The 144,179-nt window shown below is 47.9% G+C and overlaps 1 protein-coding gene across 1 annotated transcript; it reads left to right on the top strand.

The window, feature by feature from the left end:
- Positions 1–60,917: 60,917 nt before the first annotated feature.
- On the top strand, positions 60,918–141,271 carry LOC142312322 (uncharacterized). Its single transcript, XM_075351251.1, has 11 exons — positions 60,918–61,012; positions 98,201–98,350; positions 98,478–98,651; positions 98,733–98,856; positions 98,940–99,037; positions 122,315–122,464; positions 122,594–122,773; positions 122,855–122,978; positions 123,062–123,159; positions 123,356–123,446; positions 138,838–141,271. Exons 2-11 carry the CDS (start codon positions 98,273–98,275, stop codon positions 139,644–139,646), a joined length of 1,926 nt encoding a protein of 641 aa, XP_075207366.1. The 5' UTR covers positions 60,918–61,012; positions 98,201–98,272; the 3' UTR covers positions 139,647–141,271.
- Positions 141,272–144,179: the final 2,908 nt, after the last annotated feature.

Here is a 144,179-nt window from a genome sequence, read left to right as displayed (position 1 = left end):
GGCGTCCGCTATTGATTCCAGCCAATTTTGCAGTCAAATGGCACTTCTTCCCTTCCGAGCCCTGCCGTGTGCCCAAACAGTTGATTTCCACCACATATAAGATATCACCAAACTCAGGAGAAATTGCACAATAAATTTCATGTTGATTTTTTTCCTGTTACCCTTGTGAAAAAAAAGCTACCTGGTTGAAGTAAGCCTCCTAGCCTCTCTACTGTGAGCCTCCTGGCCTTTCAGCTGTGAGCTTCCCTCTGCTTTGAGCCTCCTGGCTTCTCTGCTGTGAGCCTCCTGGCTTCTCTGCTGTGAGCCTTCTGGCCTCTCTGCTGTGAGCCTTCTGGCCTCTCTGCTGTGAGCCTCCTGCCTCCCACTGCTGTGAGCCTCCTGCCTCTCAATTTGAGCCTCCCTTGCCTGTGGTCTCCTGGCCTCTCTCCTGTGAGCCTCCTGGCCTCTTTGCTGTGAGCCTTCTGGTCTCTCTGCTGTGAGCCTCCTGGCCTTTCAGCTGTGAGCTTCCCTCTGCTGTGAGCCTCCTGGCCTCTCTGCTTTGAGCCTCCCTCTGCTGTCAGCCTCCTGGCTTCTCTGCTGTGAGCCTCCTTAAGGCCCCGTCACACTAAGCAACATCGCTAGCAACATCGCTGGTAACGAACAACTTTTGTGACGTTGCTAGCGATGTTGCTGTGTGTGACATCCAGCAACAACCTGGCCCCTGCTGTGAGGTCGTTGGTTGTTGCTGAATGTCCTGGGCCATTTTTTAGTTGTTGCTGTCCTGCTGTGAAGCACAGATCGCTGTGTGTGACAGCGAGACAGCAACAACTAATGTGCAGTGAGCAGGGAGCCAGCTTCTGCAGAGGCTGGTAACTAATGTAAACATCGGGTAACCAAGAAGCCCTGTCCTTGGTTACCCGATATTTACCTTTGATACCAGCCTCCTCCGCTCTCACTGCCTGTGCTGCCGGCTCCTGCTCTGTGCACAGATAGCTGCAGCACACATCAGGTAATTAACCCGATGTGTGCTGTAACTAGGAGAGCAAGGAGCCAGCACTAAGCAGTGTGCGCTGCTCCCTGCTCTGTGCACATTTAGCTGCAGCACACATCGGGTTAATTAACCTGATGTGTGCTGTAACTAGGAGACTGGGGGCTGGTCACTGGTTGCTGGTGAGCTCACCAGCAACTCGTGTAGCCACGCTCCAGCGATCCCTGCCAGGTCAGGTTGCTGGTGGGATCGCTGGAGCGTCGCAGTGTGACAGCTCACCAGCAACCTCCTAGCAACTTACCAGCGATCCCTATCGTTGTTGGGATCGCTGGTAAGTTGCTTAGTGTGACTGGACCTTTACTCTCTGCTGTAAGCCTCCTACCTCTCTGCTTTGAGCCTCCCTCTGCTGTGAGCCTCCTGGCCTCTCTGCTGCTAGCCTCTTGGCCTCTCTGCTGTGAGCCTCCCTCTGCTGTGAGCCTCCTGCCTCTCAATTTGAGCCTCCCTTGCCTGTGCTCTCCTGGCCTCTCTCCTGGGAGCCTCCTAGCCTCTCTGCTGTGAGCCTTCTGGCCTTTCAGCTGTGAGCTTCCCTCTGCTGTGAGTCTCCTGGCCTCTCTGCTTTGAGCCTCCCTCTGCTGTGAGCCTCCTGGCTTCTCTGCTGTGAGCCTTCTGGCTTCTCTGCTGTGAGCCTCCTGGCCTCTCTGCTGTGAGCCTTCTGGCCTCTCTGCTGTGAGCCTCCTGCCTCCCACTGCTGTGAGCCTCCTGCCTCTCAATTTGAGCCTCCCTTGCCTGTGGTCTCCTGGCCTCTCTCCTGTGAGCCTCCTGGCCTCTCTGCTGTGAGCCTCCTGGCGTTTCAGCTGTGAGCTTCCCTCTGCTGTGAGCCTCCTGGCCTCTCTGCTTTGAGCCTCCCTCTGCTGTGAGCCTCCTGCCTCTCTGCTGTGAGCCTCCTGGCCTCTCTGCTGTGAGCCTTCTGGCCTCTCTGCTGTGAGCCTCCTGCCTCCCACTGCTGTGTGCCGCCCTCCCAGTGCTGTGTTCCACCCTCTCTCCAGTGCTGTCTGTGCTCCCTCAGTCCTGTTCATGTCTCCAGTCCTGTTTGTGCTCTAGTGTTGTCCGTGCCACCGCCAGTACTGTCCGAGCCCCAGCCCCTCCTGTGATGTGTATATGCCCACAGTCCCTCCTGTGATGTATATACAGTGCCTTGCGAAAGTATTTGAATTTTTCAACCTTTTTCCACATTTCAGGCTTCAAACATAAAGATAAAAAAATTACATTTTATGGTGAAGAATCAACAAGAAGTGGGATACAATTGTGAAGTTGATTGATATTTATTGCTTATTTTAATTTTTTGTAAAAAATAACTGAAAATTGGGGTGTGCAATATTATTCATCCCCTTTACTTTCAGTGCAGCAAACTCCCTCACTCCAGAAGTTCATTGAGGATCTCTGAATGATCCAATGTTGTCCTAAATGACTGATGATGATAATATAAGCCACCTGTGTGTAATCAAGTCTCCGTATAAATGCACCTGCTCTGTGATAGTCTAAGTATTCTGTATAAAGCGCAAATAGCATCATAAAGACAAAGGAACGCAACAGACAGGTCCATGATACTGTTGTGGAGAAGTTTAAAGCTGGATTTGGTTACAAAAAGATTTCCACAACTTTAAACATACCAAGAAGCACTGTGCAAGTGATCATATTGAAATGGGAGGAGTATCATACCACTGCAAATCTACCAAGACCCGGCCATCCATCCAAACTTTCATCTCAAACAAGGAGAAGACTTATCAGAGATGCAGCCAAGAGGCCCATGATCACTGTGGATGATCTGCAGAGATCTACAGCTGAGGTGGGAGAGTCTGTCCATAGGACAACAATCAGTCGTACACTGCACAAATCTGACCTTTATGGAAGAGTGGCAAGAAGAAAGCCATTTCTCAAAGATATCCATAAAAGTGTCTGTGAGGCAAATCCCGGGATATGAAGATGAATTATGACTCCAGTCATAATCCCTCATCACTCCCTGGCAGTGCCCCCTCCCTTCTTGTTCTCAGTGTTCCACTTACACCTCCATGGCCATGTCCTGTGATATGGAAATTAGGTGGCTTGGGGACAATGGACACAGGATGACTCCCTGCCGTGACCCTGTAGTGGGGGCTGCTAGCTAGTTAGCAAGGCTATGGAAATAGCCAGACAGAACGACTCCAGTAAAAAATGGTTCATATCTCGCAAGCCATATTTCCGATAAATATGGCAACCATAAAAATGGTGTCTCCGCATGCGGACGATGCCGGCACACCCTTTTTATGGGAGCAGGACATTGGGAAATGCCCCAGGCGTGATATCAGCCAATGGGGAACTGGCAGACAGGTCATGAGTCCCCTCGTTCTGTAGCTAAATTCATAACTGTCACAATGAGAGCATTGGCGTCCGCCTACGACGCTCCCAGGCAAAGTTATGGCCCATATTCCATGTTGTGGATTGTCCATAACTCAAGCCAGGGGTGGAGCAGTGCTCCCTCTGAGGTCACGAAGGTAGGAGGGGACCTGGATTTGCCCAGGTTGATAACCCTACTTCGGCCATTTTCCAGTGTTCTTTCGCTGGGGGTCACGTGTAGGAAACATCTGTGGGAGTTCCTGGAAACCTGGTCTACAGCGCCCCCCTGTGGCCAGACGCACAAGGTAACTGATTGACTTGCATACCTGTTTGTAAACCATGCTTTATCTGTAACTGTACTCTGACATATGTATATTCTGTAGATTCCCTATTGTATATATTGTAGTTTCTAGTGTGCTTTAGGCTGATTAAATTATATAATTAATCTTGGGCTGTTCTGTTATCTCGATCTTGAATCCCACGTCTGTGTGTTCGGCTAATAGTTACCGTGAAGCGGTTGGTGGCAGCGAGTTGTGCCAAGGATTATTGTGGGGAGGCCAGTGAGATTCGGGGAGGTTTTATATATTCCGCCCGCGGAGGTCGGGGGAATATATACCCTACTCTCACCGGGGACCCTTCAATAATCGGCATAAGTAGTATAGCGGCCTCCTTGCTTATTGTCGGGCAATTCCATAATTGGCCTGACTATAAGAGGGGCGCTAGAGAGCGCGTCACGTGCTCTGTCTGTCGGTCGGGAGGTATAAAGGAGGGGTGACCCCCACTTGTTACCCCCCGATTGTGACGTACTGGTAGCCAGCGCGGGGGATTTCTGAGTGACCCCCCGGTGGTTTGTGACATATTGGTGGCATAGCGGTGGGATCGAGATAATAGTGTGTGTGAGTGTGAGACCCATACTCCCAGACACTAAAGACTGCCTGCAGCAGCTGTGGCTGCTGGGGTCTTCAGACTAGCTCAACACTAGAGTGTCAGAGTGCAGATACTGTAAGGTGTGTGGAGGCATCAGGTGTCAGTTCTGTGTCAGTGACCAAAGTCTGCAAGAATGGCTGAGAGCACCAGGAGCAAAGCCAAAGGAATGGCCGATGCTCAGGCCAGAGACGATGAGGAGGTTGTCCACGAGCCCTCCAAGAGCCCGACGCCAGAGAACAGCTCTGCAGAGGACATCGCACAACCTGGCACTGCTGGACAAAATGAGGAGGAGCTCGCCCAAGGGTCCTCAACGAGCCAGATGCCAGCCCTCCGCTCTGCAATGGACAGTGAATCACCAGGCTCCGCAGCGGGCCGCAGATCACCACGTGCCATTCCACCGAGCCTGGGAGGCTCGGATAGCCTTCTTCAAATGGCTATGGCCCTTCTCCAGGCTGGAGACCAGGAGGGCTACAAGGAACTCCTGGCAGAGCGCAGGGCAGAGCGGCAGGCAGCGCGTGAAGAGCGCCAGGCAGAGCGTGAGGCTGCGGAGCGACGGCAACAGGCAGACCGTGACCACCAGCTGCAGCTAGCTCAGCTCCGGCCCTCATCAGCCACACGTGACCTTCAAGACACCAAACTTCCAAAGGTCCGTGTTGAGGACTTCCCAGTGCTGGAGAAGGATGGAGACTTGGACTCTTTCTTGACTGCTTTTGAACGGACTTGCTTGCAGCACCATCTGGACAAGGAGCAGTGGGCCAAATACCTGACCCCCCGTTTAAGGGGTAAGGCCCTGGATATCCTTGGGGACTTGCCTGCTGAGGCAGATCAGGGCTACGACACCATCAAGCGGGCCCTGATCCAACAGTACAACCTCACCCCAGAGTCCTACCGCAAGAAGTTCCGGAGCCTACAGAAGGGACCAAAGGACTCCTGGGCTGACCACAGGCGGGCACTTGCCCGAGCTGCCGACCACTGGACCCAAGGCCTGCAGCTTTCCACCGGACCGGAGATCCTGGACTTGTTCATCACGGAGCAACTCTTGTGGAACTGCCCTGAGGATCTCCGCCAGTTCATCCGAGACCAGAAGCCAAAGGGGTCCACGGCTACAGCTGCCCTGGCCGATGACTACACCAACAATCGGGCTCCGGAAGCCAGGAGAGCAGCCACCAGCAGCACCTGGAGAGGGGGTAAGATGAATTCTGCGACTGCCCCACCTGCCCCTAGACTGCAGGGGGTGTCCCCCTCAACTCCCCTCTCCAGGCCCGTGGCAGCACCAAGACGGTGCCACCAGTGCAACCTACCTGGACACTTCAAGGCCATGTGCCCTCAGCGTCCCAAGGCCCCGGCTCCGTCCCCGTCCCAAGGGCCGCCCAAGGTGTATTGTGTGGGTGGGGGTGGTGGTAGGTCCCTGGACAGCTTCCAACCTGTCACCGTCGGCCGGTCTGTGACCATAGGACTGCGAGACAGCGCCTCGGAGGTGACTCTGGTGCGGCCTGAGATGGTGTCCCCCCAAGACTTGATCCCTGGAAAAACCCTCGCTGTCTCCGGGATTGGAGGCATTGACCCGGCGCTGCCTGTTGCTGACATTTATGTGGACTGGGGCGCAGGGCGAGGGGTGAGGGAGGTGGGGGTAACTGATCGGATCCCCGCAAACGTGCTACTTGGGACAGATTTGGGGCAGATAACCTCCCAGTTTGGGCCCCAACCAAGGGCTGAACCTTCAGCCCGTACTGACATGACTCCTAACAATGTTAATGTGTTATCTATGAATGATGTAAGGGAGGAGGGAGTGAACTCTGATATTTCTGCTTGCATAGACACCATAGACACACACTCAGCTGCAGCTGTGACAGGGGAGGGGGTCAGAGAAAGGTGTGACAATGCCTCTACAAGTAACCAGCCTGTGAGCTGGGATCTGTTGCCCTCTGCAGGGATAAGCAGAGAGCAGGGTGCTGCAGGGGGAGGACCAGTGTGTGGGGTGGGGGCTACCACAGCAAATGTGGGGTCCCCAGAGATTTCACAGCGGGGTTCTGTTGCTGCAGGAGGGGAACAGGCAGGTGAGATTGGGGCCGGTCCAGGAGCGGAAGTGCTCCCAGGTAAGATCTCGGTGCATGGTTCCCCCACAACCGGGGTGTCAGGAAGCCAGGTAGGTCTGCCTGAACCGGCGACTTGGTCAGGAACGGAGGAGGAGCAGGCACGACCCACGGTCGCAGCGGCTGTGGCCGCTGTCACCCGCAGTGGGAGTGCTGGAAGCCCAGGGGCCTCCCGGAGGTCCGATAGCTCTTCCCCTTCTGACCAAGTGGCAGCCGAGTCAGGTGGAGGCCAGGACACAGGTCCCGGGGTACTGACTGAAGATGTGACAGTCTCGTCGATTCTGGCCACATCTAGTCAGGGGTTTCAGGCAGCGTTAGAAGCTGACGACAGCCTGAAAGCTCTTAAGGAGCAGGCGGCACAGCCTCCCTCGGACTCGGACCCGGAGCGAGTGGTCTGGGACCAAGGACGGCTGTACCGGGCCACGGTCCAGCAGGGTTCACCGGAGGCGTGGCCCAGGGACCGACAGTTGGTGGTACCCTATCCGTTCCGGACGGAGTTGTTGCGGATCGCACATGAGATTCCGATGGCCGGACACCTAGGGATCGCTAAGACCAAGGCCAGGTTAAACCAGCATTTCTACTGGCCAAAAATGGGGGCCGATGTGGCTGCCTACTGCCGTTCGTGTGAAACCTGTCAGAGAGTGGGGAAGGCGGGGCCACGCCCCAAAGCCCCACTGGTATCTCTGCCAATCATCGATGAGCCTTTCAGGAGGGTGGCTGTGGATCTGGTCGGCCCGCTGGCCATCCCCAGCAGCTCCGGGAAACGCTTCATACTGACGGTAGTGGACTATGCCACCCGGTACCCAGAAGCAGTGGCCTTGTCGTCCATTCGGGCTGACAAGGTGGCCACCGCATTGCTGGAGATTTTCTCCCGAGTGGGTTTTCCCCAGGAAATGCTCACTGACCGGGGGACCCAATTCATGTCCCAGCTGATGGAGGCCCTCTGTAAGCAAGTCCAGGTGCGACATCTGGTGGCCAGCCCGTACCATCCACAGACTAATGGCCTGTGCGAGCGGTTCAATGGCACCTTAAAGCAGATGCTTAAGATGTTGGTCGACTCCCATGGGCGTGACTGGGAGCGGTATCTCCCACACCTGTTATTTGCTTACCGGGAGGTTCCACAGGCCTCAACAGGATTCTCACCGTTTGAGCTCCTGTACGGGCGACGTGTGCGGGGCCCCCTGGCTCTGGTGAAAGAGGCTTGGGAAGGGGATTTGGCCACCCCTGGAGTGTCGGTTATCGAGTATGTCATGCGCTTCCGGGACAAAATGCAGGCCTTGACGCAACTGGTACACGACAATATGGCTCAAGCCCAGGCCGATCAGAAGCGTTGGTACGACCAGAACGCTTGTGAGAGGACCTACCAAGTGGGTCAAAAGGTGTGGGTACTGGTCCCCGTACCACAGGACAAGCTTCAGGCAGCCTGGGAAGGCCCATACCTCGTGTACCAGCAGCTCAACCCTGTAACGTACCTGGTCACCCTGGACCCTGCCCGTGGAAGGCGGAAGCCCTTCCATGTGAACATGATGAAGGCACATCATGAGCGGGAGGCATGTGCGCTCCCCGTGTGCAACCTGCCCGAGGAGGGAGAAGCGGAAACCCTCTTGGATATGCTAGCCCAGGTTAGGGCAGGCGGATCCATTGAGGATGTGGAGGTTGGCCACCAGCTCTTGGAAGACCAACGGTCCCAGCTGTGGGCCACCCTCCTCCCCTTCCGGGGGTTGTTTACCAACCAGCCCGGAAGGACTGACTTGGCTGTCCATCACGTGGACACTGGGGATCATCCCCCGATCCGGCGTTCAGCATATCGGGTCTCCCTGGAGGTGCAGCAACACATGCGCCAGGAGATTGACGAGATGCTGAAGCTGGGGGTGATCCAGGCATCCAACAGCGCTTGGGCCTCGCCTGTAGTCCTCGTCCCTAAGAAGGACCGAACCACTCGGTTCTGCGTGGACTACAGGGGGCTCAATGCGGTCACGGTCGCCGATGCGTACCCAATGCCACGCATCGATGACCTGCTCGATCAGTTGGCCGGGGCTCAGTACCTGACCATCATGGATCTGAGCCGGGGATATTGGCAGATCCCCCTGACTCGCAAGGCCAGGGAACGCTCTGCCTTTATTACCCCATTTGGACTGTACGAGTCCACGGTGATGCCATTCGGGATGAGGAATGCCCCTGCCACTTTCCAGCGGATGGTCAACACCCTGCTCAAGGGACTTGAAGGGTACGCGGCCGCGTACCTGGATGACATTGCCGTCTTCAGTCCCACCTGGGAGGACCACCTAGAGCATCTAGCACAGGTGCTCAGGCGGATCCACCGGGCAGGTTTGACCATCAAGCCGGGAAAGTGTCAGCTGGCCATGAGCGAGGTCCAGTACCTCGGTCACCGGGTAGGTGGGAGAACACTGAAGCCCGAGCCTGAGAAAGTGGAAGCCATCGCATCCTGGCCCACCCCCAGGACCAAGAAGCAGGTGATGTCCTTCTTGGGGACCGCTGGGTACTATAGGAGGTTTGTTCCATGCTATAGTAGCCTGGCAAAGCCCTTGACGGACCTCACCAAGAAGAAGCTGCCCTCTGCAGTCGATTGGACAATGGACTGCGAGACAGCCTTCCGGGCCCTAAAGGACGCCCTGTCCAGCCCGCCCGTGCTACAGGCAGCCGACTTCACGCGGCCGTTTGTAGTACAGACCGACGCCAGTGACTTCGGCCTCGGTGCGGTGCTCAGCCAGGTGGACTCTGCGAGCCAAGAGCACCCAGTCTTGTACCTGAGCAGGAAGCTGTTACCAAGGGAAGTTGCCTATTCCACGATGGAGAAGGAGTGCCTGGCCATAGTGTGGGCCCTGCAGCGTCTGCAACCCTATCTATACGGGCGCCACTTCATCGTGGAGACGGACCACAATCCCCTCAGCTGGTTGCACACCGTCTCTGGGACGAATGGGCGATTGTTGCGATGGAGCCTTGCGCTCCAGCAATACAACTTCACCATTCGCCACAAAAGGGGCCGTGACCACGGTAACGCAGACGGGCTGTCCCGACAAGGAGAGGTCGCGGACGGGCGCACGGGGGAACACCGGAGTGTGCTGCCCCCTAGCGCCCTCAAAAGGGGGGAGGTGTGAGGCAAATCCCGGGATATGAAGATGAATTATGACTCCAGTCATAATCCCTCATCACTCCCTGGCAGTGCCCCCTCCCTTCTTGTTCTCAGTGTTCCACTTACACCTCCATGGCCATGTCCTGTGATATGGAAATTAGGTGGCTTGGGGACAATGGACACAGGATGACTCCCTGCCGTGACCCTGTAGTGGGGGCTGCTAGCTAGTTAGCAAGGCTATGGAAATAGCCAGACAGAACGACTCCAGTAAAAAATGGTTCATATCTCGCAAGCCATATTTCCGATAAATATGGCAACCATAAAAATGGTGTCTCCGCATGCGGACGATGCCGGCACACCCTTTTTATGGGAGCAGGACATTGGGAAATGCCCCAGGCGTGATATCAGCCAATGGGGAACTGGCAGACAGGTCATGAGTCCCCTCGTTCTGTAGCTAAATTCATAACTGTCACAATGAGAGCATTGGCGTCCGCCTACGACGCTCCCAGGCAAAGTTATGGCCCATATTCCATGTTGTGGATTGTCCATAACTCAAGCCAGGGGTGGAGCAGTGCTCCCTCTGAGGTCACGAAGGTAGGAGGGGACCTGGATTTGCCCAGGTTGATAACCCTACTTCGGCCATTTTCCAGTGTTCTTTCGCTGGGGGTCACGTGTAGGAAACATCTGTGGGAGTTCCTGGAAACCTGGTCTACAGCGCCCCCCTGTGGCCAGACGCACAAGGTAACTGATTGACTTGCATACCTGTTTGTAAACCATGCTTTATCTGTAACTGTACTCTGACATATGTATATTCTGTAGATTCCCTATTGTATATATTGTAGTTTCTAGTGTGCTTTAGGCTGATTAAATTATATAATTAATCTTGGGCTGTTCTGTTATCTCGATCTTGAATCCCACGTCTGTGTGTTCGGCTAATAGTTACCGTGAAGCGGTTGGTGGCAGCGAGTTGTGCCAAGGATTATTGTGGGGAGGCCAGTGAGATTCGGGGAGGTTTTATATATTCCGCCCGCGGAGGTCGGGGGAATATATACCCTACTCTCACCGGGGACCCTTCAATAATCGGCATAAGTAGTATAGCGGCCTCCTTGCTTATTGTCGGGCAATTCCATAATTGGCCTGACTATAAGAGGGGCGCTAGAGAGCGCGTCACGTGCTCTGTCTGTCGGTCGGGAGGTATAAAGGAGGGGTGACCCCCACTTGTTACCCCCCGATTGTGACGTACTGGTAGCCAGCGCGGGGGATTTCTGAGTGACCCCCCGGTGGTTTGTGACAGTGTCATTTAAAGTTTGCCACAAGCCAGCTGGGAGAAAAACATGTGGAAGAAGGTGCTCTGGTCAGATGAAACCAAAATCGAACTATATGGGCACAATGCCAAACGATATGTAACAGCAACACAGCTCATCCCCCTGAACACACCATACCCACTGTCAAACATGGTGGTGGCAGCATCATGGTTTGGGCCTGCTTTTCTTCAGCAGGGACAGGGAAGATGGTTAAAATTGATGGGAAGATGGATGGAGGACCATTCTTGAAGAAAACCTGTTGAAGTCTGTCAAAGATCTGAGACTATGACGGAGATTTGTCTTCCAACAAGACAATGATCCCAAACATAAAGCAAAATCTACAATGGAATGGTTCACAAATAAACATATCCAGGTGTTAGAATGGCCAAGTCAAAGTCCAGACCTGAATCCAATCGAGAATCTGTGGAAAGAGCTGAAAACTGCTGTTCACATACGCTCTCCATCCAACCTCACTCAGCTCCAGCTGTTTACAAAGGAAGAATAAGCAAGAATTTCAGTCTCTCGATGTGCAAAACTGATAGACACATACCCCAAGCGACTTGCAGCTGTAGTCGCAGAAAAAGGTGGCGCTACAAAGTATTAATTTACAGGGGATGAATAATATTGCACGCCCCACTTTTCAGTTAATTATTTTTTATAACAAGTTTAAAATAAGCAATAAATTTCGTTCAACTTCACAATTGTGTCCCACTTGTTGTTGATTCTTCACCAGAACATTGTCTTTCTCCTGCACCTTTTTAGAACGGTGGACTGCCTGTACTTGCAACTTCAGGAGTCCACTCCTTGCCAGTTGTAGCCTAAGGAGCCCTTGCCCGCAGACGCTGGCCCGTGGAATCTCTGAGCCTTGGCGGTGGCCTTTTATCCCCCTCGGTGGGCTATTGCCTTCTAATAGGGACTTTGGGTGGGACAGGACCTCTAGTTCTGGCCTCAATCGGTAAATTAGCTGGTTCCAGTGGCTTCTGGTCCCGGCTTCAGGGTCCGAGTACCCCCCTGTGTGCTCCGGTTTCCGAGTCGGTTCCCCGGGTCGGTACCAGCGGGCTACAAGCCTGTCCCGGTCCACCTCTGTTCCACCGAGCCGTCTTCCCGGCTCCTGCAGACGGAGACCGCCATCTGCCTTCTAGCCAGTGGCACCAGGGCTCCTACCCTGCCGTCGTTCAACTTGTGGTATTCGCCTCTGCTGGAGCTGGACACAGCTCCAGCCCACACTCCTCTCCAACTTGAACTCCAACACAAGACTCATCTGAACTACTTTCCCGCCCTCGGGCTGTCTAGACTCCTCGGTGGGCGTCTCCCAACCGCCTGGTTCAGCCCCCTTGTGTGTCTATCTAGCCCTGAGGGGGGTGACTAGGGTTTTGAAGGTCGGCTGCTGTTACTTGTGAGGGGAGGTGTTGTGTAGGGGCCTATTTGTGACTACCTGGCCTGGCCAGGGCGTCACATAAGTGCATGCGACTTTCCAGTGACAATGTGGACAGACTAACGTTCATTAAGATGAACAAATCATGGATCCGCAAGGACTTTTCTACCCCTGTGTCATCCTAGGGAGACTAAATGCTTGTGGATTTTTGAATGTGCTTCATGCAAATAACCATTTTAAGTTTGCAACTGTGGGACAATTGATGTCACTTAAGTGGTGTCTGTGGTTAAATTTTTGGAAAAAATGGAGAGTCTTGTTGGAGTCCCCTTGAGGGGTTTTACATGATTTTAGAAGGGCATGACATGCTGCTTTTCCGCCCAGTGGACACAGAGGATTTTCGAGACCTTATGTCCATCGCAGTGCCCCAAGAGCAGATGCCCAGTCGCTAAAACTTCTCCAAGAAAGGTTTGCCTGCGCTACACCAGCATGTCGCACACATCACCGCTTCCTTGAGAAAACTCTGTGTGTGACAGGGTGCATTTCACCACAGATACTTGGAACAGTAAGCATGGACAGGGGCGTTACATGTCGCTGACTGGACACTGTGTAACTATGGTGAGAGATGGAGAAGGGTCTGCTGTACAAGTCTTGCCGTTCCCACGAGTTGTACGTCAATCCTCTGTATGTAGAAGTTCCTCCACTGCTTCTGCCTCCTCAACCTGGTCTCGGTCCTCCACCTCCGCCCAAATCCTGTCTGGTAAGGCTACCCACGTTGTAACTGTGCACAAGGAATCCCGCACACCTCCTTACTATGCTGGCAGCAGAGCTCAACGGCATCAGGCGGTCAACTCTTTACTTTGAAATGTATGGGAAATGTGAGACACACCGCTGAGGAGTTGTGGACGGTTAGCTCTGGAGACCGAGTTTCATCAATGGTTGTCTCTACTCAACCTGCAGCCAGGGAAGGCCATGTGCGACAATGCTGCAAACCTGGGTGCAGCCCTTCGCCGGGGCAATGTGACACACGTGCCTTGTATGGCTCACGTGTTGAACCTGGTTGTCCGGCAATTTTTAAACCACTATCCCGGCCTACATAGGCTTCTGCAGAGGGCACATTCGCTATGTGCTCACTTCCGCCATTCACACCCCACAGCTCAACGACTTACATCGCTCCAGATGTCTTTCAGGCTGCTGGTTCACCGTCTGAAATGCGATGTGCCGACACGCAGGAATTTGAATATGCACATGTTGCAGCAACTGTGGCAGCACCGACGAGCCCTGCTGCAATACGTTATGATGTATAGCCAGGGCCAACGAGATCCAGAGGTGGGGCAGATCACGCTGCTGGAGTGGTCTCAGATCAGATGCACAGACATTATGAGACAATACAAAATAACAAAATTAAGATACCAGGAGGAGTGAGGGCCCTGCTCGTAAGCTTACAGTCTATGAGGAAATAGGGGAGGCACAAAAGGTGAATGGGGGGGAGAAAAGCTTGTTATATATGGTCCAGCCATCGATTTAATAGGGGATTTAAAACCAGCTGCATGAACCCGTCATTGGCCAGAATTTATACAGGTACAGGGGACAAGAATTGAAAGTAAATTTTTGGGAAGGGCAGAAAGGGACTAGATTAGATCAGGGCAGTGAGGTGATAGGCTAGTCTAAAGAAATGCATTTTTAGGGCCCGCTTAAAGGTGTGGATGTTGGGAATTACTCGGATTGCTCTTGGTAGTGTGTTCCAGAGCATAGGCGCAGCTCGTGAGAAATCTTGAAGACGCGAGTGGGAGGTTCGAATTGTTGAGGATTTCAGTCTAAAGGTACCGTCACACTAAGCGACGCTCCAGCAATCCCACCAGCGACCTCACCTGGCAGGGATCGCTGGAGCGTCGCTACACTGGTTGCTGGTGAGCTGTTAAACAAGCAGATCTCACCAGCGACCAGTGACCAGCTCCCAGCCAGCAGCGACGCGTGGAACCGATGCTGCGCTTGGTAACTAAGGTAAATATTGAGTAACCAAGTGCTTGGTTACCCGATATTTACCTTGGTTACCAGCGCACACCGCTTAGCGCTGGCTCCCTGCACTCCTTGCCAGAGTACACATTGGGTTAATAAGCAAACCGCTTTGCTTACTTGCCCGATGTGTACTCTGGCTACGTGTGCAGGGACCAGGGAGTCGGCATTGGTAGCCTGAGAGCAATGGACGCTAGTAACTAAGGTAAATATCGGGTAACCAAGCAAAGGGCTTCTTGGTTACCCGATATTTACCTTGGTTACCAGCGCTCGCAGAAGCCGGCTCCCTGCTCCCTGCACATTCAGTTGTTGCTCTCTCGCTGTCACACACAGCGATGTGTGCTTCACAGCGGGAGAGCAACAGCTTAACAATGGTCCAGGACATTCAGCAACAACCAGCGACCTCACAGCAGGGGCCAGGTCGTTGCTGGATGTCACACACAGCAACATCGCTAGCAAGATCGCTGTTGCGTCACAAAAACCGTGACTCAGCAGCGATGTTGCTAGCGATGTTGCTTAGTGAGACGTGGCCTTTAGGTCATTAGCAGAGTGCAGGGCACAGGTGGGGTGATAGACAGAGATGAGGGAGGAGATGTAGGTGGTGCAGAACCATGGAGAGCTTTGTGAGTGAGAGTGATAAGTTTATGTTGGATTCTGTAGCAGATAGGCAACCAGTGCAATGACTGGCAAAGAGCAGAGGCATCAGTGAAAAGGTATCTAGTACTAATACTTTTCTTTATATTCCTACTGAGGAAATCCGATCGAGGGATTATAAAAAGGAGCTCAAAAGACAAGTAGCCCTGGACTTGCATTCCATCATACTAGCAGAATACTATAAAGCCCAGAGAATCCCGTGGGGTTTGAGGGTCTCGCTACGTCCTACACTCTTTTCTGATGATAACACATACTGTGCCAAGTTCAAAAGTATATTAAATAAGTGCTCGATGGACATTATCTTACTTACAGTGGAGTACCTGCAGAAGGAGATTGGCGACGTTGATCGGAAAATCAGAAGCATAGAGGAACGACTGGCATACACCTTATCTGGAATGGATTGGAACAGTATCAAGACCAAGGCACAGAATAACATTGCAGAGTTCAAGAAAAACCTCGAGGCTCGCAAAAGGTAAACATTTCTAAGAGATCAGGACGACTATTTGAAAGAGAGAGTCCACAGATGGCTTTTCTCCGATACAGACAGACGTCCCAGACGCTACGATCCCTCCATATTTTCATGGCGCATTTTGAAACTATTCATGTTTATACACATCCACTATTCAACCAACTATTCAACCAACATGTGCATACGTGGAGGCGCTACATAGACGACATTTTTGTCATATAGCGTGGCGGGGTTACTTCCTTTCAGAGCTTTTTCAAGGACATCAATATCTGCATCCCCAATCTAACTTTCACCCTTCACTATGATCCCAAACAAATAAATTTCCAGGACACACTAGTCTTGATTTTGCCTGATGGCTCGATCAATACGGACTTATATACAAAAAGCACAGATAAAAACAGTGTACTTCATTTTAAGAGCTGTCACCCGAAACACACTAAAAGAGCACTCCCCCTTTCACAACATATGAGAGTTCAACGCATCGTTTCGGATGCTCTCAACGCGTTTTACGGCCTCAGGAGATGCAAAATAAATTTGAACTGAAAGGCTACCCTTCGGAGATTGACACTTTTACTCTTTCTACACGACCACAGGTATCACATGACAGACCCAGAATAGCATTCGTAAATACATATCACCCTTTCTCACACAGAATCAGAAATGTTATTCTCAAGCACTAGGACTCTTTGGGCAGATCATATCCCACCATTCCCGAGTTTCATTCTCCACCCCTCTTCTGCAATAAGAGACCTAAGAACCTCAGGGACACACTAATTAGTGCTGATGTTGGGTCTCCCAAAAATAGTCTTAAACAGATGACACTAACTACTGTGCGGAGGGGGAATTTCCCCTGTCTGCACTGTATAGAGTGCTCAAATTTCACTAATTGTGATACTTTTTCTCACCCACGTACTGGGAAGATCTTTCGCATAAAAGAGGTTTTTTTACATGTGATTCATCATTTGTCATATACTTGATCAAATGCCCGTGCGGTCTCAGATATCTGGGAGACCACCCAGTATATCCGGGACCGCATAAGTAAGCATAAGTCTACAGTGAGATGCAAGCAGACTTTGCTTCCTATACCGGTCCACTTTGTATCACACAAACATACGATCTCCCAACTTTGGTTCCAGGTGACAGAACACATCCCACCAAACAGGAGAGGAGGTGATAGGATTCGTAGGCTCAAAGAGCGAGAATCCTATTAGATTCATGCCCTTCAAACACTTGAACCACACGGCCTCTACCGCAAATATGAGGTTTTCTATTAGGGTCTGTCCATTAGGGTTACGATTAACATGAATATTGCTTACCTGTTAGTATGTTCTTAGCATGAAGTCTCACACTTATAATTCCAATTGAAATGATTGGCATCCAGTACTTGGGTTTTCTCTCATGGTCCCTACTTTCTGATTTCCCATATGTTCCTCTATTCTTTATTTTTATTCATCCTTTTTACCTTCTATTTATGATTAATTATATGATTAATTACATGTTTATTCTGACATCAACACCAGGGGGCTACATTCTATGTCACCCGGCATTGTGCCGCCCCCGCGACAGCCGACGGGCTGCTCGGATCCGGATCCACAGTGGCTCGAGGGGTCTCCAGACCCGAGGCGGGGTCGCGCGGCCTCTCAAAAATAAAAAGTGGGGTAGTTTGTGTGTTTTGGGGATAGTGTTCGTGACGCCACCCACAGTGTGTGGTAACGTACGGGACCACCGCTGCCGGTTTGGGGAGCCCGGGAACGTTGGTGTGTGGCAACTGAAGTTGTTAACCCCTCCGTGGGCAGGGGACTGGTGTCCCGGGGACCGGTGATGGTTGGCGTGCGGGAACCCGACGGGTGCAAGGGGGCAATGTGTACGTTTCGGGTCCCGCTCACCTGCGTGGCTAGCAGGGTGAGCTTGCTCTCAGGGTTCACGCTTGGGATTTACTGGACAGTTGTGGGAAGTCCTATCCCCCTCGTTGCGCTAGTACCCCGATTCTGGAGCGGGTGGGAAACTGTTCTTGAAGATTCCGTTCCTGTCGGGTGAATTACTGAGCTGCCTGAAGCGTACCCCGTCATGCCCTGGTCCCTGCCCGGTTGTAGCACAAGGCAGCCGGCCTGCTCTCTGTAGCAGCACCACGCTCCCTGCCACTACCCCCTGCGACCGGGGTTCCAGCTCCTTCTGGCCAGGCCAACGTCTGGCACCCGGGACGGGTACAGGAGCCCAGCTCCGCAGCGTGACCTCTCACTGTCACTGCTGAACTTCAACTTCTCTACTACTGCACTGACACTTCTGCCCTCCTTCTACCAGCCCTCCATCTGGGTGGCCCTATTCCCCTCAGGCTGCCCAATGGGTATTTGGTGGGTGTGGTGAAGAGTGTTCCTCAGGATTTGTGTAAACCTGTTGGTAGCAACACCAAGTGAAAGGACCCGTAACCAAGGAGGAGCGGGTACCATGCAGAAGAGCAGATTGCACGGCACCCTTGTGACGACCTAATAGGCCAGGGTGTCACAGTCCATTTGTCATCGCTCATGTTTTAATCCTTTTATAATTATTATGCAATAACCTATAATTCACTCTCAATTTCCCTGAGCCCAGTCATGTTATATCCATTCATATATCTTTCATATTAGTTTCTACACTTCACTTTATTTAAAATATTAATATGTTGACTTCTTTTCCCCTAGGCACATTAATTTCACTTTCCTATGATGTCTCTGACTCTATGTCCCTGGTTGATCTCCAGCAGCACTGCCCCACATTGCCTTCAGGTTTTTCCTGATTAGATCACTATCACTTCATAGCCTGAGGCATTATGCATGTGTGGACCGCCCCAATAGCCTCTGCACAAGTGTCAACATACGTTCCACCACGCCCCCTTGCATTCCACAGACCAGGAAGTTCAGAAGGGCACATCACTTCCACCACGAGCGGTACTAGACAGCAGTAATGGCGATTCTCACCTTCACCAGAGTCACCACTGCAGCAGGTAAGCGCCTCTACACCGGTATAGACATGTATTAGTTTGATTAAAGGGAACCTGTCATCAGAAATTTAGCTATAAACCTAAAAGTTTCCCCCTCTGCAGCTCCTGGGCTGCATTCTAGGAAGCTTCCTATAGTTTTTGTGGCCCCTTTTATTCCAAAATAAATACTTTACAAACTTGTACCTTTTTCGTATGCAAATTTCTTAAATCTTCCATGGGGGCGGGCTGCCTGATGTACGTTGCTGTCCTCCTACCGATTTACGCCGCCCCCGAACGCTGAATTTCAAACCTCAGGACGCCGCCCCTGGGCGCCCATGGTCCCGCGCATGCGCTGTGCTACTGTAGCGGTGCTGTGCACTGTGTGCACGTGTGACCGCTAGTGACACTTTGCGCGGGCACGAGGTTATGGGCGGCGCTGTGAGTGTCATCAGCAAGTGCCGCCCATAACCTTGTGACCGCACTTTCCCCTCTTCCTCCAGCGTTTTGCGCAAACGCTCGCTGGCCAGATGACCGGACGTCACCTCCTTCCCATCCTGCTCAGCAGCAGGAAATAGATGGGAGGAGCGGACGGAGCAGTCGGTGCCCGCGCAAAAGCGTCACCAGCGGTCACACGTGCACGCAGTGCACAGCACCGCTACAGTAGCACAGCGCATGCACGGGACCATGGGCAAAAGAGGGGGGAACTTTTAGGTTTATAGCTAAATTTCTGATGACAGGTTCACTTTGATGTTACACATAATTCAATCTTCCATAGGCACGGTCCTTCTCACGTTAACTGTTGTCCAGCACTGAAGCTTATATTCTCATGTCCTGTGGATGGGGTATGTGTGACTTCATAGATATATATGCACGTGTGACCCATTTTAATCTAATACCTGATTATCACTTGGTTATAGAGCATATGCATATCAGAGCCATTACAGTACATATGTAGTGCCCCTGACTATATCAGATCCTGTAGGGAACTGCACCTTCTCTTTCCTGGTGCAGGACCCACCTCCCATGGTTCCAGGTTCCTGAAAACCAGTGTCACATCCACCAGCACCACAAATCCCAATCACACCTCACATCATGACCTGTCAGACACACCAGTGGGTTGGTCTACTGGAAAAGGGCCAATCACCTAAGGGTCAGGCAGACTGGTGGGAGGGGACAAGTTAGTTAGCTCCTGGAGAGCAAGGAGACAGGAAGCAGAGAGAGAGTTCAGGGAGGGCTCTCAAAGAGTGAGGAGATGGGGAGTTGTAGCTCCCGGGGAACGAGACCAAGGTTGGGTCGCAGACAGTTGTCCAGGACCACACAAGTCGGGGACAGGTAGCAGTGACATTGGAAAGAGGGTGCAACGGACATAGTCACGAAGTACTGTCTGCATCAGAGAGTACAATAAGCGTACTGGTACCAAGCACGATGGGTACAGGACCCTAGGTCAGGGACCGATTCACCAAGATGATAATTAACCAGGAGGGAGAGTCTCTTTATGAACTTCCCTGAGGCTATGTGCCCACGTTGCGTTCTGTCCCTGCAGAAATTTCTGCAGCGATTTGAACAGCACACGTGCGCTTCAAATCGCTACAGAAACAGTCCGTAATGAAAAGCTGATTTAATGCACTCTGGATGCAGCCTCTCCCATAGACAGAGCGGGGGCTGCATCCAGAGCGTATGAAAGAAGTGATATGTTGCTTTTTAGAACACAGCGCTTCGGCAGCAGCCGTAACGCTGCGTTCTAATACGCAACGTGGGCATGGATTATGCACAATCTTCATAAATTGTGCTGGGGACGCAGGACGCATGCAGTTACGCTGCGGTGCAGAACGCAGCGTAACTGCATTAAAATACGCTACGTGGGCACATAGCCTAAGAGCTCAGAGATTGAAGGCATCAGCACAACGAGATGGATAGGGCTTTCCAGACAAAGAAGCCCATTAAGATCCCATGTGCCAGCCATGAAGAGCACAGCTCCACTACACATAGGGAGTGGGGGCCCTGACAGCTTCAAGCCGAGGGGCCACAACAGACAACTAAAACTGTGCACAAAGCCAGGGTCCGGACTATGAAGTGACACCGGTGGGAGCATTACCTGGGCGGGCTCCCCGCAGTGGCAGTGGTACACAGAGGTTTACTACAGTGTGAGTGTGTGTCTGCTTTATAATCCTCATCCAACACCACGACGCCCACAGTGAGTACCCTGACCCTGCATCCTGACCTCCCCATCATACCAACTACAACCCTAAGCCCGGGGCCTTCCCTACCTGTGGAGGGACTAATATCAGGCTGCTTAAACCCATCTGCCCCGGTGCTCCCCACAGCAGCGGCGGTACTTCCATTACCGCAACCCACAGGTGGCGTCAAACTCTTCCCTTGTAAATATACTCTTTTAAAAGATTCAAGTGTCTGATAACCCAGGTCCGGAGAACCCCTTGAGCCACGATCCCGGATCCAAGCAGCCCGACCAACACCACGGCGTTACACATACCTCTAATTGATCCAGGTTTGGATTCACTCTTGGATAGGTATGTGTACTGTAACCTGAACTCCTTTATATTTGTTCATATGGCATATTTTCCTCTCATATACATTATTCATCTGTCCCTTTTAGGACTAACCATCATCAGTATAATCCCAGAGTGAGGTTACACCTGCCTAGGTTGGGGGGTCATGTAAATTTTTCAGTTATTCTGTGCTTTCAGGTATGTACACCCCTGCACATATTCTATGATGTAATAGTTCACACAGAAGTGTATCTAGGCTTTCTGGCACCCGGGGCAAGAATCTTGTTTGGCGCCCCCCCGCCCCGCGGTTTGGGTAGTCGTCATGTGGCCGCTCATTCATATATGATTTGCACATTTAGTCATGTGCAGACGAGCTGCTCTTCCTAAGGCCTAGCACACACGGGGAGAAAAAAAAATGGAGCAAGTGTAATGCGATAAAATTGCATTCTACTTGGACCAATATTACTCTATGTGCCCGCTCCCATAAGCAATTGTTTTCTTAGCCCTAATTGGACCGAGAAAACAGTCGCAGCATATAGCTGTGAATATAATGCGAGCCTGTTTCACTCGCACCCATAAAAGTTTATAGGGTGAGAGAAACATCGCACTGCACTTGCGTTACACTGGTGTACTACGACTGCTGTGCGATTCTCGAATCAGCCGGCAATGGAGGAGTGAGGGAGAAAAATTCCGGCCCTCGCAGTAATCCCCATATGGCTTCAGCCTAACTCTCTCAATCTTCATTAAAAAACAGAAGTAGAAAGAGACGCTAATTGTCACATGACTAAATATGAGACTTGCATATGAGTGGTGCGGCAATGTGATGACTGCTGGAAATAGCGAGCGGAGCTGAATCCTGACAGTGAGTATATTATACGTTGTTAGTATCAGTGCATACCTTCAGGGACTCCACGTAGCTGGTGCTGGTCACAGGTAGGGAATCTTCAGTTTTTGATCGTGACGCCACTCTCAGTATTTGCGGTCAGAGGGGACCGCCACTGCAGGTTAGAGGACGCCTGGGGCTGATGGTGGGTGCAGTCGGGTGTAGTAGCCTCCTGAGAGTGAGGCAAGCCCCAGGGCCCTTTGTAAAGCTGTAGTACCACAAGTCGCAGAATGACCACACACAGGCAGAGTGTCTTTCAGGGTTTTTACTCACTTCAGGTGGCAGGGTGAGTAACCCGGGCGTAGCTGGGATGAACCAGGTGGGAACCAGGTATCCTTCCGGCTGACTGTATGAGGGTGACTACAAACTCGCCTTCCTTAGCCCTTGGTGGTTTGGGGTGACCCCGACTTTGAGTCCCTATGGGGGTCACCCAGGGAAGATGCTCCAAGCCTCTCTCCCCTTCTTGTGTTGCCGTGTGCTTGTTCCCCGGGCCAGGCCACTCCAGCCTCTTGCCTCCTGTGACCTATGGGCCCTACTTGCGGTTACGTGGCTGCGGCTTTTGGTTGTTGTGGTGTGGGCTGTAAGAGCCCCACACCGGCAGGTTTAGCAGGGAAAGGTGAATCTATCCTCGCTTCGGGATCTGCCGCCCGGTTGGGCCTGGTGCTCTCTAGAAGTCTCCTTACTTCCCACTCCGTGCACTCTCTAGCTGAAGCTGGCTTTCAGGCAGCACTCCTAGTTGACCGTTCTCCCCCGTCTGTAGTCACTGCGCGGGCGCTGTTAGACAGCATCAGCCCCACAGGTCTGCTCCTCACTGAGCCCTCTGGAGTTCTCTGCTCTAACTGACTCACTGCCCCTCCTCTCCTGTTCTTGCCTACGCCACCTAGCAACCAGACTCTCCACCACACCCCTTGAGAGGAGATGGAGGCTTTTAACCCCCTGCCACTATTCCAGTGGAGGTATAGGCTTTGCCCCCTCCTGGGATCCCCAGGGGTCCTCTCATGGGTACATGTGTGAGACCTGATCACTATGCGCCTGTGTTCCACACCCCTGTCAGCCTTCTGGATTACCTGTATTGTACTGTCCCCAGCATGGGTGCAGTACTCAGTGGTGCCTGACCAGGTCAGGGGCGCCACATTAGCATTGGGCTACAAAGGTTAATTTTAATTTTTTATGATGAAAGTCTGCAGTCACTCTAGGTGACTGCAGGCTTCTGAATTCTCACAAATCATGCTCTGCACACTTTTAGGATTCTCCCATGCCAGTGGCAAGAGTGGAGGGTCATGTGAGCACAATTATGCCAAGTACTGCACATCCGCCTCATTGATTAGCATGGGAACAGATGTACAGTACCTGGCCGCGGCCCCTATCAGAAGACAATGTAGGAAAGGGAAAAATCGGACCCAGCACCAATTCCAAAATTATGTAAAAATCAAACTTCTTTATTAATACATGGTTAAAAAATTCTTATATGAAGACCATGGTGAAGAGTATGGAACATAGCACTTTACGCGTTTCGGACTTCATAAATTTAAAAACAAAAAACTAGTCCTTAATCATAAGTGATTATGATTAAGGACTAGTTTTTTGTTTTTAAATTTATGAAGTCCGAAACGCGTAAAGTGCTATGTTCCATACTCTTCACCATGGTCTTCATATAAGAATTTTTTAACCATGTATTAATAAAGAAGTTTGATTTTTACATAATTTTGGAATTGGTGTTGGGTCCGATTTTTCCCTTTCCTACATTACCTGCTGACTGGTTTGGACTTACCAGCGGACCACGTGCATCCCTAGGATCTTATGGCTTCGGGTGTCAGGTGAGCTGAAAATCTCTCTTTTCCTATCAGAAGACAGCAGATCTGGAATTGAGCCTTCTAGCCGTCTGCTGCTGTCGTTGATATTTAAAGGGAACCTGTCAGGTACAATATGGGTGTATATTGCTAATCCCTGCCTAACTGTCCCTGTATACACCAGCATAGATAAAGGGATCTTTAGAAAAAGTATTTCTAAAGATGTTTTATCGTATGCGATGCTGCCATCGCCGCCTGATGCTGGATTTCGGCTCAGTGCGCATGATCCCGGAGTTTTTGTCATGTGCACTATGAAGTTGGGTGTACGCGTCCTGGTTTCAAACAGAAGTAGTGCGCATGACTGAACCTCCGGGGTCATGCACACTCAGCCGAAATCCAGCGTCAGGCGGCGATGGCAGCGGAGAGGTGAGTGAGATCATCCTGTGACGCTGCGTATTCATTAGCATAATAGCAAGCTCGCCCACAGGGGCGTATTAACATGATAATGGGGCTGACTTGCAAGGGAAGTAACGTCCTTGGGACTAGTCGCCGCACTCATTAGCATATGATATAAGATCTTTAGAAATACTTTTTCTAAAGATCTCTTTATCTATGCTAGTGTATACAGGGGCGGTTAGGCAGGGATTAGCAATATGCACCCAGAACTGCTCATGGTCCTGGGTGTATATTACACCTGACAGGTTCCCTTAAAAGCAGCCAATTGACGAAAGTGCCAGGTGTCGGATCCCGGCCGATCAGACACACTGGCCATATACTGCATGCAGCCATGATACACTGGCCATATACTGCACACAGCCATGATACACTGGCCGTATACTGCACACAGCCATGACACACTGGCCATATACTGCACACAGCCATGACACACTGGCCATATACTGCACACAGCCATGGCACACTGGCCATATACTGCACACAGCCATGGCACACTGGCCATATACTGCACACAGCCATGATACACTGGCCGTATACTGCACACAGCCATGATACACTGGCCGTATACTGCACACAGCCATGATACACTGGCCGTATACTGCACACAGCCATGATACACTGGCCGTATACTGCACACAGCCATGATACACTGGCCGTATACTGCACACAGCCATGATACACTGGCCGTATACTGCACACAGCCATGATACACTGGCCGTATACTGCACACAGTCATGATACACTGGCCGTATACTGCACACAGCCATGATACACTGGCCGTATACTGCACACAGCCATGATACACTGGCCGTATACTGCACACAGTCATGATACACTGGCCGTATACTGCACACAGTCATGATACACTGGCCGTATACTGCACACAGTCATGATACACTGGCCGTATACTGCACACAGTCATGATACACTGGCCGTATACTGCACACAGTCATGATACACTGGCCGTATACTGCACACAGTCATGATACACTGACCGTATACTGCACACAGTCATGATACACTGGCCGTATACTGCACACAGCCATGATACACTGGCCGTATACTGCACATAGTCATGATACACTGGCCGTATACTGCACACAGCCATGACACACTGGCTATATACTGCACACAGCCATGACACACTGGCCATATACTGCACACAGCCATGACACACTGGCCATATATTGCACACAGCCATGATATGTGACACCCTGGCTGGGCCAGGTAGTCGCAGATAGGGCCACACACAACACCAGTTCCCTAACAAGGTGACAGCAGCTAAACATTGAAACCCTAGTCACCCCCTCAGCGCTTGATGGACACACCAGGGGGCGGAGCCAGGCGGTTGGACATGCCCACCGAGGAGTTTGGATGTCCTGAGGCGGGAAACAGAACAGATCAGTTTGAGAGTTCAGTGGAGGATGTCAGGCCTGAAGCAGACTGACAGGTGCCAGGGTAGGAGCCCGGGTGCCTTTGGCTAGGAGGCAGATGGAGGCCTCTGTCTGCAGGAGCCGGGAAGACGGCTCGGTGGAACGGGATAGGGTAGTGGCCCACTGGTACCGACCCGGGGAACTGACTCGGAAACCGGAGCACAAAGGGGGGTACTCAGACTCTGAAGCTAGGTCCAGAAGCTACTGGGGGCTAGCTAATTAACTGATTGCGGCCAGGACTATAAGTCCTTTCCCACCCAAAGTCCCTACTGAAGGCAACAGCCCAACAAGAGGGATAGAAAGCCACCGCCACGGCAGAGAGATCCCACGGGCCAGCGTCTGCGGGCAAAGGGCTCCTTCAGCAACCACAAGCCGGGGCGTGGACTCCTGTAGTTGCACGCGCAGGTAGTCCACCATCACAAAACAGGTGCGGGAGAAAGACAGGGACCACCAGCCGGGTGGGGGAACCAGACTGCAGCCGGCTGCGGGCACCGACCACCATCACCTTTGGTTTACCAGAGACTCGTGTGTGTTTACTAACAGTGAGTACGTCAGTGCCCTCCGGCCGCCCATCTCCCCCAATGGGTCCCGGGGCCACCATCCCTACCCACGGAGGGGTTAACAACTTGCTGCGCAACATCTCCCCCGGGTGCCCCGTAACTGCAGCGGTAGTGTCCACCTTCACCACATCCCGTGGGTAGCGTCACAAACTTAAACACGGCTCCGGCCGTACACCTATGTCCCCAAATACCAATCCCTTTTTGATCGGAGTGATCACAGAACCCCCGGGTCCAGAGACCCTCGAGCCACCCACTGAAGGTCCGGACCCGAGCGGCTCGGCTGCTGCCAAGCACGGGGCGGCACAGATACACTGGCCATATACTGCACACAGCCATGACACACTGACTGTATACTACACACAGTCATGACACACTGGCTATATACCGCACACAACTCTGACACACTGGCAGTATACAGCACATTGTACTCACACAATGGGCATATACTGCACACAGTCTTGACACACCGGTCATATTGTATACTGCACACGACACACACTGGCCGTATACAGTACACATGCATTGGACATACTGTATGCTGTACACAGCACTCACACCCAGTACACAGCACTCACACACGCGACATGCTGTATACAGCACTCACATACTGTATACAGCACTCACACGCCGTACACAGCACTCACATGCGACACCCGGTACACAGCACTCACATGCGACACGCTGTATGCAGCACTCACATATCGTATACAGCACTCACATATCGTATACAGCACTCACACACGCGACATGCTGCATACAGCACTCACATACCGTATACAGCACTCACTCGCCTTACACAGCACTCACACACGCGACACGCTGTATACAGCACTCACCCTTTATTCAGCACTCACAACCGGTATACAGCATTCACACACGCTGTACACAGCACTCACACCCTGTATACAGCATTCACACAAGCCATACACAGCACTCACATTCTGTATACAGCACTCACACCTTTTTATACGGCACTCACACCTTTTTATACGGCACTCACACCTTTTTATACGGCACTCACACCTTTTTATACGGCACTCACACCTTTTTATACGGCACTCACACCTTTTTATACGGCACTCACACCTTCTATACGGCACTCACACCTTCTATACGGCACTCACACCTTCTATACGGCACTCACACACTGGACATATACAACACACACACTGGACATATACAACACACACACTGGACATATACAACACTCACACACTGGACATATACAACACTCACACACTGGACATATACAACACTCACACACTGGACATATACAACACTCACACACTGGACATACAGTCATATGAAAAGTTTGGGCACCCCTATTAATGTTAACCTTTTTTCTTTATAACAATTTGGGTTTTTGCAACAGCTATTTCAGTTTCATATATCTAATAAATGATGGACTCAGTAATATTTCTGGATTGAAATGAGGTTTATTGTACTAACAGAAAATGTGCAATATGCATTTAAACTAAATTTGACAGGTGCATAAGTATGGGCACCTCAACATAAAAGTGACATTAATATTTTGTAGATCCTCCTTTTGCAAAAATCACAGCCTTTAGTCGCTTCCTGTAGCTTTTAATGAGTTCCTGGATCCTGGATGAAGGTATTTTTGACCATTCCTATTTACAAAACAATTCTAGTTCAGTTAAGTTTGATGGTCGCCGAGCATGGACTGCACGCTTCAAATCATCCCACAGATGTTCAATGATATTGTTAGGGCCAGATGGACGGGTAGACCCTGGAGGTGGATCCACTGGGCCGAACTCCCGGATGAGGGAAAGGAGTCCGGTAGCCGGAGCACTGTAGGTAGCAGGACAGTCCGTGCACTGGGAGAATACGGAGAAGTCCCTGGGACCACGAGGTCACTGATGGTGGTCCGGGTGACGGATCTCAGGTTCGGAAGCCGTGATGGTGTCAGGCGGGGTCCGGAACCGTTGGAGCGAGATGACGGGTCACCGCAGGGATCCGAGATGGTACGGACTGTCAGGATGGCAGATGGGCAGCGTTCGGGGTTCGAGGTACCGCAGGACCGGATGGCGATGCAGGATCGGCTCTAGAAGATAGAGAGGTAAGTATCTCACAAAACACAAGGAGACCTGACTCCTAGCTTGGGAAAACACGAAGATCAGGCCCCGCCCCCTTGGACAATAACCCCTTTATACCCTGTACCTGTTCTGCATCATTTCCTGTTAATGGACGCTGGCCCTTTAAGAAAGGGTCAGTGACCGCGCGCGCGCCCTAATGCGCATGCGCGCGGCCCGGGTGCCAGAAGCCAGGGAAGGAAGCTGAGAGGAGGACGCAGGGGAGCCGGCCAGGACCTGGGAAGCCGTCGGACGCCGGGATCGGAGACCAGGGGGCCTGGGAAGGACGGGCACCGGAGGCTGGAGAGCGGGGAGCGTGGCAGGTGAGCCGGGGAGCGGAGCTGAGGACCCGGGGAGCGGAGCAGAGGACCCGGGGAGGGGAGCCGAGGACCCGGGGAGCGTGACAGTACCCCCCCCCACGCCCCCCTCCCCGCAACCGGGACATGAAGGCACGGATTAGAGGAGTGCCCACGTTCTCCCTGGGCTCCCAGGACCTATCCTCAGGACCATACCCCTCCCAGTCCACCAGGAAGAACTGTCGACCCCGTACGGTCTTCATGGCCACGATATCCCTTACCGCATAGATGTCGTCATCGGCAATAGGTGGAGGAGCCGGACTGGCAGCAGCGGAGAAGGGACCAAGGACAACCGGCTTGAGCAGGGAGACGTGGAATGAGTTGGGTATCCTCATCGTGGCCGGGAGCTGTAGCTTGTAGGAGACCTCATTGATCTTGTTGAGGACTTTAAACGGTCCGATGTAGCGAGGTCCCAGCTTGTAGGATGGTATCTTCAAGCGGACGTACTTGGAAGCAAGCCAGACGAGATCTCCAGGAGAGAAACACGGAGGGTCCAGACGTCTCTTGTCTGCGTGTCGTTTCATCCGTAGGGAAGCACGCCCAAGGGACGCCTTGACAGAGTCCCAAATGGTTGCAAAGTCACGGGCTACAGTATCAGCAGCAGGGACATCCGAAGAAGGGGATACAGGCAATGGGACGGAGGGCTGGAGTCCGTAAACGACATGGAAGGGAGAGCTGGAGGACGACTCACTGATGTGGTGATTATGGGAGAATTCTGCCCAAGGAAGAAGCGTGGACCAATCGTCATGATGGGCGTTCACGTAGTGACGTAAGAAAGATGTCAATATCTGATTGATCCTCTCCACTTGGCCATTAGACTGAGGATGGTAGGCAGATGAAAAGTCTAGAGTCACTCCCAGATGTTTGCAGAGAGCCCTCCAGAAGCGGGAGATAAACTGAGTTCCTCTGTCGGACACGATGTGTGATGGGAAGCCATGCAAGCGGAAGATGTGATGTATATAGGCGTCCGCGAGTTCCTGAGCAGAGGGCAATCCAGCCATAGGAACGAAATGGGCCATTTTAGAGAATCGATCCACCACGACCCATATGACTGTGTGTCCGGAGGACAATGGCAAGTCCGTAATAAAGTCCATCGCTATGTGTTGCCAGGGAACTGAGGGTATGGGCAGAGGCAGAAGACGGCCGTATGGCAGGTGTTTGGGTGTCTTGTTCCTGGCACAGGAGGAGCAGGCAGAGACAAAAGAGGCGACGTCCGTGCGCAGGGATGGCCACCAGTAATGACGTACAATAGCGCTCCATGTTTTCTTCTGACCTGCATGACCGGCTGTTTTCGAGGCATGGCCCCAGTGTAACACTTTTTGCCTGTCTGTCTCAGAGACATAGGTCTTCCCGGGCGGTATCTGGGCCAGGGTGACAGGAGTCACCGGAATAATCTTGCTTGGACAGATGATGGGTTGAGATGTCTCTTCCTCCTGTTCCATGGGCACGAAAGACCTAGACAAGGCATCAGCGCGTACATTCTTGTTTGCTGCGGGTCGGAAATGAAGCTGGAAGTCGAACCGGGCAAAGAACAAGGACCACCTGGCTTGCCGTGGGTTCAGTCGCTGAGCAGTCCGCAGGTATTCCAGGTTTTTGTGGTCCGTGTAAACAATGACAGGGTACACTGCTCCTTCCAGAAGATAGCGCCATTCCTCCAGAGCCAGTTTGACCGCCAATAGCTCTCGGTCACCGATGGTGTAATTGCGTTCAGGCGTGGAGAAGCTCTTGGAGAAGAAACCGCACGTCACCATCTTCCCGGAGGAGGACTTCTGCATGAGCACTGCTCCGGCTCCCGAGGAGGAGGCATCCACCTCCAAGGTGAACTGGCGGTTTAACTCTGGACGGTGGAGTACAGGAGAGGAGGCAAAGGCTCGCTTTAGAGCGCCAAACGCGGCGTCGGCCGCAGGTGACCAGTCCTTTGGATTAGCCCCCTTCTTGGTCAAGGCGGAGAGAGGAGCAGTCAGAGCCGAGAAGTGAGGAATGAACTGGCGGTAATAGTTAGCGAATCCCAGAAAGAGTTGGATTGCCTTCAGTCCAGAAGGAGGAGGCCAGTTGAGAATGGAGGAGACCTTCTTGGGATCCATCTGCAGTCCGGTATCGGTGATGAGGTACCCCAGGAAGGGGAGAGAAGACTGTTCGAAGACGCACTTCTCGTACTTGGCGTACAGACGATTCTCTCTCAGTCGTTGTAGAACCAGTTGCACGTTCTCTCGGTGGGTCTGGAGGTCCGGAGAGAAGACAAGGATGTCGTCCAGATATACCACCACACAGACGTAGAGAAGGTCCCGAAACACATCGTTCACTAATTCTTGGAAGACAGCTGGTGCATTACACAGGCCGAAGGGCATCACGCAGTATTCGTAGTGCCCATCGCGAGTGTTGAACGCGGTCTTCCATTCATCCCCTGAGCGGATACGGACCAGGTTGTAGGCACCCCGAAGATCCAACTTGGTGAACACACGAGCTCCTCTGAGCCGATCAAACAATTCGGGGATGAGCGGCAGGGGGTACTTGTTTTTCACGGTGATCAGGTTCAATCCCCGGTAGTCTATACATGGGCGTAGGTCACCCTCTTTCTTCTTTACGAAGAAGAAGCCTGCTCCAGCAGGAGAGGAGGATCTCCGGATGAATCCCTTAGCCAGGCTCTCTGTGATGTACGTAGACATGGCCCTTGTTTCGGCTGGAGAGAGTGGATATATCCGTCCTCGAGGTGGTGTAGTTCCCGGGAGCAGGTCAATGGCACAATCGTAAGGACGATGTGGTGGAAGTACTTCGGACTCCTTCTTGTCAAAGACGTCCACGAAGGACCAATAGGCTGAGGGCAGTCCCGGTAGGGACTCGGGAACCGGAGGTCGCCGGATGGGTTGTATGGTCTTCAGACACCTCTCATGGCAAGAAGACCCCCATCGAGTAATATCGCCAGTGCCCCAGCTGACTGAAGGCTCGTGTGTCCGCAACCAGGGAAGGCCCAGCAGAATTTGATGTGACATATGTGGGAGGACGTAGAGAGCGATGTTCTCGGTGTGCAGAGCACCGATACGCAGTTCAAGCGGCTTGGTGATCCAGGAGATGGTGTCAGAGAGAGGTCTCCCATCCACAGAGGCAATCACGAGGGGCTTGTCGAGTGGAGTAACAGGCACCCGGTACTTGTCCACCGTGGCCTGCTGGATGAAGTTGCCTGCTGCCCCAGAATCGAGGTACGCCTCAGCCGTAAACCGCGTCTCTCCCGTTGTTACTTGCACAGTCCATGTAACTGGGTCTGAGAGAGTCCCAGCACCTAGATGGCCTCTCCTACCAACCCTAGGCTTTGGAGTTTCCCGGCCTCTCTGGACAGGCGCGTAGCAGGTGTGTGCCCTCTCCGCAGTAAAAGCAGAGACCCTTGGCGAGCCGCTCTGCTCGACGTTGTTCAGACTGTCGCACACGGTCGATCTGCATGGGCTCATGGACGGAGACACCAGAGGCCGTTGACTGGAGTACGGCGGGCTTCCGTGGAGGAGAGGAATGCCGTACCGGACGTCTCTCACGGGATACCTCTTTGGACCGCTCCTGAAAGCGTATGTCCACTCGAGTCGCTAGGGTAATCAGGGCGTCCAGGGTGGACGGTACATCACGTCCAGCCAGCTCATCTTTGATTCGACCCGATAGTCCTTCCCAGAAGGCGGCGGTTAGGGCCTCGTTATTCCACCCGAGTTCTGACGCCAAGGTGCGGAAACGGATGGCGTATTGACCCACCGTCAGTGTTCCCTGACGTAACCGGAGAAGTGATGACGCAGACGCGGAGGCGCGTCCGGGTTCGTCAAAGGTGCTGCGAAAGGCCTGCAGGAACTCCTGGAGGTTCTTGGTCATAGGTTCCTCCTTCTCCCACAAGGGGTTCATCCACGCCAGTGCCTCGCCCTCTAGGTGAGACATGATGAAGGCGACCTTGGCTTGGTCGGAGGCAAACAGATGTGGCAGCTGCGTGAAATGGAGGGAGCATTGGTTTATAAACCCCCTGCAGGTCTTGGGATCTCCGGCGTACCGGGGTGGTGAGGCCAAACGCAGTCTGGAAGCATCCGAAGAGGCAGCCACGGGAGCGGGGGTCGTGGCTTGACTAGTGGAGGCTCGGGATGTTGAAGACATGACTGCCGCTTGTAGCGTGGTCAGGCGGGTGTCCACAGAAGTCATAAAGTTCAGCATGCGGGTCTGAACTTCACGCTGGCGTTGGAGTTCCTCATGCAAGGCCGCTAGTGCTTCGGCGGGATCCATGGCCTGATCTTACTGTTAGGGCCAGATGGACGGGTAGACCCTGGAGGTGGATCCACTGGGCCGAACTCCCGGATGAGGGAAAGGAGTCCGGTAGCCGGAGCACTGTAGGTAGCAGGACAGTCCGTGCACTGGGAGAATACGGAGAAGTCCCTGGGACCACGAGGTCACTGATGGTGGTCCGGGTGACGGATCTCAGGTTCGGAAGCCGTGATGGTGTCAGGCGGGGTCCGGAACCGTTGGAGCGAGATGACGGGTCACCGCAGGGATCCGAGATGGTACGGACTGTCAGGATGGCAGATGGGCAGCGTTCGGGGTTCGAGGTACCGCAGGACCGGATGGCGATGCAGGATCGGCTCTAGAAGATAGAGAGGTAAGTATCTCACAAAACACAAGGAGACCTGACTCCTAGCTTGGGAAAACACGAAGATCAGGCCCCGCCCCCTTGGACAATAACCCCTTTATACCCTGTACCTGTTCTGCATCATTTCCTGTTAATGGACGCTGGCCCTTTAAGAAAGGGTCAGTGACCGCGCGCGCGCCCTAATGCGCATGCGCGCGGCCCGGGTGCCAGAAGCCAGGGAAGGAAGCTGAGAGGAGGACGCAGGGGAGCCGGCCAGGACCTGGGAAGCCGTCGGACGCCGGGATCGGAGACCAGGGGGCCTGGGAAGGACGGGCACCGGAGGCTGGAGAGCGGGGAGCGTGGCAGGTGAGCCGGGGTGCGGAGCTGAGGACCCGGGGAGCGGAGCAGAGGACCCGGGGAGGGGAGCCGAGGACCCGGGGAGCGTGACAGATATTCAGGTCTGGGGACTGGGATGGCCATTCCAGAACATTGTAATTGTTCCTCTGCATGAATGCCTGAGTAGATTTGGAGCGGTGCTTTGGATCATTGTCTTGCTGAAATATCCATCCCCTGCGTAACTTCAACTTCGTCACTGATTCTTGCACATTATTGTCAAGAATCTGCTGATACGGAGTTGAATCCATGCGACCTTCAACTTTAACAAGATTCCCGGTGCCGGCATTGGCCATACAGCCCCAAAGCATGATGGAACCTCCACCAAATTTTACTGTGGGTAGCAAGTGCTTTTCTTGGAATGCCGTGTTTTTTTGCCTCCATGCATAACGCCTTTTTGTATGACCAAACAACTCAATCTTTGTTTCATCAGTCCACAGGACCTTCTTCCAAAATGTAACTGGCTTGTCCAAATGTGCTTTTGCATACCTCAGGCGACTCTGTTTGTGGCGTGCTTGCAGAAACGGCTTCTTTTGCATCACTCTCCCATACAGCTTCTCCTTGTGCAAAGTGCGCTGTATTGTTGACTGATGCACAGTGACACCATCTGCAGCAAGATGATGCTGCAGGTCTTTGGAGGTGGTCTGTGGATTGTCCTTGACTGTTCTCACCATTCTTCTTCTCTGCCTTTCTGATATTTTTCTTGGCCTGCCACTTCTGGGCTTAACAATAACTGTACATGTGTTCTTCCATTTCCTTACTATGTTCCTCACAGTGGAAACTGACAGTTTAAATCTCTGAGACAACTTTTTGTATCCTTCCCCTGAACAAGTATGCTGAATAATCTTTGTTTTCAGATCATTTGAGAGTTGTTTTGAGGAGCTCATGATGCCACTCTTCATAGGAGATTCAAATAGGAGAACAACTTGCAAGTGGCCACTTTAAATACCTTTTCTCATGATTGGATACACCTGCCTATGAAGTTCAAAGCTCAATGAGGTTACAAAACAAATTTAGTGCTTTAGTAAGTCAGTAAAAAGTAGTTAGGAGTGTTCAAAACAAGAAATTGATAACGGTGCCCATACTTTTGCACCGGTCAAATTTAGTTTAAATGCAGATTGCACATTTTCTGTTAGTACAATAAACCTCATTTCAATTCAGAAATATTACTCAGTTAATCATTTATTAGATATATGAAACTGAAATAGCTGTTGCAAAAACCCAAATTGTTATAAAGAAAAAAGGTTAACATTAATAGGGGTGCCTAAACTTTTTCATATGACTGTATACAGCACACATACACTGAACATTGAAGTCACTAATACATCAGATATATGGTGATATACTGTATATTAGAAATAAACACACTTCGCTTAGCTATAAATACCTTCTGCTTAGTTGCCGCTGTAAGCTCAGGTGCAGCACAATTTCCTGACTAACGCCCTCCTCCTGTAAGATGGAGGCAGCAGCCGGACACTAAAATAAAAAAAAATCTTTATTTTCATATAGTGCTAACATATTCCACAGCGCTTTACATACATCAGGAACACTGTCCCCATTGGGTCTCACAATCTAGAGTCCCTATCTGTATGTCTTTGGAGTGTGTGAGGAAACCGGAGTACCCGGAGGAAACCCATGCAAACACGGGGAGAACATACAAACTCCTTGCAGATGGTGTCCTTGGTGGGATTTGAACCCAGGACTCCAGCGCTGCAAGACTGCAGTGCTAACCACTGAGCCACCGTGCCGCACTAAGGGGTTAATGTGTGGCCAATCAGCGCTAGTTTGATTCTCCTCTTCTGTCTCCTCTGCTAGAGCCGAGCACACAAGCCTGGGTGCATAGGACGGGAGGGTGACAGGCTGAGCACATGGCACTATGCAGCACTGCCGTGCAGGCCCCTCCCCCATCACGCTGCAATCTGACAGGAGATGTGCAGGAGCTAGAGGCAGGGGAAGAACATCCCCCCCCTCCCCCCCTCAGTGATGTCTGCTGACCGGAGCCCTGTGTCACTGCACAGGTCGCTCAAACCTACCGCCGACCATGCAAATGATCACAGAGAGCCACGCGCCACACTTTCTCTGACTCCGGCTGTCAGCTTGACTACTGGACTCAGAGAATAGCCAGCCCCCACTACAGAGGGCGGTAATACACAGCCGCTAGGGAGACTCCCGGAGCGCTGCATCAAGCAGCCCGACAGGGCCCCCCTGACAGTTGCGGCCGGGGCAGATGTCCCGCAAGCCCCCCCCCTAGATACGCCTCTGGGTACACAAAATGCATTTATCTGACATTTGAATCTTTTAGATCACACAACCAACTCGGTGTTTACGTACCTCTGTTCCAGACCAGAGAGATACACTTATCACTTTATATGATACGGGGTACGTTTATCGGATGATATAATTTCATAGGATTACATATATCTCCTTGAATATTCTGATCCTATTGTGTCATCAGATTCCGTTGACAATTCCGCAGCAGCATATCATTTACTCTCTCTACCCCCATAAGGATTAACACATTCCTTATACTTGCAGCATTGCAGCAGGTACGTTGATTGGTATACCGATTCTGTATATATTTAATGCATATAGGTGATTTGACACCATTTTAAATAACCTTCTCCATAGGACCAGTCATATGATCTACAATGGACGAAGTCCAATGAGACCTCCATCATAGAAAAAATCCTTTTTTTTTTTTCTTTTTTCAAGAATAGACTCAATTGGTGGATAAATAAGGGACTCTTCCCGCTTCTTCTAACACATGAGGTAATGGATGTATAACCATTGGTCTCCTCTTTTTCCTTTTTCATTCTGTGTTTTTCTGTGTTTTTGCTTGAATTTCCTTTCATTTTTTTCTCTCTTATTCATACTGACCCCATGTGGCCAAAGATGGTATTGATTTTGTAAATTATTCTTGGAGTATTGTTATACTTATACATTTTTCTCTTTTTTCCCAGAATTATCATTCATCACGACACGCGTTTTTGAGAAATATTATCAAAATTCATTTTAATTTTTGTGAGGTATGAGATATATTGTCTTGTTTTTGTTTTCTTTTTTAACTATATTTTTAATTCAAATTTTTCAATAACATATAACACTGGCATAAACGAATTCAGCATTGAAAATTCAATTCAAAAACATTACATTGTCCTGTTTGAACATCACAAATTCCATATCAATTGGCAAGGTAAAGTAAAGGAAGGCAGTGACCCCTTAACCCAACATACTGTACTTATCATTCCCCGATATTTAACCCTTATGAACATGGTAATGACAGAATAAAGAAATCCCACTCAAAATCGGTTATTTTCTCCTCGCCCATTTTGGTTCCTTTTAGTCACCTTTCGGCCTTTCCTCCCCCACCTCCAAGCCATTCAATGTATCCTTCAATTATTCGGTATGATACCAGACTGTGTCCTTGAAAGGTGACATAATCCTGACTATCTCCTCCCGAGTACAATAGGCCATATTGTCTTATTTCATAATTGGATGATGCTCGTATTACAAAATTGTGAAATTATATTTTTCATACCTGCATGTTCTCTGTTACTGTACAGTAAATGTGATATTTGTTTCATATATAGATCCCTAACACCTTGATAAAGGCCGAAACATTGTAGGCCGAAACGTTGGTGGTAATAAACAAGGGATTCCTTTTTGTTAATTTTCTCCACAAAAAAAACACTAAAGAATTTTTTTTCCGCATCTTTCTTTATTATTCCTGTATGAGTGCCGAAGTTATCTTTATTATATCGACTATTTTTTACTTCTGAGCACCACTTACACGGTTGAGCTGGGTTTTTCTATTATATATGAAGCCAAATACCGTCATAGCACCAACCTAGCATCCTGGTGTTTCATTCATATCTCACAGAATCTAGATAGTGGCCTGCTGCTACTAAAACACAGTCTGAGTGTCAAAAATCAATACTAAAGTAAAAGTGGTGTCAAACCCTGTTTTCTTTTAGGGCTGAAAGACATTCACAACATTTTTGTCGACTCCTCCAAGTGGTACTTTGTCCAATAAAGGTACCTTGCAGTTTTTAAACTTACAGAAATATCTATTGTGGGAAACTATTAACAAACGTTTACCAACCCGGCATCAGGGCTGTTCCACTGCCTGTACAAAAGGTCACGTTACAGTGTTCATCAAACCCAAAAAATGGGAAAAAGAGGTGGTAAGGGTCGTGGATGAGGTGGTAGTGACAGTGGTGGTCGCCCAAGCAGTGTGACCAAGCCAGAGAAAAAGGTTCCTGCTTGATCTACCTGTGCCTTCCTATCCCAATTTTCTTTTCCATGTGGGAAACCACTCTTGCGCCCTGAACAGAGAGAACAGGTAACGAGTTGGCTAGCAGAAAATGCCTCCAGTTACTTGTCGAGTAGCAAATCCCAAGGGTCTACACAGACAGACTTGAGTAGCCCAGAGGATGGAACATCGAATCCTCAGCCTGGTCCTCCTTCCTCACAACATCAGTATTCTAAGGAAACATATGACCCCAAAGCAGGTTAATCTGAGGAACTGTTTATGGGACCCTTTGACCTTTCTTGCCTCTCACCGTGCAACAACACCAACGCACGTGAGGCCGTGATGTGCAGTGATGTACAGATCTTTGAGCACCCAAGGCCAGAAGAAAGTTATGTTGTTGGCCGTGACATGCTGGGCAAACAGGTGGAAGTGTTTGAGGATTATGAGACACAGTTGCCCTCAGGTCAGCCTGAAACCTCCATTACCGAAGATGTTGACCTTCTGGAATGTGAAGACGACCTGGTCGATGATGAGGTGACTGATCCAACATGGACGGGTGGCATGGATTGCGAGAGCGGCACAGAGGAGCATGTACCCATAGTCCGCAAAAAGGCTGTAAGAGATAGGGTTTCGACCACTGCCAGAGGTCTACTAACTGTGCTCATGACACCACCACCTGTGTCATTTCAGAGTCCAAGGGTCCGTGCTGCGATTGTGTGGGAGTTTTTTTCCAAGAGTCCTTCAGACCAAACGTTTGCCATTTGTAAAATCTGTCAGACCAAGCTTAGCAGAGGCAGAAATACTTCCAGGTTGGGCACCTCCAGCATGTGAAATCATATGGTAGCCAAGCACACCACTAGGTGGTTGACAGCTCTAGGTAAAAAACACGATTTTCAGACTCAAAACACTGCCACTTCCCCTGGGATGCCTGCTTCCCAAACTTGTGTGCAAGAAGGTGGCGTTGATGCCTCCTTGTCACAACCTGGTGTTGGCCACTCAATCATCATCGACCACATCCGCTTCGGTGTCCCAGAGTTTCGTTCAGTTGTCCATACCACAGATCTTTGAAAAGAAGCAAAAATACCCCGTTACGCACCGGAGGGCAGAAACCATAACTGCACACATTGCACGATTGATAGCCCTTGAGATGTTGCCGTATCGGCTTGTGTAAACAGAGGCTTTCCGCGACCTTTTGGCGGTGGCAGAACATTGGTACTCTGTGCCTAGGCGCCACAAATTTGTTCGTTGTGCCGTCCCCGCGCTCCACAATCGCGTGTCCATAAACATCAAACAGGCTCTCACAAACGCCTTTAAAGGGAAGGTCCATTTAACCACAGACACGTGGACCACCGGAAGTGGACAGGGACGCTATATCTCACTGACGGCACACTGGGTGAACCTGGTGGCGGCTGGTACAGAGTCTGAGCTGGCAACATCCCATATAGTTCCCACATCCAGAATAGCGGGCCTCACTTCAATTAGAGTTTCAGTAGCCTCCTACACAGCAACAACTCCCTCCTACTCTTCATCTGGCTCCTGTGCATCCTCAATATCCGCTGGTGTCCAACCGTCGAAATCATTCCCCAGCTGTGATCCCTGCAGCACTGCTTCGGCTAAGTGGCAACACGCTCTACTGAAGCTCATTTATATTGGTGACAAATTGCATACGGCACCTGAGCTTTTGAAAGCAATAACTGAGCAGACAGATGAGTGGCTTGCACTGTTGTACCTCCGTTCAGCGATGAAACCAACTCACAAAAAGATCAGATAGCAAAAATTGGTATAAGAAAATCTTTATTTAGCAATAAAACATGTAGAAGAAAAAGAGAGGGTGTAGTAACAGGGAGGATACACAAGATGGCATACCAGAGCAGCTGGGAGCAGAGAAGTGTGCAACGTTATATAGAAGCCACAAAGCAACCTTATTCAAAAGTAGAGGGGACGCCAACAAGTATCATTGAATTATATTCAGGCAGAGTCCCAAGGCAGAGAAATACAAAGGGCGACAGATAGTGGCAATCAAGTATTAGCAATAAGCACACATACTCACAGCTGGAATGGCGCCAGGTCCCATCCGACGCGCGTTTCAGCGTCAGCCTTCGTCAGGGATGGTAGTGTGCGATAATGGTCGTAATCTGGTGGCGGCTTTAAAGCTTGGAAAGCTTGTACACGTTCCTTGTATGGCCTACGTTGTAAATTTAGTAGTTCAGCACTTTCTCAAAAAATACCCTGAGATAGCAGACCTACTAACCAAGGTACGGCGTATTAGCGCCCATTTCCGCAAGTCATCTCTTTCTTTTGCTGGCCTGGCAGTGCTGCAGCAGTGCTTACATAAGTACTGAAGATTGGGTGTGGATTGTAGACATTTGTCAGGTCCTAGAGAATTTTGATTACTGTACCAACATTTTGAGCAGTGATGATGCTCTTATCAGCATTACCATTCCACTGATTTGTTTATTGAAACGCTCTCTGGATGGTATGACTGACCAAAGTGTTAAAGAACCCGAGGTGTCTTTGGATCCAGACTTCACAATGGTTGCTAGTAATCCGCAGAACCTCAGCCAACAGGCTCAGGCCACATTTGGTCAGCATCATGAGGATAAGGAGGATGATGAAAAACAAGAACGGTTTAAAGTTGGTAACCAAGGGATTGACAACCCAAGCTTTAGGGCTGTCCAGCATGGATGGCCTGAGGAGGAGCAGGAGGAGGAGAGACAGACTGAGGAGGATGTTTAGGGAGACAGAATGTATTCTTAGCAGGACACACAAAGGTTTCCAGTTCGTAGTGTGGCACACATGGCACAGTTCATGTCACACTGCCTTTCTCATGACTGTCGCCTATTCCACATTTGGCAGGCAACAAATACTGGTTATGTACCTTCCTTGACCCACGCTACAAAGACAAATTTGCTTTGCTACTTGTCGAGGCAAATAAGGATTGTACTATGGAAACATTCAAGAGGGCTGTAGTGGACCAGTTGATGAAACGATTACCGTCAGATAATGCTGGCGTCAGAGGTAGCGTGTCATCTCACGCAACAGGATTACAAGAGAGGGCTATGCATAGTAGGAGCAACACAGGCGGGGGACTAATGTGCCAAAACTGTTCCATTTTCTACAAACCGTCAACTTCGAATCAGATACCGGTTGGGGAAACTATGACAAGGAGGGAACACTTAAGTAAGATGGTGAGGTACTATGTAGGTGACGATATCAGCGTGCTTTCAAAGTCTATAGTTCTCTTTAACTATTGGGTTTCCAAGCTCAACACTTGGCCAGACCTCGCCTTATAAGCTTTGAGGCCTGGAACACACATCCGTGTTTCAGGTACGTGTTTGGTACATTTTTGCAAGTACCGGAGACATGGAGACCCATGTTATTCAATGGGTAATGGCACACACACGTAAAATCACACGGAACGTGTGTCCATGTGGTAAGTACGTGTGTGCGGTTTTCTACACGGTCGACATGTCCGTTTTTGGCCGGCAGCACGCAGGCACGGACCCGCTATAGTCTATGGGTCCATGCCTGCACGCACCGCACACGGAGTATGTCCGCACACGGAGTATGTCCGTATTCAGCACGTATCATCCGTGTCTGTTTTTCATCCAAAAATTTGAAACACTTGTTACCAACCTATTAGGTCAATTGTAGGCCATTAATTTTGACGCCAAACATACATTTCCTGTCTCATTTGCACGCCAGACAGCAGCTGGGCACCTGTCCTCTCACTGCAGGGGAACTTTGAGCACAGAGAACACCACAGGTACTGAGCATGGCACCCAGAATCAATACAGAGAGGCTGATTGGGGAAGTGGAGAGGCATCCTGAGCTATGGGACACACGTGATGATGGCTACCATGACAGGTTGATGGTGGAGAGAGCATGGATGTCTGTGGCTGAACTAGTCTACACCAGGAATGGATGGTCTCAATGCACCCCTGGAAGGAAAAATAGATATGGTGAGTACAGATATTTACATTAACTCTGTCTTTACCTACATGTGCACATTCTTTAGGCAGAATCTAGCCATATTTGTATACTTTCTTTGGCATGTATTAATGGGCCTGACTCATTTTGAGCTACACTGGAGACTCACAAACAGGATAGTATTGTTACATGGGCTTTTTAAACTAATCCTTGTTGTTTTGTAGTAATGTCATCCTGTGTATATGGGCTGCAAAGAACTTCATGCATGTACAAAAGGCATTTCAGGCTGCTAAAGCATCATTCAAAGTTTTTTTTTTAAAGGCTTTTTAACATGTGCTGTTAAGTGTCTATCCATTAATCTTTTATTGTTTGTTTTTTTTCATGCATTACCCTTGTTGCCACCATTTCTGTAATGTTAACTGTAAAGTGTAGTTTGTATTGTACTAGATTTGCGTAACATATGGCACTTAATGGGTTTTGAAATATTTAGGGTCTCATGGCTTACTGATGGCTTTTTTTTAATTTTTTTAACAAGTTGTAAGTGATAAATGATTATACATTGGTTAAATGTGTGTAATGGTGAACTGGTGTACTTAGTCATGTTAATTGTGTTATTATGTCACTATATGATTGTCATGGATTGCAGTATTAACCCACATGATTTTTTTAACCTAATTATTGAATAGTTTGGTAGAAAAGATCTATGTGCCTTTTTTAATGGAAAATATTGTGTTCATGATGAGTTTTTTTTTTTTGGAAACAGTGGATCTTGTTAAACGCCGTTGGCGGTCTGCACGTGACCAGTTCAGAAGAGAATATAACCCAGTGCCAACCACAGCTGCAGCATCAAAAAAGAAAAAATATGTGCATTATGCAAGACTCACTTCTTCATGCCCATTATGGAAGTCCAAAAGTAAGTTTAAACCATCATATCACATGGCGGTCTTTATTAAATGCACACACTAATTTTTTTTTTTTTTTCTTTACACAAAAGTACAGAGGATAATCTAGAAGACAGTGAGGAGGCAAAGTCATCAGTCTTAACAGCTACAGCATATAATAAAGTATGGCTAAGCACTCCGCGTTGTCGGTGCTCTGGAGAAAAACTGTCGAACTATAATACAAGAAACTCCGGCACTCAAAGAGAATTTTATATTAATTCTTTTATTCAGAAAAAAGTTTTTTTCTTCCAATAAATTGTTTAAACAAAACGTTTCGGCTATTCGCCTTCTTCAATTGTTATGGTTCTATATAATAAGAAAACAAGGTATCACTACAAAATATATGTGTACATACATCAAATAGACAAGAAGGTCATATCCTAAACATGATAAAACAAAGTATCAATTATACATGAAAACATGCAGTAAAAATAACCAGAAAATCGACACCATTTTATTAACAAATGAAATTATCCATTACCTCTGGTAATGGAAGATAGAATCTGGACTCACAGCACTTATATCTGCATTTGTGCAATTCGAGTGAAATTATCTGTATAGAAAAAAGTACATACATATAACTTTGTGATGCTGAGACAAACAACTATCCGCTGACATAGAGCAGACTTATTAGGTAGAGGAAAGACTATGAAAAGGTTCAAAATGAACAAAACAAAAAAAGTGGTCAAATCCGACTCCACCAAAGATGTCAATTACATAAAGCAAAACACATACCTCATGTTACTCTGATCATTAACAGGTTATTGTGTAATAAAATGCCATTAAGGCACAGGGAACACCAGGACATGAGATATTGGATCTAATGTGAACAATAAAAAGAAAAAACCGAAGTAAATAGTAGTAATGGCTTAAACCAGCCAAACATTATTCCAATTGTCAAAAGAGAAAAAAATTGAGCATATATGGAACTCCAGAAGAAACACCAAGTCCATAAGGAGCTTACTATTAGTAAAACATCGGATAACAAAGTTCACAAGAGACCCATTCATTACCTGTTCCGTTGGTGGTCAAAGGAGAAGTGGTGAGTGAAGGGATTACCCTGCACAGGTTTATATAGTGGTGGAGGGCAGGTACGTGTACCAATTTCCTCATTGTGGAACGCAAACAATGTAGAAGGTGAAACGCACGCCACGCGTGCGCAGTAGAATCAGAAAGTGCGCGCATGCGCGGTGCAGTGAAAGAAAGAAAAAGACGTAAACAGCTCCGGAGAAACCGCTCCTGACATTCAGCGAGTCTGAAAAAGACATTAATAACCATTAGTTATAATGGCAAAACGCAACCGCATAATTATAGGTAATATAGGGAAAATAGGAAACCCTAAATGTATATAATATTATCAGAGATATATCATAGTGGCAAGGAAAAGCTGACATATTACATAAAGTATAGTAATCATGCATACCTAGGTGTGCACACATACATGTACCAGAACATGCATATATACACACCCATACATATACACATGATAAACAACACCTACATATATCAATACATATATACACACATATATACATACATACATATATACATATATATACATATACCTACATATGAAAACAACCATATGGCTGTTACCCATACCGGACTATATACTCCTTATGAAAAATGTGAGGTTCGTGATAGTATAACAAGAAATCTCACAAACATCAAAGACTCACAAAAGAATTTTTCCGACTGTAGACGAATCTGATCTGCCCATCAAATTTGTATATATACACACTTATAGTAGCATATCATATTCACGATTTAAGCCGTGGGGGGACAGTGTCCTTAAAGTGTGTATCCAGAAAGACTCTCTTTCTTTGAGCCTCTTGACCCTGTCCCCTCCACGTCTCATAGGAGGGACATGTTCCAAAATTTGGAATCTCAATTGTGAGACAGTGTGTCCCAAGGTCAAAAAGTGGTGGGGGACTGGTAACATCATCAATTTACATCTAATGGTCGATTTATGCTTGCCAATGCGGTCACGGATATGCTGGGTAGTCTCCCCAACATACCCGAGACCGCACGGGCATTTCAGCAAGTACACTACAAAGGACGTGTCACACGTAAAAAAATCCTTGATATAAAAGACCTTACCAGTGTGGGGGTGAGTAAACGTATTACCCCTCACCATATTTGAACATTGAGGACACCGTAAACAGGGATAGTTACCCTGTTTCGGAGTGGCCAAAAATGTTTGTCTGGACTTGCGAACCGAGGACCCTATATCAGCCCGAACCAAAAGATCCTTGAAATTGGATGGTCGTTTGAAGCTAAATAAAGGAGGGGCAGCAAACTCGTCTACATTCGGATAGGACTGGTGTAACAATTGCCAATGTTTTAAAATAATGCCCCGAAGGACAGAATGAAATGGATGGAAGGTGTTGGCGAATGTTATAAAAGGACCACGTCGTTTTTCTCTTATAACATTATCCTGTGCCACATGATCGGCAACATCAGGGGGATAACCTCTTTGTATAAACTTATCCTGCATTTCTTTATGTCTTAGTTCTCGTTGCCCAGTCTCTGACACAATCCTGGCAACCCTTTTATGTTGTGAATAAGGTAAAGAATCTTTAAGATGACGAGGATGACAACTCTTATAATGAAGTAAGCTATTTCTATCGGTTGCTTTGACATATAAGTCCGATGAAATAGTGCCTCGCGGATCAATAGTGATCAGAGTATCCAAAAAATTAATAGACCGCTGATCCATATGCTTGGTGAATGTTAAACCAGGTATTTGTTGGTTAAGAAATTGAAAAAATTCATCAAAGATAGTATCAGGACCATTAAAAATGAGAAAAACATCATCTATAAATCTTTTCCAAGTTGTGATATGTGATTTAAAGATGGGATGAGAATAAACATATACAGTTTCAAAATGAGTCATAAATACATTAGCATATGGTGGCGCGACATTCGAGCCCATTGCGGTGCCTCTATTTTGAATATAAAATTGATCTTGGAACATAAAAAAATTTTTTTGCAGCACTATTGATAACAAATCGAGGCAAAATTCCATCTGGATAGGTGAAAATGTGGTGTAAGTACGGAGAAACCATTCCATTGCCTCAAGTCCTAAATTATGTTCAATACTCGTATATAACGAATTGACATCAAGGGTGACCAGGATAGAGCCAGGTGAAAGTTGTCCTAATGATTTAAGATGATCAAGGAAATGAGTGGTATCTCGTAAATACGAATCACTATTAGGTATCAAAGGAGACAAAATGCGATCCAAGGTGATAACTAATGTCAACAACAGAGAATCCGTCGAGGCGACAATAGGTCGTCCCGGAGGACGCCACAAATTTTTGTGCACCTTAGGCAATGTGTAAAACACAGGAATCTGAGGATTAGACTTGTTCAAAAAGGATGCTAATTTCACATCAATAACTGCTAACTGAGAATAATAGGATATTCTATTCAAAATAAGCTCTTTAACCCTAGGGGAGGGATCAGAAGCAACAGGCAAGTAAGTGGCACGGTCCGCAAGTTGGGTTAGGATCTCAGAAATATAACAACTTTTATCCATAATCACCAACGCACCCCCTTTGTCAGCAGGTTTAATTATTATAGAGGGATTAAGCTTCAAAGATCGGAGAGCATTCGACTCCTCTGTGGTCATATTATGTTTAACATGTAAATCACCATTGTTAACTCTATGAATAAAGGCTTCAACATCAGTCTTCACTAGAGCTTATTTTGAATAGAATATCCTATTATTCTCAGTCACCCTTGATGTCAATTCGTTATATACGAGTATTGAACATAATTTAGGACTTGAGGCAATGGAATGGTTTCTCCGTACTTACACCACATTTTCACCTATCCAGATGGAATTTTGCCTCGATTTGTTATCAATAGTGCTGCAAAAAAATTTTTTTATGTTCCAAGATCAATTTTATATTCAAAATAGAGGCACCGCAATGGGCTCGAATGTCGCGCCACCATATGCTAATGTATTTATGACTCATTTTGAAACTGTATATGTTTATTCTCATCCCATCTTTAAATCACATATCACAACTTGGAAAAGATTTATAGATGATGTTTTTCTCATTTTTAATGGTCCTGATACTATCTTTGATGAATTTTTTCAATTTCTTAACCAACAAATACCTGGTTTAACATTCACCAAGCATATGGATCAGCGGTCTATTAATTTTTTGGATACTCTGATCACTATTGATCCGCGAGGCACTATTTCATCGGACTTATATGTCAAAGCAACCGATAGAAATAGCTTACTTCATTATAAGAGTTGTCATCCTCGTCATCTTAAAGATTCTTTACCTTATTCACAACATAAAAGGGTTGCCAGGATTGTGTCAGAGACTGGGCAACGAGAACTAAGACATAAAGAAATGCAGGATAAGTTTATTCAAAGAGGTTATCCCCCTGATGTTGCCGATCATGTGGCACAGGATAATGTTATAAGAGAAAAACGACGTGGTCCTTTTATAACATTCGCCAACACCTTCCATCCATTTCATTCTGTCCTTCGGGGCATTATTTTAAAACATTGGCAATTGTTACACCAGTCCTATCCGAATGTAGACGAGTTTGCTGCCCCTCCTTTATTTAGCTTCAAACGACCATCCAATTTCAAGGATCTTTTGGTTCGGGCTGATATAGGGTCCTCGGTTCGCAAGTCCAGACAAACATTTTTGCCCACTCCGAAACAGGGTAACTATCCCTGTTTACGGTGTCCTCAATGTTCAAATATGGTGAGGGGTAATACGTTTACTCACCCCCACACTGGTAAGGTCTTTTATATCAAGGATTTTTTTACGTGTGACACGTCCTTTGTAGTGTACTTGCTGAAATGCCCGTGCGGTCTCGGGTATGTTGGGGAGACTACCCAGCATATCCGTGACCGCATTGGCAAGCATAAATCGACCATTAGATGTAAATTGATGATGTTACCAGTCCCCCACCACTTTTTGACCTTGGGACACACTGTCTCACAATTGAGATTCCAAATTTTGGAACATGTCCCTCCTATGAGACGTGGAGGGGACAGGATCAAGAGGCTCAAAGAAAGAGAGTCTTTCTGGATACACACTTTAAGGACACTGTCCCCCCACGGCTTAAATCGTGAATACAATATGCTACTATAAGTGCGTATATATACAAATTTGATGGGCAGATCAGATTCGTCTACAGTCGGAAAAATTCTTTTGTGAGTCTTTGATGTTTGTGAGATTTCTTGTTATACTATCACGAACCTCACATTTTTCATAAGGAGTATATAGTCCGGTATGGGTAACAGCCATATGGTTGTTTTCATATGTAGGTATATGTATATATATGTATATATGTATGTATGTATATATGTGTGTATATATGTATTGATATATGTAGGTGTTGTTTATCATGTGTATATGTATGGGTGTGTATATATGCATGTTCTGGTACATGTATGTGTGCACACCTAGGTATGCATGATTACTATACTTTATGTAATATGTCAGCTTTTCCTTGCCACTATGATATATCTCTGATAATATTATATACATTTAGGGTTTCCTATTTTCCCTATATTACCTATAATTATGCGGTTGCGTTTTGCCATTATAACTAATGGTTATTAATGTCTTTTTCAGACTCGCTGAATGTCAGGAGCGGTTTCTCCGGAGCTGTTTACGTCTTTTTCTTTCTTTCACTGCACCGCGCATGCGCGCACTTTCTGATTCTACTGCGCACGCGTGGCGTGCGTTTCACCTTCTACATTGTTTGCGTTCCACAATGAGGAAATTGGTACACGTACCCGCCCTCCACCACTATATAAACCTGTGCAGGGTAATCCCTTCACTCACCACTTCTCCTTTGACCACCAACAGAACAGGTAATGAATGGGTCTCTTGTGAACTTTGTTATCCGATGTTTTACTAATAGTAAGCTCCTTATGGACTTGGTGTTTCTTCTGGAGTTCCATATATGCTCAATTTTTTTCTCTTTTGACAATTGGAATAATGTTTGGCTGGTTTAAGCCATTACTACTATTTACTTCGGTTTTTTCTTTTTATTGTTCACATTAGATCCAATATCTCATGTCCTGGTGTTCCCTGTGCCTTAATGGCATTTTATTACACAATAACCTGTTAATGATCAGAGTAACATGAGGTATGTGTTTTGCTTTATGTAATTGACATCTTTGGTGGAGTCGGATTTGACCACTTTTTTTGTTTTGTTCATTTTGAACCTTTTCATAGTCTTTCCTCTACCTAATAAGTCTGCTCTATGTCAGCGGATAGTTGTTTGTCTCAGCATCACAAAGTTATATGTATGTACTTTTTTCTATACAGATAATTTCACTCGAATTGCACAAATGCAGATATAAGTGCTGTGAGTCCAGATTCTATCTTCCATTACCAGAGGTAATGGATAATTTCATTTGTTAATAAAATGGTGTCGATTTTCTGGTTATTTTTACTGCATGTTTTCATGTATAATTGATACTTTGTTTTATCATGTTTAGGATATGACCTTCTTGTCTATTTGATGTATGTACACATATATTTTGTAGTGATACCTTGTTTTCTTATTATATAGAACCATAACAATTGAAGAAGGCGAATAGCCGAAACGTTTTGTTTAAACAATTTATTGGAAGAAAAAAACTTTTTTCTGAATAAAAGAATTAATATAAAATTCTCTTTGAGTGCCGGAGTTTCTTGTATTATAGTTTAACAGCTACAGCGACCTCTGCTTCCAAGATGGAGCCAACCTCCTACCAACCACCCACAATCCCCAACACCAGCCAGCTAGACGCAGAAGAAATGTCCTCTGATTTGGGTTTGGGAACAAGTAAATCCACTACTGTAATTCCAGGCCAGTCTACAGGGCAACAAAGTGGCCCTTCACCAGTTCTTGCAGAGAGTAGTCCACAGCAACATGCAGGTACACAGCCAAAAATACCAACTAATACCATGCGCACAATAGCCCAATCTATCCGTGGTCGCACACATAGGCGTTTTGAAGATTTACGGTCCCTGCCTGAGATTATTGATACAAGAATAATACACATAATGAACTCACTGATACCAGAGAGTGATGGAGACAGATTTTGCCGCTCCCTTTCTCCCTCTCTTGCATTGGTCCAAGCTGATAGGCAGGACAGGTTAAGGGCGTCCTTAATAACACTGATATCTGCTACCCAGCGTGAGCCTGAACCCATATATTGTTTCGAAGTGCTTGAGCAATGGAGAGCTAATCCACGTGGCCCACACACAAACACAATCCTACAAACTGTGGAAACCCAAACAGATGAACATACAACCAACACATATACAGTGTCCATCTTCTTCTATGGGAAGTGATGTACAAATTAGGGCAACAATTGTCCCACATCAAACTGGTACATTAATGATACAAAGGCCATCTCAACAGCCATCATTTATCCCACAAGGCCCCAACAGACACCAATACAATCCTCTTTTAGCTATCCAAGTAATGTTCATAGACAACCTCAAATGATTCAACAACCTACATCCTACCATGTGCCTAATAATCTCCAACAACAGTACTTTCAACATCAGCCTTACCCACCTAACTACACATACACACATACTCAGCCTCTTCAAACACATCAATATGTACCATATGGTCTTCCATCTGATCAAACAACTGCATCAATATTTGTCCCAAGTACAACAACTGTTACTACAACATCTAGTGTTGGTCAAACATATTCAGTAGGTGTCAATGCAATGGAGACTACACATGAAAGCATCACTAGCCTAGAGGATTTAGTTAACTCATAATGTGATTAAGTATGCATTGTTCAACATTTTGTTATGTTTTCAGGGTTATAGATGGTCTCAAAACATTACAAAATGTTAAACATTTAGTCTATATGCATGGGGAATTTTTTGACATTATGTTTCCAAAATTTAAAAAGAAAGTTACTCTATCACTTCCTAAACATTACCGGCCTGTAAGAATGTTGCCTTGCTCTGGACATGGTGTTTTGTCAATCCATCAGACAAAAATGTGTTTATAGAAAAAATGCATGCACATAAACTACTACACTAACATTCAAACACCTTTATTACTAAAAATCCACCCATTATGCAGTATCTGCATATGGTCTGGTCCCATACTTGTATTCCAACAGTGTCAAACAAATCATGTTTGCGTGACATTATTGCATAATACAGTATGGTGTTTTGTATGGGATTATGTCCCTGACAAAATTCTTCATAAAAAATAGAATACAGTGTGTTTTGCAAAAGAAAAAAGACATACATAGGTACAATAAACAATCAGGACTACAATTTTTTAAAACATATAGCAATATTTTAATTACTCAGCTACATTCAGTAGTAATGTCACTGACAAAACCATATTTACTTATTTTTTTCCCCCAAAAAAACAAAAACAATAGCTTATTGGTAGCTGAAACACAAAAAAAACAACAAAGTACACCAAACAATATACCTATGTATGGTGATTTTCTCTTTTGTATGACATATGTGTTTGTAATTATGTACCTGAGATAACAAAATATATAACAATGTCAAGTTTATACATGACTATGGAGATTTAAACTAAAATAATCCTTAAACTGATTCCTCACTTATAGGCCAGAAGAGGACAAATTGGTTCTAATAGTACCATTATTTACAAATGGGGCATTTAAAACAGGCAACTCTTCCATGTCATCGTCATTGCTTTCATGTAATCTACAGTAATTACTGTATGTAACACTACTGTAGCTTTCATGACAGCCTTGACGGTGGTTGGTTGAAGTTGGATGGTGGTTTGATAAATGCGCCATCTTGAGGCCAAAATGCCAAAGGCACATTCAACATAGCAACGTGCTCTTGCCAAGTGGCTATTAAATTGGGCTTTTGATCTGTCCAGCCCCCTTCTGGGATATGGACGCATCAAATGCCTAGACAAGGCAAACCCCTGATCTGCAACCATGACAAAAGGTAAAGTAGGCCCATTAGTACCAGGCAATGGTCTTGGTGCAGGCAAACTTAAACTATCAGACATTAATCGTCTTGCTAAACGTGAGCTTCTGAAAATGCGTGCATCTGAGGCAGTGCCATTGGCCCCAATATCAGCAAAAACAAAGCAGTAGTTTGTATCTACCATTGCCAATATAACTACAGAAAAATTGTGAAAATTATAATATCTTGATGCAGAGTTCGGTGGTTTCTTTGCTCTAATGTACTTTCCGTCAATGGCACCAATACAATTAGGGAAAGATGTTTTCTCCAAAAATTCATCTGAAATGTGCATCCAATCCTGTGTTGTTGGCTGCTGCATGACATGATGCCTAAGGGTCTCCCATAGCACAGTGCAGGTATGCAGGATTATCTTGCCTATTGTGGACCTTCCCAATAAGAATTCGAAATGTAGACTGCTGATGGATTGCCCAGTTGCAAGGTAACTGAAATTGAAACAGAACAAGACATTACTTTGTGTAATCAATACAGTTTGTTTTCAATACAAATATTTGTGTCATGCAATGGCTGGCAACATACTCTGTATGACTATTTTATAGTTTTTGTGTTTAAAACATATTTGTTGAAAGGTACTTTGCATATTGGAAACCAAAACACTGATCTGTTCAATAAACAAGATTGTTTGATGTTTGTCTCTTGTGTCTTGTGTCTTAAATCTTTTTAGCCATAGAATGGTATGTGTAAGCACTCGGACCATTATCATTGTTTACAATGTTATGTGGTCTATCTTAATTTTCTGCACACATATAACTTACAATAAAAAATGCATAGTTTAGCTAAATGCATGCCTTTAAGATTTTACAAATTTTCAAATATTTTAAAAACAACATGAGTATACATAACAAAACCTACTATAAAGTAACCAACAGTCGTTCCTCAGGGGAGATGCTGAGGCGCATAGAGGTGTCCTGATGCTTCAAACGATTATACACAAGGGCAAGGATGTTGTCAAATGAATTAATGGTGAGATGGCAGTAGGCTTGGAATTTTGCAGGGAATTTCCGCATTTCGGCATAGAGAATATTAAAATGCCCATGTGTTTTCCTGAGCTTCACAAGGGGGTGAATCCACATCCTTCTCTCCAGTGGTGGCTCTTCTTCAATCATATGTCGCCTAACCCCAAATCTCCTAGATATCAACCACAGAAAATACATGGTTGCTTCATTGGAGAGTGACATGTTGGAGTGTGTATGATGTGATAAAGAGCCCAACAGCCTTGCTTTCACAGGGTTTTTAAACATAAAAACAAAATTGGGAAGTTAATTGACCAATTAAACACAACTGGAGCACATCATGATGGGATAACAAGGTTATTTGTGGCAAAATACGGTTCTCAAAAAACGGACAGCACACGTGCGTATTTTATGACAATACGGACATCTTACACGTACGCACGGCTCGCACACGCCATCACATGGATGCCATACGTACCGGAGAAACGCCCCTAAAATACGGAACACGAAAAATGGAACGTGAGACACGTACGGTTTTTATGCGGAAGTGTGTTTTAGGCCTGAAAGTGCTAGCTTGCCCTGCTGCGAGTGTGTTGTCTGAGCGAGCGGGGTCAATAATAATAGATACTCGCACATGACTATCCACGGAAAGTGCAGACAGTTTGACGATGATCAAAATGAACCATAGATGGATTGCCCCAGAGAATCTCAGGCCGACTGTTAACAAGACCCAATAATAACTGTAATTTGTATTTCTTAAGTTCAAATAAGTTCCATTGTTTCTCATTCAAGACTATTTTGTCTTCTATCATCTGACCGCATGACTAATTTAACTTGTTATGCTGCTGCAATTTGATTGTTCGGCCCAATCACCCAGGGCAATATTTTTCAAGATTTTGTACATTATGCACTGGCACAACCATTGTCGAGGCTACACTGTCTATAACAATTGGTCAGGCAGTCTCTATTTGTGTTCTTTATTGATGCTGTGCTCCACGGTGTGTTAAACATGGCCCCCTGCAGAATTAGATTTTTTTTTTTAACTCATTGGCATGTTATGGACTAATGCAAATCCTACCATTTTTTTTTTTTTTTAAAAAAAAAAGCAGTTGGGAGTACCTTTTGATGCTGTCCTCCATGCTGTCTTAACCATTCCCCCCTGGGGAAACTGAATTTTTTTAAATCCTCGGTGTTAGCTAGTGGAATAAAGCCTGAGTTCCAAGTGAAACAACTGCCACTTCCACGGTGCTGCATGCTCCACAAACTGCAGTCTAGGAAGCAGGCGATGATGCATCCTGCTCCCAACCTGCTTTTGGCCAGATGCAATTATCATCAACGACATCAGCTTCGATGTCAAATTATTCAGTAATGTCTGTTTTATGGATAAATGAATGCCACATTCATTTGTCCATAAAACTTACATTACTGAATAATTTGAATAGAATTTGAATAGAAGGCCACTGGAGCCAGAGGTGTTGGTGGAGGAGAGCAAGGCCAACATCCCAACGGGCACATTGTAGCTGACCTTTTAAAGTGCTTTCAAATATGTCACAAAAAAGGAGGTGCGAGACAGACACCAATATAATGTATAAGTTAGAGCCCTTTCTAATCGAAAAAGGGAGAAAAATGTAAAAAACGAAATGTGAACATCTGCTAAAGTGTGTTTTTTGAGATCGGGGCTTGATTTTACGTTTTACTACAGTGATTAGGCACTACAAACTGTTTCTTAGAAATTTCCCCTCTTTTACTTTGGTTTGAGAGCTGTTCTGGCGACTATGTAAAAGCCGTGTGCTGCTCTGAGCACGTTATTCCAAGACACCAGAAATGCAGTCACGCACATTCTACATGCTGTGCCCATACTGTTTCTGCCTTTTCCCATCCATTTCAGCCTTTTCCTCAGTTACCACAGCTCACCGTTGGGTCAAATATGAAATTATTCGGGTTTCCCATAAATGTACACTGCGCATGGAATATTCGCGAATAGTCGAATAGTGCCGACCCTATTTGTGGATATTCGCAAAGTCTGATATTTTGGTATTTGATCATCCCTATTAATTAGCTAACTCTCGTGACAGCAGGATATAATGCAGGAGGGTGGAGAACGCTTCTCCCCCCCCCCCCCCGTTGTTGGCAGCCCCATGGCTTGATCCCAGGATGACAATTGGTTAGCTTGACAGCTGGGAGTCATCTAATGACCTTTGTCACTGTCAAGATGACATAGTTCCTGTGAGCCCTGGCATTCACAGGAGATCAGAATCGCTCTGAACAGCAGAAGCATTCAGATTGTGTAACGCTCACAGCCGGTGTAGAGCCAGTGAGCGGCAGTAGTGTACCAAGGACCCACTGGACCACAGGGGGACCCTGGCTTACCCTTTAGTGGGAGGGACTTAACTAAATGCCTAATGTGAGGCAGACGACAGGTAACACTCCCAGGTTACCTTGCCTGTGGCAGCTCACCCCAGGACAGGAGAAGGACTCTGGTATAGGTACAAGAGGGATGGCTAGGGTAGACAAGCAATCGGGTCCAGACAGATATGGTGAGCATGGCAGGGAGAGATAAGTATGGGAAGACAGGTACAGGTGAAAGACACAGGGATAAATGGGACCTGACAACTAGCTAGCAGACTGGTAGCCAAACTAACTAAAAACGTTAACCAGGCACCTCCCCTAATCCCTAATGGGAGGGTGCCTTAAATACTGAGTGCCTCTCAGCCACAGGCATTTCCTGGAAATAGTACCCTTTGAGAGGAGGGCAGGTGCGCATGCCTAAGCACATTCCTGGGAGACCTAAACTGCGTGCGCTGGTCCCGGGAAGAGGAAGCAGGAGCACAGGTTGATGGCCACAGGGCAGCGTGGGAAGAAACAACCTGGCCAATCCGGTAAGTTAGCTTGTCTGCAGGGACGCCGGCGCTACACTGTGTCAGGCTCACTTCCTGTAAATTGGCTAGTAAAATGAATAAAAAGTGTAAAAAAAAATAAAACACTAGTTCAAATCACCCCTCTTTTGCCCCATTGAAAATAAAACAATTAAAAAAACAAAAAAAATCATACACGTATTTGGTATTGCCGCGTTTAGAAATGCCTGATCTATGAAAATATGAAATAAATTAATCTGATCAGTAAAGGGCACAATGAGAAAAAAAAAATCAAAGTTCATGAATTGCGATCTCTTTGGTTGCCATTACATTGCAATAAGAGGCGATCAAGATATTGCATATACTCAAAAATGGTATAATTAAAAACTGATTATTATGGCCTTGATCACTACCTCCTGATACTGAAGGAATGTGCCAGTCTAGCCTGCCCATCAAGATAGCATGTAAGCGTTATACATTGCCATCTGTACGACGTGCACGGACAGCTTCCTGTACCACACCTTAGCTATCCACATGGCACTGTACGGCTGGAGGACTTGATTCCCCCCCATGTTCTTATTGTACCCTAGGACACAGTCTAGCTTGGGAACCTGTGTTGAGGTGCTTTGTACAGTGGTGGAGGTTATGCCTTACAATGTATTATGGCCAACAAAAGGACATCCTTCTGCTCTTTATACTTGACCACCAGCATGTCGTCGTTACATTGGGCTCTGCTGCTGTTTTCTGAGCAGGTGCACAATTGGCATCCTATGGAAGCCTTATTGTTTTTTTTTCATTCTGCAGCAGCTCTGGCAGAGAGGAATTTGAATAGTTGGATGCTAGTGTAAAAATTATCTACATAGAAGTGATAACCCTTATCCACCAGTGGGTGCACTAAATCCCACACAATTTTCTTACTCCAAAACAGGGAACATTCGGGGGGGGGGGTTCAATCCAGGTATCCCTCCCTTCACAACCCTTAAATTTATGGGTGTACCCTGAGGCGCTCTCACACAGCTTGTACAGTTTAATTCGGTACCTGGCTGTCTTACTGGGCAGGCATTACTGGAATTTCAGCCTTCCCTTAAAATGTGTTATGGACTCATCTATGCAGATGACTCTTTGGGAAATATACGTCTGAGCAAATATGTTGCTGAAGTGATCAATGACTGGCCAAATTTTGAAAATTCAGTCAAAATTGTGGTTGTATCTGGGTGGACACTGTGCATTATCGTTATAAGGGTAGGATTCACTCGGCACGGACTGCCTCTCACCCAACAGGAACGGATCAGCTGCATAGAATTATATGCAGATGATCTGCTCCTGTTGGGAAAGAAGCAGGCCGTTTCGGGAGATGTGATGCAAGATACCTGTGAGTCTCTCGCAAGTGGAATCCTACCCAAATGCAAAAATTTGTGGCTGGCCTCAAAATGTGTCCAGGACCTTGCCATGCTGAAAACTGCAGTTATAAAACATCAGTGTGACGCCCTGGACTAGCGAGGTAGTCACAGATAGAGCCCCGCACAACACCAGTCCCCTAATAAGGTGTCACCAGCCAACCATTTAAACCCTAGTCACCCCTCTCAGTGCTTGACGGACACACCATGGGGCGGAGACAGGTGGTTGGCCACGCCCACCGAGGAGTTCAGAGAGCCTGAGGCGGGAAACACAGTCAGATTAGTTCAGGAGTGGAGTGGAGTAGGCAGGCCTGTGTGACAGGTCTGCAAAGCAACTGACAGGTGTGAGGGTTGGAGCCCGAGCACCTTTGGCTAGGAGGCAGACGGAGGCCTCTGCCTGCAGGAGCCGGGAAGACGACTCGGTGGAACCGAGGTGGACCGGGACAAGGTAGTGGTTCGCCGCTACCGACCCGGGGAACCGACTCGGAAACTGGAGCACAAGTCGGGGTACTCAGACCCTGAAGCTAGGTCCAGAAGCTACTGGGGGCTAGCTAATTAACTGATTGCGGCCAGGACTATAGGTCCTTTCCCACCCGAAGTCCCGACTGAAGACAACAGCCCAAGGAGGGGGATAGAAAGCCACCGCCATGGCAGAGAGATCCCACGGGCTAGCGTCTGCGGGCAAAGGGCTCCTCCGACATACACAAGCCGGGGAGCGGACTCCTGTATTGCAGATTCAGGCAGTCCACCATCACACAAACAGGTGCAGGAGAAAGGCAGAGACCACCAACCTGGTGGGGGACCAGACCACAGCCAGCTGCGGGCACCGACCACCATCAACTTAGTTTACCAGAGACTTGTGTGTGTCAAAAATCGTGAGTACCACAGTGCCCTCCGGTCGCGCATCTCCCTGCACCGCCCAGCTCTCCCCAACGGGTCCCGGGGCCATCATCCCCACCCACGGAGGGGTTAACATCTTGCTGCACCAACATCTTCCCTGTTTCGCAGCAGTGGTGTCCACCTTCACCACAACCCGTGGGTGGCGTCACGAACTTACAAACCACAGCTCCAGCCGTACACCTACCTCCCCTAAAACGCCAGCCCCCCCTTTCAGATCGAAGTGACCACGGGGCCCCTGGGTCCTTTGGAGCTCGAGCCACCCACCAGCGAACCCGGATCCGAGCGGCTCAGCTGTAGCCGAGCGCGGGGCGGTACATCAGCACTCCAACATTGCTGAAAGTCTGGCATCTTCACTAAACCCATGTGAAGCACAAGACCCCAAAACGTCGTTATTTTTACTGCGTCAATGCAAGTCCAGTTAGCAAATGATGAAGTTTGGTTTTGGGCCAAAAATTGTTCGGCATATAAATCTGTCTCTTCCACCATGAAATTTACAGAAGTCTCAGAGAAAAAATATGAAAAAGTTGATTTCTGTGGGACCAGCAGTGTCAAGTCAAATTGGATTCCTGACTGAACTACAAAATCATTAATCTGAAGCTCATAACTTTTGGGAGGTGATGTCATTCGGGGGTCACTTATGGCAGGTGGTGGCTCTTCTGCTGTCCTGGAGCATTTTTGTGGGGGTTTGTTATCACTGGAGGAAGAAGAGAAGGAGGAAAAATAGAGAAAGGTGGGATCCTCTCTCACTATTAGGCTACATTCACATGACCGTTCCGTTTTTGCGGGCTGCAAAAAACGGTCCGTTTTTTTCACGGATGCATCCATGTAGCATCCGTGTGATATCCGTTCCGTTCCGTAGATGGTCCGTGTGTCATTCGTGTGCCTTCCGGGTTTTTTTGCGGACCGCAAAAAACGGAAGCAGCAAGAAAGATAAATAGATATAGAGATGGATAGATATAGAGATAGAGGGATGAATGAATGAATGGAGGGATAGATAGATGGATAGATAGACATATATAATGTCCTACCCCCCTGCATATTCTAAGCTGGCACCCTTTAGTGACTTTCATGTGGCACTAAAGGGTGCTTAGCCTTGTATTTAGCCAAAAAATAAATAATTAAAAAAAAAAATGACGTGGGGTCCCCCCTATTTTTTGTAGCCAGCTATGGTAAAGCAAACCGCTGCAGCCTGCAAACCACAGGTGGCAGCTTCACCTTGGCTGGTAATCCAAAACAGAGGGCACCCCACGCTATTTTAAATTAAATAAATAATTTAAAACAAAAAACACGGGGTCACCCCCAAATTGGATCACCAGCCAAGGTAAAGCTGGTGTCTGGTATTCTCAGATTAAGGAGGTCCACTGTTATTGGATACTCCCCAGCCTAAAAATAGCAGGCTCCAGCCGCCCCAGAAGTGGTGCATCCATTAGATGTGCCAATCCTGGCGCTTTGCCCCAACTCATCCCATTGCCTTGGTGCCGTGGCAAACGGGGTAATATATGGGGTTGATGCCAGATGTGTAATGTCACCTGGCAGCAAACCCTGGGGTTAGTGATGTCACGCGTCTATCAGATACCTGAAATCACCAACCACGTCAGTAATAAAAAAAAAATAGACAACAAAAAAAGTTTTATTTGAAAAAACACTCCCAAAAACATTCCCTCTTTCACCAATATATTGAAAAGAACAATCAAATCCGGGTCCGGCGTAATCCAATAAGGGGGTCACACGACGATCCATACCATAGTCAATGTCTCAGTTAATGAAGAACAGAACGTTCCCCATTGACTGGGAGAGTAGTGCAGTGACCTGAGCTAACATCAATAGGTCAGCCCAGGTCACTGCAGTGGATGACGAACGCTGTCAGGAGGTTAGATGAGATCACTACCTGCTGTGACTATCTCCTGCTCTCCTGATGTCAATGACTTCCATTGTCCACCACGTTCACAGCGAAGAATTGCGGGAGCCAGTGACGTCACCGCTAGTGACAGTCTTGGGCCGCCCATGAAAAGTGATGTGAGATCACGGCGGGCAATGGAAGTCAGTGACAGGCAGCGCTGACGTCAGGAGTGCAGGAGATCGTTACAGCAGGTAATGATCTCATCTAACCTACTGACAGCAGCGCTCATCCTTCCCGCGGCTGCCCGCACTGCAGTGTGAGAAGCTGCTGCTGCTACTGCAGTGCGGGCAGCCACGGGGCTGGAGTGGGACAAAGACTGCACGGGCACCCGACGGAGGTCACACGGAAGTGCTTCCGTGCGGCTTCCAGGGATTTTGCGGGCCCATTGACTTGTATTGAGTCAAGATCCGTTATTATGGAACAGAATAGGACATGTTCCATAATAACGGAACAAACATACGGCATCCGATGGTTTTTTTGTAGGATCGGATCCACACGGAAGTGCTACCGTGTGTCATCCGATCCTACACAAATGACATTGAAAAGATAGTCCTGTCCGTGGGTCCGCAAAAAACACAGGACCTGACCAGGACAAACGGAACGGTCATGTGAATAAGCCCTTAGTGTCTGAGTCAAGGAGGGAGTGTGCCTCCTCGGCTGAATACTGTCTCCGTAGACACACCTCCGCTCCGTACACCTCGTACACACACCTCCGCTCCGTACACCTCGTACACACACCTCCGCTCCGTACACCTCGTACACACATGGCTCCGCTCCGTACACCTCGTACACACACGGCTCCGCTCCGTACACCTCGTACACACACGGCTCCGCTCCGTACACCTCGTACACACACGACTCCGCTCCGTACACCTCGTACACACACGACTCCGCTCCGTACACCTCGTACACACACGGCTCCGCTCCGTACACCTCGTACACACACTGCTCCGCTCCGTACACCTCGTACACACACGGCTCCGCTCCGTACACCTCGTACACACACGGCTCCGCTCCGTACACCTCGTACACACACGGCTCCGCTCCGTACACCTCGTACACACACGGCTCCGCTCCGTACACCTCGTATACACACGGCTCTGCTCCGTACACCTCGTACACACACGGCTCTGCTCCGTACACCTCGTACACACACGGCTCCGCTCCGTACACCTCATACACACAAACGGCTCCGCTCCGTACACCTCGTACACACACGGCTCTGCTACATCCACACTATAAACCCCTCCTGACCCCACACATAACCTTCCCCTCATCCAGCACCATGACACCCAGCACAGCAGAGTCCTGCATACACTGAGGAGCTGATCATGTGACCCCTGACTCCTCCCCTCCATGTGACATCATCACAGGTCCTGGAAGCACAGAGCAGCCATATATCCAGTGTGCGGTGGTAGATGCTAGAGTGTACAGGCTACTTCCCGGCATGACGTCACTACTGTCACGTGTTAGGGGCGTGGCCGGGGCGTGGTCTAATTTCACAATGCAGGAGGAGACGCCATTTCCTCCTGCTTCTCGGCATGTGTGGACGCTGCTTCTGCTGCAGCTTCTACCTCAGGACTCCGCGCTATGGATGACTCTTTCCTGCACAGAACAAGGTCAGTGTCTTCATAGTTACAAATGGGAGTTCTTCATGGGACATACTAAAAAGAATGAGGGTAATAACTTATTAGGTGTATATTATGTAGATGTATAAAAGGTTTCTTGGGCAAGTTAGACATGGAATGAACATGAAATATCTGTAGATAATAGGAGAATGAAGGCATATGGCATATAACCAGGTGTATATTATGTTACCTGAGCATTATAGGTGTGGAATGATGATGAAATATCTGTAGATAATAGGAGAATGAAGGCATATCCCATATAACCAGGTGTATATTATGTTACCTGAGCATTATAGGTGTGGAATGATCATGAAATATCTGTAGATAATAGGAGAATGAATGCATATGGCATATAACCAGGTGTATATTATGTTACCTGAGCATTATAGGTGTGGAATGATCATGAAATATCTGTAGATAATAGGAGAATGAATGCATATGGCATATAACCAGGTGTATATTATGTTACCTGAGCATTATAGGTGTGGAATGATCATGAAATATCTGTAGATAATAGGAGAATGAATGCATATGGCATATAACCAGGTGTATATTATGTTACCCGAGCATTATAGGTGTGGAATGATTATGAAATATATGTAGATAATAGGACAATGAATGCATATGGCATATAACCAGGTGTATATTACGTTACCTGAGCATTATAGGTGTGGAATGATTATGAAATATATGTAGATAATAGGAGAATGAATGCATATGGCATATAACCAGGGGTATATTATGTTACCTGAGCTTTATAGGTGTGGAATGATCATGAAATATCTGTAGATAATAGGAGAATGAATGCATATGGCATATAACCAGGTGTATATTATGTTACCTGAGCATTATATGTGTGGAATGATCATGAAATATCTGTAGATAATAGGAGAATGAACACATATGGCATATAACCAGGTGTATATTATGTTACCTGAGCATTATATGTGTGGAATGATCAGGAAATATCTGTAGATAATAGGAGAATGAAGGCATATGCCATATAACCTGGTGTATATTATGTTACCTGAGCATTATAGGTGTGGAATGAACATGAAATATCTGTAGATAATAGGAGAATGAATGCATATGCCATATAACCAGGTGTATATTATGTTACCTGAGCATTATAGGTGTGGAATGATCATGAAATATCTGTAGATAATAGGAGAATGAACACATATGGCATATAACCAGGTGTATATTATGTTACCTGAGCATTATAGGTGTGGAATGATCATGAAATATCTGTAGATAATAGGAGAATGAAGGCATATGCCATATAACCTGGTGTATATTATGTTACCTGAGCATTATAGGTGTGGAATGATCATGAAATATCTGTAGATAATAGGAAAATGAATGCATATAACCAGGTGTATATTATGTTACCTGAGCATTATATGTGTGGAATGATCAGGAAATATCTGTAGATAATAGGAGAATGAATGCATATGGCATATAACCAGGTGTATATTATGTTACCTGAGCATTATAGGTGTGGAATGATCATGAAATATCTGTAGATAATAGGAGAATGAACACATATGGCATATAACCAGGTGTATATTATGTTACCTGAGCATTATAGGTGTGGAATGATCATGAAATATCTGTAGATAATAGGAGAATGAACATGTATGGCATATAACCAGGGGTATATTACGTTACCTGAGCATTATAGGTGTGGAATGATCATGAAATATCTGTAGATAATAGGAGAATGAACACATATGGCATATAACCAGGGGTATATTATGTTACCTGAGCTTTATAGGTGTGGAATGATCATGAAATATCTGTAGATAATAGGAAAATGAATGCATATAACCAGGTGTATATTATGTTACCTGAGCATTATATGTGTGGAATGATCATGAAATATCTGTAGATAATAGGAGAATGAACACATATGGCATATAACCAGGTGTATATTATGTTACCTGAGCATTATATGTGTGGAATGATCAGGAAATATCTGTAGATAATAGGAGAATGAAGGCATATGCCATATAACCTGGTGTATATTATGTTACCTGAGCATTATAGGTGTGGAATGAACATGAAATATCTGTAGATAATAGGAGAATGAACACATATGGCATATAACCAGGTGTATATTATGTTACCTGAGCATTATATGTGTGGAATGATCATGAAATATCTGTAGATAATAGGAGAATGAATGCATATGGCATATAACCAGGGGTATATTATGTTACCTGAGCATTATATGTGTGGAATGATCATGAAATATCTGTAGATAATAGGAGAATGAACACATATGGCATATAACCAGGTGTATATTATGTTACCTGAGCATTATAGGTGTGGAATGATCATGAAATATCTGTAGATAATAGGAGAATGAATGCATATGGCATATAACCAGGGGTATATTACGTTACCTGAGCATTATAGGTGTGGAATGATCATGAAATATCTGTAGATAATAGGAGAATGAATGCATATGGCATATAACCAGGGGTATATTATGTTACCTGAGCATTATAGGTGTGGAATGATCATGAAATATCTGTAGATAATAGGAAAATGAATGCATATAACCAGGTGTATATTATGTTACCTGAGCATTATATGTGTGGAATGATCATGAAATATCTGTAGATAATAGGAGAATGAACACATATGGCATATAACCAGGTGTATATTATGTTACCTGAGCATTATAGGTGTGGAATGATCAGGAAATATCTGTAGATAATAGGAGAATGAAGGCATATGGCATATAACCAGGTGTATATTATGTTACCTGAGCATTATATGTGTGGAATGATCATGAAATATCTGTAGATAATAGGAGAATGAATGCATATGGCATATAACCAGGGGTATATTACGTTACCTGAGCATTATAGGTGTGGAATGATCATGAAATATCTGTAGATAATAGGAGAATGAATGCATATGGCATATAACCAGGTGTATATTATGTTACCTGAGCATTATAGGTGTGGAATGATCAGGAAATATCTGTAGATAATAGGAGAATGAAGGCATATGGCATATAACCAGGTGTATATTATGTTACCTGAGCATTATATGTGTGGAATGATCATGAAATATCTGTAGATAATAGGAGAATGAATGCATATGGCATATAACCAGGGGTATATTACGTTACCTGAGCATTATAGGTGTGGAATGATCATGAAATATCTGTAGATAATAGGAGAATGAATGCATATGGCATATAACCAGGTGTATATTATGTTACCTGAGCATTATAGGTGTGGAATGATCATGAAATATCTGTAGATAATAGGAGAATGAACACATATGGCATATAACCAGGTGTATATTATGTTACCTGAGCATTATAGGTGTGGAATGATCAGGAAATATCTGTAGATAATAGGAGAATGAAGGCATATGGCATATAACCAGGTGTATATTATGTTACCTGAGCATTATATGTGTGGAATGATCATGAAATATCTGTAGATAATAGGAGAATGAATGCATATGGCATATAACCAGGGGTATATTACGTTACCTGAGCATTATAGGTGTGGAATGATCATGAAATATCTGTAGATAATAGGAGAATGAATGCATATGGCATATAACCAGGTGTATATTATGTTACCTGAGCATTATAGGTGTGGAATGATCATGAAATATCTGTAGATAATAGGAGAATGAACACATATGGCATATAACCAGGTGTATATTATGTTACCTGAGCATTATAGGTGTGGAATGATCATGAAATATCTGTAGATAATAGGAGAATGAATGCATATGGCATATAACCAGGTGTAAATTGTTACCTGAGCATTATAGGTGTGGAATGATTATGAAATATCTGTAGATAATAGGAGAATGAATGCATATGGCATATAACCAGGGGTATATTATGTTACCTGAGCATTATAGGTGTGCAATGATCATGAAATATCTGTAGATAATAGGAGAATGAATGCATATGGCATATAACCAGGGGTATATTATGTTACCTGAGCATTATAGGTGTGGAATGATCATGAAATATCTGTAGATAATAGGAGAATGAATGCATATAACCAGGTGTATATTATGTTACCTGAGCATTATAGGTGTGGAATGATTATGAAATATCTGTAGATAATAGGAGACTGAATGCATATGGCATATAACCAGGTGTATATTATGTTACCTGAGCATTATAGGTGTGGAATGATCATGAAATATATGTAGATAATAGGAGAATGAACACATATGGCATATAACCAGGTGTATATTATGTTACCTGAGCATTATAGGTGTGGAATGATCATGAAATATCTGTAGATAATAGGAGAATGAATGCATATGGCATATAACCAGGTGTATATTATGTTACCTGAGCATTATAGGTGTGGAATGATTATGAAATATCTGTAGATAATAGGAAAATGAACGCATATGGCATATAACCAGGGGTATATTACGTTACCTGAGCATTATAGGTGTGGAATGATTATGAAATATCTGTAGATAATAGGAGAATGAGCGCATTTTCCATATAACCAGGTGTATATTATGTTACCTGAGCATTATAGGTGTGGAATGATCATGAAATATCTGTAGATAACAGGAGAATGAACGCATATGGCTTGTAACCAGGTGTATATTATGTTACCTGAGCATTATAGGTGTGGAATGATCAGGAAATATCTGTAGATAATAGGAGAATGAATGCATATGGCATATAACCAGGTGTATATTATGTTACCTGAGCATTATAGGTGTGGAATGATCATGAAATATCTGTAGATAATAGGAGAATGAATGCATATGGCATATAACCATGTGTATATTATGTTACCTGAGCATTATAGGTGTGGAATGATTATGAAATATCTGTAGATAATAGGAGAATGAAGGCATATGGCATATAACCATGTGTATATTACGTTACCTGAGCATTATAGGTGTGGAATGATTATGAAATATCTGTAGATAATAGGAGAATGAGCGCATTTTCCATATAACCAGGTGTATATTATGTTACCTGAGCATTATAGGTGTGGAATGATCATGAAATATCTGTAGATAATAGGAGAATGAATGCATATGGCATATAACCAGGTGTATATTATGTTACCTGAGCATTATAGGTGTGGAATGATTATGAAATATCTGTAGATAATAGGAGAATGAATGCATATGGCATATAACCAGGTGTATATTATGTTCCCTGAGCATTATAGGTGTGGAATGATCATGAAATATCTGTAGATAATACGAAAATGAATGCATATGGCATATAACTAGGTGTATATTATGTTACCTGAGCATTATAGGTGTGGAATGATCATGAAATATCTGTAGATATTAGGAAAATGAACGCATATGGCATATACCGTATTTTCAGACTATAAGACGCACCGGACTATAAGACGCACCCTGGTTTTAGAGGAGGAAAATAGGAAAATAAAACTTTAAGCAAAAAAATGTGGTCATGACACACTGTTATGGGGCGAGGATTTGCTGCTGACACTGTTATGGGGGTAATGTCCCCAAATTCTCTACTAAGGTACCCCATCCTGGTAATGATCCTCCTGACTTGTATATGATCCTGCTATAAGCCCCCATTTTGCTCATATACCCCCATCCTGCTTATATACCAGCATTCTGCTCATATTCCCCCATCCTATTCATATACTCCCATCCTGCTCATATACTCCCATCCTGCTCATATACTCCCATCCTGCTCATATACTCCCATCCTGCTCATATACTCCCATCCTGCTCATATACTCCCATCCTGCTCATATACTCCCATCCTGCTCATATACTCCCATCCTGCTCATATACTCCCATCCTGCTCATATACTCCCATCCTGCTCATATACTCCCATCCTGCTCATATACTCCCATCCTGTTCATATACCCCCCATCCATCCTGTTCATATACCCCCCATCCATCCTGCTCATATACCCCCATCCTGTTCATATACCCCCATCCTGTTCATATACCCCCCATCCATCCTGTTCATATACTACCATCCTGTTCATATACCCCCATCCTGTTCATATACCCCCCATCCTGTTCATATACCCCCCATCCTGTTCATATACCCCCCATCCTGTTCATATACCCCCCATCCTGTTCATATACCCCCCATCCATCCTGTTCATATACCCCCCATCCATCCTGTTCATATACCCCCCATCCATCCTGTTCATATACCCCCCATCCATCCTGCTCATATACCCCCCATCCATCCTGCTCATATACCCCCCATCCATCCTGCTCATATACCCCCCATCCATCCTGCTCATATACTCCCATCCTGTTCATATACCCCATCCTGTTCATATACCCCCCATCCCTCCTGCTCATATACTCCCATCCTGCTATATGTCCCCATCGTGCTCAAATACCATCCTGGTATATGGCCTGTATCCTATAGCACAGAGAAAAAAAAACAAACATTTATACTCACCTTTTCCTCACTCCCTGCAGCCGATCATCTTCCTCTCTGCACCACTGACCTGTGTGTGTGGAGCCGTTCCCCTGCAGCACGCGATGTCTTCCTGTCTGTGCCGATCAGCTGACCGGCACAGATCAGCTGACCGGCACAGACAGGAAGACATCGCGTGCTGCGGGGGAATGGCTCCACACACGGGAACGGGTGAGTGTACTAATTCGCTGATGATGACGCGCGGGGGGCAGTGAATACAGCCGCACATGATCACTCCAGGTTGTAATTGCCAGGGGTGATCATGTGGACCGGCTCTTTACTATGCGCGCGTCCCCGCTCGTCCTCCCGCCCACCTGTCAGCGACGGCTTCTGCGCTGAGAAATGGGCGGGAGGATGGGCGTGCATATGTAATGAGCGGGCACACGTGGTCACAGCAGGCTGCTACAGCCTGCTCGTGCCCCCGATGACCCGCTCCACCGCAGCACCTCATTCCCCGCAGCCACAGTCAGACCATAAGACGCACCCCCAACTTTCCCCCAACACTTGGGGGAAAAAAAGTGCGTCTTATGGTCCGAAAATTACGGTAACCAGGTGTATATTATGTTACCTGAGCATTAAAAAACTGAAAAGCGATAGTGTTGGCCCCCTTAAAAAATAAACTTGGTGAAATGCTGGAGGGGGATGAGGGTAAAGCCAACCTGCTGAATGACTTTTTTTCTACGGTTTTTATATAAGAAAATGCCATGGCAGATGACATGACCAGTGATACCATAAATTAATTCTTGAATATTACCTGCTTAACCCAGCAGGAAGTACGCCGCCGCCTCGAAATCACTAAGGTTGACAAATCTCCGGGCCCGGATGGCATACACCCTAGAGTACTACAGGAATTGAGTTCTGCGATAGATAGACCATTATTTTTAATCTTCACAGATTCCTTAATAACAGCGTCGGTATCACAGGACTGGCGCATAGCAAATGTGGTGCCAATATTCAAAAAGGGGACAAAAACTGAGCCGGGAAATTATAGGCCGGTAAGTTTAACCTCTACGGTTGGTAAAATCTTTGAGGGTTTCTTGAGAGATGCTATACTGGAGTATCTGAAGAAAAATAACCTTATGACAGAGTATCAACATGGGTTTATGAGGGATCGATCCTGTCAAACTAATTTGATCAGCTTCTATGAAGAGGTAAGTTCAAGCCTGGACCATGGAAATGCAGTGGATGTTGTGTATATGGACTTTTCAAAAGCTTTTGATACGGTGCCACACAAAAGGTTGGTACATAAAATGAGAATAATGGGGATAGGGGAAAATATGTGTAACTGGGTTAAAAACTGGCTCAGTGATAGGAAACAAAGGGTGGTTATTAATGGTACGTACTCGGACTGGGTCTCAGTTCATAGTGGGGTACTACAGGGGTCAGTATTGGGCCCACTTCTTTAAGACATACTTATTAATGACCTTGTTGGGGGCATGCGGAGTAGAATTTCAATATTTGCAGATGATACTAAACTGTGCAGGGTAATCAATACAGAGGAGGATAATTTTATATTACAGGGAGATTTATGTAAATTGGAGGATTGGGCTGAGAAGTGGCAATTGAAGTTTAATGTAGATAAATGTAAGGTCATGTACTTGGGTAGAGGAAATATAATTTAGATTTTTGTACTTAATTGTAGAACACTGGCTAAAACAGACAGAAAAAGACTTGGGTGTATGGTAAACTTAACTTTAGTGGACAATGTCAGGCAACTGCTGCCAGGGCTAATAAAATAATGGGATGTATTAAAAGAGGTATAAGGCACTTAGAATACTGTGTACAATTCTCGTCACCGATATATAAGAAGGACATAGCTGATCTAGAGAGGGTGCAGAGAAGAGCGACCAAGATTATTAGAGGAATGGGTGGGCTGCAATACCAAGACAGGAAAAACGAAGGCTTAGGGGGGATCTAATCACAATGTATAAATATATGAGGGTACAGTACAGAGACCTTTCCAAAGATCTCTTTACACCTAGGCCTGCGACTGGAACACGGGAGCATCCGCTACGTCTTGAGGAAAGAAGGTTTAATCATAATCACAGACGAGGATTCTTTACTGTACGAGCAGTGAGACTATGGAACTCTCTGCCGCATGATGTTGTAATGAGTGAGTCACTACTAACATTTAAGCAGAGCCTGGATGCCTTTCTTGAAAAATGTAATATTACCAATTATGTATATTAGATTTTATGACAGGGTATTGATCCAGGGAACTAGTCTGATTGCCGGATGTGGAGTCAGGAAGGAATTTGTTTCCCCATTGGAGCTTGTTTGCCACATTGGGGTTTATTTTGCCTTCCTCTGGATCAACATGTTAGGCTACGGGTTGAACTAGATGGACTTAGGGCGGCTTTGCACGTTGCGATATCGCAGGTGCGATGTCGATGGGGTCAAATCGAAAGTAACGCACATCCGGCGTCGCAGTCGATATCGCAGTATGCAAATCCTTTTGGATACGATTAACGAGCGCAAAAGCGTCGTTAACGTATCATCGGTGCAGTGTCCGACATTTTCATAATGCCGGTGCAGCGACAGGTATGATGTTGTTCCTCGTTCCAGCAGGCAGCACACATCGCTGTGTATGACGTCGCAGGAGCGAGGAACATCTCCTACCTGTGTCCCGGCTGCAATGCAGGAGGACGGAGGTGGGCGGGATGTTTACATCCTGCTCATCTCCGCCCCTCCACTTCTATTGGTCGCTTGCCGTGTGACGTCGCACGACCCGCCCCCTTAGGAAGGAGGCGGGTCGCCGGCCAGAGCGAAGTCGCAGGGCAGTTAAGTGCATGTGACGCTGCCGTAGCGATAATATTCACTTCGGCAGCTATCACTAGATATCGCACCTGCGATGGGGGCGGGACTATCACTGCTGCATCGGTAACACATTGTTACCGATGTTGCAGCGTGCAAACCCCGCCTTAGGCGGGCTTTTCACGTTGCGACATCGCAAGCTGATGCTGCGATGTCACATGCGATAGTCCCCGCCCCCATCGCAGGTGCGATTTCTTGTGATAGCTGGTGTAGCAAACATTATCGCTACGCCAGCTTCACATGCACTCAACTGCCCTGCGACCGTCGCTCTGGCCGGCGACCCGCCTCCTTCCTAAGGGGGCGGGTCGTTCGGCGTCATAGCGACGTCACACGGCAGGCGGCCAATAGCAGCGGAGGGGCGGAGATGAGCAGGATGTAAACATCCCGACCACCTCCTTCCTTCCGCATAGCCGGCGGCGGCAGGTAAGGAGATTTTCTTAGCTCCTGCGGCTTCATACACAGCGATGTGTGCTGCCGCAGGAACGAGGAACTACATCGTACCTGTCGCTGCACCGGCATTATGAAAATGTCAGACCCTGCACCGATGATACGATAGCGACGCTTTTGCACTCGTTCATCGTATCATCTAGCATTTACACACTACGATGTCGAAAGTGACGCCAGATGTGCGTCACTTTCGATTTGACCCCACTGACATCGCACGTGCCATGTTGCAACGTGCAAAGTGCCCCTAGAGTCTCCCTTCAACCTTAAAACTATGATACTATGATACTATTATAGGTGTGGAATGATCACGAAATGCGTTCATGTGACCGATCAGCTGATTGGGTAGCCCCGCCAGGTCCTTAAGCTCGGAATAGATGTAGCGCATCGCGGGACACACGCCGGAGAGGTGAGGAATTCTTTTTTTTATTTTTATCACTTGCTTCACTCCTGCAATGTATGTATATAATGTATGTATATAGTGTATGTATGTACATTGCGGGAGTGAAAGTGCCCCTCTTGCCTGCGCTTTGCAGGCTCGGCCTTTCTGTGTCCCGATCCGTGAAAATCACGAACACGGATACAGAAATGGCATCTGGAGGTCACATCTGATGGTGTCCTTTCCTGTCCATGGGGCCCTGCAAAAAATAGCATCCCCACAGACAGGAAAAAATTGTGCTGTGAAACCAGCCTTAGGCGGGCTTTGCACACTACGACATCGCAGGTGCGATGTCGGTGGGGTCATGTTGAAAGTGACGCACTTCCAGAGCGACGTCGCACGGCAGGCGAGTGCATGTGAAGCAGCTGTAGTGATAATATTCGATAGCTATCACAATGATATTGCAGCTACGACGGGGGCGGGGACTATCGCGCTCGGGATCGCAGCATCGGCTTGCGATGTCGTAGTGTGCAAAGTACCCCTTAGGTTGCTTTCACACATCAGTTTTTTGCAATCCGGCACAATCCGGTTTGTGCCTGATGCAATGGATCCGTGTCAGAGTGTGTAAAAAGTGATGCGACGGATCCGGTAAAAAACGGATCCGTTTTTTGGTTTTTTTTTTAAAGCTGAGAGAGAGGGAGAGACCCCGTCATCACCGCACACACCCCGACACTCCCGCACGCATCATCCCCGCACACACCCCGGCACTCCCGCACGCATCATCCTCGCACACACCCTGGCACTCCCGCACGCATCATCCTCGCACACACCCCAGCACTCCCGCAGGCATCATCCCCGCACACACCCTGGCACTCCCGCAGGCATCATCCCCGCACACACCCCGGCACTCCCGCAGGCATCATCCTCGCACACACCCCGGCACTCCCGCAGGCATCATCCTCGCACACACCCCGTCACTCCCGCACGCACGCATCATCCCCACACACACCCCGGCACTCCCGCATGCATCATCCCCGCACACACCCCGGCACTACCTCAGTGACGTCACCGGTGACAGCGCGACTCCCTCAGTTGCTGTGTGGAGCTGATAAAGAGCGGCAGTGTTCTACTGCTGCTCCTGTCAGCTTCATGTAGCAGAGCTGAAAGCGTCGCGGGACCTCTGTGGATTACGTCGGACCTGGAGGGGTATTTGGGGATTTTAATAAAATGGTGAAAGAGGGTGTTTTTTTTGTCCTTTATTCCAAATAAAGTATTTTCTTGGGTGTATGTGTTTATTTACTTTCACTTACAGGTAAAAAACGGATCCGTTTTTTGTTTTTTTTTAAAGCTGAGAGAGAGGGAGAGACCCCGTCATCACCGCACACACCCCGACACTCCCGCACGCATTATCCCCGCACACACCCCGTCACTCCCGCACGCACGCATCATCCCCACACACCCCGGCACTCCCGCACGCATCATCCCCGCACACACCCCAGCACTCCCGCACGCATCATCCCCGCACACACCCCGGCACTCCCGCACGCATCATCCCCGCACACACCCCGGCACTCCCGCACGCATCATCCCCGCACACACCCTGGCACTCCCGCATGCATTATCCCTGCACACACCCCGGCACTCCCACACGCATCATCCCCGCACACACCCCGGCACTCCCGCACGCATCATCCCCGCACACACCCCGGCACTCCCGCACGCATCATCCCCGCACACACCCCGGCACTCCCGCACGCATCATCCCCGCACACACCCCGGCACTCCCGCACGCATCATCCCCGCACACACCCCGGCACTCCCGCACGCATCATCCCCGCACACACCCCGGCACTCCCGCACGCATCATCCCCGCACACACCCCGGCACTCCCGCACGCATCATCCCCGCACACACCCCGGCACTCCCGCACGCATCATCCCCGCACACACCCCGGCACTCCCGCACGCATCATCCCCGCACACACCCCGGCACTCCCGCACGCATCATCCCCGCACACACCCTGGCACTCCCGCACGCATCATCCCCGCACACACCCTGGCACTCCCGCATGCATTATCCCTGCACACACCCCGACACTCCCGCACGCATCATCCCCGCACACACCCCGGCACGCATTATCCCCGCACACACCCTGGCACTCCCGCACGCATCATCCCCGCACACACCCTGGCACTCCCGCATGCATTATCCCTGCACACACCCCAGCACTCCCGCACGCACGCATCATCCCCACACACACCCCGGCACTCCCGCATGCATCATCCCCGCACACACCCCGGCACTACCTCAGTGACGTCACCGGTGACAGCGCGACTCCCTCAGTTGCTGTGTGGAGCTGATAAAGAGCGGCAGTGTTCTACTGCTGCTCCTGTCCGCTTCATGTAGCAGAGCTGAAAGCGTCGCGGGACCTCTGTGGATTACGTCGGACCTGGAGGGGTATTTGGGGATTTTAATAAAATGGTGGAAGAGGGTATTTTTTTGTCCTTTATTCCAAATAAAGTATTTTCTTGGGTGTATGTGTTTATTTACTTTCACTTACAGGTTAATTTTTGGGAGTGTCTCATAGACGCCTGCCATGATTAACCTCTTATTACCCCGATTGCCACCGCACCAGGGCAATTCGGGTTGAGCCGGGTAGAGTCCCGGGACTGTCGCATCTAATGGATGCGGCAATTCCGGGCGGCAGCTGGCTGATATTGTTAGGCTGGGGGGCTCCCCATAACGTGGAGCTCCGCATCCTGAAAGCCGTATGGCTTTATCTGGCTGGTATTAAAATTGGGGGGGACCGCACGCCGTTTTTTTTAATTATTTAATTATTTATTTCACTGCACGGTATAGACACGCCCACCGGCTGCTGTGATTGGGTGCAGTGTGACACCTGTCACTCAGCGTGGGGGCGTGTCTCACTGTAACCAATCATAGGCGCCGGTGGGCGGGGAAAGCAGGGAATACGAGATTGTTTAATGGGCGGCCGGCTTTTTCAAAACAGTAAAAGCCGCCTCAGCAGTGTGAATGCCGTGCAGCGCCAGGCCGGGGATCGGAGATCGGTGAGTATGAGAGAGGGGGATAGACTGACATGGACAGAGAGAGAGGGACAGATAGTGACGGACTGACAGAGATTAGTGAATGACAGACATCGTGAGGCGCTTCAGAACGCAGCTTTTCAGCTGCGCTCTGAAGCAGACCTTTTTTAAGCTGCGGTGCAGAGCGCACACCTGCGCACATAGCATCAGACATCCAAATCGTATGAGGGATGTCACACGTTACAATTGACTAGGTTCATACAACAAAACGTCCAATGTATGAGGAATAAACGACGTGTATGCGATCACCGTATTTTCGTTCAGTCTTGATTGCACGTAGGTTTCACACGCAAATACGTCACGAACGATGCAGGATGTGCGTCACTTACAACTTGACCCCGACGACGGATTGAAAGATTTATTGAAGCGTGTAAAGCAGGCTTTAGGCCCTGTGCGCACTGGAAAACGTAATTTTTTTAAGAAAATTCCACAGGGTCTGAAAGATTACCGCACCAGCGGTAAAAAACCTATAATGCTCAGGTAACATAATATACACCTGGTTATATGCCATATGCATTCATTCTCCTATTATCTACAGATATTTCATGATCATTCCACACCTATAATGCTCAGGTAACATAATATACCCCTGGTTATATGCCATATGTGTTCATTATCCTATTATCTACAGATATTTCATAATCATTCCACACCTATAACGCTCAGGTAACATAATATACCCCTGGTTATATGCCATATGCGTTCATTCTCCTATTATCTACAGATATTTCATGATCATTCCACACCTATAATGCTCAGGTAACATAATATACCCCTGGTTATATGCCATATGCCTTCATTCTCCTATTATCTACAGATATTTCATGTTCATTCCACACCTATAATGCTCAGGTAACATAATATACACCTGGTTATATGCCATATGCCTTCATTCTCCTATTATCTACAGATATTTCATGTTCATTCCACACCTATAATGCTCAGGTAACATAATATACACCTGGTTATATGCCATATGCATTCATTCTCCTATTATCTACATATATTTCATGTTCATTCCACACCTATAATGCTCAGGTAACATAATATACCCCTGGTTATATGCCATATGCCTTCATTCTCCTATTATCTACAGATATTTCATGTTCATTCCACACCTATAATGCTCAGGTAACATAATATACACCTGGTTATATGCCATATGCCTTCATTCTCCTATTATCTACAGATATTTCATGTTCATTCCACACCTATAATGCTCAGGTAACATAATATACACCTGGTTATATGGGATATGCGTTCATTCTCCTATTATCTACAGATATTTCATAATCATTCCACACCTATAATGCTCAGGTAACATAATATACCCCTGGTTATATGCCATATGCGTTCATTCTCCTATTATCTACAGATATTTCATGTTCATTCCACACCTATAATGCTCAGGTAACATAATATACACCTGGTTATATGCCATATGCATTCATTCTCCTATTATCTACAGATATTTCATAATCATTCCACACCTATAATGCTATGGTAACATAATATACCCCTGGTTATATGCCATATGCATTCATTCTCCTATTATCTACAGATATTTCATGATCATTCCACACCTATAATGCTCAGGTAACATAATATACACCTGGTTATATGGGATATGCGTTCATTCTCCTATTATCTACAGATATTTCATGATCATTCCACACCTATAATGCTCAGGTAACATAATATACACCTGGTTATATGGGATATGCATTCATTCTCCTATTATCTACAGATATTTCATGATCATTCCACACCTATAATGCTCAGGTAACATAATATACACCTGGTTATATGCCATATGCATTCATTCTCCTATTATCTACAGATATTTCATGTTCATTCCATGTCTAACTTGCCCAAGAAACCTTTTATACATCTACATAATATACACCTAATAAGTTATTATCTTCATTCTTTTTATTTATTCCTTTTCATCATTCTTTTTAGTATGTCCCGTTCTTCATTACTGTGTGTGGAAGCTTCATGCTGTGTGCCTGGTCTGGATTTTTTTTTTGGGGCGCTCAATGCTGCTGTGGACCATCTGTGCTGGGGCCAGTGCTGCTGTGGGGTCAGCGGGGGGGGCTCTGTCCTCGGCTGGGGATGGTGGGGGTCCGGTGCCGGGGTCAGCGGGGGGGCTCTGTCCTCTGCTGGGGATGTTGGGGGGTCCAGTGCTGGGATCAGTGGGGGGCTCTGTCCTCTGCTGGGGATGTTGGGGGGTCCAGTGCTGGGATCAGTGGGGGGCTCTGTCCTCGGCTGGGTATGGTGGGGGTCCGGTGCCGGGGTCAGCGGGGGGGCTCTGTCCTCGGCTGGGGATGGTGGGGGTCCGGTGCCGGGGTCAGCGGGGGGGCTCTGTCCTCGGCTGGGGTTGGTGGGGGTCCGGTGCCCCTCCTTCTCTCCCCTTCTTATAAGAACATGAAGTGGACAAGAAAAATACTTTTGTAACAATGATGTTCACTTGCAAAAGCTGCGTGGATGAAAATATCCTTAAGGCTATGTGCGCACTAGTGCGTTTTTCCCGCGGATTTGCCCCGGAAATTTCTTGAGAAATGTCTGCAATCTTTGTGCAGACATTTCCCATGAAATTCAATGAGAAAAAAAAATAGTTGTGCGCACTGTGCGGATTTTTCTCAAGAAAATTTCTTGAGAAAATGTGCATGTCCATTAATTTCCGCAGGTACCTGCGGTATTCCGGGGGTATTCCGCAGGTAGCAATGATGTGCGGTATACCACCGGAATAGCCGCGAATTACCTGCGGTAATGCTCATCGCTGCCTGCGGTTTTGCAGGAAGCGATGTCATTATGCCAGGAAGAGGAGGCGGAGCAGAGTAAACACAGACGTCGCACTCCCTGGACGCCGCACAGAAGCACTTCCGTGCGACCTCCAGGTGCCCGTGCAGTCTGTGTCCTGCTCCGGCCTCGCGGCTGCCTGCACTGCAGGGTGTCAGTGTCTGCCCGCAGTGTCAGCAGCCTGTCACGCGGCAGCGCAGGCAGACACTGACATCCTGCAGTGCTGGGAGCCGCGGGGATGACGATCGCTGCTGTCAGGAGGTGAGATCATTACCTGCTGTGACGATCTCCTGCCTCCTGACGTCAGCGCTGTCACTGCTGTCTATGCCCGTCTCGCGAGCGGCCCGAGACTGTCACTAGCGGTGACGTCATGGGCTCTCGCGATACTTCTGACAACGCGGCGGGCATAGAAGTCAGTGACAGCGCTGACGTCAGCAGTACAGGAGATGATCACAGAAGGTAATGATCTCATCTATGCTCCTGATGGCAGCGCTCGTCATCCCCTGCAGTGACCTGAGCTGACCTATTGATGTTAGCTCAGGTCACTGCATTGCTCTCCCAGCCAATGGGGAACATTCTGTTCTTCATTGACTGGGACAGCGACTATGGTATGGATCGCCGTGCCCCCCACCCCTTATTGGATTACGCCGGACGTGGAATTGATTGTGCTCTTTTCAATAAATTGGTTAAAGAGGGAATGTTTTGGGGAGTGTTTTTTCAAATAAAACTTTTTTTGTTGTCTACTTTTTAATTATTACTGACTGGGTTGGTGATGTCGGGTATCTAATAGACGCCTGACCTCACCAACCCCAGGGCTTGATGCCAGGTGACATTACACATCTGGCATCAACCCCATAGATTACCCCGTTTGCCAACGCACCAGGGCGCAGGATGAGCTGGGGCAAAGCGCCAGGATTGGCGCATCTAATGGATGCGCCACTTCTGGGGCGGCTGCGGCCTGCTATTTTTAGGCTGGGGAGTGTCCAATAACAGTGGACCTCCCTAGTCTGAGAATATCAGACCCCAGCTGTCCGCTTTACCTTGGCTGGTGATCCAATATGGGGGGGACCGCACGTTTTTTGTTTTAAATTTATATAATTTAAAATAACAGCGTGGGGTGCCCACTGTTTTGGATTATCAGCCAAGGTGAAGCTGCCAGCGGTGGTCTGCAGGCTGCAGCCGTCTGCTTTACCCTAGCTGGCTACAAAAAATGGGGGGACCTCACGTTGTTTTTTTTTTTTAATTATTTATTTATTTTATGGCTAAATACAAGGCTAAGCACCCTTTAGTGCCACATGAAAGTCACTAAAGGGTGCCAGCTTAGAAAATGCAGGGAGGTGGAACATTATATAGGTTTTTCTCATCTATCTATCTATCTATCTATCCCTCTATCTATCTATCTATCTATTCATCTATCCATCTTTCCCTCTATCCATTATGTCTATCGATTATCTTTATTATTTATTGCAGGGACAAACCTGCGGTAAATCCGCGGCAAAACCGCATGCGTATTTGGTGCGGATTTTTCCGCAGGTCCGGAAATCTTTCACTGGCAGAAGTTTCTCAAGAAATTTTCTTGAGAAACTTCACATTTCTAGTGCGCACATAGCCTAAGGCCGGTGTCACGTTTGCCTCGCGTGTATCTCGAGCGAGTCTCGCGGTGCATTACCTTTCACGGACTCACACTTTCCTTACAGGAGTGTCTGAGCTGCATAGAGATGCATGCAACCGACCCGCTCCTGTGAGGAGAGTGCGAGTCCGTGACGGGTGATGCACCGCGAGATACATGCGAGGCAATCGCAAGTGACACCGACCTAAGGACTGTTTCACACGTCAGTGAAAAACAGACGTTTTTCAGACGTGTAAAATAAACACGCACATGTCCCTCAGTGTGCTGTGATTCACGGCACACATGGGTTGTCCATTAGAAATCCGCCATGCGTGCTTTGTTATACATGATTGCACATGGACAAACTCACCTCTCCTGTTCCTGCTGTCCGTGGTGCTGAAGAGTCCCGCAATTCAGCATCCGGCCGCTGTCTCACCTCTATAGCCACTTTCACAGCATATTAAAAATGTTCTTTAAATTTTTAAAAGCAGATTAATTATATAGTACATTTCTTTGTCGCTCCATTGGGAGACCCAGACAATTGGGTGTATAGCTTCTGCCTCCAGAGGCCACACAAAGTATTACACTTTAAAAAGTGTAACCCCTCCCCTCTGCCTATACACTCTCCCGTGGATCACTGGTTCCTCAGTTTTATGCTTTGTGTGGAAGGAGGCACACATCCACTCATGCATTCTCAACTTAGTTATGTCGGTTGGAAGAAAAGAGGGCCCCCACGGGGCCCCCGGCATGTTTCCCTTCTCACCCCACTACGTCGGCGGTGTTGTTAAGGTTGAAGTACCCATTGCGGGTACAGAGGCTGGAGCCACATGCCGTCTCCTTCACCATCCCTTAAGCGGCTCTGGGAGAAGTGGGATCCTAAGCGGTCATCCATTTACTGGGACCGTGCTCCATCCGCAGCCCCTGTGGGAACCTGCCGGACCGGAGCCTCTTCAACCTCAGGGACCGGGCCCTGCAACTCAAAGGTACTCTGTGTCCCCATAGGGGACTGTGCAGGGAGCGCACCTTCTCCACGGAAGCCGCGGCGGCTGCTGAATTCAGGAGGCCGGTGGACTTCCGCGCCGACCGTGCCTGCTTGTCGGGCGTGGTCTCAAATTTAGTCCCTGGCTTCATCGCAGCCTAGTCGCAAAAATTCCGCCCCCGGGCCTGCCTGTCAGGGGTAAGGGCGGGATTACCGACCTGACGTCGGATGTGAGGGCTGGAGCATCCTGCATGTTTCCTCCCCCCTCACTGATCACTGTGGGGACCCCAGATTCCCGCACTTTTGCTGGCGCCGCCCATGGCTCCACTCCTCCCCTGAGAGCTCCGGCAGCCATTTTTTGGCATTCTGCCGGTGGAGGATTCTCAGTGAACAGCTCTGCAGCTCCGGGGGATCCAAGGCAGGGAATCTGGGGGACACACTCCGCTCGTTAGCGGTCGGTAAGCTACACCGGTCACCCGGTGCTGGTCCCCCTAGGGTGCCGTATTAGATACTTATATATCTATATCTATCTGTTCGGTGGGCTGTATACCCCTTTCCCATATACCCTCAGTGATCACTCTCCTAGGAGACAGCAGCTTTTCTCCTTGTGGACGACATGCTGTTAAGGCACAGGGTTTTTTTGCGGCCTGTACCTCTTGTGGGGCTATGTTACCTGCGGGTTCCACCTACACTCACTGTGAGCAATGCTCGACCCCTGTTTCGCTTGCTCAGCCGGAGCCTCGGACACTGGTGGGCCCCTCGGCTCATGTAGACCCCCCCCCTGCTCCCCCTGACCAGGCTGCAGGGACAGAGTTCGCCTCTTTTGCTGCGTCTTTGACCTCTCAGGCGTCAGCCTTTTCATCCTACGCCATGAACGCCGTCCTGGACTCTGCTAGCAGTACAACTGTAGCATCCGCTAACTCGGTGGCAGTCCGCAGGGCCATGTGGCTGCGCGAATGGAAGGCAGATTCGGCTTCCAAGAGGTTCTTAACTGGTTTGCCGTTTTCTGGCGACCGTTTGTTTGGCGAACGATTGGATGAGATTATTAAGGAATCCAAAGGAAAGGATTCCTCCTTACCCCAGGCCAAACCTAAGAGACCTCAACAGAGAAAGGTTCAATCGAGATTTCGGTCCTTTCGTCCCTCCGCCGAGTCCCAATCCTCTTCGTCCAACAGGCCGGAGAAAGGACAGAGGAACTCCTATGCGTGGCGATCCAAGTCTCGTCCACAAAAGGCCGCAGGAGGCACTGCCTCCAAGACGGCCTCCTCATGACTCTCGGCCTCCCCTGACCGCATCCTCGGTCGGTGGCAGGCTCTCCCGCTTTGGAGACGCCTGGTGGCCACATGTTCAAGACCGATGGGTGAGAGACATTCTGTCTCATGGTTACAGGATAGAGTTCAGCTCTCGTCCTGCGGCTCGCTTCTTCAGAACCTCTCCGCCCCCCGCTCAGGCCGACGCACTTTTTCAGGCAGTAGCCGCTCTAAAGATGGAAGGAGTTGTTATCTCCGTTCCCCTTCAGGAAAGTGGTCGCGGATTTTACTCCAACTTGTTCGTGGTGCCAAAAAATGACGGGTCATTCCGTCCTGTTCTGGACCTCAAGCTGCTCAACAGACATGTGAGAACCAGACGGTTCCGGATGGAATCTCTCCGCTCGGTCATCACCTCAATGTCACAAGGAGACTTCCTAGCATCGATCGACATCAAGGATGCTTATCTCCATGTACCGATCGCACCCGAGCATCAACGTTTCCTGCGTTTCGCCATCGGGGACGAACACCTCCAGTTCGTGGCATTGCCTTTCGGCTTGGCGACAGCACCACGGGTTTTCAGAAAAGTCATGGCATCCGTTGTGGCAGTCCTGCATTCTCAGGGCCACTCGGTGATTCCCTACTTGGACGATCTCCTAGTCAGGGCCCCGTCTCGGGTGGCGTGTCAACAAAGTCTATCTGTTGCTCTGGCGACTCTCCAGCGGTTCGGGTGGATCATCAACTTCCCGAAATCCAAGTTGACACCCACCCAATCACTGACGTACCTTGGGATGGCGTTTCATACCCAGCAAGCGTTAGTCAAGCTTCCGAGAGACAAACAGCTTTCTCTGCAGGCAGGGGTGCAATCCCTTCTTCGGAGTCAGTCACACCCCTTAAGGCGCCTCATGCACTTCCTGGGGAAGATGGTGGCCGCTATAGAGGCAGTCCCGTTCGCGCAATTCCATCTTCGGCCACTCCAATGGGACATTCTCCGCAAATGGGACAGGAGTTCGGCTTCCCTAGACAGGAACGTCTCTTTCCCTTGCAACCAAGACGTCACTTCAGTGGTGGCTCCTTCCCAACTCTCTGTCGCAGGGAAAATCCTTCCTACCCCCAACCTGGGCTGTAGTCACCACGGACGCGAGCCTGTCAGGGTGGGGAGCGGTTTTTCTCCACCACAGGGCTCAGGGAACCTGGACTCCGATAGTCATCCCTTCAGATCAATATTCTGGAAATAAGGGCAGTGTATCTAGCCCTATTGGCTTTTCATCGGTGGCTGGAGGGCAGGCAGATCCGTATCCAGTCGGACAACGCCACTGCCGTCGCATACATCAACCACCAAGGCGGCACTCGCAGTCGTCAAGCCTTCCAGGAAGTCCGACGGAATCTGCAGTGGGTGGAAGCCACAGCTTCCACCATCTCCGCAGTTCACATCCCGGGCGTAGAGAACTGGGAAGCAGATTTTCTCAGTCGTCAGGGCATGGACGCGGGGGAATGGTCTCTGCACCCAGACGTGTTTCGAGAGATCTGTTGCCGCTGGGGAACGCCGGACGTCGATCTCATGGCGTCACGGCACAACAACAAAGTCCCGGCATTCATGGCACGGTCTCAGGATCACAGAGCTCTGGCGGCGGACGCGTTAGTTCAGGATTGGTCGCAGTTTCGACTGCCTTATGTGTTTCCTCCTCTGGCGATGCTGCCCAGAGTGTTACGCAAGATCAAGTCCGACTGCCGTCGCACCATTCTCGTCGCTCCAGACTGGCCGAGGCGGTCGTGGTACCCGGATCTGTGGCATCTCACGGTGGGTCAACCGTGGGCGCTTCCAGACCGCCCAGACTTGCTGTCACAAGGCCCGTTTTTCCATCTGAATTCTGTGGCCCTCAACCTGACTGTGTGGCCATTGAGTCCTGGCTCCTAGTGTCTTCAGGGTTATCTCAGGATGTCATTGCCACCATGAGACAAGCCAGGAATCCTACGTCCGCCAAGATCTATTATAGGTCTTTGCAAATCTTCCTATCCTGGTGCGCTAATAACGGTTTTACTCCATGGCCGTTTGCCTTACCCACTTTTCTTTCATTCCTTCAATCTGGAATGGACAAGGGTTTGTCACTTGGCTCTCCCAAGGGCCAAGTATCGGCGCTCTCCGTGTTTTTTCAAAAGCGCCTAGCCAGGCTTCCGCAGGTCCGCACGTTCCTGCAGGGAGTTTGCCACATAGTCCCACCTTACAAGCGTCCGCTGGAACCCTGGGATCTTAACAGGGTGCTAACGGCTCTTCAGAAACCACCTTTCGAGTCGCTGCGGGATGTCTCTCTATCACGTCTTTCGCAGAAGGTGGCCTTCCTAGTGGCAGTCACATCACTTCGGAGAGTGTCTGAGCTAGCAGCGCTGTCATGCAAAGCCCCCTTCCTGGTGTTTCACCAGGATAAGGTGGTTCTGCGTCCGGTCCCGGAATTTCTCCCTAAGGTGGTATCCCCTTTTCATCTCAATCAGGATATCTCCTTGCCTTCATTTTGCCCTAATCCAATTCACCAGTGTGAAAAGGATTTGCACTCTTTGGATCTTGTGAGAGCACTCCGGCTCTACGTGTCTCGCACGGCGCCCCTGCGTCGTTCAGATGCGCTCTTTGTCCTTGTCGCTGGCCAGCGTAAGGGCTCGCAGGCTTCCAAGTCAACCTTGGCTCGGTGGATCAAGGAACCGATTCTCGAAGCCTACCGTTCTTCTGGGCTTCCGCTTCCTTCAGGGCTGAAAGCCCGTTCTACCAGAGCCGTGGGTGCGTCCTGGGCATTGCGGCACCGTGCTATGGCTCAGCAGGTGTCAGGCAGCTACGTTGTCTAGTCTGCACACTTTCACGAAACACTATCAAGTGCATACTTATGCTTCGGCAGACGCCAGCCTAGGTAGGCAAGTCCTTCAGGCGGCGGTTGCCCACCTGTAAGAGGGGGCCGTTTTTTCGGCTTTTTATTGAGGTATTCTTTTACCCACCCAGGGACTGCTCTTGGATGTCCCAATTGTCTGGGTCTCCCAATGGAGCGACAAAGAAGGGAATTTTGTTTACTTACCGTAAATTCCTTTTCTTCTAGCTCCTATTGGGAGACCCAGCACCCGCCCCTGTACCCTTCGGGCTGGTTGTTTTTTTTGTGTACACATGTTGTTCATGTTGAATTGTTCTTTTGGTTCATGGTTTGCAGTTCTCCGAACATCCTTCGGATTGCATTTACCCTAGACCAATTTATAAGTTTTCTCCTTCCTGCTTTTGCACCAAAACTGAGGAGCCTGTGATCCACGGGAGGGTGTATAGGCAGAGGGGAGGGGTTACACTTTTTAAAGTGTAATACTTTGTGTGGCCTCCGGAGGCAGAAGCTATACACCCAATTGTCTGGGTCTCCCAATAGGAGCTAGAAGAAAAGGAATTTACGGTAAGTAAACAAAATTCCCTTCTTTAAAATCTACGTGGTCAAAATTGTTGGTACCCCTCATTTAAAGTAAAACCCACAATGGTCACAGAAATAACTTGAACCTAACAAAAGACTATATTACGTACCGGTAATGGGATTTTCCTGAGTCCACGACAGCACCCACGAGAGAGGGATCCGCCCCCTTCAGGACAGGAAACCTACAGATAAAAAGGGGCGGTCCCCCTCCCTCATCAGTTGGTTGCAGAGACCGGGAGAGGAACCGCCAAAGAATTAGTAAACAAAACAGACAAATCCCAGGACACCGAAGCGTGAAAAAACAAACAAAGGAAGGGCAGGGGTGTAAAGGGTGCTGTCGTGGACTCAGGAAAATCCCATTACCGGTACGTAATATAGTATTTTCCTTTCGTCACGACAGCACCCACGAGAGACTTAGAGAGAATACACACTGAGGGCGGGATAACCATGTGAAGGGCCAAGCTGCCAAATGGAAGGACAGTGGAAGAACAAAGGACCCGCCGGCAGAGCCCGGAAAAACGGAAGGAGAAGACCAGGGCGTAGCCATACAAATACCGTTGAGGAGACATCCGCCACAGCCACCAAAGAGGAGGCCACCGTCCCGGAGAACGATCAGTCACCGAGGAGGACAGAGGAACATGCTGCAGCACAGATGCGAGGGAAACAGTAGCCCACAGCCATCGGGCCAAGGGACGTCACGACACCGGAGGACCACAGCCGGAACCCTGAAAGACAAAAAACACAGACCTATCCAGCCGCCAAGGGGCCGACCGAGCGACCCAGGGGGGGAACAGGGCCCCCCCAAGCGAGGCCGCGAACCGAAGGAAGGGAGAAAGAGCACTCGACCGCGGGGAACAGGGACGCCACCCGGGGCAGGAAGCCGGGGCTGCCACAAGAAGAAACCGATCCGGAACACCCCAAGGAAGGGAGGACCAACAGACAGGACCGGACGGTTGCGAATACGCCCGGCAGAAGCAAGGGCGACAAGAGGCGGGGGTCAGGGACAGCAACGTACCGGACGAGGAGGAGAGGGGCTCGAAGGGTGTAAGGGTCAGGGCGCCCAACCCCAGAGCAAGAGCCCAGAGAGGAGCACCGGTGAACGGACCGGCTGGCAGCGGGCAGCAGCCGGAAGGAAGCGCACCACCCTCCCAGAACCCACAAAACTGGAACGAACAGGGTGCCCAGGGCAGAAACAGGCACCCGGAGGGGACTGACCGAGAGTCCCAAAACCCTTCCCGACTGGAGAACGGCAGAACAGAGGACATCGGGAACACAGCAGACGAGGAGACAGGAAGGGAGGCCAGGAAGAGCATCCACAGCCGACTACAAGGTTAGGCGCGGACTGGCGGCCTACAGCGCAGCAAGGACGGGAAGGCAGCAACGCCCTGACAAAAAAACACACTGGCAAGGGGGGTCCTGTGAAGCGGGGAGGAAGGAAGGGACACCAAGACAGGAGGGCCGGCCGGGATGGAAGAACCCAGGGGCCCGGGACAGGCACGCCACTCAGGAGGGAGGACCAGGGACGGCAGGGCCCGAGGGGAGCAGTAAGGAACACCAGAGCCAGGGCCTCCCGTCGCCCCGAGAGAGGGACCCGCCCAGCGAGGACAGGAATCGGGCCGAAACTCAGAAGCGAAGCACGAAGCCCGAGGCGCCAGGCTCTGCGCAAGGCCAGGGAGGCGCAAGGCGGCAGAGGCGGAAGTCGGAAGACCAGAACACAGGCCCCTGCGGCCAAAAGGCCACCGAGACACACAGAGAGGCCACCGAGACACACAGAGAGGCCACCGAGACACACAGAGAGGCCACCGAGACACACAGAGAGGCCACCGAGACACACAGAGAGGCCACCGAGACACACAGAGAGGCCCCGAGGAGATCCGCATCCGAGCCGCAGGAGCAGTAGCACTGCCGGGCCACCGCCGTGGGGACAGAGCGCGGACGCGGCAGGCTCGCCGTGCAGCTTCAGACAGCAACTCACCATCCAGCGTCCGGCTCAGGAAGGAGGGGACCGCGTGCGTCACCAGGAACCTGCCCGGCCGCTCCCCCGGAAGGGCTCCAGTGCACTTCCGGGTCACTGCAGCAGAGAGCGCGCGCCGACGCGGCAGGGCCCCCCCCCCCCCCCCCCCCCCGCCGCGCCGCTGTTGCAGGCGTCATTTCCCTGGAGGCAAAGCCGGACCAGAGAAAGAGGACGAGATGCACTGGAGGACGGAGTCCACGAGGGGAGCTCCACCGACCGTGCTTCCGGATCCTGAGCTCCGCCGTTCCCTCGGAGACCGCACGGACTCAACTGGACCCAGGTACTGTAGGTTCCGATCCCAGCAGGACAGGAAACCAACTGATGAGGGAGGGGGACCGCCCCTTTTTATCTGTAGGTTTCCTGTCCTGAAGGGGGCGGATCCCTCTCTCGTGGGTGCTGTCGTGACGAAAGGAAAAATAATCTATGAAAATGAGCAAATGACAGTCAGACATTGCTACTTTTCTGCTTCCACAGAATTGTTTTAAAAAATGAAACTCTTGATACACGCCTGGACAGAAATGATGATCCCGTAACTTAATATTTTGTTGCACAACCTTTCGAGGCATCAAACCATTCCTGTAACTGTTAATGAGACTTCTGCGCCTCTCGACAGGTATTTTGGCCGCTCCTCAAGAGACCTCATAACAACCACCAGGTCACCAGCCTATGGAAATCCTCTCGGACCATGACAAGTATGGATTGAGGGGCTTGTCATTGAGGAACTCAGATATAATAACTTTCAAATCAGAAGCATTGCTATTAGGGATGATCGAATACCTCAAATATTCGGCTTCGCGAATATTTTCCGAATACCTCGCCACTATTCGATGCGCAATGTAAGTCTATGGGAAGCCCGAATAGAAGTGAATAGTTATTCGGGTTTCCCATCGACTTACATTGTGCATCGAATACTCGCAAATGGTCGAATAGCGGAGAGGTATTTGGAAAATATTTGCAAAGGCGAATAATCGAAGTATTCGATCATCCCTAATTGCTATACATTATATCAGAAATGAGCGTAATAAAAGTTAAAGTCCCACTTAGTTAAAAAAAAGTGAAATATTTTTATAAATATTGTTACTAAATAGGTACATTTATGTAAATAAAGTAGATATATTCAGCAAACATCAGGAACAAGCAGACTATAAAACTGGAAAAATATTTAACCCCTTCAGTGAACACAGCAAAAATTACATTATACTGTTTACTCAAAGCATCAAACAAAAATTGGACTACAACATGATCGAAAAAAACGAGTGTAAATTAAAAGGTATCCTAGAAATTTAATTGTCCTGCAAAAATAAAGATGCCAAACAACTCTATCATGAGAAAAACACTAAATATACAGCTCATAAAAATAATTATTTTGTTATATTCTATATTAGTATATTTTATTGTGCAAAGTCACTAAAAACAATACAAATCCGGTATCCCTGTAATCATGAGAATAAAGCCATCTTCTCACTTGTAACACACGCGGAATGGTGTGAAAAAGTCCTGAATTAATGTTTTTGTGGGGTTTTTTATTTCTTTATTTGTTCATTCTGCCTACTAAAAATCTTAATATAAAGCAATTAAAAAATGGTATGTGCATGTAAATGTTAACAATAAAAATGTAAACTAGTGCTTCAGAAAACACAATCTTAGATGACTGTTTTACTAGACATAAAGAAAAATGAAAGCTCTCAAAATAGTTTGATGCAAAAAGGTTTTTTTTTTTGTTTTTGTTTGAAAAGGGGTTCTCACCCAAATCTAGAGACACACAATATAAATCCGAAACTGGTGTAATTGCAACGTCTAATCATGTATACCGCACAGTGAACTGTGTAAAAACTAAATAAAGAAATTATTGACCACCTGTGGATTTGTTCATTGTTCCTCCCAAAGATCGCAAAAGGGCTCTGCACACATTTATCCTGGACTCAGAGCTGAGCTCTTAAACAGGAGAATCTGTGAAAATCTCTGAAACACGGGCTTCAGACAGAACCCCTGACTGAAAATTCACTATGAGGCAGATGGAGACTGAGCCGCCCCCACGTCAGCAGTCGGGCTGCTCGGATCCGGAGTGGCACGAGGGGCGTCCGGACCCAGGGGTCGCGTGGCCACTCGAATACAGGGGGTATTTACAGGGGATGGTGTATTTAAAGTTCGTGACTCCACCCGTGGTGTGTGGTAAGGTGGAGTACCACCACTGCAGCTGGAAGTACTCGGTGGCGATAGAGTGGGCAGCCAGGTGTTTAACACCCTCCACGGGTGGGGGAATGCCCCAGGACTCTGTGATGGTGGCGGGACGTGCCGTTGGGGAGGTAGGGTGTCACTTGAGTACTCACTTCCGTACTCACTCAGGCCATAAAGCGTACACCGACAACTTTGTAAACCAAAGTTCTGGACGCTGCTGCTGCTGACGGGGAGCACGTTTGGGTCCTGTTTCTGCTGGTGTTGCCTGATGATCTGTGACCTTTCCCTTGGCACCATGTTCCCCTCTAGTTGGCCCCTACAGCTTTAAACTAATCGGGTCCCGCTCCCCAGTGTGACTGAGGGAGCTTGCTCTCGGGGTTCACGCTTGAGATTTCCTGGACCGGTTTAGTGGAAAGTCCTATCCCCCTCGTTGCGCTAGTACCCCAATTTTGGAGCGGGTGAAGAGCGGATCTTGAAGGCTCCGTTCTCGTCGGGTGAAATGTCAGGCTGCATGAAGCTACTCCCTGACCTAGGGTCCACGTACCCAGTCTTGCCCTGGTCCCAGCACGGTAATGGTAAAAGACCGCCGACTGTCCTCCACGACAATACTGTGCCCCTTGTCATGCTGTCCACTGGTGGGTGTGGTGCAGAGTGTTCCTAGGATTTTGATTAGCTGGTTTTGGCAACACGATTGGTTAGGGACCCATAACCAAGGAGGAGGTGGATATTGCACCAAAGGGCAGATTGCACAATACCCTGTGACGACTTGATAGGACAGGGCGTCACATTCCCCCATCGTTAACGTAGCTTGTCCCCGAGCTACAGTACATCAGAGGTTATTATTTATTTATTTTTTTAAAACGGAAGTAGAAAAAAAAGAAACCTTTTTATTTACACAATACATCCCTCATTAGTGAGGCTGGTTACTTAAACGTTACGGGAAACTTTGTGAGTTAATCTCTCCAACGGTGGAACGCTACCGGTTTCAGTAGTAGAGGAGGCTCAACCTGCCCCGTTGCAGCCTCTTCCTGCAACAGTCCAATCCCAATGTCCCGAATCCCATTAACTCGCCACCCAAACAGCCTGACCCCCTGCAAACCTATTGTGGGTCCGTGACCAAGTTACGGTCATGGGCGTTGTAATACACAACTTTGGTGGGCACAGGAGGTGCAACTATTTACAAAAACACAAGTTCATATTGGTCACAACCAGTCCTTTGACCATGGTCCATTTTTACTATATATAATTAACAAAGTCCATGTACCGAGTGTACACATTATAGCCAATCTGCTCGCAAATCAGGTAACTTTCACTCTTTTCATTTAGACCCTGTTGATTAGACACTCATTTTCTAAAAATCTCTACATGAAAAATAACAAACTTAGTAAAATAACAAATGAAACACCAATACCTAGCAATTTCTGTTACAACATTAAACATTACTGGTACCTCTAGCATTCTTCACAATAGCTCCGTGGGGGCTGACCAAAGTTAGCACGGGTTGACCTCAACTCTAGACCCTCATCCCCCCTGGTGGCATGACAATACTCCTCTACAGGTTCCTCGCCCTCAGTGTTGGGTGTAGCTGGTAGGACCCTACGTGTGCGTGGCAAGGGTACAGGCGCTACTCTAGGTGCTGGAGTGGGTGCAGTGTCAGTAAGCCTTTCCTGTTCTAGTTCTTCCATGGGTTGTGGGAATGTTAACACAGGGACTATTACTGCTCCATTCTGCATAGGCCAATCTTCCGGAAAGTCACCTAGGATTGTATGGATCATCCTCTTCTTTCCTTCCACCACTTGAGGCTGAGGTTCATCTGCCACCCTTAAGGGTTCTGGGCACTTCTTCAGATGGTCTCGGGATACCGTAGATGTGGTCCTTCCTTGAGCCTTGCTGATTAGGCAGGTCTTCTGGTTATCAAAGTTGGATGGCTCTACCACATATGGCTCCTTTTCCCACTGATCATCTAGTTTGTGCAGCTTTCTGTTCCATTTTAATACAATCTCGCCGCGGGCGAAGGTGGTTGCTTTTGCTTGCTTGTTAAAGTTTTTCTTGTCGTTCCCGGGTTTGATTCAAACTCTCTTCAACGGACTTCTGAATCCGTTTGTACTGGATATGGCGACGCGAGTCCCAATCCGCTCTGGGCACGTGGGTTTCGGGCAATTTGACCTCCGTCTCCAAGTCAACAGGAAGTCTTCCAGGTCTAGGTCTCATCAGATAAGCTGGGGTACACTTGATGGATCCCACCGGGATGTTGTTATAGATATCCACAAGGTCTGGTAGTTTTTTAGGCCACTGGTTCCGCTGCGCAAGAGGAAGGGTTTTCAACAGATTGATCACTAGGTGGTTCATCTTCTCACACATCCCATTCGTCTGCGCATGATAGGGTGTGGTGCGTATCTTTTTGCACTCGTACAGACTGCAGATCTCATGGAAGATTTCAGCCTCGAATGCAAGGCCTTGATCCATAAGGACTCGATCGGGGTACCCATGCGGCCTACAGATGTGTGCCTGGAATGCGGTGCTGGCAGTCAAATCTTTAACGGGTACCACCACCAAGAACCATGTGCAATGGTCGACTATCGTGAGTGCATACATATATCCACTCCTGCTGGGGGTCAATTTGACATGGTCCAGAGCCACAATCCCCAGGGGCTGCTTGGTGGCAATTGGCTAAAGTGGTGCTCGCTCCCAGTAGGGGGCGTCAGCGTCCGGCCTCGGCTCCTTAACTGGCTCTGGCTTCAGGTGCACTCTTACGGCCCCAACAGCCGTAGAGATGTCGCGCGGCAGTGGAACCGGTAGCTCTCCAGGCTCCACTTCCGCCTTGTTAAACAGAAGAACCCACTGCTCTGCAGCCGAGGCTCCACCTCTGAGGACGGGCCCGGTAATGCGGCCGGGTCTGGTCTGGCCGGTGTCGGGGTGACCACTGTCGTGACTGGGTCAAGGGACAGAACCGGGGTTCCCGCAGCTGGAGTTTCGTATATAGGAGCTGATGGTACCACTGCCGGGGTGGAAGTAGGTAGCTCGGCGTCCACCGAGGACGGGGTTGGGGGTGGTCCGGATCCCACAGCTGCATTGACCAGATTAGGGTAATCAACAGGAACTGGGTAACTACTTACCCTCTCTTCACGTAGGATCTCAATCGCACGGGCTCGCACCGCCATCGCCAGGCTCCTCATCTCTTCTCTCAAGTGGTCCAGTATAAACAGGAACTGCATCCGCATTCTCCTGCACAGCTGCTCCATCTCTTCTTCGATTGAGGTCGCGGTCCCGGGAACAGCACGTTCCAGGAACTTTATGGCAGAGTACTGGAGTCCCTGCTTCTCTTCCGCTGCTGCTACATGCCGTCACGCCCCCTCGGTTTTCACTTAGCACTCTTCTCGATGCTGTAGCCCTCTGGGAACTTCCGGTTCCGGCCTCACACTCAGGACGAAGGGCGGGGCTTCTGCTTTGCGCGCTTTTGCGGGGAAGATGGCATTTTGGCGCGGAAGATGGCGGAATTGGCAGGAAACTCGCGGTTTTCGGTCATCAAGGCGCATGTCACCCAGGTAAGTGGGTCCTGCTCATATGCTGTTCGTGACGCCAGGAATTTTGAAGTCCCACTGTTAAAAAAAGACATATACTGAAGTGGATACAATTTGCCAAAGAGAACCTCAACTGGCGTAAAGGAAAACGGAGAAACATCTTGTGGACTGATGAAAGTAAAATTGTTCTTTTTTTGCTCGAAGGGCCACAGTTTGTCAGCCGACACCCAAACTCTGAGTTAAAGCCACAGGACATGAAGACAGTGAAGCATGGTGGTGCAATCATCATGATATGGGCATGTTTCTCTTACTATGATACCGGCCTATTTACCGCATACCAGGGGTCATGGACCAGTTTACATATATCACAATACTTGAAGAGGACATGTTGCCTTACACTGAAGAGCAAATGCCCTTGAAATGGGTGTTTCAACAAGACAACAACCCTAACCAAAATTTTGTTTCCACTCCAACAAAATGGAGGTTATGGAGCAGCAAGTCCAATACCTGGACCTTAGGGTACATTCACACGACCGTCCCGTTTTTGCAGTCTGCAAACAACGGTCCTGTGTTTCAATGGATGCATCCGTGGGACATCCGTGTGACAAGCGCATTCCTTCCGTTCCATTCCATATACAGTCTGTGTGGTTTTTTTTTTGTTTTTTTTTTTTTTTTTTTTTGCGGACCACAAAAACACGGAAGGAGGGTTACATACAGTCTAAAAGTAGAAAGATAGATGAGAAAGACATATGTCCCACTCCACTGCATTTTGTAATCTTGCACCCTTTAGTGCCTTTGATGTGGCACTAAAGGGTGTTTAGCCTGGTACGTGGCCAAAAAATAAATAATTAAAAAAAATTATGGGGTGCCCCCAAATTGGATCAACAGCCAAAGTAAAGAGGACAGCTGTGGTCTGGTATTCTCAGACTAAGGAGGTCCATGATTATTGGACACACCCCAGCCTAAAAAAAGCAGGCCGCAGGTTCCTCAGAAGTGGCGTATCCATTAGATGTGCCAATCCTGTTGCTTTGCATCAGCTCATCCTGTTGCCCTGGTGCAGTGGCAAATCGGGTAATATATGGGGTTGATACCAGCTGTATAAGGTCTGCTGGCATCAAGCACAGATTTAAGTGATGTCATGGCATCTATCAGATACCCGACATCACTAACCCAGTCAGTAATGAAAAAAAAATAAAGGACAAACACATTTTTATTTGAAAAAACAATTCCCAACACATTCCCTCTTTCACCAATTTATTGAAAGAAAAAACAAATCCGGTTCAGGTGCAATCCAATAAGAGTCTCCTACAACGATCCATACTCACTGTCAGTCAGTGAAGAACAGAATGTTCCCCATTGACTGGGAGAGCAATGTATGGACCTGAGCTAACATCATTAGGTCAGGCAGGGCATGGCAAGCGCCGTCGTCATGAGGTTAGCTCAGTTAATTAGCTTCAGTAATGAACTGCGCTGAACCTCTGATGTTAGAGCTCGTAACTGAGTTCAATGTCCGCAGCATGGGCATGCAAAGTATGGCGAGCAGCCTGTGATCTCACCGGTACTCACAGCCTCGGGCTGCTCATGAGACTTGAGGTGCAAGCATGGAACTCGGCGAGCGCTGACGTCACTAGTTCAATGGACTTCATCAGTACAGGTAATGAACTTTGCTAACCTTGAGACGGCAGCGCTTATCATCCCCTCAACTGCTTACACACTGCTGTGAGCCGTTGCGGGGCTGGCGGGGGAGTGTGAGACAGACTGCAGGGGCACCGATAGACGGAAGCCACACGGAAGTACGTCTGTGTATCTTACGGGGATTTTGCAGACCCCTTGACTTGTGTTGTGTCACGGTCCGCATTTGCGGAACAGAATTGGACATATTCCATAGTAATGGAATGGACATACGGACACCAATGTGTATTTTTATCAAACTGATGGCACACAGAAGTACTTCTATATGGCATTCGATCCTACACAAAACACATTGAAAAGATGGTCTTGTCAGTAGGTCGGCAAAAAGAGGAACTGAGCAGGACAAACGGAATGGTCGTCTGAATGAGCCCATGATCCAATAGAACACTTGTGGGGTGACATCAAAAATGGTGTTTCTGAGGCAAAGCCAACAAATAAATTATGGGATGTAGTCAAAGCATTCTGGGCTGGAAAAAGAGTTGACAGGTGCCAGTGACTCACGCATGGGGTTGGGTGCTTACTCGTCACCATGCCACGGTTCTTCTCCTGGGACGCCACGGTGGCCTCGCCCGGCGGTGTCAATAAAGCTTTGGGATGGGGATTATGGGAGTAGTAGTTTGTGAAGCCACCTGTGGTGTGAGGACAGTTATTAGCCACCGCTGCGGGATTGCTTCTCTCTTCTGAGGTGGATGACTACGCAGCTCAGATGGTACAGCTCTCCACAGGCAGAGCTATGCCCCAGGGAGGATGGTGGCGGTAGTAGTCTCTGTTGATGCAGGAGCGCGATACTGGAATTTCCAGCAGAAAATGGATGACACAGATGATGCAGTTCAAGGTCTTTTCTCTCTAGTAGCACACTGCTTTTGGAGCACCGGGCTACGCTGTGATGGGCTTCGCCGATCCCAGATACTTCGGAGGACGAGGCCGGTGTTTCCTTCTGTGCGTCACCTTTTAGATATTTTCCCTCCACCCCAGCTCCTGGGCCGTGGAATGGGTCACGGGTGCCTTCCGCACTCCCCGCGTACCCTGGAATTCCCTTTCTTTCCTAAGAACCCAGGTTGAGCCTCTAGCTCCAGACCACGGGCCCCTGTCTGTTCGTGTCTTTGCTTCCCGGCTTGTCTGCTTCTGAGTGTGACCTCACACGGACAGTGTCTGGTGCTGACTGCCTATTGTGTGTTGGATGGCTCCTCGTTTCCCCTGTGGTTGCCTTGACTCCTGGGTCCCAGAACTAGTGGGCATGAGGTCCCATACCTCGCTATGGCTACCCCAGCACCTACCAAAGTCCGGTCCCAGTGGCAGTACTCCCGTGTATATGTGTTGGTTGAATGTGATGGTGGTTGTTACTGGTGACAAACTCCTCCGTATCCATGATGAACGCTGGACCTTAAGTGAAGTGCAGTACACTGTGGTGCCTGAAGCCGCAGGGGCGCCACATCAGAATTTGGTGACTATGCAACATAGTTGTGAAGCAGTTCTAAAAAAATGGTCATGTAGCTAAATATTACGTTAGTGATTCACAGTAAATGCCCGGGTTAATAACTGCTGTTAACAAAATAGAATGTATTAACATTCCCGGGATAGAATGTATAAATAGAATATATTAACGCCCGGGATAGTAACTGTCTTTCTCACCCATTCTGTCTGTCTCCCCCTCTGATATATCTCTGTCTCTCTCTCTCTCTCTTTGTCTGTCTGTCTTTCTCAGTCTGTCTCAATCTCTGTCCCTGTCTTTCCCTGTCTGTCTCTTTCCCTGTCTGTCTGTCTTTGTCTGTGTCTCTCTTTGTGTCTGTTTCTTACCCTGTCTGTGTCTGTCTCTTTCCCTGGCTGCATTGTGACATGCCAACATTCCATATAAAGGCGTGGCTGCGCATTCTTCTGAAGTTCTGGCTGCACTGTGGCTCCCAGCTCCATTCGCTTTAATGGAGGCAGTTTTTTTGGTGAATAACTGTAAAGAGCGGGGTTGAAATTTCCCCTCAAAACATAGCCTATGACGCTCTCGGGGTCCAGAAGTGTGAGTGTGGAAAATTTTGTGGCTGTAGCTGCGACGGTGCGGATGCCAATCCCGGACATACATACACAAACACATACACACATTCAGCTTTATATATTAGATATAGGCTCTTTGGAAGCTGCTAGTGAGTGACCTCATGCGCTCAGCAGAATAACCCTATATGGTTTGGACAGCTGCATATATAACATGACACATAGGAAGGGGGGTGTCACTCTTGCACATGTCGAAGCTGAGCCAGAATCTATCCAGCCCATGCAAGATGATGTAACACATGCTGTCAGGCCTACAGTATCTAAGGCTTGCCTAACCATTCAGGAACCAAAGAGAGATGAATGAAGATTTCTATTGATTTTGTAAGAATTGGACTATTGAACTCTTTACGTAAGCTAAGAAAGAATACTATTTTTTTTTCCTTTCTGTAATTGAACTGTAACTTTATTTTTTTGGCAAACCTTTTACTAAATATAAAATACATCTATTTATTTTTACATTTTTTTTAAGTTCGTCTTTCATGCGCCTTATCACGTATTTGAAGAAAAATATATGATTTAAGGGATATATTTTAACACACTGGTATTTTTTTTTAACAGCCAATGTTCATTTTTTTATATTTTCTGTAAAGTAGTTAAACAATCTATAAATTTGTCGGCATGTTTTCATTTAGAAAACAGTGTGCAACATTCCCAATGCATGGAAATAAAAACTATTATAACAATTTTGGCCTTAAATCATGTTTTTAAACACATTATTGTTTTGAGCACAACTGTACCTGGAAGGAGCACATACATTCTAGTGTATTCAGTAGTGAATTAGCTGGAATGTACAGGCTGCAGTCAGGACCTGGAAGGAGCCCGTATATCTGAAATCCTCAGTAATATACACCAGGAAGGAGTCCGTACATTCTAGTGCCTTCAATAGTGAATTAGCTAGAATGTACAGGCTGCAGTCAGGCCCAGGAAGGAGCCCGTACATTCTAGCTTCTTCAGTAGTGAGGCAGCTAGAATGTACGGGCTGCAGTCAGGACCTGGAAGGAGCCCGTATATCTGAAATCCTCAGTAATTAGACTGTGAACCCTCGCAGGCAGGGTCCTCTCTCCTCCTGTACCTGTCTGTGTCTGGTACTGTTCATGATTATTGTACTTGGTTTTTATGTATACCCCTTTCACATGTAAATCGCCATGGAATAAATGGTGCTATAATAATAAATAATATACACCTGGAAGGAGCCTGTACATTCTAGTTTCTTCAGTAAAGAGTGTATTGCAATGTACGGGCTGCAGTAAGGTCAGGGAAGGAGCCTGTATATCTGAAATCCTCAGTAATATACACCTGGAAGGAGCCTGTACATTCTAGCGTCTTCAGTAGTGAAACAGCTAGAATGTACAGGCTGCAGTCAGGCCCAGGAAGGAGTCCGTACATTCTAGCTTCTTCAGTAGTGAGTCAGCTAGAATGTACGGGCTGCAGTCAGGACCTGGAAGGAGCCCATATAGCTGAAATCCTCAGTAATTAGACTGTGAGCCCTCAGGGGCAGGGTGCTCTCTCCTCCTGTACCAGTCTGTGTCTTGTAATGTTCATGATTATAGTGCTTGTTTTTATGTATACCCCTTTCCACGTGTAAATGGCCATGGAATAAATGGTGCTATAATAATAAATAATAATAATAATATACACCTGGAAGGAGCCTGTACACTTTAGTTTTTTCAGTAAAGAGCGTATTATAATGTACGGGCTGCAGTCAGGTCCAGGAAGGAGCCTGTATATCTGAAATCCTCAGTAATATACACCTGGAAGGAGCCCGTACGTTCTAGTGTCTTCAGTAGTGAAACAGCTAGAATATACAGGCTACAGTCAGGCCCAGGAAGGAGCCCGTACATTCTATCTTCTTCAGTAGTGAGTCAGCTAGAATGTACAGGCTCCTTCCTGGGCATGACTACAGCCTGTACATTCTAGGCTCAACCAGTGTGCGGCTCTGCAGGAGGAGGTGTGTGGAGATTCCCCATTACTGGGCTCAGGCTCCATACACATTAGATGCTGGGGAGAACAGTCGCTCGCTCGGTGGTTTCTCCCGTATACAGGGACGCTCGGCTGTCGGCTCCTGTGTTCTCTATTCGCCGCTGTTTATCTGCTGGAGGTAAAAGATCCGACTGGAGAATCCGACAGACCGGACCCTTCCCCCGACATCCTCTGCTGTGGAGAGTGCACAGGGGGCGCAGCAGTATAAGTGCGGTTGTGTTGTTCTCGGGCTGATGCTCCTGTGTTTCCTTCAGTTTCTGATGACATCACTGCAGCTACGTCATTGGTCACAGCCGTGATGTCACTATGTATGACACGTGATCACTTTTGCCATCGATTGACTGTAACTAGTGTGACGGTGACATCACTGTGATCACTCCACAAACAATCTACACGTTCTGTCTCCTCATATGTTTCTCCTTATTATGTCCAGTAATTGTATTATTACAGCGGATTCTTTATGATGTTACATCGTCTTCTCTCCATTCAGGTCCCTACAATATCGGATCCTCTCAGTGGAGATCTTCTATAGAAGAGAATCCTCCTGATTGCCCCGTGAAGGATGGATAAGGACAGGGACAAGATGGCGGAGAGGATATTACACCTCACCCTAGAGATCCTCTTCCGGCTTACTGGAGAGGTGAGATTCTGATGACGTCACATTACATCATTCTTATCTATGGGAATAACAGATGGACAGAACTGGAGAGGTGAGGACTCTGGAAATGTCTGGAGTGAGATTTCTTACTGTGTCTCTCCATAACCAGGATTACCCAGTAGTGAAGAAGACCTCTAGTGAGCGCTGTCAGGCCCCTGTGTCTGAGGGAAGACCCCTGAGCCCAATCACGTGGCCTTCACCTCACCCCCCGATACATGAGGACATCAATGACCAGAAGATCCTAGAACTCACCTACAAGATGATTGAGCTGCTGACTGGAGAGGTGACACTGCTGGGAATGCTGGGACATTATACAGTAACGCTATGAAGGGATCGGGGGTGACGGTATCATTGTATGTGTCAGGTTCCTATAAGGTGTCAGGATGTCACCGTCTATTTCTCCATGGAGGAGTGGGAGTATTTAGAAGGACACAAAGATCTGTACAAGGACGTCATGATGGAGGTTCCCCGGCCCCTCACATCACCAGGTAATAGACAGGACTAAATACACACGGCCTATAATTATCTGTATGTAAGGAATGAATTCAGTCCCTGTATGTGTCTCCTCCAGGTCTATCCAGTAAGAGGACAACACCAGAGAGATGTCCCCGTCCTCTTCTCCCACAGGACTGTAAACAAGAAGATCCCGATGTTCCTCAGGATCATCAGGTAGATGGAGAGAAGGGGCCATGAAATCTCCCTATGATGTGTAGACGGCTGTGAAGGTCTTGTGCTCAGTCTTGTTTTATCCTCCAGTATTATATGTGTTATACTTGTGTAATGAGAACGTGGAGATGGCAGGATTAGAGCTGATTTATTGATGTGACTTTTGGATCACATTTATCCTATGCTCTATGCTGAGCACTTTCATCATGGTTTTGTCACAGGTGTATCAGAAAGAGGTTGTCCCTATTTTGTAGGTCAGAAGGACGCAGCACACGCCAGCACTGCTTGGATCTGCTTAGCTTTCCAGTTAGCTGTGCAGACTTTTCTTGTGCTGGTGCTACTTGGGTTAAGCAGTTCATTTTGTGTTTCTTGGCTTAGGCTGTGTGCACACATTGCGTTTTTTACCGCGGAAACGCTGCGTTTAGAACCGCAGCGTTTCAGTGGCAAGTTGCATGCGTTCAGCTTTCCCAGCAAAGTGTATGAGAAAGCCGAAAAATCAGTGCACACGCTGCGTTTCTAAACACAGCGTTTTGGATGCTAAAAATCGGTGCAGAAAGAAAAGCAGCATGTCACTTCTTTTGTGCGTTGTGGCTGCGTTCTCTCCCTCATTGAAATCAATGATGCGGGTCAGAACGCAGCTACAACGCAGTGAGCTGCTTTTTTGTTGCGGTCCGTGGGCTTTGTCGGCATGCCAGAACACAGGCATTTACCTGGAAAATGCCCCCCAGGCCCTGCCAGGTCACCCCCTATTCCCCCCGGTATTCCCCCTTACCTGTCCGGTCGCAGCGCTGATCCCCCCCGCGGCCCCCTCCTCCCTTCACAGCAGATGCCGGTCAGTGCGGTCACATGTGCAGATCAGCTGACAGCCAGCACTGTGTTCAGAGAGCTGTGCTGGCTGCTCGGCAGTCTGCAGCTGTGTCTTGGGGAGAGTGGATGCAGATTTTTGGCACCCACTCTCCTCAAATGGAGGGTCTGCCCTCCTAGAAAATGGGGGGTCTGCCCTCCTAGAAAATGGGGGATACGTTCCCTGAACGTGTCCCCATATTCTAGAAGGTCCAGAGCCGACGTGGGACGTCCAAATGGATTTCTGCGGACCCATTTTTTTTCAAATTTTTTGATTAAATTGGTGAACGAGGGAATGATTTGGGGAGTGTTTTTTCTAATAAAATTTTTTGTCATTTTTTTTGCTTTTGTTTACTGTCAATTAGTTATGTCTGGTATCAAATAGACGCCGTGACATAACTAATTGCTGGGCTTGATGCCAGGTGACATTACACATCTGGTATCAACCCCATTTATTACCCCGTTTGCCACTGCACCAGTGCAATGGGATGAGTTGAGGCGAAGTGCCAGGATTGGCGCATCTAATGGATGCGCCACTTCTGGGGTGGCTGCGGCCTGCTATTTTTAGGTTTAGAAGAGTCCAATAACTATGGCTCTTCCCACCCATTGATTGGATAAATACTAGGCTAGGCACCCTTTAGTGCCACATGAAAGGCACTAAAGGGCACCAGCTTAGAATATGCAGGGGGGGTGGGATGTTAGATAGATAGATAGATAGATAGATAGATAGATAGATAGATAGATAGATAGATAGATAGATAGATATATATATATATATATCCATATCCATTGACGCTTTTTTGGCTGTGTGCCCACAATTGGGTTTTGCAGTGGTTTGGGCGGTGAGTGTTTTCCCTGCGTCCATAACGCTGCGTTGTGCAATAGAAGCACAGTGGAAAGATTTTTGGAGATCCCATGCCCACTGTGCTTCTTTTCTCCGCAGCATAAACTGACTGGTGGTGTGGCTTCCCGAGCCTCTGCATGTCAATTTATGCTGTGGAGACGAGAGTGCTCTCTGCAGGTAGAATAGAGCTAAAGTCCACAGCAGCCTGAACCCAAATCGTGGGCATGGGCAGCTGCGTTCTCCCGGGGACAACACTCACATCTCTGCAGGAAGGCTGGCACTGTGTACTACACGCCGTGTCGCTGGATCACGGCCACATAGCCCAACAGTGAGAATATTGTTGCTACAGCAACATTTTGGGTGAAGTAGCTGTGGATTCAAAATGCTTAATATACTCCTGAATAAAATCCTTGAGGGGTGCAGATTCCAAAATGGGGTCACTTGTGGGGGTTTTCTGATGTATAGGTACCCAAGAGGCCCTGCTAATGTGAAATGGTGCGCGAAGTTTATTTCAACTTTCTTTGTCGCTCCATTGGGAGACCCAGACAATTGGGTGTATAGCTTATGCCTCCGGAGGCCACACAAAGTATTACACTAAAAGTGTAAAGCCCCTCCCCTTCTGCCTATACACCCCTTGTGCATCACGGGCTCCTCAGTTTTTGTGCTTTGTGCGAAGGAGGCTGACATCCACGTATAGCTCCACAGCTTAGTCAGCAGCAGCTGCTGACTAGGTCGGATGGAAGAAAAGAGGGCCCATAACAGGGCCCCCAGCATGCTCCCTTCTCACCCCACTTTGTCGGCGGTGTTGTTAAGGTTGAGGTACCCATTGCGGGTACACAGGCAGGAGCCACATGCTGTTTTCCTTCCCCATCCCTTAATGGGCTCTGGGTGAAGTGGGATCCTAATCGGTCTCCAGGCACTGGGACCGTGCTCCCTCCGCAGCCCCTGGGAATCTGCTGGATAGGAGCCGGGTATCGTCAGGGACAAGGCCCTGCTACTGTGAGGTACTCTGTGTCCCCGTGGGGACCGCGCATGGAGTGCTTGTGCCATACACATTGCAGCACTGCTGGGTGTGTTAGTGCGCCGGGGACTACCGCACGGCCGCGCTTATTGCCGGCCGCGCTTATAACTTTAGTCCCCGGCTTCTGCGGCCTAGTGTCGCATATTCCCGCCCACAGGCCTGCCAGTCAGGGGAAGGGCGGGACGCTGCACAGATCGTCAGCGCTGAGGGCTGGAGCATACATTAGTATCCTCCTCCCCCCTCACTCAGTACACTGGGGCACTAGATTCCCGCACTTTCTTGGGCACGCCCACGGTCCCCTCCTCTCCACAGAACGCCGGCAGCCATTCCTGTCAGCGATTCAGACGCTGGAGAGGAGAGACAACACAGGGAGACCCAGGCAGGGAATCTCGTGATCACACAACCGCTCTGAGCGGTCGGTAAGCAGCACCTGTGGTGCTGGCCCCACTGAGTGCCGAAGTGTGTGTATATATATATATATGTATGTATGTATGTATGTATGTATGTATGTATGTATGTATGTATATATAATATATATATATAATATATATATATATATATATATTATAGGCTATACATTTGCACTGTACGGTCGCTCTGTTGATTTTTGGCTATATACCCTCCTGGATTGTTCTCAGAGGAGACAACAGCATGTCGTCCGGAAAAAGCAAGGGTGCCAAAGCACAGGCGTACTTTGCAACCTGTACCTCATGTGCAGCTATACTACCGGCAGGTTCCACTGACCCTCATTGTGTGCAATGCTCGGCCCCTGTGGCACTTACTCAGCCGGAGCCTCTGCTACGGGTGGCCCAGGTGGAACCACCTGCTACCACTATCCAGGTGACAGGGACGGAGTTTGCAGCTTTTGCTGACAAACTGTCTGAGAGTATGGATAAATGGTCTGCTAAAATACTAGAAGCCTTACAGTCCAGACCGGTGATTCAGGCCCCGGGCACTGTTCAGTCTTTGACCCCTGGTCCCCCTCAATTGGAACAGCAAAGTGCCACTGGGATATAGGTCCCAGGGTGAGGTCTCTGACACGGACCGCAGTCCCAGGCCGCCTAAGCGGGCTCGCTGGGAAATTCCCTCCACCTCATCACACTGTTCAGGGTCTCAGCAGGAGGACTCTCTGGAGGATGAAGCGGAGGTAACAGATCAGGATTCTGATCCTGAAGCCGCTCTCAACCTAGATACACCTGAAGGTGACGCCGTAGTGAATGACCTTATAGCGACCATCAATCAGGTGTTGGATATTTCTCCCCCAGCTCCTACAATTGAGGAGTCGGCTTCTCAGGAGAAATTCCGTTTCAGATTTCCCAAGCGTACATTGAGTACATTTCTGGATCACTCTGACTTCAGAGAGGCAGTCCAGAAAAACCGAGACTGTCCAGACAAGCGTTTTTCCAAGCGCCTTAAGGATACACGTTATCCCTTCCCCCCTGATGTTGTCAAGGGCTGGACTCAGTGTCCTAAGGTGGATCCTCCAATCTCCAGACTGGCGGCTAGATCCATAGTTGCAGTGGAAGATGGGGCTTCACTCAAAGATGCCACTGACAGACAGATGGAACTATGGTTGAAATCCATCTATGAAGCTATCGGCGCGTCTTTTGCTCCAGCATTCGCAGCCGTATGGGCACTCCAAGCTATCTCAGCTTGTCAGGCGCAGATTAATGCAGTAACACGTACATCTGCCCCGCAAGTGGTGTCCTTAACCTCTCAGGCGTCGGCGTTTGCGTCCTACGCCATTAATGCTATCCTGGACTCTGCGAGCCGTACGGTGGTAGCATCCGCCAATTCGGTGGTAGTCCGCAGGGCCATGTGGCTACGTGAATGGAAGGCAGACTCTGCTTCCAAAAAGTTCTTAACCGGTTTGCCATTGTCTGGCGACCGCTTGTTTGGTGAGCGATTGGATGAAATCATTAAACAATTCAAGGGAAAGGACTCATCCTTACCCCAGTCCAAACCAAACAGACCTCAACCACGGAAGGTACAATCGAGGTTTCGGTCCTTTCGGACCGCGGGCAGGTCTCAATTCTCCTCGTCCAAAAGGCCTCAGAAAGATCAGATTTACTCCGATTCATGGCGGTCTAAGTCACGTCCTAAAAAGACCGCCGGAGGAACCGCTCCCAAAGCGGCCTCCTCATGACTTTCGGCCTCCTCAAACCGCATCCTTGGTCGGTGGCAGGCTCTCCCGCTTTTGCGACGCCTGGCTGCCACAGGTAAAAGACCGATGGGTGAGAGACATTCTATCTCAAGGTTACAGGATAGAGTTCAGCTCTCGTCCTCCAACTCGTTTCTTCAGAACATCTCCGCCCCCCGAAAGAGCCGATGCTCTTCTGCAGGCGGTGTGCACTCTGAAGGCGGAAGAAGTTGTGATCCCTGTTCCTCTTCAGCAACGGGGTCACGGTTTTTACTCCAACTTGTTCGTGGTGCCAAAAAAGGACGTATCCTTCCGTCCTGTTCTGGACCTAAAACTGCTCAACAAGCATGTGAAAACCAGGCGGTTCCGGATGGAATCGCTCCGCTCCGTCATCGCCTCAATGTCCCAAGGAGATTTCCTGGCATCAATCGACATCAAAGATGCTTATCTCCACGTACCGATTGCGCCAGAGCATCAGCGCTTCCTGCGTTTCGCCATAGGGGACGAACACCTTCAGTTCGTGGCACTGCCTTTTGGCCTGGCGACAGCCCCACGGGTCTTCACCAAGGTTATGGCAACAATGGTGGCAATCCTACACTCTCAGGGACACTCGGTGATCCCTTACTTAGACGATCTACTTGTCAAGGCACCCTCTCAAGGGGCATGCCAACACAGCCTAAACATTGCTCTGGAGACTCTCCAGAGTTTCGGGTGGATCATCAATTTTCCAAAGTCAAATCTGACACCGGCCCAATCACTGACATATCTTGGCATGGAGTTTCATACTCTCTCAGCGATAGTGAAGCTTCCGCTGAACAAACAGCGTTCACTACAGACAGGGGTGCAATCTCTCCTTCAAGGCCAGTCACACCCCCTGAGGCGCCTCATGCACTTCCTAGGGAAGATGGTAGCAGCAATGGAGGCAGTTCCTTTTGCGCAGTTTCATCTGCGTCCACTTCAATGGGACATTCTCCGCAAATGGGACAGGAAGTCGACGTCCTTCGACAGGAACGTCTCCCTTTCTCGGGCAGCCAAGGCTTCCCTTCAGTGGTGGCTTCTCCCCACTTCTGTCGAAGGGGAAATCCTTCCTGCCCCCATCCTGGGCGGTGGTCACGACGGACGCGAGCCTGTCAGGGTGGGGAGCGGTCTTTCTCCACCACAGGGCTCAGGGTACTTGGACTCAGACAGAGTCCTCCCTTCAGATCAATGTTCTGGAGATAAGGGCAGTGTATCTTGCCCTAAAGGCGTTCCAGCCGTGGCTGGAAGGCAAACCGATCCGAATTCAGTCGGACAACTCCACAGCGGTGGCGTACATCAACCACCAAGGCGGGACACGCAGTCGGCAAGCCTTCCAGGAAGTCCGGCGGATTCTGCTGTGGGTGGAAGCCACAGCCTCCACCATATCCGCAGTTCACATCCCGGGCGTAGAAAACTGGGAAGCAGACTTTCTCAGTCGCCAGGGCATGGACGCAGGGGAATGGTCCCTTCACCCGGACGTGTTTCAGGAGATCTGTTGCCGCTGGGGCATGCCGGACGTCGACCTAATGGCGTCCCGGCACAACAACAAGGTCCCGACATTCATGGCACGGTCTCAAGATCACAGAGCTCTGGCGGCAGACGCCTTAGTTCAGGATTGGTCGCAGTTTCAGCTCCCTTATGTGTTTCCTCCTCTGGCACTGTTGCCCAGAGTGTTACGCAAGATCAGGACCGACTGCCGCCGCGCCATCCTCGTCGCTCCAGACTGGCCGAGGAGGTCGTGGTACCCGGATCTGTGGCATCTCACGGTCGGCCAACCGTGGGCACTACCAGACCGACCAGACTTGCTGTCTCAAGGGCCGTTTTTCCATCTGAATTCTGCGGCCCTCAACCTGACTGTGTGGCCATTGAGTCCTGGATCCTAGCGTCTTCAGGGTTATCTCAAGAGGTCATTGCCACTATGAGACAGGCTAGGAAGCCAACGTCCGCCAAGATCTACCACAGGACGTGGAAGATATTCCTGTCGTGGTGCTCTGCTCAGGGTTTTTCTCCCTGGCCATTTACCTTGCCCACTTTTCTGTCCTTCCTTCAATCCGGATTGGAAAAGGGTTTGTCGCTCGGCTCCCTTAAGGGACAAGTCTCTGTGCTCTCTGTGTTTTTTCAGAAGCGCCTAGCCAGACTTCCACAGGTACGCACGTTCCTGCAGGGGGTTTGTCACATCGTCCCTCCTTACAAGCGTCCGTTAGAACCCTGGGATCTGAACAGGGTGCTGATGGCTCTTCAGAAACCACCGTTCGAGCCAATGAGGGATATTTCTCTCTCACGCCTTTCGCAGAAAGTGGTCTTCCTAGTAGCAGTCACTTCACTTCGGAGAGTGTCTGAGCTAGCAGCGTTGTCGTGCAAAGCCCCTTTCCTGGTGTTTCACCAGGACAAGGTGGTTCTGCGTCCGGTTCCGGAATTTCTCCCTAAGGTGGTATCCCCCTTTCATCTCAATCAGGATATCTCCTTACCCTCTTTTTGTCCTCATCCAGTTCACCAATGTGAAAAGGATTTGCACTTGTTAGATCTGGTGAGAGCACTGATTCTACATTTCTCGTACGGCGCCCCTGCGCCGCTCGGAGGCACTCTTTGTCCTTGTCGCTGGCCAGCGTAAAGGGTCACAAGCTTCCAAATCAACCCTGGCTCGGTGGATCAAGGAACCAATTCTCGAAGCTTATCGTTCCTCGGGGCTTCCGGTTCCCTCAGGGCTGAAGGCCCATTCTACCAGGGCCGTGGGAGCGTCCTGGGCCTTGCGGCACCAGGCTACGGCTCAGCAGGTGTGTCAGGCAGCTACCTGGTCGAGCCTGCACACTTTCACGAAACACTATCAGGTGCATACCTACGCTTCGGCGGATGCCAGCCTAGGTAGGCGAGTACTTCAGGCGGCGGTTGCCCACCTGTAGGACGGAGCCGTTTACGGCTCTATTATGAGGTATTATTTACCCACCCAGGGACTGCTTTTGGACGTCCCAATTGTCTGGGTCTCCCAATGGAGCGACAAAGAAGGGAATTTTGTTTACTTACCGTAAATTCCTTTTCTTCTAGCTCCAATTGGGAGACCCAGCACCCGCCCCTGTTCCCTTCGGGCTGTTGTGCTTTGTGTACACATGTTGTTCATGTTGAATGGTTTCAGTTCTCCGATATTCCTTCGGATTGAATTTACTTTAAACCAATTTATAATTTTTTCCTCCTTCTTGCTTTTGCACCAAAACTGAGGAGCCCGTGATGCACGGGGGGTGTATAGGCAGAAGGGGAGGGGCTTTACACTTTTAGTGTAATACTTTGTGTGGCCTCCGGAGGCATAAGCTATACACCCAATTGTCTGGGTCTCCCAATTGGAGCTAGAAGAAAAGGAATTTACGGTAAGTAAACAAAATTCCCTTCTTTCTAAAATTCAAATGGTGCTCCTTCTATTCCAAAGGTTTTTTTTTTTCCAAAGGTCTGTGTTCAACCAACTTTATTAACACTGACAAGTCTTAAAAAAATCATGAAAAACGCATGCGTTTTCGATGCGTTTTTTTCAAAAAGCATTGTTTACAATTCTCCCCGCTGCCAGAGGGTGCGTTTTTTTTCCGCGCTGAAAAAAACGCAACGTGTGCACATAGCCTTACCGTCTTGAGCTGTTTCATCTGTTCTGATTTTTGCAACTCCCCCCACCCTCTCTTCCTGGTAGAAGTACTCACCACTTTACCTTTTTAGTAGTTGCCAGTGATAACTTGCTTTTCCGTGGGTCCTGGCATGGAGGCATCAGCCATAGAAAGAGAAAGTGTTTTGAACTTGATCCTGGAGATTGCTGTTTGGAAGTTTGCTTCTCCCTTTTGATTTATTTCGCTTTTCTTCCCACTTTTTTTTTTTTTTTCCATCTGTTTGTGAATGCAGCTACTTTTTCCTTTTGTCTGTCGTTTTCCCTTTGTGTCATTATCATAGAGTAGGACTACTGTTCCTCCTGCCCTGCTCAATAGACACGGTTATGATTAGCGTAAGACGGGGATGGACACGTGACTGCCGCACAAGGTGAAAGAACCTTTTTTTGGCACGTCAGGGTTGCTCAAAGTACCATAAGTTTATCCTTCCTATTCTTCCCTGGAGGCAGTAGCTCCCACCCCATGTTTCTCACGCAGCCTATTGCCTATTCGTGAGAACTAGGGACTGCCCTGGATTGGTACTGGTACCTACTGTCAACGAAATACAACCTCACCATAAGAGGCTCTGGTGATGACCAGGTAGGCACTTAGTGATGGCCCTCCGGTCCGGGTCAACCTGGTTCAGGGCTTAACGCCCCTTCTCCCCAATCTATTAGCGTGACAGGTTTATGTGTAAATCTCCAAATGGCATGATTCAAATGAAACCACCAAGAGATCCATTCATTGTAATTGAGGCAGCAGTGTTAGTCTGGTCTCAATTCTGTTCAGCGGTGTCAAACTATTCAGAAGTGCACAAAACTGTGGCCGACTGCTCTTTTATGCACACTTAAAAAGACGGACACCGCCGGATCATAGAGACACTGGACTGTCTCTGGCCTATCTGCCTCCTTATAGGGAATATTCCGTTGTGGGTTTCATTTGAATGTTGTATTTCAGAGATTTAACCCTGGTCTAAGCGCTCAGTGTAGAGAACCAGATAAATGAGTTGCACCTTACTGCGATCTTTGGGAGGCAGAACAAACAAATCAACATCAGGTCAAGAATTTATTTCATATGTGATGCCCTGGCCAGGCCAGGTAGTCACAGATAGCACCCCGCATTACACCTGTCCCTCATAGGTAACACACAGCCAAACCTTAAACCCTAGTCACCCCCTCAGGGCTTGATGGACACACCAGGGGGCGGAACCATGCAGTTGGAAGACGCCACCAAGGAGTCTCAGACAGCCTGAGGCGGGAAAGTACGCAGTCAAGTTCAGGAGTGAAGGAGTAGAGTTCAAGTTGGAGAGGTGTGTGGGCTGGAGCTGTGTGCAGCTCCAGCAGAGGAGAGCGAACCAATTTGAGCAGGTGCCAGGGTAGGAGCCCTGGTACCTTTTGGCTAGGAGGCAGACGGCGGTCTCCGTCTGCAGGAGCTGGGAAGACGGCTCGGTGGAACCGAGGTGGACCGGGACAGGGTAGTGGCCCGCCGGTACCGACCCAGGGAACCGACTTGGAAACCGGAGCACAAAGAGGGGGACTCAGACCCTGAAGCTAGGTCCAGAAGCTACTGGGGGCTAGCTAATTAACTGATTGCGGCCAGGACTAGAGGTCCTGTCCCACCCAAAGTCCCGACTGAAGGCAACAGCCCAGCGAGGGGGATAGAAGGCCTCCGCCACGGCTCAGAGATCCCACGGGCCAGCGTCTGCGGGCAAAGGGCTCCTTAGGCGACCACAAGCTGGGAGCGGACTCCTGAAGTTGCAAGCGCAGGTAGTTCACCATCAAACACAGGTGCAGGAGAAAGACAGAGACCACCAACCGGGTGGGGGACCAGACCACAGCAGTCTGCGGGCACCGACCACCATCATCTTGGTTTACCAATTTCGTGTGTTCATTGATAGTGAGTACATCAGCACCCTCCGGTCGCCCATCTCCCTGCACCGCCAAACCAACAAACCCCCAACGGGTCCCGGGGCCACCATCCCTGGCCACGGGGGGGTTAACAACTTTCTGCGCAACATCTCCCCCGGGTGCCCCGTAACTGCAGTGGTGGTGTCCACCTTCACCACATCCCGTGGGTGGCGTCACGAACTTAACACGGCTCCGGCCGTACTACTACGTCCCCAAACCACAATCACCTTTTGGGTTGAAGTGACCGTGAGGCCCCCGGGTCCGGAGACCCTGGAGCCACCCACTGAAGGTCCGGATCCGAGCGGTTCGGCTGCCGAGCACGGGGCGGTACACATACTGTGAAGTATAAGTGATTTTAGACTTTTTTTTTTATTCTCATGGACGGTGCGATTACAGCAGGGCTGTGGAGTCGGTAAGCCAAACCTACTCCGACTCCTCAATTTCTCTTACTCCGACTCCTACATATATTGCTTATAGTTAAGTGAAAAATTTATTGTAGTACATGAACATGTGTATGTGATCCTCAGACATTTAATAATTTTTCTGATACAATAAATCAAGATATTTGGATTGAACATAAAATATATTTATTGGAATAGAACTTTAGAACACAAACTGTAATAAATTGTAAATATGTAATACACTATGTAATATACAGTAGATTACATATATATCTTGTGTGTGTGTGTGTATATATATAATATATAATATATATATATATATATATATATATATATATATATATATATATATATATATATATATATATATATAAAAAATTATATTTACAATTTATTAGTTTTTTGTGTTCTAAAGTTGTATTCCAATAAATGTTTTATCTTCTATCTAAATTTCTTGATTATTGTATCATAAAAATGATTAAATACCTGATGTTCACATTGTACTACAATACATTTTTCACTTAAATATAAGCATTATACTAAATGTTATTATTTAGTATGTTTTTTTTAAACTGTCATATATATATATATATATATATATATATATATTTATATATTTATATATATATATTTTTTATTTATTTATTTATTACACTATGTAAGTGACAAGAAACCGTTTTCAACAAAAACATCCTAAATAACATTTGTGCAGTCTATGAATTTGTTGTAGGAAATAGAATTGCTTCCAGCAGATCCTCCTTCGCAGATGACCTCAAATCTGACCTAATAATTTTAAGGCTAGAGAACAACCTCTCTATGCTAACTTGGATTGGAGGCAAAGCCGTAACCACATGGGCAACATCTGTAACAATTTCCAGATATAAAGGATTGCCTCATGCACAGTCAGTTATGATGAACGGTTGAATTTTTTTATTTCTTTGAGAGCAAGTGACCAGATTTCAGTAAAATTTTTCAATCTGCTGCTATAGGAGACAGAGTGAAATCTTTTTCCTTGCGGCAACGCTTTGCCTGCTCCATGTCATCTTAATACTTGTCAAAGTTAAACTCCTCATCTGATGAGGATGAAGATATGGCAGCAGTAGCACTGTCAGGACCCAAGTCCTCTTGCGCCTGGCAGTCCTGTAGTCGCTCATCCTAACTGCTACCTCACTCAAAGGTTCTTTTCCTTTAGTAAGCTGTTGATCATCAAGCAGTATACGATGACTTGGGTCCACATAAACAGCTGCCAGAAGAATTTTATTTTCCAATAGCTGTGTCTCTCTCCATTTCATTAAAGCAGAAATGCCATCTGCGATTAAACGTCCTCTTTAGGACAGGCAAAATAGCAAGTTCTTCCATTCTCTTATGAAAATGCCAGGAGTTAAATCCTCAAATTGTAATTTTTTTAGTCACGGTAAATGGTTGATTAAGCAATTCCTTCAATTCAGCCACCTGTGTCCATTGACCTTCATTTAACCCCTTCAGCCCTCGGGCACTTTCCGTTTTTGCGTTTTTGTTTTTTGCTCCCCTTCTTCCGAGAGCTGTAACTTTTTTTTTTTATTTTTCTGTCAATCTTGCCATGTGAGGGCTTGTTTTTTGCGGAAAGAGTTGTACTTTTAAAAGAAACCATATACCATATAGTGTACTGGAAAACTGCAAAAAAAGTGTGATCGCACAATAGTTTTTGGGATGTTTTATTCAGTGTTCACTATATGGTAAAACTGATGTATGGGTGTGATGCCTCAGGTCGGTTCGAATTTGTAGACACCAAACATGTATAGATTTACTTGTATCTAATGGGTTAAAAAAAAATCACAAGTTTGTCCAATAAGTGGCGCACATTTTGTGCCATTTTCTGAAACGCGTAGCGTTCTCATTTTTTTGGACCTATGGCTCAGTGATGGCTTATTTTTTGCGTCTCAAGTTGACATTTTTAATGGTACCATTTTTGCACAGATGCTACGTTTTGATCGCCTGTTATTGCATTTTGCGTAAAACATGCGGCGACCAAAAAACGTAATTTTGGCGTTTGGAATTTTTTTGCCGCTACACCATTTACTATTTAGATTAATTGATTTTATATTTTGATAGATCGGGCATTTCTGAACGCGGCAATACCAAATGTGTATATTTATTTATTTTTTAACCCTTTCATTTTCAATGGGGTGAAAGGGGGGTGATTTAAACTTTTAGGTTTTTTTTTTTTTTTTTTTATTTTACTAGTCCCCCTAGGGGGCTATAGCGATCAGCAATCCGATCGCTCTTATCTATCTGCTGATCACAGCTAAACAGCTGTACACAGCAGATATCGTCACTTTCTGTTTCTCTCTGCTCTCGGCCGAGGGAAAACTAAAGTGAAACATCATAGCTGCAGGTGTGATCACATGACCCTGCGCTACGATGGCAACCACCGATGGTCACGTGATCACTCACGTGATTTCCGGTGGGGTCAGCGGTAAGTAAAAAACATGGCGCCGCGCATATACATCTCGCTGCCAGACTTTGGCAGCGAGATGTAAGGGGTTAATGTTACGGTTGGAATGCGATTCCACTCGTAACATGTAGGCACACATGTCAGCTGTTGAAAACCGCTGATATGTGCGCGAATCGCCGCACCCTGCCCGCGGCAGGGGGCGGGGCTTAACGGGACACGCTCCATGACGGATAGATCCGTCCAAGGTCGTGAAGGGGTTAATGTTACTTGAGGGTTCACCATATGTATAAGAAACTATTTTAGTTCAAGCAATCGCTCAGTCATTAAATAAGTGCTGCCTGACCGAGTGGCTTGATCAACAATTGCCCATTTCCCAGCACGTCTCTTCAAGATGGAATCAATTTTCGGGGGTTCTGGCGGCAATAACCAACTTCCTCACTTTTACAATTAGATTTCCAGCATGTCCGCCCAGTTTCACACATCCGGCTTTTCGCTGGTTTGGCGGATGCGGTGCACGCCAGTACAGTACGATACAGTACAGTGGCAGCGCCGCAACTTCCGGGTCACATGCTCCGGTCACATGACAGCATGTGACCTGCGTTTGTCGCGTTGCCACTGTACTGTATACACTGTACTGGAGTGCGCCGCATCCGCCAAACCTGCGAAAAGCCGGATGTGTGAAACCGGGGTCCCTCTTGCAGACTCTCTCTTATTGCCAGCTGCAGCATGTGCACAACACAGCGCATATGATGAATATGAAAGTGTTTTGAAGCAGCTTCAACAAGATCATATAATCCTGTTCTTTTGTTGTAATATCTGCTTGTTTCTCGGTTACATGAACAGCGCTGTGGCTCCATCTCAAACATACTGAATCCTAAATGTTCTTCTAGCAGTTGTTCATTATTCTCATTCATCAGTTTAATTGTACTTACAGTAAGGTTGAAGCATTGTCCGTTACAATGGCAAGAACCTGTTCTTTTTTGAGTTCGTAATCTTGCAGAACTTTTTCCACTAAGGCCTGGAGAAACTGGCTGGTGTGATGAGCTTTACTATCTTTTACTGCCAGTGTCTTGCTAACAATTTCTTTCTTGTTACAAACATATCAAGCATTGATGGCAAAATAATTCAGTGAAATGCAGTGACTCTGGGCATCCAGCAAAGGCAATGGGTTTCAAGATAGGACATTCAGACACAGCGTTTGTGAGGATCCTCACAAAGAATGAGCAGTCAGTTTGTGGTGTTTTCTAATTTGCTTTTGCTATTGAAAGCATTACCGTATTTTTCGGACTATAAGACGCACCGGACCATAAGACGCACCCTGGTTTTAGAGGAGGAAAATAGGAAAATAAAATTTTAAGCAAAAAATGTGGTTATGATGGGGCGAGGATCTGCTGCTGACACTGTTATGGGGGTAATGTCCCCAAATTCTCTACTAAGGTACCCCAGCCTGGTAATAATCCTCCTGCCTTGTATATAAAGTATATGTCCCTCATCCTGCTATAGACCATCATCCTGGAATATGGCCGAATCCTGCTATATAACCCATCGTGGCATATGGCCTCATCCTGCTCATATACCCTCATCCTGCTATATACAGTCATCCTGGAATATGGCCGAATCCTGCTATATAACCCATCATGCTCATATACCCCCATCCTGCTCACAATATACCCCCATCCTGCTCACAATATACCCCCATCCTGCTCATATACCGCCATCCTGCTATACGGCCCGCATCCTGTGGCACATAAAAAAAAAAAAAAAAAAACGTTCATACTCACCTTACTCGTTACCTCACTCCCTGCAGCATCGCTCCTCCTACCGTCTGTGTCAGCAGCAGCGCCGCAGTGTGGAACCGGCCACGATCCCTACAGCACCGCGATGTCCTCCTGTCTCTGCCGGCTGCGTGTGGACACGTGCGCACAGCGATGACGTCATCGCTGTGAGCACCGCTAGTCTCCAAACAGCCGCGGTCAGCACAGACAGGAGGAGATACCGGTGCTGCAGGGATCATAGCCGGTGAGTGTACTGATTCACTGCACCCCGCGCTGATGATGCGCGGGGGGCAGTGAATACAGCCGCACATGATCACTCCAGGCTGTAGTTTCCAGGGGTGATCATGCGCCCGGCTGTTTACTATGCGCGCGTCCCCCGCCCATCATCCCGCCCACCTGTCAGTGCTGACTTCAGCGCTGAGAGATGATGGGCGGGGAGGATGGGCGTGCATATGTAATGAGTGGGCCCACGTGGTCACGGCAGGCGCTGCACAGCCTACTCGTGCCCCGATGACCCACTCCACCCCAGCACCCTCATTCCCCACAGCCCTACATTCAGACCATAAGACGCACCCCCCACTTTCTTCCAACATTTGGGGGAAAAAAGTGCGTCTTATGGTCCGAAAAATACGGTATTTATGAGCTCAAAAACCTTTCAGGTGATGCGGTTTTTTAAAAAGCTGATCTGCTTTTGCAGCTAACAAACGTATCCTCAAAAAACACAGCTAAAACGCAATGTGTGAATGTAGCTTTAGATCAGGAATAGAACAGCCATTTATAGGACATTTCATAACTTTCCCAAATTCCTATGAAAAAATATTCAGCACATTCTGCATTGCACTACTGTCCCCAATTTATTATATATTTTAGGAGTCTGAGTCTGTGCATTTTATACCGACTCCGACTCCACCAAAATGAGCTCCGACTCCACAGCCCTGGATTACAGCAATACCAGGTTTGTTTATATTGGGTTTTTAAGTTTGGCTACTATCAAACACTAAAACAACTTTGTTTTTTGTTTTTTTTGTTTTTTTTTTGTTTTTTTTTTTAAAAAAAAATTTTTTGCATATTTTGAGAGATACAATTGTTTCATTTTTATTCCTACAGAGTCATGTGAGGGCTTGTGGTTTTTTACTGGACGAGCTGACTTTTTCATTGATAAAACTTTCAGACGCATTTTTTTTTTTGTTCAATTTCACCTCTCCATTGTGGAAATATTCGCAATCTAAGTACTGGCATATAATGAATTATTTTTTTTCTTATTATGTCCAATTGGGCATTAGTTGCTTTTCAGTGGGGGCTTGTACTTCTTCTGCTTGTATGAATTGTCCAATCATAAGCAGCCAGCCAAAACCTAGAGTGCGAACACGATCCACCATAGCTTAGGTTTCTTAGGTTAGGTGTGTGAGATGTAAGGATCCAGCTCTGATCTCCTGGTCTAACCTCCTGCATGATTAGACAATGCTGGGTATAAAGCACAGATGACTCGCACCTTTCAGATAAGAACTACTCATTGCCTGTCCAACTTGTAAGCTGTGGATGAACATTTAACATACAGTACATTGAGTGTCCTTTTAGGATGAACTTACAGGTCAGCTCAGCTCATCTAATAATAAGAGTGTCACTAAACGGCTGTAAGCCTGTCACTGTGCACTACACTTATTTGTATGAATGGCACCCTATACAGGTCTTATCTGTGTGCATTTATAATACTGGGAAACCATTCCCTCCATGAATATTTGTGTGAGTGGTTGTTTTATCACCTGTGCTTCCGCCACCTTTATCATAGAGATGCAGAGCATTTAACCCCATAGCGACGGCCTAACGTCTTAAGACGTCGGAAAAACAGGGTACTTATTCTGTTCCGATGTCTTGAGACGTCAGGCCGGAAAAAGCTTGTAGCGCCCCCCAGTGACGAAAAATCTCGGGGATTTCAGCTACCGGAGGTAGCTGAGACCCCCAAGATTATGAATTGGGGGTTTTTTTTTTGGACCCCGATAATGTGATCACCGGTATACACCGTATACCGACGTACACATGAAAAAAAAAAAAAATGGCAAATAAAAGTGATTTCTTTCTCATCAGACATGATCAAACATGTCAGATGAGAAAGAAATATAATCCTTTAGTGCCCCCAAAGCCCCCGGTACCGGAGAAATCAAACCCCCCCCCCCTCCCCCCCCCGGACATCCAAAATGGCGCCGACGCGCGCCGAAAACTGCCGCCACCGCCGGCTCTGCATTCATTTCCGTCCGATCTGAAATGATCAAACATTTCAGATCGGAGGGAAATGTCCTCCCCCTGACCTCTCCTCCGGTGCACCGGAGATCTCTGGTCCCCGGAGCCCCCTCCGGTTCTCCAGAGCCGCCCCCCCCCCCTCCGGAGCATGCAGGATGTCGGCGTGCAGCGCACAGCGCGCGGCCGCATTCATCCTGCTCTTTCTGCCGCATGTGACACGTCACATGCGGCAGAAAGGTGTCCCGAGGTCCCGCCGTCACCCCCCGTCACTTTTAAAAAAAAAAACGCCTGGGGAGCCCTCCAAATTGATCACCAGCCAAGGTGAAGCTGTCAGCTGTGGTTTGCAGGCTACAGCTGTCTGCTTTACCCTAGCTGGCTATCAAAAATAGGGGGGACCCCACGTCATTTATTTTAATTATTAATTTTTTGGGGGGCTAAATACAAGGCTAGGGACCCTTTAGTGCCACATGAAAGGCACTAAAGGGCGCCAGCTTAGAATATGCAGGGGGGTGAGATGTTACATATGTTTGACATCTATCCATTCATCTATTGTAGCATTTTAGGCTGTGTGCCCACAATCAGGGTTTGCAGCGTTTTGGGCGCAGAGTGGTTTTCCCTGCATCCATAGCGCTGCATTGTGCAGTAGAAGCACAGTGGAAGGATTTTTAGAAATCCTATGCCCACTGTGCTTCTTTTCTCCGCAGCATAAACCGACCTGTGGTGCAGCTTCCCGAGCCTCCGCATGTCAATTTATAATGCGGAGACAAGAGTGTTGTCTGCAGGTAGCATAGAGCTCCACAGCAGCCTGAACCCAAATCGTGGGCACGGGCAGCTGCGTTCTCCCGTGGACAACACTCACATCTCTGCAGGAAGGCTGACACTGTGTACTAGACGCCGTGTTGCTAGATCATGGACACATAGCCTAAAAGTGAGAAATTTGTTGCTACAGCAACATTTTTGTGAAGTACCTGTGGATTCAAAATGCTTACTATACTCCTGAATAAAATCCAGTTTCCAAAATGGGGTCACTTGTGGGGGGTTTCTGCTGTATAGGTACCCAAGGGGCCCTGCTAATGTGACATGGTGCCCGCAATTTATTTCAACTTTTCCAGAATTCAAATGGTGATCCTTCCATTCCAAGCCCTCCCATTTATCCAAACAGAGGTTTTTGGCCACATGTGGGGTATCCCTGTGCTCATAAGACATTGGATAACAAACTGTGGGGTCCACGGTTTGTTGTTGCCTCTTGAAAAAGTAAGAAATATGATGCTAAAGCAACATTTTTGTGAAAAAAAAATGAAAATTTTCAATATGGCAACCTAAGCTTATCAAATTCTGTGAAGTACTCTTGGATTCAAACTGCTCAATATACACCTAGATAAAAGCCTTGAGGGGTCTATTTTCCAGAATGGGGTCACTTGTGGGGGACCTCCACTGTTTAGGCACCTTAGGGGCTTTCCAAATGTAACATAGCGTCCGCTAATGATTCCAGCCAATTGTGCAGTCAAATGGCGCTCCTTCCCTTCCGAGCCCTGCTGTGCACCCAAACAGTTGATTTTCATCACACATAAGGTATCAGCATACTCAGGAGAAATTGCACAATAAATCTTATGCTGAATTTTTTCCTTTTACACTTGTAAAAAAAAAAGCTACCTGGTTGAAGTAACAATTTTGTGGTAAAAATGTATTTTTTTTTATTTTCACAGCTCAACATTATAAGCTTCTGTGAAGCACCTGAGGGTTCAGGGTACTCATCAAACATCTAGATAAATTCCTTCAGGGGTCTATTTTCCAAAATGTGGCCACATGTTTAGGAGCTTCACTGTATAGGCACCTCAGGGGCTCTCCAAATGCAACATGGTGTCCGCTATTGATTCCAGACAATTTTGCAGTCAAATGGCGCTCCTTCCCTTCCGAGCCCAGTCATGCGCCCAAACAGTTGATTTCCACCACATATAAGGTATCGCCAAACTCAGGAGAAATTGCACAATAAATTTCATGCTGATTTTTTTTCCTGTTACCCTTGTGAAAAAAAAAGCTACCTGGTTGAAATAACAATTTTGTGGTAAAATTTTATTTTTTTTATTTTCATGGCTCAACGTTATAAAATTCTGTGACGCATCTGGGGGTTCAGGGTACTCACCAAACATCTAAATTCCTTGAGGGGCCTAGTTTCCAAAATGGGGTCACTTGTGCGGGGTTTCTGCTGTTTAGGTACATTAGGGGACCTCCAAATGCGACATGGTGCCCTCAATCTTTTTCAGCCAAATTTCCTTTCCAAAATTCAAATATTGCTCCTTTCGTTCCAAGCCCTCCCATTTGTCCAAACAAAGGTTTCAGACCACATGTGGGGTACCACCGCGCTCATAAAAAAGTGGTTACCAAACCTTGAGGTCAAATTTTTGGAATTACCTCTTGAAAAAGTGAGAAAATTGATGCTAAAGCAACATTTTTGAGAAAAGTATTAAAATTTTCAATATGACAACGTAACGTTAACAAAATCTGTGAAGTACCTGTGGATCTAAAATGCTCACTATACCCCTAGATAGAAGCCTTGAGCGGTCTAGTTTCCAAAATGGCGTCACTTGTGAGGAGTTTCTGCTGTTTAGGTACCTTAGCGGACCTGTAAATGCAACATGGTGCCCGCAATCTATTTCAGCCAAATTTGCTTTCCAAAATTCAAATATTGCTCCTTCTGTTCCGAGCCCTCCCATTTGTCCAAACAGAGGTTTCTGACCACATGTGGGGTATCGGCGCGCTCATAAGAAAGTGGGGAACAAGTTTTGTGGTCCATTTTGTTGTGTTATTTCTTCTAAAAGTGAATAAATTTGGGTTAGAACAACATTTTTAGGTAAAATTTAATTTTTGCTTTTTTTCATTCCACATTGCTTTTGTTCATGTGAAGCACCTGAAGGGTTAATAAACTTCTTGAATGTGGTTTTGAGTACTTTGGGGGGTGCAGTTTTTAGAATGGTGTCACTTTTGGGTATTTTCTGTCATCTAGGCCTATTGAAGTCACTTCAAATGTGATGTGGTCCCTAAAAAAATGGTTTTGTAAATTTTGATGTAAAAATGAGAAATCGCTGATAAACTTTGAACTCTTCTAACTTCCTAACAAAAAAAAATTTTGTTTCCAAAATTGTGATGTAAAGTAGACATGTGGGAAATGTTATTTATCAACTATTTTGTGTCACAGAAATCTCTGGTTTAACGGTATAAAAATTCAAAAGTTGAAAATTGCTAAATTTTCAAAATTTTTGCCAAAATTAATTTTTTTTTCATAAATAAACGCAAAAAATATTGTCCTAAATTTGGTACTAACATGAAGTCCAATATGTGACGAAAAAACAATCTCAGAATCACCGGGATCCGTTGAAGCGTTCCAGAGTTATAACCTCATGAAGTGACACTGGTCAGAATTGCAAAATTTGGTCTGGTCATTAAGGTGAAAATTAGCTCCGTCACTAAGGGGTTAATATTGTGACACGTTGTTGGTAAATACAGCTGTTTTATTTTCAGTTCTTTGAAAACTTTACTCTGATTTGTGTAAAACCTCATTCAGACACCCATGCAGCACAGACATCTGTACGAGGCTTTAGGCTATGTGCGCACAGTGCGTTTTTCGCGGTGTTTTTGCGCGATTTTCGGGTGCGTTTTTGGCCTCAAAACTGCATGACTTTGCAAAGTCTGAGTTTTCAATTTTGCTGTCCGCACACATCTGTTTTTTTAAGCTGCGTTTTTGAGCTTAAAAAAAAAATGGACATGTCAATTCTTTCCTGCGTTTTCCCCCCATGCAATGCATTGGAAAAACGCAGCCAAAACCGCACCAAATCGCGGTAAAAACGCATGCGTTTTTTTGTTGCGGGTGCGTTTTTGTGCGGTTTTAGCGGCCAAAAACGCACAAACGCAGCGTAAAAAAAACCGCAGTGTGTGAACTTAGCCTTACACTGACATAGAAGAGCTCAGTGTGCAGAGTGCCGTAAAAAGAAAGTAACAGAAAAACCAACATCAACTTACAGTCTGTGTATCTAATCTAATCATGTGTTCTACAATCCGCTGAGACATTTATCTAATCCTATATTCTGAAATAGTTGTCTGAGCCATATATCTAATCCGATCATGTGTGATTGCTGTGCTTTGTATTTACTGCTATCATGTAAGGGGTACTTCTCACATAGCGAGATCGCTAGCGAGATCGCTGCTGAGTCACGGTTTTTGTGACGCAGCAGTGACCTCATTAGCGATCTCGCTGTGTGTGACACTGAGCAGCGACCTGGCCACTGCTGTGAGATCGCTGCTCGTTACACACAGTGCTGGTTCATTTTTTAGTTGTTGCTCTCCTGCTGTGAAGCATACATCGCTGTGTGTGACAGCGAGAGAGCAACAATCTGAACGTGCAGGGAGCCGGCGTCTGGGAGCCTGCGGTAAGCTGTGACAAAGATAAATATCGGGTGACCAAGGGAAGCCCTTTCCTTGGTTACCCGATATTTACCTTAGTTACTAGCGTCCGCTGCGCTCACGCTTCCAGTGCCGGCTCCCTGCTCCTTGCACACGTAGCCAGACTACACATCGGGTAATTAACCCGATGTGTACTCTGGCTAGGAGTGCATGGAGCCAGCGCTAAGTGGTGTGCGCTGGTAACAAGCGCTTGGTTACCCGTTATTTACCTTAGTTACCAAGCGCAGCATCGCTTGCACACGTCGCTGCTGGCTGGGGGCTGGTCGCTGGTGAGATCTGCCTGATTGACAGCTCACCAGCGACCATGTAGCGACGCAGCAGCGATCCTGACCAGGTCAGATCGGTGGTGGGATCGCTGGAGCGACGCTTAAGTGTGACGGTACCCTTAGTGTCACGCAGTCTTCAGCTCTAAACTCACCAGATGTCGTCATGGTGACTTCTGATCCTGTTCACACTGCAGAGTCTGACAGGCTACCTGGTGCTTTTGAGTTGCTCAGTTAGACTCGGGCGTACTAGTGATTGGTCTAGCAGGAGTTAATTCCTGATTGCGTGTGGATTGCTGCTAGAGTCACAGGTTACTGGAGACCTATCACAACCACCTCCGCCCTTTAAAAGATGATGGAACCTGTTCCTCCTTGCCGATTTATTGCTTCATTTGTGAACATTGGTTCTTGTGCTGTGGTGATCTAGTTCTGGCGATCTCCTGTGTATTGTGGAAATATCCTCATTGTTTATTTCCTCCCTGATTCTTTATTTCTTCGTGTGTGTGTGTGTATCCCTGGGGGTATAGACCAGGGTATTCAGGACCTAGGGTTAGGAAGGCGGCCCAGACATCGTCACCATCAGATGTATCTTTTGGAACAGAGACAGCTAGGTCCGCCCTAGCACTAGGGCCAGTATAGGTGTCCCCATTCCAAGTTACCTCGTCATACCCCATAACAGTAGGATATAGTCCATATATCTTATGCTATCATATGAGATACAGTCCGCTGACCTGTATATCCTATCATGTTTGAAATTGACTCCTGAGCTGTCTACTTACTGCGACTTAAGCGCTACAGCCACAATTATATGACTGCTCCACTCAGATCTCTGTAGAGACCAGTGAGCAGGTCAGTGACAACAAAAAAAATTACAAAAAAATTCTATAGTGATATAGCCACTCTACAGTTATAAGCCGTCCATCCATGGAGTCTCTGTTACTTAATCTGTTGGGCCATACCAACCATAACTTCTCAGACACTGTTTAGAGACAGGACTATTTTCCTTCACCATTAATCTTCCTTAAAAAAGAGCCCACAAGTCGTCAGTAGGGTTTAGGTCAGATGAGAAAGCAGCAGAGTCAGTAAATATCATGGTATTCTTGCAAAATACAGACTTGTTCCTTCACCACTGATTTAAGAATATTTCTTATAAAAACTTATAGTGGAGAGTACACAGAGCACAACAGGCGGATTATATAAGTGCGGTTGTTCTGTTCTCGGGCTGATGCTCCTGTGTTTCCTTCAGTCTCTCATGACAACACTACATTATCATTATTACACTGGATTCTTTATGATGTTACATGTTCTCCCCATTCAGGTCTCTACAATATCGAATCCTCTCAGTGGAGATCCTCTATATAAGAGAATTCTCCTGATTGACCCATCAAGGATGGATGTGGACAGGGACAAGATGACGGAGAGGATATTACACCTCACCCTAGAGATCCTCTTCCGGCTTCCTGGAGAGGTGAGAGATTCTGATGACGTCACATTCCATCATTCTTATCTATGGGAATAACAGATGGACAGAACTGGAGAGGTGAGGACTCTGGAAATGTCTGGAGTGAGATTTCTTACGGTGTCTCTCCATAACCAGGATTACACATTAGTGAAGAAGACCTCTAGTGAGCGCTGTCAGGCCCCTGTGTCTGAGGGATGGGCAAGACCCCTGAGCCCAATCACGGGGCCTCCACCTCACCCCCCGATACATGAGGACATCAATGACCAGAAGATCCTAGAACTCACCTACAAGATGATTGAGCTGCTGACTGGAGAGGTGACACTGCTGGGAATGCTGGGACATTATACAGTAACGCTATGAAGGGATCGGGGGTGACGGTATCATTGTATGTGTCAGGTTCCTATAAGGTGTCAGGACGTCACCGTCTATTTCTCCATGGAGGAGTGGGAGTATTTAGAAGGACACAAAGATCTGTACAAGGACGTCATGATGGAGGTTCCCCAGCCCCTCACATCACCAGGTAATAGACAGGACTAAATACACACGGCCTATAATTATCTGTATGTAAGGAATGAATTCAGTCCCTGTATGTGTCTCCTCCAGGTCTATCCAGTAAGAGGACAACACCAGAGAGATGTCCCCGTCCTCTTCTCCCACAGGACTGTAAACAAGAAGCTCCCGATGTTCCTCAGGATCATCAGGTAGATGGAGAGAAGGTGCCATGAAATCTCCTATGATGTGTAGACGGCTGTGAAGGTCTTGTGCTCAGTCTTGTTTTATCCTCCAGTATTATATGTGTTATACTTGTGTAATGAGAGCGGTGGAGATGGCAGGATTAGAGCTGATCATAGATGGGACTTCTTCATCTGTCTGTGACTTTTACAATATTTGTTTCAGGGTGAAGATCTGCCCCATATTAATACTACAGAGACATATGTGAGGGGTGATGAGCGGAGTAAAGAGGAGATTCCTACAGATAACCGCCCAGGTGAGTAGTGACCACTAAATGCAGAGAAGTCACAGATTCTTCTCATTCAGCAGCTGCTACAATGTGGGACTAAGAAGAAGGAACAAAACTTATTATCCTAAAAATAAGGAGTAAGAGGTTTCCCGCACATCCTAGAGACGGGGAATATGGAGTTTATAGTGGAATGAATATCCTTTCTTAGTTATATATGGAATGAACATGGAAACAGTACGATGTATTGCAAATTGAACACATAAATAGATGTTTATACAGTGGGTCTAAAAAGTCTGTGCACCCCTGATAAAATACCAGGTTTTGTCACGTAATAATAATCCTAGTAATCCTACCATTGTGCCAGCAATAGGGGATGTGTGCCAGCACAAGGGGGCTATATTCAATATAAGGGGGCCATATCCAGATTAAGGGGGATAATTTTAGGATGGGGGTGCTATGAGGGACATATATGTACCGCCCTGAGAGGGGCCTGGCTGCTTCTCCACTGCTCGGGCCGAGCCGCTCGAGGTCCGGGCTCGGGTTGTCGGTGGCACGAGCGCCTCTGGACCGGGGGCCACGTCGCTCTAAGGAGAGTCGGGTGGTGGTGGTGTGGGATGAGGCGCGCAGCCGTGGGGGGCCGCGTTGTCGGGTCGTGGTGACGGGATGCACCACCGCTGCGGCTGGAGTGAAGGTGGGCTCGTCCGGGATCGGTGTTGCGGCCGCAGCCTAGATGTTAGCCCCTCCGTGGGTAGGGGCGGTTTGTCCCGGGGCCCGGTGGGGACTGGGCGACGGTGTTGTTGTCTGGGTACACGGTGCCGTGCTGCAGTGCAGTGTCATGCCCGGATGGCACTGGTGTATTCACGATTAATTCACACTCAGAGTCACTGGTAAACCAAAGTTCAGGTATGGTCGGGTCCCGCAGCCGGCTGCTTGTGTCCCTTGTGAGGTTGATGGTGGCCCCTTTCCCTTGCACCTCTTGTGGTTTTCGGCTCCCCTGCCTGGACAGTGGTAGCCTGCTCCCCGGCAGTCAGCCGCTGGAGCCCCCGGTTGCCCGCAGGCGCTGGCTCGTCGGATGTTTGGCCCTTGGCGGTGGCTCTCACCCGGTATTGGTGGGCTTTTGCCTTCTTTCGGGACTTTGGGTGAGGATGAACCCGTGAGGTCCAGCCAGCAATCAGTCAATTTGCCTAAACTCGGTGGCTTCTAAGCTAGGACTGGGTCTGAGTACCCGGTTTCTGGTGCTCCGGTACACGGTTGGTTCCCCGGTTCAGGGCCGGCGGGCTCCAACCCTGGCCCGGTCCCTACGGTTCCGCCGGTTGCTGTACCGGTACTCCTGCAGGCGGCCACCACCGTCTGCCTGCCTGCCTGACGTTTCAAGGGTCCCAGGCTCCTACCCGGGTCCCTGACAGCTCTACAACTCCGCTCCTCTCCCTGTCACTCTACAACTCAACTCCTCTGTTCTGTTTGTATTTCCTGCCTCAGGACAGTAGTCCCCTCGGTGGGCGTGCCTTTCTGCCTGACTCTGCCCACCTGGTGTGCCCTACTGGCCCTGAGGGAGGCATCAGGTCTCCCTTTCGGGTGACGGGTATGTCCTCACGGAATGGGGGTGTGTGAGTAATATGGTAGGTGTTATTACTTGTGACCCCTGGGGTCCAGGGCGTCACATACCCCCTTGGTTTAATGTAGACCGTCCGCGGGCTGCCCGACCAACTCCGGTTTATTTTTATTTTCTTTTAACTGGGAAAACAGGAAACATTTACAATTATAATAACATTTGTACAAACTATGGTTTCTGAAGGTCTTCCCATAACGGGAGGCATTTTGCTTTAACGTTGCATAACTTTATTTAACGTTACGGGTTCATGTCCTTCCGCCCTTCCCACCCAAACAACCTAGCCATGATGCTGCCCCTAAGAAATGGGCAGCACCCCTTTTCCCCAGTCCGGAAACAGGAACATGGCCAGATCACCAAGGCGGGAACGGGTACGGTGCGGCGCACCCGGTAGTTGCTCAAGGGCTCCCCGGAGGATGGTCACCGGTCCCGATGGTGACCGGACCCCAGCCTGCTCTGCTGCGGGTCCTACCTCCAATCTGCCTCTCCGGAGGCTAACGGAACGGGAAGGCATGTTAAAAGGGGCTGACAGGGCAATATTTACAAGCCCAAAAGTTTTTGGGTGGCCGGCAAGTCCACTGCCTTGTCCATGGGCAGTCACTCACGCAACAGGGGTTATCAACGGGGTTTAAACACAAGTCCCAACGGGGACGGGTCCTTTTTATAGCCTACGGGCTACCATCTCACTCCAGCTCTTCCTCCGACGCGGATTAAACCTCCGCCTCAAACATTTCCAACATGCAGCAGGCATGGTGGGAAAGGGCCATCCGGTATCCATTTCCGCCGCTGCGTGGAATATAGGTGGCCGCCAGGGCACTTCCGTCGAGGAGACTCTCATCGGCCTCCTCCGACCCTGAGACCGGCTCTATCAGGACCGGAGTCGTTGCTATCGGCCCCCGCTTGGCTGGGCCTCACTTCCCTCTGGGCCGGGCGGGCTGTCGGGTCCATCTCATTCCCTGCGTCCAGCGGGTTTTCGTCAGCTGCCGTAACCTCCCAGGCCGGCTGCTCCTTCAGCCACCCCGACCTTCGGACCTTCCGGAATCGGCGCTTCGGGCCCCCGCCGCCATGGCAGCAGTGGCGGTTCCCACGGGCGACGGCGGAGTCCGTATAAGGGCCAGGGGTAGACCGGGTCTCTCAGCCGCAGCGGACGGTCCCTGCGGGACATAAAGGCGTGGGTCACTCACCAGCACTTCCAACTCGGCCTCCATCTCGTGCACCCGGGCGATCGCAGCCAGCGCTTCCACCTGTGCGGTCCACCGCTCCATCAAGAGGGCGTATCTGACTCCGGTGGTGCTGACAAATCTCTGCCGTCCTGGCTCTCATCCACGCCGCGGTTCCGGGCGCGGGCTCTGGATCCGCGGGCTGCTCGGATGGGGCGGACATGCTGCTTCTGCACTGACTGGGTCCAGGAACGGAACGGATGCAGGGTCCTGGAGTCCCTGCCTTTTTATCTTCTCGGTTACATCAGGCAGCCTTCTCGCCCGCCTCCCCCTGGTTTTCTCTTCGTACTACTCCTTCGGGGGCGGGGCTTCAGTTTCGCGCCTTCACTGCTCGGGGAAAACGACTCGAGCGGGTAACTTTCGCGCCAAGATGGCGGAACTTCAACTTGTTCGGCAGGACGCCGCTGACGGATACTTCTAAGGCGCACTTCCACAAGTAAGTGGACTGTCCGAATCCTGTTCGTGACGCCAGAAGAGTCGATATGTATCGCCCTGAGAGGGGCCCGGCCGCTTCTTCGCTGCTCGGGCCGAGCCGCTCGAGGTCCGGGCTCGGGTTGTCGGTGGCACGAGCACCTCTGGACTGGGGGCCACGTCGCTCTGTTAAGGGGAGGCAGTGGGGTGGTGGTGGTGTGGGATGAGGCGCGCAGCCGGGGGGGGGGGGCGCGTTGTCGTCCTACAGGTCGTGACGCCACCCACGGGTCGTGGTGACGGGATGCACCACCGCTGTGGCTGGAGTGAAGGTGGGCTCGTCTGGGATCGGTGTTGCGGCCGCAGCCTAGATGTTAGCCCCTCCGTGGGTAGGGTCGGTGTGTCCCGGGGCCTGGTGGGGACTGGGCGACTGTGTTGTTGTCTGGGTGCAGGGTGTCGTGCAGTGTCGTGCCCGGATGGCACTGGTGTACTCACGATTAATTCACACTCTGTCACTGGTAAACCAAAGTTCGGGTATGGTCGGGTCCCGCAGCCGGCTGCTTGTGTCCCTTATGAGGTTGATGGTGGCCCCTTTCCCTTACACCTCTTCTTGTGGTTTTCGGCTCCCCTGCCTGGACAGTGGTAGCCTGCTCCCCGGCGTTCAGCCGCCGGTTGCCCGCAGGCGCTGGCTCGTCGGATGTTTGGCCCTTGGCGGTGGCTCTCACCCGGTATCGGTGGGATTTTGCCTTCTTTCGGGATTTTGGGTGAGGATGAACCCGTGAGGTCCAGCCAGCAATCAGTCAATTTGCCTAAACTCAGTGGCTTCTAAGCTAGGACGGGGTCTGAGTACTCCGGTACACGGTTGACTCCCCGGTTCAGGGCCGGCGGGCTCCAACCCTGACCCCGGTCCCTACAGTTCCGCCGGTTGCTGTACCGGTACTCCTGCAGGCGGCCACCACCGTTTGCCTGCCTGACGTTTCAAGGGTCCCAGGCTCCTACCCGGGTCCCTGACAGCTCTACAACTCCGCTCCTCTCCCTGTCACTCTACAACTCAACTCCTCTGTTCTGTTTGTATTTCCTGCCTCAGGACAGTAGTCTCCTCGGTGGGCGTGCCTTTCCGCTTGACTCCGCCCACCTGGTGAGCCCTACTGGCCCTGAGGGAAGCATCAGGTCTCCCTTTTGGGTGACTGGTGTGCCCTCACAGGGGATGGGGTGTGTGTGTGTGTGTAATGTGGTAGGTGTTATTACCTGTGACCCCTGGGGTCCAGGGCGTCACATATACCCTATATGATTTGTTAGACGGACACTGGCATTATAAGACAGACCCCATTTAACATAAAAAAAAAAATTGTTTCTGTTTTCCTTCACCAAATTTGGGGGTGTGTCTTATAATCAGGTGCATCTTATAAAGCGAAAAATACGGTGTATGTATGTATGTATGTATGTATGTATATGTATGTATGTGTGTATATGTATGTATGTATGTATGTATATATATATATATATACATACATACATACATACATACATACATACATACATACATACATACATACATACATACACCTGGTATTGCTGTAATTGCACCAACGGAAAGAATAAAGCTGTCTTACCACTTATACTGCATTGTGAATGGCATAAAAAAATAGATAAAATAAATTCTTGACCTGCTATTGAGTTGTTTATTCTACCTTGAGAAGATCACAGTAAATGTCGTCGGCTCACATTTATCCTGCGCTGACTGCTTACGTCAGGTTTACGTGTAAATCTTTGAAGTACGTGATTCTGACAAAACCCTGATGTAAGTGTTCAGCATAGAGCACAGGATGAATGTGATCCAAAATGTTCCCAATAAAAGCTTAAACTCATTCCATGCAATAAAACAACAGTCCCCACTCAGGTCCATCATCTCTCAATAGAAATATAGGGGGCTTCCACGTTACTGGTAACACACAGGCTCTGTAAAAGCATCATGGCTTCCCCAAAAAGAAATCCAGCAAAAGCTGTACTCTGAAATCCAGATGCCTCTCTCCCCTTACCCCCACAGTGTGTCTAAACTTCATTTACGGTCACATGTTTCTTATTTATATAGTGGGGTCACTTATGGCATGTTTTGCTGTTCTAGCACCTCAGGGACTTTAACAATGTGAAATGGCACTCCCAAATTATAAACAAGTAAACAATTTGGGGCCAATACAACATTTCAGTGGTAAGAATGTAATTATTCTTTTTCACCACCCATTAGTATAAAATTATATGATGCACATGTGGTGTCAACATGCTTACTACACCCCTAGATGAATTCAGTGAGGGGTGTAGTCTGAAAGTTGGGTTCATGGCACTAGGAGTTTTGCACAAAAACTCACCGATTTTGTCATGATAGCATCAGACGCTGTTCACATTACAGATCCTGACTAGTGATGAGCGAGTATGCTTGTTACTACTCTGTACTCGCACGAGTATCACTGTACTCGGGCTACTCGGCGGGGACCGAGTAATCTCGCGATACTCGTGCTGTACTTGTGGTCTTCATCCCTGCATGTTGGCGCTCTTTTGAGAGCTAGCCCTCATGCAGGGATTGGCTGCCAGACCACTGCAATGCCACAGCCCTGTTAGTTGTGGAATTGCAGTGATTGGCCGGCCCTCACAGCATGACCGTGCCTTTATACCAGCGGGCGCGCTGTGCTCTGCTCACAGCCATCCAGACAGTCAGTGCAGGGAGAGTGTTGCTGCTTCAGGGAAAGGTTTGCGGCCCTTTATAGTTAGTTCCGGAGCAGGGCTGCAAACAGTGTGACCAGAAGTCCTTCTTAGGACTATTATAGTTGTATACAGGCAGGCAGGGTATAGCCAGGTCGGAGTACAGGAGCAGAGTCCTTCTCAGGACTATTGTTGCTGTATACAGGCAGGGTATAGCCAGGTTGGAATACAGGCTAGTGACCAGAAGAGTCCTTGTCAGGACTATTGTAGCAGTATACAGGCAGGCAGGCAGGCAGGGTATATAGCCATTCCTAGTGGTGACCGTATACCAGTCTTCATCATCATATCTGGGGCTGGTGTACACAGTCTAAAACAGTCCAGATAGTGTCAGACTTCTCAGTAATTGTCGCTCCTAAAAACCTGTTAGGTTCTTAGTGCGTCCGTGCTTGCATTTAAAAACCGCACGTGTGTGGCAGTCGGTGTCAGTGTCAGGCTCCATATTGTCCCTGGATAGAGACGTGCATGATGGCCTGTAAACCTGAAGTGCCCATTGTAAGGAAGTGGGTCTATTGTAGTATAGCCCTTAGGCAGGGCAGCCAAAAATTTGGAGGCTCCACATTGTCCCTGGATAGAGATGTGCATGAGGGCCTCAAAACATTGTTCCCATTGCAAAGGAGCGGGTCTCCTGTTGTTGTAATGCCCATTCTGAAAGAATGGGCGAAAAAATTTACCACTGGGGGTATACCTGAAACAACGGCCTAACTATTGTGCATGAGGAGAAGGAGGAGCAGTCCAGCGATTAGCCAAAGTCCAGAAGTGTGTTACTATGGGTGAGTGGAGGTACATGGCAAATTCCCGTTACAAACTTTAAATTCCGCTGTCATTTGCTGGTGGTGTGGTGAAGTCTGGCCCAATCCAACCCTTGTTCATCTTGATCAGAGTCAGCCTGTCAGCATTTTCAGTTGACAGGCGGGTGCGTTTATCTGTAATGATTCCACCTGCGGCACTAAAAACACGCTCTGACAAAACGCTAGCGGCATGGCAGGCCAGGACTTCAAAGGCGTAGAGAGCCAATTCATGCCACGTGTCCAGCTTGGATACCCATTAATTGTAAGGCACAGAGGAATGTCGGAGTACAGTTGTTCGATCTGCAAGGTACTCCTTGAGCATCTGGGCAAACTTAGGATTTCTTGTGGCACTACCCCGCACCTCAGGGGCTGTGGTATGTGAGGGGCTGAGAAAACTGTCCCACATCTTGAAGACTGTTCCCCTTCTTCTGGCGGATTGGACTTGTGCCCCTCTCGGCTGTACGCCTTGGTTGTCCACTGATTCCTGACCTATGCCGCTAGCGTTTTGTGAGGGGAATGCTTTGCCTACTTCCGTGACTATGGCCTTCTGGAACTGCTGCATTTTGCCTGACCTCTCTGCCTCGGGAATAAGAGACATAAAGTTGTCCTTTTAGCGTGGGTCTAACAGTGTTACCAACCAGTAATGATTGTCGGCCAAGATGTTCTTAACGCGAGGGTCACGAGACAGGCAGCTTACCATAAAGTCAGCCATGTGTGCCAGACTCTTAACAGCCATCACTTCAGTATCCTGACCAACATGATGACTGAACATGCTGTCCTCCTCCTCCTCCTCATCATCTACCCTGTCCTCTGGCCAGCCGCGCTGAACCGAGGATATGACTGCATGTCATATCCTCAATTTGGCCGGAGAGTTGCTCCATGTCTTCATCCTCCTCCTCGTCATAGTCCTCCACTGCACGTTGTGATGAGACGAGGCTGGGCTGTGTGTTATCACCCACACCCACTACTGTTTCTTGCTCAAACTCATCGCGCTCCGCCTGCAATGCATCATGGTTGTTTTTTGAGCAGAGACCATTTTAGAAGGCAGAGAAGCGGTATGGTGACGCTAATAATGTCGTCATCGCCGCTCACCATCTTGGTGGTGTCCTCAAAGTTTTGGCGGATGGTACATAGGTCGGACATCCATCTCCACTCCTCAGGTGTTATGTGTGGAGTTTGACCCATTTCCCTACGGCTTAGGTGATGCAGGTACTCAACAACTGCCCTCTTCTGCTCACATATCCTGACCAACATGTGCAGAGTTGAATTCCAACGCGTGGGGACATCACACACCAATCTGTGAGCTGGAAGATGCAAATGGCGCTGAAAGCCGGCAAGGCCGGCTGAAGCAGTAGGTGACTTTCGAAAATGTGCAGACAGGCGGCGAACTTTTACCAGCAGATCAGACAGCTCTGGGTATGACTTTAGAAACCGCTGAACCACGAGGTTGAGCACATGGGCCACGCATGGACCATGTGTCAGCTGGCCTCGCCTCAAAGCCGCCACCAGGTTCTGGCCATTGTCACACAAAACCTTTCCTGGCTTTAGGTTCAGAGGTGTGAGCCAGTGATCTGCATGCTGATTCAGAGCTGTCCACACCTCTTCTGCATTGTGGGGTTTGTCACCTATGCAGATTAGCTTCAGCACAGCCTGTTGCCGCTTCGCCGAGGCAGTGCTGCAGTGCTTCTGTGTCGCCCTGGACAAGCCAGGGGCCACAGAGCACAACACTTACACACCCCACACTCCCTGCAGGCACATCATAGTCAAAACACAAAATCCTTGTTGCCTTCCCCAGGGGCTGTTGTCCACACCAGGGGGTGGAGCCAGGCGGTTGGTCTCCACCCACCAAGGAGTTCACAGTCCTGGAGGAGGGAAAACAGGCAGTGAGAGTTAAGCTAAGGAAGTGGAAGGAGGAAAGTAGAGAGGAGACAAGTGACAGCAAAGAGCCTGAAGTTGGTCTGGGTGTGTGGCCCGGACAGGACAGCAAGGTTGGCAGGATGTGGTGACCGTCTGCAGTGGAGGCCGATTGGAGTCTGCCGTAAGGACCGTGGACGGGTGGTGACCCGGCCGTACCGGACCGGTATACAAAGAGAAGCCAGCACCATTGGCAGGGGCCTTTCGGATCCCGGCAAGGCTTGGTGTCGCCGTGAAGTTGCCAAATCCGTTAGTGAAAGGGACCTCCGGGTTTCCAAACAGCCAAGTCCCGATAGAAGGCAACCGTCCAACCGTGAAGGGGAGACACCACCACCGCCAAGGGCAACCGTCTCCCAGGGCCAGCGCCTGTGAGCAAAAGGGGCTCCTCCGGCCCATATCCAGGTCGGGGAGCGGGTTACCGGTGGGAAACCATCACTACCAACACTGAACTTAGGTGCAGGGAGAGACAGTCATCACTAACCTGCAGGGAGGAACAACCGCAGCCGTCCGAGGGACCCGTCCATCCAGCGACTTGTTTTACCGTGAACTGTGTCATCATCATTGGGCACATCAGCACCGTGAACCGTCCGAGGGACCCGTCCAACCAGCCGTTTGTTTACCGAGAACTGTCGTGTTTACTGGCTGAGTGAGTACCTCCGTGCCGTGCGGCACAGCGCTGCCCCTGCGACCCTGCACCTCATCAGGCCCCGCAACCCGCCTGTCATCCATCTCTACCCCATCACCGGGCCCCGGGACAACCAACCCCCCTACCCACGGAGGGGAGAAATAACAACAAAGCTGCTCCCTGTCACAGGCTCCCGGGATCCCCGTCCCGAGCAGCGGTGGTGTCCACACAATCACCACAACCGTGGGTGGCGTCACGGACAATATCCCCAAAACCCAAATCACCCCTTTTCACTCACGGGTGAGGAGCGCCGCTCGAGTCCCCGGGATCCGGCCATCGCTCGAGCCACCGAGCAGCAGCAGCCGTAGAGCAGCGGCAGCCGGAGCCGAGCAGTGGGAGAGCGCAGCGTCCCCTCCTCCGCCCGCGACACTTCCAGCTTGGGACTGGTGTGGAGGGTAAAGTGGATGAGGATGCGCAGGAAGCGGCTGAGGAGCATGACATTCCGGAGCTGTAGAGTGTGGGTGAAACCCTGACTGAGGTAGGGCCTGCAAAACTTGGTGTGGGAAGGACGTGTTCCGTCCCTCGCTCAGACTGGGTCCCAGCTTCCACAATATTAACCCAGTGTGCCGTCAACGAGATGTAGCGGCCTTGCCCACAAGCACTTGTCCACGTGTCTGTGGTTAGGTGGACTTTGGCTGAAACAGCGTTGTTCAGGGCACGTGTGATGTTTTGTGACACGTGGTTATGCAATGCGGGGACGGCACACTGGGAGAAATAGTGGCAGCTGGGGACCGAGTAACGTGGGACAGCTGCCGCCATCATGTCACGGAATGCTTCTGTCTCCACCAGCCTAAAAGGCAACATTTCCAGTGCAAGCAGTCGCGAAATGTTAGCATTTAGAAGTGTGGCATGTGGGGCGTTGGCAGTGTATTTGCGCCTGCGTTCAAAGGTTTGCTGAATGGATAACTGAACGCTGCGCTGGAACAAGGACGTGCTTGATGATGGTGTTATTTCTGCGTGGGCAACTGCAGGTGCAGGGCCGGAGGAGGCTTGTTCGCGGGCAGCATGGACAGGGGATTGGCTCGCATGCACAACAAGCGAAGACGTAGCAGTGACATCAGCAAGCACTGCTCCTCGACTCTGTTGTACATCCCACAAAGTCGGGTGCTTGGCTGACATGTGCCTGATCATGCTGGTGGTGGTCAGGCTGCTAGTTTTGGTACCCCTGCTGATGCTGGCATGGCAGGTGTTGCAAATGGCCTTTTTAGAATCATCTGGAGCCAACTTAAAAAACTGCCAGACTCGGGAAGACCTAACATTTGTACAGGCACCTTGTGTCGTGTTGTTGTTCCGGGGAACGGTTGCCTGACGTCTGCCTGGGGCCACCACCCTGCTTCTTACTGCCTGTTGGGATGCTACGCCTCCCTCCCCCTGTGCACTGCTGTCCTCGCTCTGCATATCCTCCTGCCAGGTTGGGTCAGTTACTGGATCATCCACCACGTCGTCTTCCTCTTCCGCACCCTGCTCCTCCTCCTGACTTCCTGACAATTGTGTCTCATCATCGTCCACCCCTTGTTGAGACACGTTGCCAACTTCGTGAGAACGTGGCTTCTCAAATATTTGGGCATCTGTACATACAATCTCGTCATGGCCCACTTCAACAGGAGCTGGCGAGAGGCCAGAATGTGTGAATGGAAACGTGAACAGCTCTTCCGAGTGTCCAAGTGTGGGATCAGTAATGTCCGTGGACGTGTACTCGGCCTGGTGGTAGGAAGGAGGATCAGGTTCTGAAATGTGCGGTGCAGTATCACGGCTACTGACACTTGACCGTGTGGAAGACAGAGTGTTTGTGGTGGTGCCAATCTGACTGGAAGCATTATCCGCTATCCAACTAACAACCTGTTGACACTGGTCTTGGTTCAAGAGCGGTGTACTGCTGCGGTCCCCAAGAATTTGGGACAGGACGTGCGAGCGAGTAGATGTGGCCCTTTGTTGTGGCGAAATTAGAGCTTGCACACGACCTCGGTCTCTGCCTGCACCACCATCACGTCCACTTCCTTGTTCGTTGCCAACGCCCTTGCGCATTTTGCAATGCTGTGCTGATGTGTATTCACTAGACTTGTGCGTTATATCCAAGTTTTTGCAAAACGCACACAAGTGCACCTTAACGCTGCCACCAACAGGCACACACGTGCGGTTTTTAAATGCAAGCACGGAGGCACTAAGAACCTAACCGGTCTCTATCCAGGGACAACGTGGAGCCTCCCAATTTTTGGCTGCCCTGCCAAAGGGCTATACTACAATACACCCACTTCCTTACAATGGGCACTTCTGGTTTACAGGCCCTCATGCACGTCTCTATCCAGGGACAACGTGGAGCCTCCCAATTTTTGGCTGCCCTGCCAAAGGGCTATACTACAAAACACCCACTCCCTTACAATGGGCACTTCAGGTTTACAGGCCCTCATGCACGTCTCTATCCAGGGACAACGTGGAGCCTCCCAATTTCTGGCTGCCCTGCCAAAGGGCTATACTACAATACACCCACTTCCTGACAATGGACACTTCTGGTTTACAGGCCCTCATGCACGTCTCTATCCAGGGACAATGTGGAGCCTCCCAATTTCTGGCTGCCCTGCCAAAGGGGCTATACTACAATACACCCACTTCCTGACAATGGACACTTCTGGTTTACAGGCCCTCATGCACGTCTCTATCCAGGAACAATGTGGAGCCTCCCAATTTTTGGCTGCCCTGCCAAAGGGCTATACTACAATAGACCCACTTCCTCAAAATGGGCACATTAGACTCAAGAGGCCTTCATGTACGTCTCTTCTCAGGGTCATCGGAGTGCCACACAATGTTTTACGTAAAATCTTTCATGTATTAATCTCAAAAAGTAACATACACCAGCTCTATCTCACTATTGGGTATGTGCCCTTAACATTTCTGCCATGAAAATTTATTTTGGTGTCATTTTGGAAGGTTTTCTGGTGAGTCCGTAAAAATGGCGTAAAACGCGGACAAAATTGTTCACAGCTGTGACTTTTGAGTGATAAATGCTTCAAGGGGTCTTCCCCATGCTGTTGCCATGTCATTTGAGCACTCTTCTGAGACTTTTGTGACATTTTTAGGGTTTCTACATGCTGCCGGGGGTCATTTCATAAAAATACTCGGGTCTCCCATAGGATAACATTGGGCTCGGTGCTCGGGCCAAGTACACGAGTATCTTGGGATGCTCGGCCCGAGCCTCGAGCACCCGAGCTTTTTAGTACTCGCTCATCACTAATCCTGACCCTTCACCTTATGGTTTCTCTGGTGCTTCTGAGCTACACAGGCAGGTTTCGGCGTCGATCAGCTGTGGCCTCATTCATTATCAAATTAGCAAGAGTTAACCTCTGCTAGCCTGTTGATTACTTTTGGGATCATGTTGTTGGAAGCCTATCGCATTGGCTCCCTTCCTATTTAAGATGGTGGAATCTGTCCTCTCACGCCGACTATAGTTTATTGCTGTGTCAGTCTGTGTGCTGTTGTGTCCCAGTCCTGCTGTTGATTGTGTTTCTTTGTGCTTGGAATTGTTGTGCAGTTCTCCCATTGTCTTGTGGTTTTTCCTTCTTGCTCTTATTTTCTTCCTAAGCTCTTATGTTATACCGCTGTGTGAGCATAAAGTTTTGGTTTCTCCTGCTTGTCTATTACTGTTGGCTTAATCACACCTGCCCCCAGACCTCCCCTGGGGTTGAAGGAATAAGATCAAGGTTGATCAGGAGTATGGCTGGGAAGGCAGCTCAGACATCCTCACCTTCAGAGGGTACTCTGAGATCAGGGATAGCTAGGAGGGTCCCCTAGCCTGAGGGCCAGCCTAGGAGCCCCTGTTCCCTGCTTTCTCTGTAATTGCTGTGACAGGTCACATATAAGTGTTCTGCTGTTCTGGCACCTAGGTACTCTGCAAATATGACAGGGCACCCTTAAACCATTTCAGCAAAATCTACATTTCAATATTTTGCTTTTTCCTTTCTGAGCTTTGCACTGTGCCTCAGAAGTAGCTTTCTAACACACATGGGGTAAACTCAGCAGAAATTGCATATACATTTTTACCATTCTTTTTATCCTATTATCCTTTTTGAAAATGTAAAAATTTGGGGCCAAAGCGACATATTTTTTTGGAAAACATGGGGAATTTTCATTTACTCAGCTCAATATTATACAATTCTGTGAAAAGCCTGAGGGTGAAAAATGCTCAATACACCCCTACATGAATTCCTAAAGAGGAGTAGCTTCCAAAATGGGGTCACTTGTGGGGGTTTCTGCTTTTTTTGCACCTTTTAGGGGCTCTTCACACATGACATGGAATCTGAAATCTATTTTTTCTTTACCACACAATGGTATAAAGTTCTGTAACACATCTGTGATGTCAATATGATCACTGCACCCTTAGAATGATTCATTGAGGGGTGTGTGGGTTTGTTTGTTTTTTTTTAAATGGGTTTACTTATAGAAGTTTTCTGATGTTCTGGCACCTCAGGGACTTTGCCAATGTGATATGGTACCCACAAACCATAACAGCAATATCTGTACTATATTATGTTGCTCCTTCCTTTCTGAGCTTTGGACTGTACCTTTTTAAAAGCAGTTTTTGACCACATATGGGGTATTGGCGTTCCCAGGAGAAAATGCATAACACATTTTATCATTTGTTATCCCCTCTTACCCTTTTGAAAATTAAAACATTTGGGGCCAAAGCAATATTTTTGTGTAAAAACTGGTAATTTTTCATTTACTGAACCCAGTGTTATACAATTCACAAAATTTACCTGAGCGTTAAAAATGCTGAATACACTCCTAAATAATGACTTGTGGGGGTTTCCTCTATTTTGGCATGTCAGGGTCTCTTAGAATGTGACATGGAGTCCACAATCTATTCCTGTCAAAATGGAGCTCCAAAATTCAAATTATGCTCTTTCCCGTCTGAACCCTGCCGTGCACACAAAGTTATTTTCCACAATCTATGTTCTATCTGTGTATACAAGAAGACTTGCACAACAAATGGTCCTGTCCATTTTCTTCTGTTACCCTCACTAAAATTTTAACTTTGGGGCAAAAGCAACATATTTGTGGGGAAAAATGTCTTTTTTTTAATTTTCACAGCTCCATGTAAAAAATTCTGCAAAGCACATTTGGGTTCAAGATGCTCACCACTCTTCTAAATAAATTTCTTCAGGGGTCTAGTTACCAAAATTGGGTCATTTGTGTGAAGTTTATTTTATTTAAGCACATCAGAGCTGTGGTTTAAATGATTAAAACACAGGTTATACATAGTCGTTAAGGTGTTAATGTTGCTGGAAACCTCCTGGACCAATTTTCTTTTTTTCTGTGCATCAATTTTTGTAGGATGTCCGGTTCTAGGTAATATCTCTGCCGTGCCTAATTTGAGCCACTTCTTTAATGACCAGCAATACTGGGTATTCCCATGTACATGGTCCTTTCAGAGCTCCCATGTGCTTTTTCATTTTGCACTAGCAACACAAAAAGCCCTGTATTCATTCACACTGCCCTGTTCTGTCTTGTGTGTTGATTTTAATTATCATTTTCTGTGTAATCCTGTTTATGTTGCGCAAAATAAAAACTTTATATATTCATAATTTTATAGTTTATTTAGCCTTTATTAATGTTTCATAATTGTTAGTCAGTTTTCAAAAAGTAATTTATGGTATGGTGACTTTGGTCAAGGATAATATTGAGTATGCATACTATGGATCAACGTATTCTGTTTTTATTTAATGTAATTTATGATTCTCCACTGAGTGTCCTACTACAAAATAGTGGTGACCAACATTCTGAGACATGAAACTAGGAAAATGCTGCATTAAACACTGATTTGGGAAACTGCTAGAGCCGATCCTGGTAGCCTGATATCATTCTCTAGTGGTCCTTGCTCTGTTGTCTTCAGTTAAAATGTGATCTGTTTTATCACGAATATCTAAGTGAATAATCACATTTTGCAGCATGAGTTGAAATTTTAATGGACAGTTCATATAGTTAAAAAAATCTTTTTCCAAGTTTTATATTAAAAAGTAAGTGTTTTTTTTTTTTTTGGCAGGTGACTGTATTAGGAGCTCAGAGGGACTTCTGACTCCTTCAGACTTTCAAGCATATAATCTTCGTGTGCGACAAAACAAATATGGAGAACATTGCGTTATCCCAGCTATATCCTCGGTGCTTCACAGCAAAGATCTATCTTCTGATTCATCACAGACTATTAAGAAAAATAAAAGTCACGGAAGGAATGTTAGAACTACCAAAGGAAAAAAGACATTTTCATGTTCAGAATGTGAGAAATGTTTTAGACTGAAATCATATCTTGTTAAACATCACAGAACTCACACAGGGGAGAAGCCATTTTCATGTTCAGAATGTGAGAAATGTTTTAGACTGAAATCACATCTTGTTATACATCACAGAACTCACACAGGGGAGAAGCCATTTTCATGTTCAGAATGTGAGAAATGTTTTGCAGAAAAATCCAAACTTGTTAGACATGAGAGAATTCATGTAGGAGTAAAGCCATTTTTATGTTTGGACTGTGGGAAATATTTTAACCAGAAATCTGTTCTTATTACACATCAGAAAATTCACACAGGTGAGAAGCCATTTTCATGTTCAGAATGTGGGAAATGTTTTACAAGGAAATCAACTCTATTTGTACATCAGAGAATTCACACAGGGGAAAAACCATATTCATGTTCAGAGTGTGGGAAATGTTTTGTAGTTAAATCAATTCTTGTACATCATCAGAAAACTCACACAGTGGAGAAGCCATATTCATGTTCAGAATGTGGGAAAACATTTGTGTATAAACCATATTTTTTAAAACATCAAAAAAGTCATGTAGGGAAGAAGCAAAATTAATTTTGAAATTATTGGAAATGCTTTTTCTTTCAAAACAACTCCTGTTAAACATTAAACAGCTCAGTTAGGTGAGAAGTCATTTTTATACCAATAATGTGAGAAATGTTTTATTTGAAAATGAATTCTGTTGATCAGAAATTAATACTTGTTACTTATAAAGGGGGGAAGCCATCTTCATGTTCTGAATTTAAGGAATGTTTTCCTCCACAAAAAAGTAAGATCCAAAAAACTTACAAAATAGCCTTTTTGTTTAACCTGTTTGCGCTGAAGACTATTTTCATTTTCCTGATGAGGATGTCAATTTTATGTGGTAATAACTCTGGAACTCTTCAACATATCCCAGTAATTCTAAGATAGGTTTTTGGGACACATTGTACATAATGTTAGTGGTAAATTTAGGTGGTTGTTATTTGTTTTTACTTATGAAAATATCAAAAAGTGGAAATTTTCAAAACGCTTCATTTTTATGCCCTTAATTCCTTCCTGACAATTGACATAAGTTTGTCATGGTCCTGAAGGTCTTCCCGTAAATTGATGTATGTCATGGGAACCTCCTAGTCCCTCTTTCCCCTTCCCCACCCAACTTCTCCCACTGAGCGCTGATCAGTACTTGATTGCTCAATATTTGTCATGTTTTTTTTCTATTGCTCCACTTGTTTAGTGTTTTGAGCTTGCTGCGTTTGGCCAGACTTTAATAAACAAAAAAAAAGTTCTATTCGGGATCCACAGACCAACGCTTCTCAAAAATGCCCCTGCGTAGCCTGTTTTCAGATATTACCCACACAGCCAAGTTCGGAATAATGGAATAGGACTCTATTTTGTTGTCAGTACTGGGGCCATGATTGAAAGGGGAGTCGGTGAAAGCCAAAGTGAGGAAACTGGAACTGAATGTGGAAGACCCGTCACTCAGTATATGGAGAAGGGTGGACACATGCTCTTCCACCATGTTGTTGAAATGCTGCCTCTGATGATACGGAACGTATCAGATGTTGATGTTGTGGCGTGCCAAGGAACGTCCTGTGGCTTGCAGACATCAAAGGAAGATGGTTCATTTGAGTGCATAGCAGGCACAGATTGATCTCATCCTCTTTGCTGCAGCTCCACCACCTCGTCAGTGTCCAGTATTTAAGGCTCTCCTCATGCGTTGTACCCCACAAAACAAAATCAATGTAGAGCAAAAGCTGTATTATTAGGTCTGTGTGCACAAGTGTCGATTACACCAGTATGCACCAGGCTTTATTAGAGCACGAAAGTTCCTTCACTTACAATGTGTGCTTCATGTCCTTAATCAAGATGTCTGTCCACATCGGTTTACTGGTATTAACAACCCACACATGTATTTGTGTGTGTGTGTGTGTGTATGTATATATGTATACATATATTCAAATTTTGACTAATCTATATATACAGGATGTTGACACATTTCATATACCTGAAGTGACCTCTACCTTTTCAGGGTAGAATTATTACTATATGGTACATATTATTGATTTACTCAGAATGATGCATATTTTTTTATACCACCTGGTTTTTACAATACATTAGCATGTAACGGCTCTTTATTCATCTGCTATTGTGTACTTGTCTGAATTTTAATATGAATAAAAAAAAAATGTGCATTTTGACCACTTTTTCGTATGTTTTTCTTGTCTTTGCTGCCTTGTATACCAGGCTGTAGCACAGTATATTATTAGAGCTGTTTTCACCAGGCAGTATTAGAGCTGATTAAAGAGCTGGTTTTAGAGCAGTATTGCTCCAGGCTAGGTTAGAACTGATTTAAACCAGCTGTTATTAGAGCTATTTGCATCAGGTGGTATTAGAGCAGATTAAACCAGCCAGTATTTGAGCTCTTTGCAGCAGGCTCTATTGGAACTATTTGACGCCCTGGACTAGCCAGGTAATCACAGATAGGCCCTTGCACAACACCTGTCCCCTAATAAGGTAATACCAGCCAACCTTAAAACCCTAGTCACCTCCCTCCAGTGCTTGATGTCCACACCAGGGGGCGGAGCCAGGAGGTTGGCCATGCCCACCGAGGAGTTCAAAGGCCCTGTGGCAGGAAAAACAAAGAGTTGAGTTTTAGGAGTTGAGTTGAGAGGAGTGAAGTCTGACAGGTGTCCTGGGTCGGAGCCCGGGCACCTTTTGGCTAGGAGGCAGACAGTGGCCTCAGCCTACAGGAGCCGGGTAGACGGCTCGGTGGAACAGTAAGGGACCGGGGCAGGGTAGTGGCCCACCGGTACCGAACCGGGGAACCGACCGGAAACCTGAGCACAAAAAGGGGGTACTCAGACCCTGAAACACGGTCCCGAAACTACCGGACCCCGTTAATTAACTGATTGAGGTCTGGACTTTAGGTCCTTTCCCACCCAAGTCCCGACTGAAGACAACAGCCCACCAAGGGGGATAAAAAGCCTCCGCACAGGCAGAGAGATCCCACGGGCCAGCGTCTGCGGACAAACTGGCTCTCCCGACATACATAACGCCAGGGAGCGGGCTCCCGTTGCTGAAGCACCGGCAGCCCAAAGTACAGTACAAGGTGCAGGAGAAAGGCGGAGACCACCAACCCGAGTGGGGGACCAGACGCAGCCGGCTGCGGGCACCGACCACCATCATCTTGGTTTACCAGAGACTCTTGTGCATCTGTCATAGTGAGTACAATCGAGCCCTCGGGCCGCGCACCGACATATCCTACTAATCGGGTCCCGGGGCCATCACCCCTACCCACGGAGGGGTTAACACCTTTGCTGCGCAACACCTCCCCAAGGTGCCTAGTCAACAGCAGTGGTGTCCACATTCACCACGACCCGTGGGTGGCGTCACGAACTTAACTAAAACTACGGCTACGGCCATAACCCTAACCCCCTTCAAAGCGCTCGAGCCACCCGCAAATGAGCCCGGACCCGAGCGCGGGCCGGTACATTTGCATCATGTGGTATTAGAGCAGTATTGCACCTGGCTATATTAGAGATGTTTGCATGAAGTGTTAATAGAGCTGATTAAAGCAGCTGGTATTAGAGCTATTTGCACTAAACAGTATTACATCAGTATTAGAGCAGTAGTGCAGCAGGCTATATTTGAGCTGTTTGCACCAGGTGGTATTAGAGATGTTAAACCCCTTCACGACTGGCCGATTTTGCACTTTACAGGGGGGGGTTTCGCCATTCTTCTTCTGAGAGACGTAACTATTTTTCGGTTAATATGGTCATGCAAGGGCTCATTTTTTGCGGAACAAGCTGTACTTTTAAATGAAACCATGAGTTTTCCCATATAGTGAACTGGAAAACGGCAAAAAATATCCAAATGCGGAAAAATTGCAAAAAAAAGTGCGATGGCACAATTGTGTTTGAGTTATTTTATTCAGTATTCACTACATGGTAAAACTGATGTGTCAGTGTGATGCCTCAGGTCGTTGCGAGTTTGTAGACACCAAACATGTGTAGGTTTACTTTTATCCTAAGGGGTTAAAAAAAAATCAGAAGTTTTTCCGAAAAAAGTGGCGCACGTTTTACGTCATATTACATGACTCGTAGCGTTCTCAATTTTTGGGATCTATGGCTCAGTAATGGCTTATTTTTTGCGTCTCAAGCTGATGATTTTAACGGTACCATTTTTGTGTAGATGCTATGTTTTGATCGCCTGTTATTGCATTTAGCGCACAATTTGTGGAGACCAAAAAACGTACCATTTTAACGGTACCATTTTTGTGCAGATGCTACGTTTTGATGGCCTGTTATTGCATTTAGCGCAAAATTTGTGGCGACCAAAAAACGTAATTTTGGCATTTGGAATTTTTTTGCCGCTACGCCATTTACCGATCAAATTAATTGATTTTATATTTTGATCGGGCATTTCTGAACGCAGCGAAACCAAATATGTGCATATTTTTTTTTTTCTTTTTTTTAACCCTTTAATTTTCAATGGAGCGAATGGGGGGTGATTTTAAACTTTTTTAGGGTTGTTTTTTTTTTTTTCTTTTTTTATTATAAATATTTTGTTTTAAATTTTTTTTTTATTTTATTAGGTCCCCTAGGGGACTATATGGATCAGCAATCTGATCGCTCTGCCATATCTGCTGATCACAGCTACTCACCTGTGAACAACAGATATACTAATTCACTGTGTCACCCAGCTCTGGGCCGAGTGGAACAGTAAGTCATGTGAGCTACAGAAGTCATCACATGACCCTGTGCTACCATTACAACCACCGGAGGTCACGTGATCACGTCACGTGACTTCCGGTTTCAGCGGTATGTAATAGTTTACCACGATCGTTATTATAATGGTGCAGTTACTTATTGACAGCGCCATTTAAGGGTTAAACAGCACGGGCGGATAACTATTCCACTCATGCATGGCAGTCACACATCTGAGCTGCATAAATCAGTTGAGATGTGCACCGATCACCCGCTGTTGCTGGCGGCAACAGCGGGAGATTAACCCTATGACCGCTAGGACGTAATTTTACCGCCTGCGATCGTTAAGGGGTTAAACCTGCCGGTAATAGGGCACTTTTCACTGCATCAGAAATAGAAC

This window comes from Anomaloglossus baeobatrachus, chromosome 5, assembly GCF_048569485.1.
Source record: "Anomaloglossus baeobatrachus isolate aAnoBae1 chromosome 5, aAnoBae1.hap1, whole genome shotgun sequence".
Lineage (NCBI taxonomy): Eukaryota > Metazoa > Chordata > Amphibia > Anura > Aromobatidae > Anomaloglossus > Anomaloglossus baeobatrachus.
This window is presented reverse-complemented; position numbering and strand designations above follow the sequence as displayed.

Excerpts from the sequence above, each read along its gene's own strand:
- LOC142312322 (XM_075351251.1), top strand. The coding sequence starts at position 98,273 with ATGGATAAGGACAGGGACAAGATGGCGGAGAGGATATTACACCTCACC. Across the intron at positions 98,652-98,732 it reads TTGAGCTGCTGACTGGAGAG|GTTCCTATAAGGTGTCAGGA; the intron begins GTGACACTGCTG and ends TGTATGTGTCAG. Across the intron at positions 99,038-122,314 it reads ATGTTCCTCAGGATCATCAG|GTCTCTACAATATCGAATCC; the intron begins GTAGATGGAGAG and ends CTCCCCATTCAG.